This window comes from Callorhinchus milii, unplaced genomic scaffold (genome assembly GCF_018977255.1).
Source record: "Callorhinchus milii isolate IMCB2004 unplaced genomic scaffold, IMCB_Cmil_1.0 Scaffold16, whole genome shotgun sequence".
Lineage (NCBI taxonomy): Eukaryota > Metazoa > Chordata > Chondrichthyes > Chimaeriformes > Callorhinchidae > Callorhinchus > Callorhinchus milii.
In genome coordinates, this window is record NW_024704757.1 from 15,069,196 (window position 1) to 15,206,591 (window position 137,396).

At 43.3% G+C, this 137,396-nt stretch overlaps 3 protein-coding genes and 1 non-coding gene across 9 annotated transcripts; 1 reads left to right on the top strand and 3 right to left on the bottom strand.

Annotated features, from left to right (window-relative positions):
- Positions 1–236: 236 nt before the first annotated feature.
- Positions 237–8,626, top strand: LOC103188397 (methyltransferase-like 26). Its single transcript, XM_007908378.2, has 6 exons — positions 237–788; positions 3,590–3,752; positions 4,870–4,929; positions 6,578–6,645; positions 6,774–6,852; positions 7,716–8,626. Exons 1-6 carry the CDS (start codon positions 256–258, stop codon positions 7,770–7,772), a joined length of 960 nt encoding a protein of 319 aa, XP_007906569.1. The 5' UTR covers positions 237–255; the 3' UTR covers positions 7,773–8,626.
- Positions 8,627–9,228: 602 nt separating this feature from the next.
- Positions 9,229–34,814, bottom strand: rab40c (RAB40c, member RAS oncogene family). Its single transcript, XM_007908377.2, has 6 exons — positions 34,639–34,814; positions 18,155–18,215; positions 16,390–16,450; positions 13,443–13,520; positions 11,359–11,581; positions 9,229–11,081 (listed from the first exon to the last, which is right to left on the bottom strand). The coding sequence occupies exons 1-6, from the start codon at positions 34,784–34,786 to the stop codon at positions 10,804–10,806; spliced, it is 849 nt and encodes a 282-aa protein (XP_007906568.2). The 5' UTR covers positions 34,787–34,814; the 3' UTR covers positions 9,229–10,803.
- Positions 34,815–44,505: 9,691 nt separating this feature from the next.
- On the bottom strand, positions 44,506–56,216 carry pigq (phosphatidylinositol glycan anchor biosynthesis, class Q). Of its 6 annotated transcripts, none has more exons than XM_007908375.2 (12): positions 56,191–56,214; positions 54,064–54,209; positions 52,798–53,510; positions 52,124–52,255; positions 51,638–51,758; positions 51,320–51,446; positions 50,874–51,027; positions 47,795–47,906; positions 47,058–47,138; positions 46,446–46,560; positions 45,745–45,806; positions 44,506–45,243 (listed from the first exon to the last, which is right to left on the bottom strand). In XM_007908375.2, exons 3-12 carry the CDS (start codon positions 53,484–53,486, stop codon positions 45,091–45,093), a joined length of 1,746 nt encoding a protein of 581 aa, XP_007906566.1. In that variant the 5' UTR covers positions 53,487–53,510; positions 54,064–54,209; positions 56,191–56,214; the 3' UTR covers positions 44,506–45,090. The 6 variants fall into 6 exon arrangements, with proteins under 6 accessions (XP_007906566.1, XP_007906565.1, XP_007906567.1 ...); XM_007908374.2 differs by lacking the exon at positions 56,191–56,214 and adding an exon at positions 55,010–55,130; XM_007908376.2 differs by lacking the exon at positions 54,064–54,209 and having other exon boundaries at positions 56,191–56,216.
- Positions 56,217–115,748: 59,532 nt separating this feature from the next.
- Positions 115,749–115,822, bottom strand: trnaa-cgc. The gene has a single exon. It is a non-coding gene; the product is annotated as a tRNA-Ala (tRNA).
- Between the last annotated feature and the right edge of the window lie 21,574 nt (positions 115,823–137,396).

Here is a 137,396-nt window from a genome sequence, read left to right on the forward strand (position 1 = left end):
TGGAATTAGGTTCTGATTCTCTGTCGCCAACGAGCTTGGACTTGGAACTACAAGTCCCAGCAGACAGGAAGCCTCTGTACTCCCTACAGCATTAGCGGAGAGAGAGAGCGAGAGAAAGAGCTGCATCCGGAAAAGTTTAGAACAGTGCAGTGTGTGTGTGTGTGTGTGTGTTTGGGGGTGAGTGCAGGTTGTGTGTTTGGGGGAGGGGGCGGGGGTTGTTGACGCGCTTTTGGATGTGATAAGGCGCTATATCAAATGCGAGGATTATTATATTATTGTAGGATCAGTGCAGTGTGTCTGTGCCGCGCTCTGCTGGCCGCTGCCCCCGTCACTGCTCCATCACAGCTCCGCCACTGGAGACGGTTCCGGCTTCTTGTCAGAAGCAGCAACAGCAGCAGATACACAGACAGAGGCAGTAACGCAGACAGTAACGCAGACAGCAACACAGGCAGTAACGCAGACAGCAACACAGGCAGTGGCAAAGGCAGTAACACAGACAGAGGCAGTAACACAGATAGAGGCAGTATCGCAGGCAGTAACGCAGGCAGTAACGCAGGCAGTATCGCAGGCAGTATCGCAGGCAGAGGCACAGGGATGATTGTGGCACCAGCCGCCGAAAGGAACAAGGATCCCATCCTGAGCGTCATCAAGCAGCACCTGGACCCCCGAGTGCCCGCGCTGGCTCTGGAGTTGGCTTCGGGCTCCGGTCAGCACACGGTGCACTTTGCTCAGGCGCTGCCCGCTGTGCGGTGGCAGCCTTCCGAAGTGGAGGAGAGATCGCTGGAAAGGTAACCAACGACACCAGGCAACGGGCAACACTTTATCCGCTCGGTGATGATTTTCGGCAATGTTTGTTTGTTTGTTTTTTTGCTCGGCTTTTATTTTTCCAATCTCTTATAATAATAATGACAATCATAAACATAATTCAATCATCATAATAATCCTTGCATTTCATAGACGGTCAATTCACTTTATAGTATATTCTGTAGAGCGCTTTGAGATGTCTCGGAAACCTGATAAGATGGTATAACAAATGCAAAGCTTAGTATTATTATTGTATTATTATTATTGTTATTATTATTATTATTAAGGCACCTAATCACATCTTCGAGACGTCTCAAAGCGCTTCACAGAATATACTCCTTCCTCTACCGCCGAGTTTTTGTCCTTAATGGTTTGCAAACTGCGACTGCCATTCTTTGTGTAGAAGCCGGTTGAGAATGACTGGACAGTTTGTTTATGTATTTAGGTATTTGTTTAATAATATATAATATAATAATAATCACTGCGTTTGATATAGTGTCTTATCATGTCATTGAGGTGTCTCAAAAGGGCTTCACAGGATATGCGGTAAAGTAGATTGACTGTGTATTTTACGCTGGATAGACCTAGAGCGATGGTAGAGAGTGAGAGAGAAAATAGATAAGAAAGCTGGATAGGGACAGCGAGATTGATAGAGAGAGAGCGAGAGAGACGGGGGTAGAGGAAGAGACACTGTCGAGTTATTTAACTGCTTCCTTTTGTGCTTCTCTATTTCGGAAATGTATTTAATATCTCTTTTATTTTTTTTAAAAATATTCCAATGAATCCAACCACACATCAGGTGATTTCCTCATCCACCAGCAAAAATAGCTGAACACTTCTTTGCGCAAAATGAACCTCGTAAAATAAAATCAGGTCTGTGCGGTGGCAAACGCAACCCAACAGGCAGTCAGTCAGCACTTGTTGATGCTAAAGGCTGTCTCGTCCCCAAACTCTCGTCATCGCTGCTGCGAATGAATAAAGGTTGAGGTTATGGGAGTCGTCTGCAAAACAACAGGCAACAGATCTGAAATTAATTCAGATTCAATCCCCCCCTCCACACACACACAAACCCACACATACCCCCACGTACACACACCCACATGTACACACACCCCCCCACATATATACACACCCACACAAACACACACCCACACATACACACACACCCCCACACATACACACACACACCCACACATAGACACACACACCCGCATATATACACACCCACACACACCCACATACACACACACACCCACATATATACACACCCACCCACACACACATACATACACCCCCACATATACACACACCCACATACACCCCCGCACACCTCCCCACATACACACACCCCCACATATGTACACACACACACCCCCACATACACACACACACCCACGCACACGCTCACACACACACACGTACACACACATGCAAGTTGTTGTTGTTGGTCAGCCCGCCTCGAAGAAAAAAAAATCTCTTCTTGCGCCTATGTTTGCCTACAAACGCACAGTCACTGCACTTCACAGTAAAAACCCCGTGAAGTGTCACCTCTTGTCTGTGCTAATTAAACCGGGTGCCCACCATATGCCTCAATTGGTCTCAGCCGGACAGGGTTAGTTGAGACGACCTGAAGACGTGATAAGGTTTTATATCAAACGCAAGGATTATTATTATCATTATTATTAGTTAAAAGAAAAATCAGCCAGAGATTCTGATCAACATCAAGCAAACGGTAGTTAGAAATATTGAGTGGGAGGCAGGACAGAGAGTGAACCTAATGCTCTTTTATGCCCCCCCTGTGCTTTTGATACAGATATTTTAATCCCATCGAAGCTTGAAAAACGCCCCCATGTTGTTGCGTACCCTCCCCTGACCGGCATTTTCTGAACACGGCCAATTATTACTGTCGGTAATGAGTTCCAGAGAGTCCAAGCACATTGGGGTTTTAAATTGTAAATTGCTCGTCTATTATTTTCTGGGGTTCTTTGTGCAGTAACGCTGCCGCAGAGGATGTGATGTGAAAAACTGGGGGAAGCTAAACAGCTGGAACATTGATGTTACGACGAAGTAATAATAACAAGCCACTTTGAGCCTCAATTTTGACTTGACAATTTTTCATCCTGACATCTCCCAGAGAGGGCAGTGTTGTCTGTGAATGCTCTGCTGGAGCGCGCGCACACATAATATACTGCTTTGACTAAAAAGTGTTCATTTATATAAATAAACTGCTATCTTGATTTTGTGTCCCAGGGCGGATAGGCTGAGCTGGTGTAATTGATTGAGATATTCAGCTTAAAAGCTGACTACAATTGGGTTGTTATATTTATTCACTTCACGGACATTTGTGAGACATTGCTGTGCGCAACTTGGCTGCAAATGTACAACCACTACACTTTACAGTGCATTTTGTGAAGCACTTTGCGATGTCCTTCTGACGAGAAAGGCACTGTACCAAATGCAAGGATTATTTATATACGGTTTATATTTTAATTGTGCAGGATGTGAGAATGCTAAATCTTCCAGTGAAATCGGCAATAAACTTCACTAGATCTTAGCTTTCAGTTGTGCAGTTCCTTTTTTTTCTCGAATAGAATTATTTAATTGTAGATGAAATCAAACTTAGTTCATTGTACATGACCAGAAAAACGACTAGTTGTGACCTGATGAATGTGGATCATCTTTAATTACAAAGTGTAACTTGTCCCAGATATTTAGCGGTGCCTGAAACCTTTTCTCAGGCAGAGAGATTATCTTTAAAACAAAATTGCTTCGATTTTTGTTTTAGCATATCTGCCTACATTGCAGCAACGAGAGTGGGAAATGTCAAGCAGCCAATTAATATCGACTGTTCTCGGAGCTGGGAGACTTGGGGAAGTTTGAAGCCAAACTCTTTTGATCTTATTGTAAATATCAACATGATTCACATCACAGAAATAAAGTGCACTGAGGTAAGATCTGTGTCCGTTTATACGCGCTGATCTCCTTTAGTGCCGGGAACATCAGTCTCCGCAGACCATAAGATAATGTCAGAGAACTGACCTTAAAATTCATGCCAACAACAAGAAGTTACCTTTGTAAAACGCCTTTCATGTCGGGAGGACGTCCCAAGGTGTCGACACACTGCTCTTAAGAATCAGGGTTAGCACCAGTGAGATCAGATGTGCTTCAGACATTTAACTGAACAATTCACTTATTGACTGAAGTAAAGGTTAGATTCGAGTTCTGTAGGGAATAAATGTAATGCCTTGAAAAGCTGCGTCAATCCAGTAATTGCTATATTTTATCATTCGGAGGATTGACAAATGATTAATATCTCAGGTTTCAGTTTGCTGGAGCCTCATCAATTTCAACATCGCATTTTGAAGTGTGTGTTTTTTTAAGCTGAGCATTTGTGAGGTGGAGACAGACTGCTTTGATCCAAAATGGAGTGAGGCATTTTGTGATAGAGGTTCAGGTAGAAGAAGGCCCTTCGGCTTCTTTGATCTCGTCCTTTTAGAATAACAGCCCTCCTGCCATGCGTGATAAACACCAAGTCATTTGTGATAAATAAAGGAATATCTGTTACACGGGGTGACCAAAAAGTCGTGATATCTACACTATTACCTTAAAATATATATAATCATCATTTCTTTAAGACTTATTAGACATTTCTAAGTTTTATCCTGAGAGCCCAGGCAAATTGATAGAACTTCGTTGAACCACGACAGTGATTTAATGTCACTTAAATCACTGTTATTAAGAGTCGAGGTACATTTTTCAAGCTGTTGATAGGGATGTTGTACAGTAGCTCTGTGGCTGGAGCCCCGTGTATTACCTGAGGTCAAAGCAGTCAGGAATTTCCCACTGAGAGCAATGAAACACAGAAACAGGAGGAGGCCATTCAGCCCCTCGAGCCTGTTCCCCCATTCTGTAAGAGCACGGCTGATCTGTTCCTCAACCTCAGTTACCCGCCCTTGGGAAACGGCTAAGAGGAAAAGTAAGAAAATACTTGAGACAAAAAGTTGTTTGCTCCCGAATCTGTTAAAGGTAAAATTGATGCCATTTACGGAATTTTCTCTCTTACAGGGTCTGTTTAAAGGTGCTGGGCAGCTGCTGAAACCGAACGCCTTGCTCATCACTTACGGGGTAAGTGAACCATGCGATTGGAATCCCAGCAAGAAAGATTTATTACCTGCTAAAGCACGACCGCAGTCATGTTAATAAACCAGGAAACAAATGAGATTTTACACCATTTCCACTGCAACGCAGCAACGCTAAGTCACTCATTAAAACAGGGTGATGTATGTTTGGCACTGTAAGTACTTAGAGTGGAAGCAACTTCCTAATGCAAATCTTTCCTTTCACTCCAAACGGTCATTTCATATGTCCTTGGGCACGTTCAGCCAAATCGGGGCCTTCAAGCTGAAAGGATAATACTTAAATCAATACAACTACAAAGTCTTTTAGAATCACATGGAACATGCATACATCAGCTGTACGCTCTATGAAAAGTTACGGGAATAATATCAAAGGGTGACAGAGTCGTAAGAGGATAATGGCAATTAAAAACTGCCTAATATATTTGCCGCCGCCTCAGATCAGTTGAGAACGTTTTCTTTTGGACGACTGATTGAGATGTCTTGCTCAGGAAACGGTTAAGCTGTAATGCTATTTAACTTGTTTGGTAGTGCGGTAAAAAAAAGACTTTAACATGCTCGTAACGTCCCTGGAGAAGCAACTGCAACCATGATGAGCTTGCTCCTGGCCGAGGTGTAGAATGTCCTGTGTTACGTCCTATTAACTGCTGTTATGGGAACTGTTGATCGAGGTGCATTGCTCAAAATCGATGTGCAATATTTCCTCGCCCCCCACAACCCCACCCCAAGCAATTGTGCCTGGATTACCGCAGTCCTGCAGTGAGGAAAAATTGGGGTTATGATGGTGCATCACCAATACCAGAGCCTCCACAGCAAGTCATGTGTATGTGAGTCTGGAGCAGGGTGTTTGATAAAGCTAAACGACTCGTGCGGTATAAATGGCCGAGGTGCTGTGTAAATGATGCACCACTGTTTATCTCCTGTCTTGGTTCAGTTATGAAAACTTCCACCTCGGGGATTCTGATTACAGTGTCGGGCGGGAGAGTGATGTAAGTCTCCGGTGAGTGAGAGCCGGGAATCAACACTGAATGTTTGCAATGTGAACCTTTTCCAAATCTAGAAGTTGAGGCTTCGGTGAAAGCTCCTCCTCCTCCTCCTCCTCCTCACACCTGGCAGATCATTTCATCTCTCTTCCGCCCAGTCGCCAGTGCAAGGCCGGCCAGCCGTCTCCGTGACGAGGCATCACTAGAGCCAGTCAAGAGATGAGAAGTACCATCTGCCCTGAGCTGGCATTTCCCAGTCCTCGTTTATGTTTTTGTTTGCAAACTGGAAATGAACAGGACTCAGGAGCAGTGGCCCCGTGCCCACAGACACCGTCCACCAATCCCGCCAGCAACTCCCTTTATTAGTCTCGCGAGGCGCGGGAACAAACAACCCGTGAAAAATGACGTAACGTCTGTCTGACACAGAGCTGACGTTTCCGAGACAGGATACCAGCCTTATTTGCCTTTTATCCATTACCTTCGGAGGTGCTTATTTCAGACTAATCTTGTGAGGGTCCTAAGTGTGAAAAGGACGAGGTGCTCACTGTTGGTTCAGAGGTACTAATGTTCGGTTCTTCGGCAGGTCATGTCACACTCGTACTGTCTTGTAGGTCTCTTTCTGAAGTCTGATTTCAATTGGACCTTTCTTTCTAGCCCTACGCAGTCAATGGCGTGATTACTCCACAAAGCAACGTGGACTTTGATTTAACCTTACGGAAAAGGTAAACATCCGATTGCAAATTTTCTTGCGAAACTTCCATTCTGCCCGTTTCGTTGTCTTCTCTTGTGATTCCACTGTTTTGGAAGAGTTCGTCTAAAAAAAAAAAACACGCATTGCTTTCTTCTAAAGAAATTCATCTTGGGGACTGAAGGATGTCAATTTATTACAAAAGTTTGCTGAAGAAAATGGGATGTCGTTTGAGAAGATGGTATGTATTATTTATTTCCTGTATACGCAGAATAGTGAATACAACAGAACCATGTTGTATGGTGTGCTGCCTCCATTACCTCCTTCACCCCGTTTTGAAGTGAGAGCTTTCATCGCTTTATCACCAATAATTGTACCCTGTTATAATGCTGATTGAAATTTTATGGCCCTTCCCCAACTACTCTTGTTATAATTTGGGCTACACTGCAAGTAGTAATCTTTATATAATCACAATAATATTCCTTGCATTTGACTCAGTGCCTTATCCACAAATAGTCGTGGATTGAGTGACCAATTTATTTATTTATTTATTTATTTTGCAGGGGTGATTACCTCCAGAAAATATAAACCTCAGCGTAGAATATAAAGTCCAGTTATATTGTTTCAGTAGGTTTGGAATCTATGTTTGTTTTTCTTCCTAAAATCTTAGAAGAGCCGTTTATGAACGATATGAATGTCATATGAACCCCTTCTCCTGACAATTCAGATAATTGTGAAGTTGTCTGTACAGCAAACACTTCTTCTTTGTTTTCGCTAAGTTATTTAGAACGGCCTTGGCTGCTTAATTATGTTCAATTGATTTGATAGAACGTGAACAGCGTCATTTTGTGGTACGAGTACAGTTAAAGCCTACAATCCTTCAAAATTAAACTCACCAGATTTTAATCGGCACCGCGTGCTACAAAACTTTTTCTTAAATAAGAAAAAAGCAACTGGAGTTTGCCCGGAGCCTTGTAATAAATTTCCAAAACGTTTTGAAGTGAGACGGCTTTCATTGTTTTGTCACCAATAATTGATGTAAAATGTGAATGGCTCCCATTTATTGAATTGTATGCATTTCAGTCAATTGTTATTCATTTACAGGTGGACATGCCGGCTCACAACAAATGTTTGATCTTCCGGAAAACGACATGTGTGTAGAGGATTAATCTTCTTTACGATTTCACCAATAGACATAGGGGATAAATAACTGGAGGATGTTTAGCTCTTGATGATTGCAGCAGTCCTAATAATACAAACATACATCTCAATCTTCATCAATAGTTACTCTCTATCCATCAAAAGGGCTGACTTACAATAACATAGTCACTGAAGCAACATTTCCTTTTCTTAAAATAAACTGGTCTGCGGGGACAGTTTCCCTCAGCATTGCAAAGAACAAGGACTGCGCTTAATATAGAAAGTGGATGTGGAAATCTAGAACTACATCTCACAACTTGAGAAGGTGGGGGGTGGGGGCGGGACAACGACAAAATAATCAAAACATTTAGACTATGATTATTTGTAAATCCTTCCCTTTCTAATCACAGAGTTGCTAGTTGGAACTCAATGCTGGAGATGAAATCAGGGCCTAAAGTCTTTACAGAAAAGAAAAGCAAATTGAATGCAGTCGCCCCACATTGCTCCCATAGTCTGGGTAACCTTTTTGAAGAGGCTTTGCTGTGCGTCTGTATGGTATACGTGCACTGTTGGCATTTTTGTTGCCTGTGATTCTTCGTATCTCAATGTGCCTTGTATTTGTACAGCTCTCGTTTCGTAATGGATTTAAGAGTTCTGCGCAACATTAATGTAAAGAGTAAAGCAAATTGTTTCATGATTTGGTTGCTCTGTATTGTAGGTAGCTGGTGGGATACAAGTTGTAATCAGTCAAGCCTATTTAAACTATCAAGCAGAGATGTTGTTTATTAACTGTCACTAATGAGCAAAAACTGTTTCATTGAAGTTGTATTGATTTGAAATAAAGTCACACTTGCACCTACTGATGAGGAGCTTAATTGAGGCTTCAGTGAAGGTTTTTTTCCCCCCAATTGTAGTTTTGTTAAATGTCTAATCACTTACCTTCCATTCACCTTCCAACTTTCACAGCAATTCATGATAGACAGAATGGTGAAAGGTACCACAAATAGGGCTCCTCTTTGTGCACAACATCGTGAAGTTAGACTGAATTTACTGTGGATACAGGGGGAAGGGGGAGAGGTTGAAGAGGGGGAAAGAGGTTCCTGCTTAAGCATCTGGCCCAATGCTTGGTAGCCATGGACTTTAGAGCCCAACCAGCCAGCGCTTCACTGTGTATCACCAGCTCAATGCTTGCCAGCACTTCATTCTGTGCAATTTGTCTCACCCACTTTATACATAACCAATCCACTTTACAGTATATTTTGTGAAATGCTTTGAGACGTCTCAACGACATGATTAGGCGCTATATCAAATGCAAGGATTATTATTATCATTGTGATCATTCCAAACAGTCCTTTATAACTCAGGAAGAGGGAACAAGGAAGCATAATCCTCACCTGGAAACAAAATTTGGCGTCTTTCAAAGAGGGTGTGCACAGTGTGGATGGAAGATATTAAAATAATTCACAAAGAACCAATATTTTCGGTTTTGCAAAAAAAGGTGTATTTCACAGTTGAACAATAAAACTGTACAAAGAAAAATGCCAATAAAACACTTAGATCATTCATGTTAAGTGTCACACAGCAGCTATAATAAATGTGATAGTGTTTTACATAATTGAACATTTATTCATTTTTTTTCCCTTTTTCTCAAAGACTAGATGATGCTCCCAACTGCTCTTTTAGTTCAGAAGGTGGCCAATCTTCAAGGTTACCGTACATCTAAACATCCTGCTCCCACTTTACCTTTGAGAAGTGTCATCCAAATAGAAAGCTGTTGATTAAGATTAGTGATCAAGATGCAAAGCTTTTTTTACAGTAAGAAGAAAAACACTTACAACTAACATTTCTTTGTGTGCGTGTGTGTTTCTTTTTGGGGGGGGTGTGGGGGAGGGGAGGAAAAGGATGCCTCTGATACAATACAAATGTTAAAACAAATGTCAAAACAAAAGCTTTTCTTTATACCAAAGAACAAAAGCAAAATTTTAAAGAGGCCCAACGAAAGAGCTCAAGGTTTTTTTTCACATAATTTCCATTCAGTTTTACCAGAGTGGACTTGAGGATTTTTTTCTGTTGCTGTTTTCCAATTTCTCAAAGGTTGTTTGAAATAAAGAAGCCATACTTGATTTGCCCGATATTAAAATTTACAAATCACGCTCAACACAAGGTGAAGATTGAGATTAAACTCTGCATTACTGGTCACAAGGTTAACCTTCTGATTACTAAAATGGCAGAATAGTTAAGCAACTACTAAATCAACTAGGACATTGTACACTGCGACAGGATATAGCTACAAAATAGTTGACGGATAAATTAACAAGAGAAAATATGAATACATTAGCATTTACACTGTATGGGAAAAGCATACAACCTTGTCAGTTGACCTCTGATCTCACTTGGTCCTGGTCTTTAGACGATAAAGGTACAAGGCATGGTTAAGGTATGAAAGGCCACATGCAGGCCGCTGGAGGCTGGATAGTCTAATATCAAAGGCACGGAAGTTTTGTGATGCAAGTAAGAAATACAGTAGCAAGAGCCATTCTTTGCATTTGCACTGGTTCGATTCCCAGAGATTCTTCTTTACACCGTGTGTCAATAATATTTAGTCAAGAGAACAAATGTTTCTAGCTGTTCGCTCAAGGAAAAGGGAACAAACAATGTTCTGATGAAAGCCATGTAAACATGCCAGCACCACCTTCCTGAAAATTCGGTGTCCCTTTATTAAAACAGTGGCACCTGCAAGTTGCTTTAAATACTAATTTGAAATCTCAGTGCAAATTGCTAAAAACGAAAACGTAATGAGTGTCCACTTCAACCAGCGGTGGTGGTTGGTGGGTTGGGTGGTTGGTTCATTCATCAAAAGTTACGTGTGGTTCCTTTGGGAGGAGGGTTGGGGGAAAATGCAGGGTACATTTTCATTTGGTCCAGTTGGAAGATTCCGAGAACAGTTTGGTGGGAGCTCAGGTTCCCTCAGGTGGCACAAGGTTCGGCAGAAGAGGAGAGAGTGACAGAGAGAGAGCGAGCTCGAATCAAAACAGCCAGAAGAAATCTCTCGCTATGAGATTTTACAGTTAGTGCGTGTGCAGCTCTGAGGTGGGCTCTGAGGTGGCCGTGGAGGTTTAGTGGATCTCTTCAAGCTGTTTCCTTTGCTGCCCCCGCTGCTGGAGGCCAGGGAGTAGGAGCGCCCGTGCATCATGACGGCATTCATTCCATTGGCCATGGAGAAGGACTTGAGGTGACTCTTTATGGCGACTGGTAGTGGTAATTTGTCAATAAGGTGAACAGGAGTGCACGAAACGATGGCTCGACAACAAAGATCCTGCAGAGTGAAAACTAGTGGAGGGAAGAAGAAAAACATATATATAAGCATCGACCGTTTTGAAAGCCGCTTTTAAGCGCTATAAACCAGGAACAGATCCAAATCTTTTCAGACGGTTATTACATTAAAGAAAACGTCAGAAGGCAATTGAATTGAAATAATTGCAGTCCAAGAAAAAAAATACAGGTCTAATCAGTTTCACATGTACTAATTCTATAATCCCATCCCAACCTCCCAACCATGCTTTATTAATAGGACGGAACAGTCGGATTTTATTCATCAGCTTCTTACCTCGGTTTGGTTTCCAGAACCTCTCCATGCCGTGTCTCATGAGCACAATGCGGGACAGTTCTGTGAAGGACTCGGTCACGTTGAAGTTGCAGAGTGGACTGACTTCAAAGAAAGTCATGCCGTTTTTCTCAGCGTAGGCACGTGCCTGTTCAGTGGGAACCTGCCGCTTGAAGGCGAGGTGTAACCTGTTGCCGACCAAGATCCTAGGCACACCCGGAGCGTGCTGTAATGAGAGCAAATATAAAATCAGTTGACGACACATTTTATGTCGCTCCCACTTGCAGCTTTCTCTCAATTTACTCTGAAATTCAAATAACTGTCTGCTCATCTGTTAACAAACAGATGTTGGGATGTTGCTGGCATAGATAAGATGCTGTTTTTAAAGTTCATTTCTAACCATTTATATTTTGGAGTGGAATTTGAGATGCTTTCGAAAGCAGTTCGAGATGCTTACGTTTATGTGAAAGGCACTTTAGCTATTAGCATTGAATTAAATTATTTGTATTAAATTATATTCAGACACACAGCATTTCTCTCTCCTCTACTGAAGTTTCTTGGCTCTGATTATATTCTGACTGGATTTTATCTTCCGCAGCCTAGGGTACTTAAGGTTAATTCGTACCATTCCAACTATTTTGTGGTCACTTTTGCCCACAAAATATACAGTCAATTCACTTTACAGTATATTCTCTGAAGCGCTTTGAGACATCTCGAAGACGTGATAAGGCGCTATATCAAATGCAAGGATTATTATCATAGATAGAATTTCCTTTTAGAGCAAGTATATTTTAGAAGGCTTTTGTAAGAACTCCTATAAAAATTACAGCTCATGGAAGTATTGTATATTGAAATTTATAGGGAAAGCAAAGTAGTTGGATGGATTGTAAAGCATCTCAGCAATAGAAACCAGGAGGTGATGAATGGAAAAACTCTGGGGAAAATGACTAACGGAACAGTGCAATGTTCAGTTTTGGGGTCTTTGAAGTTAAAACTATTCAAGAATTACAAGGAAGGATGTATTTTTTATTAAAAGGTTTGTGTATAGCTGTTGGCATAATTCAACGACAGAACTGGGGCTCAGAAATTATGTTCCTTTTAGCCCGTGACCATTACTCACCACGTGAATAATGGCACAGTGGGTAAAGAAACATCTTCAGCAAAAAACTGGCACCCACGAAACAACGACTCAATGATGTCAAGAGAGATGGGGAGAATAGTGGGAGAGAAATTCCACACCCTTCCTTCCCCCCAAAAAATATCTCCCCAGGGATAATAAACAGATTGTAGTCGAGTTTGTGGGACTGAAAGGTGGATTACTTTCTATGGTTCAGGAGGCAAACATCTAAAAAGTCAATTTTGACAGCCTTCCATCTTGTACATCTTTTGAAGGTTCAAACATCAGCACTGGTAACAACATCAGGGAAATGAATGGTTTTGAAATCATTAGGAAGCAACCTTTCCGTCCACTGGCGGGTAGCACAGGAAAGAACTCTTTCCACTCAGGATGAATGACAACACATCCTGGAAGGAACATCAATGTAGATGGTCTGATCTAACTTGTGACAGAAATAGGTTGAAATCGAACCACAAATGGGAATGCATCCAATAAAACACTGCAAATAGTTTTATAGTTTTATTTTGTTCCTTAATAGAAAAAAAAGTAATAAAAAGCTTTCAAAAAAAAGAAAAATAGCAAAAATAAAGTTCAGCTAGTAGTGTTTGGGTAGCGTATGAGTTAACTATAGGATCAGACTCTAATACACCAGGGTTTACTTAACCTTGCTACAGAGAGAGTCTGCAGGCAGGTATTGATGTTCTGTTCAGGAACTGTGAACATGTACTTTCCTGAACAGCACTGTAAACTAAGTTACACATTCTAACCAAAATGAGTCAGGACTAAGTCACAAATTATACTAGCCCCACATGAGGCATTTCAATAGACCCTAATCTGAAGATGTTGCAGTCCACAACTGGTCAAAGTCTCTTTATAAGATGCTGCTTACACACACACACACACGTGGTATAACTTGTTTATGGAAGAGAATATTTTTGGTTACTTGTAAAGAAAAACTTGTGAAGCTCACCTCGTCGATCTCCTTGATCCACCGATCGATTCCGTCAAAGGACCACCTGTTGGTAATGTCATAAACCAGGAGTATACCCTGAGGAGGAACAAAAAACTTCCTGTTTTTATTTTCATTCAAACAACGACGGATCGTTTTTAAGGAAATGTGATCAGTAAAAAAAAAGTCTGGTGCGTTAGAGATAAGGTTTACTTTTAATGTGTCCAGGGATGGTCGTGTATAATAATAATAATAATCATTATTTGATATAGCACCTTATCACCTCTTCGAGATGTCTCAAAGCGCTTCACAGAATACACTACAAATTAATTTAATGTATATTTTGTGGGCAAAACACAGCAGCCAATTGCGCACAGCAGTGTCCTACAAAATTTGGTCACTCGTGGATTGAGTGACCAAATTATTATTATTTAAAAAATGTTTTTGAATGGATTACTATCCTCAGAAAAGTCACCCACCAACCAACAACTGGGTTCCTACTTAATGATAGGAAAACAGAGGTGTATGTGTGGAGTAAGGAAACTTGGCCTAACGTTTCACCCTGCCCGGGGATCGAACCCAAGTCCTCTCACTTGCGAAGCGAGTGCTCTAACCAATACGCTACAGACTCCACAAAAATAATCATTAACTTCACCAACTGGAACTAAATTCTAATTCTTGGTTTGTTTTACGAAATCACGTTTAAGAAATGATTTGTGATGCATCCCCGAGGCCAACGTGGTGGAATCTGCCCTATTAATAGTGAAAGGACATATTCTTTAGCAAAGGCACAAACTTGCACACGTGCAGCTGTTTGAAAGTCACGTTTCCATCTGCTGGACCTCACCCAATTATGGAGTAAGCTCACTGCAGAACAGAGACAAAACAAATCACTGGCTGGACACGTGGGTCGAGTCATTCATCCCCACCAGGGACCATGATAGTTGGCCCTTTGAAGATACTGGCAAGACATCCCGCTTTATGCAGCACAAGATCATAAGCAGGTTTATATGATTTTCAATGAGAGATGTTTTTTCTTTTAAACCGTGTAATTCCATACAGGCTATTAAATAATCCAACAGAAATTACCACGGTTGCACTTTAAATCAAGGTTTCCTGTTGATCCCAAAAGTATGATTACATGATTTTTTTTCCTGGCTTTCCACAGAGATGTTCCAAGTTTCATTTTTTTTACCCCAAATATTAAGTGTTCCGAGCTGCGGATAAAATTCAAGTGACCGCAAATCAAATTGTGATTTGAAGAGAACAGTAGGATACTTTGCTCTTGTGAAAGCTCTAATGACAGAATCCTAACCCATTAAGCTTATACACTGGAGGGCATCGATGGTAGCAGAACCAAATGATTCATTTGGTAATGCTTTTTGATTTTTTGTCTTAATATGGGAAAGTCTGTTCAGCACACCACCTCCCTGGAGTATGGTGCCCGCATGGCTCAGCTGTGATAACCACAGAAAATTAAGAATATTGCAATGAAACCTCTTAACATGACTCAATGGGGAACAGACTTGTGTCCAGCTGATGCACTGCCAAATAACCCGCCAAATAATCACAGTTACAATATTGTTTTACTGAAGTAATACACTGGGTACATAATGGAAGATTTTAGTAGCCTGGGTTTAGTTACGTTTTGATGACAGGAGACATGGACTCTCAAACTGGATCTCTGGCAGATGTTATCAAGTCGTATCTTGGTGACTTGCATTCTTCATTTGATTTTTTTAAACAAAGAGTACCATTTTTTTCTGCCCTGCTTTTTATATTTACACTTCACCTGCTCCAGTATTTGAAGGCTTACTCCCTCTTCTTTTTTTAAACACTGCTGCAATCAACTATGCCAGAAATAAGCCATGGCAGAATGCAAGTGTGTTTGCCCATCTGAACTAAAAATAACGCTGGGACCATTCTACAAGACATTATCTAGTACGGCAATCGTGAGTGAAGATTTTTGTTGCTAAACAAATGTGTGGTGGACTATTTAAGTAGCTTGTGTTAACACATTGCAAATATCACTGTACAATAGCAAAAATCACCAATATTATTATGCAAGCCTGTGCCATTAGCATTCCTAAAGTCATTTAGGGGATAGAATCAAGAAAAACATTTTTTTCAACAGAAAAGTTAAATTAAGTAACTCGCTCACATGAAACTTAAGAGTTAAAATGTATGTTGCAATTCAAAACGTAGTACATTGATCTACCGATTGTACATTTGAATATTAATCCTCCTGAGATATTAGATTTAGGAAATCACTTAAAAATTATTTCTTGACAACACTTGTATTAGTTTTGCTAAGGAAGGTTCTGCACAGTGGAATAGTTAGAATGGTATTGCGGACACGCTCAAAAATCAAATCACTTATTAATATTTAACATGATTTTACAGGCACAACATCTTAACACAATAACAGATAATAATCCTCGCATTTGATATAGCACCTTTTAATGGTCAAGCCATCTCACAGCGTTTCACAGGATACATAGTACAGTGAAGTGATTACTTGTAGGCTAAAGTGGCAGCCAATTTACACAGAGCAATCACCCACAGCCATGAAATAAATGATCAATTTTATCTTTTGGGTTGTTGGCTATGACAAAAAGGCTTTTTTCAAACAGCCCTGTGGAATCTTTAACATCCACTTGAACAGGCACAGAGGTGAACAAGCACAAAGATGTCTCCTCCAAAGGATAGCACCTCTGACAATGTAGCATAATCGCACTAGATAACCACATCCTCAGTGGCAAATTATCATGGCTATAAGCTTTGTATTGGCAAAAACAAGCAAACTGGCAAAAGGTTCAAGGCAAAAATCGCACTGATCTGGAAAGTCTTCCAAAATGGAAATGCAAATGAAAGCGGTTCTGACTGAGGCAAATACTCTAAACACTCTGGTTAATGGAAAGCGGGAAGATCTAAGAATTGCACTACTAATCTTTTTTAATATACATACCTGAGCTCCTCTGGAATAGGACCTGAAGATTGTACAGAACCTCCCTTGTCCCGAAGTGTCCCTGAAACAAAGAGAACAACCTTGATGAAGGCATACACATACACTTGCCAGCGGGGGGCACTGGGTAGTGAACGAGATTGCGAACCTTGGACATTCCTCCACCCCATCCCCACCATCTCCCCAGAGGGCACCAAGGACAACTGTAGCTCTGAGATGGCTGATGGGGCTCTACAATTGGAGTTTGGAGCTAACTAAATAAAGCTCCGATTGCAGAAACCCAGCATAAAGGTCAGTGTTCAAATGAAATTAAGGCCCTGTCATTCAAAGGTGATATGATTGGTGAGTGATCGAATCAACGCTGAGAGAACTGGAGTCAGCTTGGATTAGCACTTTAGTTACACAAAATTAGTTTATAAATTGAAAGTAACAATTCAGCACTCCTAGTTGGTAAAGAGGGTGCAACGTTCTAATAGAACTATTGCTGACCACATTTCACTAATGCCTTGGTTTCCAACAATTCCTCATTGATGTCTGATCATTTGTCAACTTTCCTCTGTTGAACAACCACCTATAAATCATCCAAATATGCCTGTTCATTGTCGTCTGAAATGTCCCAATTGACAAGTCCCCAGCAGTCTTTTATACTCTGACAATCCTCTGGGAGAATCAGAACTTCTGGGTAAAGACAAACTCTGCATGTCTGGGATTCAAGAGAGCTCTGGATGGATAAAGCCCCACTGCCAGGTAGCAAATTAATTAAAATTTACAAGCTAACACTTTTGAAGTGTAATACTGGAAAAGAGATGGCAGATATTACCACACCAAAACTCTTATTGGTAGCATTTCTGGGCTCTTTACATGTAAAGAGGACCGAGACTTCCAATCTAAAGAAAATCTAATCTTAAAAGCTAAAGGATCACTCTTGGGTGAACTGACAAACTAATGGCAGCATGCCAGTTAGCATGGTAATGTATTATTCGATGAATACAGTTTGATGTCCCACGGAATCAGTGGTCAACAGGAAACCTTGCATTGACAAACCTACTTTGAGGAAAGCAAGGAAGTGAAAGAAGTGTACATTCTGTTTTAAGCGAGTACCCGATGCTGTCTTTACCACGGCTCATTTGGTAGAAGAGGAAGAATTTCTTGTTAAATGCTACTTTATGTATCCCACAATGTAACTGACTTACATTTAAAATGCTCCGTGTCCTTAAAAGTATGTAAGGTCAAACACTTTCATGGAAATCTCCACACACCTATAGCAAAACTGGGTCATGAAACAAAGAAATTACCGTTCAATGTCCACCATTGCAACTTCAGGAGCTACACTTTCACCCCAGCCCCCACCCCAGAAAATCTGTCCTTTTAAAGGAAGGCATGAACGTAATAACGTTAGTAATGCTTTCGTTGAAAGTTACATTTTCAGCTGCTGAATGAATGAACAAATTTATGCTGAATGGGCTTTTATCCGGTCAGGTTTCTGCAGAGAATCAATGCAATGGGTTTTAATTGACCCCCGTTTATTAGGCAACAGCTTGGGGAAAATCACAGACCAGATCCTCGTATTGTCCATGGGAAATACCCTGAAACCCCAGGGGTCTAATTTGTAAACACAGGACTCGGTCCATATGCTCAATCATCTTGTGTTTTACAATGCATCTCATGGACACTGTGAAAAGCATTTTACGTACAATAGACTTCAAGATTCGAACATCACAGAGGGAGAGAGAGAACAAAATGAGATCCTAAATAAAATTCTTCTCACCACAGCTCCAGTTTCACGCGCCTGCCATCCAGCAAGATTGTAGTGGTCTTATAATCAATTCCTGCAACAACAAAAAACACACACAAAATATATAAGATTCTGTCTGTTCAAATTTTGTACGCTGTTTTGCATACATTTAGGATTATGCAACAGTGCCATGCAATACATTTCTCATGCAACACCTGAAATACTGTATTAGAATTCTCAATAGAAATATTATACTTTCAATAACAGCGGTTACTCGAGGACACACAATATTCGTGGTGGAAGAAATTTAAAATTAGTTCTCAAAAGCTGGACTCTGCAGCTTCAACTGCTAGATTTCAAATGGACTTGGACATTATCTCTACGTGAGAAATTCACTTTTCTGCTCACTTGGTGAGAAAAGTTGCAAGGAATAATTTCACCAATTGACATAAAAAAAATTGAGCTTGCTAAAGAAACGCAGACCCACCCACCAGAAATGTGCAGTTTTCTAAACTGATTGGGATCCCCTCCCGACATGAAAGGCACTGTATGAGTGCAATTTGTTGTTGCTGTTTGAGGATTGATATCTTTTTATAAACTCACAAAATAAAAAGAAAATTGCTCCATTCATTTTCAGTGAATAAACTTATTGAGGTTGATTGTTTTTCTCCAATAGCCAAACATAAATCAAATACAAAAAAAATAAAATAATAAGAATCCTTGCATTTGATATACAACAACAGCAAGATTCCATATAGCGCCTTATCACGTCTTCGAGACATCTCAAAGCGCTTCACAGAATATACTGTAAAGTGAATTGACTGCAAATATTTAAATATGTGTGTGGATCTGCTTTCCAATTACGCTTCCAAAAATAACCCACGATATGGAACTTCAGGCCATGCTGACTGTTCTCGTCTCGAGATCAGTTATTCTTTCAATTCATCTTTGCTTCTTAGGTTAAAGTCAATTAAAGTACTGCATGCAGAGATGAAAGTCTTCTCTGGGGAGCTAATTTCTGTATAACACATGACAATTTTGTGGTTTCTGTAGAGTTACTGATGATTTCATACCCCTGTGAGAAAACGTGAGGCGAAGACGTTGAACCTTGAAGGCTGAACCTTTCTGACTCTTTACCGCCTTTCACCCACAAATTACGACAAAGAACTAGTTTCACAAAACATTATAATCGAATTTGGATTTTAATAGCAGTTTGCACAGAAAACCTTTAAATATTTGTATCTCAGCTGATTTTGTTCTTGTAGCATTTAAAAACACAATGCAAACTTTTACAATTAATAACCCGTCAGACATAATGCACGGCTTCAGTTTAATTATTGCCATTTAAGAAATAGGTCCATTAATCAAAAACAATGCTTTCTGTTCAGGTTTAATATTTGAATGAAATCTGAATCGAGTAGGCTATTTAACATGAGAAAATATTTGTATCATTGAAGCACCAGCCAACACACAATTCAAAAACCCCAGTGGAGTAATTTTAAAAACACCTTCAGTCCAACCAAATAAATATCTGGGTAACTGGGAAGCCAATTTGTAACGGCTTCAAAACACACAGGGGGGTTTGATTCACCAACATTTTTTGTGTCTCTTTTCCATTTCAAAGTTTATGCTAGAAACTGCAGGCTGCATCTTACTGCCACGTTCCAGAAACATGCAGTTAAAGGTATTAAATTATTAACTTCTTAAATTATTCAGTACCATAGGGACAACAGAATTTAGGACAAACTTGCGCAATACACTGAAGCTATGGTTGCATTGCCATTTTCAATGAGCAATTTAAAAAATAATTTATGAGAGCACTGTATATAATTCCTTCCATGGGAATGACTGCCTTCAGCTTTAGAAATACTTCTACAAGTACTGTACTCCATAGCTGCACGAAAATCAAGGTTTAATTGTTTTTTCTCCAGAACTTCCATGTCACACATTCCTTATTTTGACTGAATTTGGATGAGTCTCATATTTTCCATCGATGTTCTTGCAGCCAGCTTAGTTTGTGTTCAGAACCCAAACAATTATTCCTTTTACTTTATACACACCAGGCACATCAGCTAAAAGTTGCGGTAAGTCACCCGTTTTGAAGCTAGCCCACAATGCAGTCTGCCAACTTTATTCCTCCATCGGAAAAGCTGATATTTAATGCAAAAATGACCTCTATTACTGAAGCATAATATAGCATTTTAGGCTTATTTATGGCTTCTGCAAAAATATTTCCTTCAATTCAGTTTTGGTGACAATGAGAAAGCCCAGCAGATTTTTGATTAGCTTGAAACTGTATAACCAACTTAATGCTAATCCATCTGGGTATTGGATGTAAAATCCTTGAAGATGATCTTGATGACTCAATCTTCCATCCCCAACCTTTGGAATATCAGATCGGCTTTTTTTTGTTGAAGGCAGAAAAAGAACTAGCTCAAAAGATGAGAGTAAGAAATGAAGAAAGCAGACAGATCAATTTATCAAGTTGAGGTTTCATGATAGCTTGATCTAATTTGTAGATATTGTTAGAATTCAGCAGCTGGCAATAGAAATCTGTCTGCTGAGTAAAGATAGCAAACTCTGCATCCACCGAATTTCTTTCAGTATTCATTCTCCCCACCTCATTCCTCGCACGTCTCCTAACCGTTATAACCATATAGGCTTGGGGGTAGGGTGGGTGGGGGAAGAAATGGTTGAAAAGAAATGAATAGTCCTATATTTAGTAGTAACACTGTACTGCAGTCAACTGGGAGCCATTACTGGACCTAGGAAGGAATTCAAAGCTGGTGAAAAATTAAAGTGTTTTTTTTTTTACGCATACCGTAATGGAACATGCCACTTTGAAAATTCGTGTCCCAAAACAGGAAAAAATAAATTACTTTAAGTCCAATAAAAAATATACTTCGAGCACAATGATTTCAATGGCACAAAAAATGCAGCCTTCAACGCAGGCCTTTTTCATTGTTTAATTTTACTGCATCAAATTTATCCCGAGTTTTCTAATATTACACTCAATATTTCTCTTAAATCTCACTGAAAATGTACCCTTGTGTTTGGCTTTCATGCAAATACACAGTCACTACATTTTAAAATCAATCAAATGTAAGGATTAAGGATTATTATTATTGTTAATGGGTGAAGCTCATCCTTTGAATGAAAAAAGATTAACAATGATTAACAGAGGAACACTTGTACGTAAATTAATGTATTTCAGCAGCAACAAAGTCCTTTCAAATCAAAATGGAGTTTCAAAAACAGGCAATAGGTTTCCAGTAGCCATCCCATAGATACTGAAGCCAGACTGCCAAGTACCTGAGACACTCGATTTAAATACAGCTTTAAAATCTTTGCAAACAAACTCCTGCCAATTTAACCAAAAAAAAACAAAGAGAAGCTGCACGTTACTCGGTTCTTATCAGACTTCTGTTTTCCTTCGCATATCCAAATAACATTGATGCAGCCCAGGGTTTGGCTTGCGATTCTTTTCCATTTACAAACAGGCTTTGCGTAACCATAACTGCCAGCAGTTCAGTGAGCAGCTGCTTATACTTCAAACTGTTTGGCTAACATCCCTTTTTTAAAAATATTAAAAAAAAACTACTTTCAGTTATATGGCCTTTGCTGAAACTACCATTAAGATGGTCACAGTGATTCTGAAATGTTTATATTACCACAGTGGGAGGATGGATTTGGACATTGACAAGAGATGAGAATTATGAAATAGCTTGCAGGTATAAAGGACGCATAGTAGAACTGTTGTTTTTACATATACACACACACTCACATATACACCGAACTGCTCTAAGTCCATAATTACACATTAATTAGTAAATTATGGCCAATTTACCAATCTTGTTTTATTCGCTGTATATATACAATTCATCACACTAGTTATGGAATATGAAAAGCTTGGTGTGATAGCACAGGTTTTTGCACACAGGAATTCCCACTTAGCCAGTTTTCACACTACCACAGCCTTGGGGAATGCACTAAGCAGAACGCCGGATACTTTTCAATCTCTCAAGGTTGTTCTCACAAACCTCTTACAGTCCAGCTCGAGACTAGCATTAGCACAGCCTCAGAACTACTTGCCGACTCCCCTCTAAACTGGTAATAAATCCCCCAAAAAACAAAGAAAAGGAAGGGGGGGGGGGGGGGGGAGAGAGAGCTGAATTTGATTCCACAGCTTCAAAGTGTCAAGGAGAGTGAGGTACAATACTTAGTACAATAATATTACACTTGTCATTGCACTGAATGACGACAGGGAAATGGGTCAGGCTGCCTAGGGATGGAGGAGGGGAAGCTAGAACAAGGTGGTACGAATCCAACATGTGAGCCCTAGGAAAAAGAGCCAAAGCACTCTCGTATATTATAAACGAACGTTAGGGTAAAATAAACACAGTTATTTATTTTCAATACCAGCCTCGTCAGCATTAACTACATTTTATCACCAACCATACCGGATAGGTCACTCTTTTAAACTATCAGAAAGTGCAAATCAGATTTTACAAAATTTGCTTAAGCTGAAGGCATTCTATAAAACTAAAATGGAAAAAAAATGTAATTACAATATATTCAGGAATAAAGTAGCAATTCATAACATATGAAATGATCATAGTGAGACATTACCCTCTGCTAGTTTTTTTTATATAGGTTATAATTTATCTTATTTACCTTCTTGAAACTGTTCAAGAAAGACTCGGGGACTAAAGATGCAAAAAACTCTGATGCTTTAAATGTACATACTCTATTGACAGGGATAACTGGAGGTATCTTACGTATGCCTCATGTTAAAATATTTCATGCAAATAACAAGAGGACTTTGTGACAGGACATCCTGTTTCCTGGAAGCTGTGATGCTTGTGTCTTAATGACTAGTAGTTCAAGGCAACACTAATTACAGTGTGTGTGGGGGGTAGACAGGCTATTGTAGGCCTCCTGGCTGAATAATGTTTGTATAATGCTTCACCAATAATGCCAACCATCTGGAATTTCACAACAAGAGAAGTGGGGAAAAAAGAAAAGAAACAAAACAAGACATATTTGAAGGTATTCCCTCACCACACTTCATAAATTATAGGTATATTCAGAAAAAGAAAGTGAAACGCATGACCGCTAAAATTCTGTTCCTAAGATTCAATCTCTATTTACCTATGAATTATACACTATACTGGGAATGGATTAATTTCTTGAAACTATGCCTCGATGTCTAAAACTACATTTTCTCCACATACATACAATGATTGTGGTTTTTCTATAGAGAATAAGTTCAAACTGATCCCTTGACAGAAGTGCTCAGACAAGGTGAAGAACAGAAAATCATAAGCATTAGGCAATACTATTTATGATTTGTGCAGCAGGAAAACAAATCATGGAATGGCTAACATCAGCCAGAGCAACGATTCGACATAAACGGGAGCATCAAAACAACGGGGCAAGGATAGAATTACAATACTGGCAAAGAAGGGCCACTTGCTGAAATGATCCAGGGTAGAAATAATTCATTGAATGCACTATTCATGAGCTTCTAGAAGCAGAGTAGCTGCAGGCAAGCAAATAAATACAAAAGGTGTGAAAATCTAAAGACAGAAAGAATCAAGAGATTGAGAGTGGGACAAAAATGGTGTGGTGTGATCATTTATTAAATATATACAATATTAAGAGTATTTAAAGGCATTCTGCATCAGTGAGATAAATTCTGACTTTCCACTTCCAACTGTCCCAGCATGTCTGAAATGTCGATATTTCAGTTGAAGTCTATTTAATAGCAAAAGTAGAGAAGAAAACCGAAGTGTACGTGACTGTTGGCCATTGAAAAGTTCTGATGTGCAAGTATAAATGTAAATTATATGCATTGTATCAATTGAAAGTTTCCAAGCAATTCATTTTCAAAGTTATTCTCATTAAAACTAATGAAATTCTAGGTTTCATCTCAAGACTTAAGTCAACAGATATTGTTTTATCTTGCACAGATCACTGATATATATAATATATATATATTGTTAAGTTTCACAATACATATATGATGGTGATAATTATCTCTGTAGTGAATATGCGGCACAAGTTCTCAACAAAAGCAGTTTGATGCTATGTCAATTAACTCCTTCAAGAAAAATATCTGACTGGAAAGTGTATATCCGTAACAGACCATTTTACAGAGTACTGCATCTGACAGATCAATCCAGAACAAAGGCTCCTGAGGCATCACTGACATTTGGCTCAAATATACTTCCTCTCAAATACTGCTCTGCTTTTCTCATAAAAGAACACTAAAATAAAGGCATTTTTGAGACGTGACACTGAAATAGCAACTCTGAAATTTGACTGTGTTGTTTTATATTTAAAGAACATCAGGTCTGAATTAGACCCGTTGATCTGTGGGATGGGGTAAAGGGAAGAATGCATTACACTTCTGCTTCTATGGAAGCTGCAGTTCACTATATTGTACTCTGCATGAATGTTGTTCAGATATCAAAATGTTTCATTGCTGTAATTACCATCATGGTAGACTGACAGCACTGCAGGGTGCTAAGAAGGGAAACGCACAGGGGCTACTCGAGATGCATGAAAGAACAAATTGAGTTGTCATATAATGTAGTTACCTTAACCTGCCGCTACCCACTGGATCTCGATGGGCTTCATACAGAAATGTTATTTTGAATGCATATCTTCAATACAGATTCAATTAAAAAGATTCTAATAAACAGATATTAATTCATTTCCAGCTGCTTAGCCACTGATGTCACAACAGACCATTTAGCTCTGTTTTATAAAGATGCCCTCTGATTTTTTATCTGTATCTCACAAACAGTGGCATCATGAGGATATTGATAGTTTACACTCAGGGTGATTAGACAACATTTAAGGAATTTTTGGGAAGTTGGATGGGTGGGCTAGATGGATCTATAGTCTACTGCTTTAAATTGTTACTCTTTCACAATCTAAACATTGTAGGGAGATCAATACAAAAAGTGGTTAGTGCACTAAAATCCAACCAATGAAATATTATTGAAAGACGTGACAAGTAAATACTCATACAAATCAGTATTCTTTGTGAAATTCTAGTTGAAAGCTTCAACCACATCATCACCTTCCTGCGTAGCTTTGAAAATACATAAACTGTGCAAAATATAATCTTCTACGCATCAATAAACTGCTAAGGTCACTCACACTTGTAGGTGTATTTAGGGCGGCCAGGATATGTGGAACCACAGCCAAAGCAACAGTTAGTTAAGTGCTCTGAGATGCTAGCCGTGTGAAGGAAGCTGTATAAATGCAAGTTAATGTTGTTGTTTTTGCTGTCAGCACCTTCTGGCGAGGAAAAACCTATAAAAGACTTCAACTCAAGGCCTACCTCAGCTCCTAAGATTGATCGTAAGGCATGCGTGCTGCCTGAGCGGAAAGATTTCTCACTGCATTTCAGTAACACTGGATTTGCAACCCTCGTCTGTAATGAACCTTCCTCAAATATTCCTCAAAGGGAACATGCATAGTGAGAAATAAAAGTAGTGAATATGACTTTCAAACAACTGAGCAGCTGTTAGCGTGGGCTTGCATGCTGGTTTCCCTGTTATCTCTAATAGTCTGCTGTGAGATACAATAAATAACAATTATTGTGTCTGCAGTGCCTCTCAGCTATCTGTTATGAGTGTAAAACACATACCTCGGATTTATCAACAAATAAATACAACAACAACGTGCATTTATATAGCGCTCTCCATGGCGGGGGCCGTCTCAGGGTGTTTAACAATGGCGGAGCCTGGGGCCGAGAGGTGACAAAGACATGGACAAGGGTTTCGGCATCTTTTGGGGTGAGGTACTGTCGGAGACGGGTGCAAAGACGGCTGCTTTGTGCAAAGAGTTCTTGAAACATTATATTTTAGAATTAACAATCCCATAGTGTTTTTACTTGTTTACAGATAACTACACAGGATTAAAACAAAGTTTGTTAATGCAGTACAGTTAATTTACTACACTGCCTAATTATCCGATGGCTTCCCAGGATTAATAAATTGAGATATATAAATTATCCAGACAGTTGGAGGATTTATATTCTATCAAATGCTCCCTTTCACTCTTGCTTTCTGACAGCACTAGCCACAAAGCATATGCATATCTCTTGAACAGCATGCCATTTTGCTTTGTGCTACTGTGCTTCAAGCCAAACACCAGATTAGGATTGATGTTTATTGTGGGAATAAAATCTGATCCTCTGTCGTTTCCTCTCTTGCTGCAGCTGCTGTTTGGGATTGTAATCTGCGCTTCCTGTTCAGTGCTACATTAAAAAAATGTTGTTTTTTTAAACAGCTATCTAGGTCAGTTTGTCAAAACATTCATTGTCCAATTTGAAAGTCAAGGTACAGAGCAAAATAAAGCCCAAACGCACCCAACTTGAAACAAACTTTGCATAGAAAATGAAATAGAAAATGAACTTGTATTGTATTCCAACAATAACGTACATTTATTTAAGGATAAAGTCAGTTTGCGATATCACAATATCCCTTGGGCTAAGCATTTCTTTCAATAATTAATTCTGTTTTAATTAGCTCTACTTGTGATGACAAACTAAGATCATAATCAGTTCCTTACAAAAAAAAGCTGATCAAACTTATTTTTAACTGGAGTAAAGTATAGAAACTATAAATCTATAGAAATAAAATGTGCTCAGTTTATATACCATCTACTTTTTTTTTGAATGACAAGAAAAATTGCACAAAGCAAGTAATGGATTAAATAAACCTCAGGGAAAACCATCAAAATAAAATCTATTCCTGCACTGACTAGTACTAAAGAGAGGTTTTAGTACATTGCTCTTTAATATTATTCAAAAATGAATAACAAATCACTTTATTTAATTTCTGAACAAAAAATTCCCATTAAACATCAGATTTGAAGCCCACGGTGAACCACAATATGGGGTAAAATTGACTTTTTCTGCCACAAGATAGAAACTCCCTCAGCTTATTAATAAACTGTTGAGCACATAAATAGAATATGCAGCGGGGGGGGGGGGGGAAGGAAAGGCACGAATGAGAAAATCTAAAATTCTTTAGATAATTCACATCCAAAGTAAAATTTGATATAGACAAACTTTTTTCCTGTCGTTCCAACTCTGTGCATTTTTCCTCCTACTGAGAATGCATAATAGATTATGTCTTGGCTGCTGTTATGCTGCTCCATGTCATCATGAAAAGCACTTTGCAGAGTTGAAATAGGTCTGACATTTACCATTACCCTGCTCCCTCCACTCCCCCACCCCACCAAAATCAGCATCTAGTGGCTTTGAATAAAAAAAACTGCTAAAAAGAAACAAGTCCATAAGCAAATCTAATGGCCTCAAGTGAGGAAAACAGCATTGTTTTGCCTTCAGGCAAATTAACAAAATCAACTCATTTTCCTCATTTCCAAAGTGAGGATAAAGAGAAAAAAACACAAATGAAAACACTTGTATATTCAATATAGGTTTGCACTGCACTACTCCTCCATAGTACAAATACCTTACATCCTTTCCACCTACACAGCACATAACTAAGCACAAGAGCAAATAGTGAAACCTTCAAAACTCTGTTCAACACAAATTACTAAGTGCCATTTTCTAACAACCATATAAAAAGGAACATAACGCACAATTAGTTCCTCCAACTGACATCTGGATATTATTTTTAAAACACCAAATTTAATACGAATACAAAGAAAAATGTATTGCAGCGTTTCGGATTCAATGGCTTTCTATCTTTCGAAGGACATTTGAGAACACGAAGTCTCGAACTTGCGGCGATTCAGTTTGGAAATCCAGACAGTTGGATAAATTGGTTATTTCAATGCTCTAATTTGCATAAAACCCTTACATCTTCCAAATAAGGTCAAAATACTTCGACTTAACGGAGCATGCTATGGTTGCTGAGCAACATATTTTCACGTGACACAAAACAATCACACCGCATTAACAAACTTGCAATCATCTCCCACTATCACTTAGCTGCTGGTTAACCGATAAACCCACCCCGAACAGCGCATCCCTCTCCCGAACAGCACAAGTAATACAGACAATGTATTCCTTGTGCCGCAACAAAGGGAAAGAAAACGTAAAGTTCCATTTTAAAAAGCTCTCCGTCTTACAGTGATCACATCACCTCTGACCGTGTAGAATTTGTCGAAGGGAATAGAGCAAAATATATTGCCAGCCACTGGTTTCCCGAAAGGCAAAAAGACTTTTCGGTCTTAGGAACTGTGGATCCATTGGTTTGAACAAAGCGCTAATTTTGAAAACAAAGTGTTTGGCAATCTGCCAGCACGCATCAAATACAAATTAGTACTTGCATTTGCGTTCCAACCCAAGACTCGGCTGCAGTTTTTTTTAAAAAATACAGCAGAATCATATTATTCTTTATTCACACAATGGAAATTAATGGCAATTGTAGCACCCGCTCAAATTAAAATTGCTAGGAATATTACTGAATAATAGTTAAAATACGTTATTTCATTCCTGTCCTACTTTCGTGGGCTTGGATTCAATGTCAGTTTCTAACGAGCCACAGGCTAAGAAAACAGGATGAATACAACATAGCAAAGATGAGTAAAAACATGTTGAAAGGTTTGAACACAATACAGCTATTTTCCTTGAGCAGCTGAGGGAAGATTTGAACCTCAGCTGACATTTTAAATGTACCAAATCCTTAAAAAATGGGTAACTTTTACCGGTCATCATCAGCAAAGGGGTTAAGTGCCTTGGAGAAGCACAGTATCACTCATACACCACACGTCAAAAAAAACTAATTCAAAATAAAACCTCACATCTCGCCTGCAGAGCAAGTAATTACATACCTTTCTGTGATGTTCAGCAATGTTTCTGCTGAAAATCATCTACTAGTTATTTACTCAAGTACATTGTGAGAATTCAGAGTGTGTCTGAGTGCTTAAAACCACTATATCGCATGTGAAACTAATGCTACATTTGAAATATCACCCAGTACGCAAACTAACCAAGCAATATACGCAGTAGCCATGATCTGAATGCTGTTTAACATGACAGGCCTATTTGCTTCTTGCTTTCCTTGCTAGTCTTTGATAATCCAATAAGCAAAATTGGTTGTGATTCATTCAATATTTCAAGATTAAATAAACTAGACCTCTTGGTCAGAAATAAAGAAGAATGGCTAATAGTGGTGTTGGCATGGTGCCAGTGGTTTGGCTCGGAATTAGTGTGGCAAGTCAGATCTGTGGTTTGTGGGTCCAAAAATTCAACAGTTAACAAGCTTGTCCCTTAGATATGATACAAGGTCAAATCACATCTATCTGTAGGTTAACCTGCTTTGTTGTTTGAGGATAAAATATATCTGTCTTTACATGGTAAGTAATGGACAGCTATAGGAAATCCTGCATCCACACAAGACAGACGCACTTTAGCAAACTGCCGATAAAGAGCAACTATTTACACGGCAAATGAAATTCAATCACACAAATGTTTCCAATGATTACTCCCCAGTAATACAGCCAGTCCCACTTGTAAATACTACAAACAACATCATTAAAGCGAGAGTTGATTAGCTAAGACTGTGCAATTTTAACTGATTAAACTCCAGCAGTAGTCTGAGGATACCGGGATATCTCCGATCCCCCACGCCTTTGCTCTTGCCTTCCTGAACCTAGATTCTCCAGGATCAGATAAGCAGGCTGAGCAGCTTCTGAGGAAAGTGCACCCCACAAAAAAGACACCACACACGTGTGGAGCTCCACTAGTTTCGTTCTCATCAGCAATTTTTTTTTGGGGGGTCAGACAAGCATCTGACAAGGTGAGGAAACCCATCACCGTGCTCAAGAGCATCCAATCCAAACTGAGAATTCCATACATCTCACCTGCACCCGGGAAATTCCAGAGATAGATGGGTGGAATGGAATGCGCACTCTCCCCCCTGGAGGGATGCATCCTGCCTACATAATTCCGGAGAGGATTAGGCGCAGGTTTGTCTGGTCAGCAACCAAGTGCACCTCTGACTGCTTCCTGAGGCTAAACCAGGTGCTGCAAAACTTTAGCATTCCGCTTCCCCTGAGCTGAAGGGCTTCGCTGCCCTGCTCCCCACTTCTACTTATGCCCTAACTTTGCCCAACACCGCTGCTGAACCAGATTACTATTCAGTAACTAGAGGTTTTTGTAGTCTTATTAACTGTGCAGAGTACATCATCTTGGTATGATGTCCTGATATTTTCTGAAAGCTAATGTAAATCTATTACTTTTTCTAGGAATTAATGCACATAAGTCTTTGGGAAGATTGAGTGTAAAACTGTATGAACAATATTTCCTGTAAGAGCTCATACTGTATAAATTGTGGGCCTGTTAAATGTTTCACTGGGAAGTAATGTAAAAAAAAAACAAATGAGTGTACAATAAATTGAACATTTGATGTCTCCATCCAGTGATGTTTTCAACTCAAATAACATGCCAGGATTAAAAGTAGGCAGGCGGATTTAGCCTGTTGAAATTAATGGAAAAAAAGACAACTTTTGATTGAGAATCTGCAGGATTTCTCTCGAGACATCTCTTGCTTCGGGGAAATGCTGCTTAATAGCTTTGGCACAAAGGGAGTTTTATTATAGCTTCAAAAGGCTTTGTAAAAGTATGATGGCTTAAGACTCCAAAGGAGTGTGACAAATGTCTCATCTGGCAGATTGAAGCCTTTCACCGCTTTGGGATCTGGTTAACCCTTCACAAAACATAAGCCGCAAAATAAAAGAGACTTGGTAGTTAGCAACCCTACTAAAGATGTATACATAACAGGAGCATCTGGAATACACATCTTTCATGGTTTTGTAAATTCTCAAATCACAGTTGCGTCACATTTATTCCACTATTACCCCATTTTCAGTCATGCTCGTTGTGTAGAAACCTTGCATTATTTCAATCTGTAGGGTATTGCATGGCTTGTGAAATTTCAAGAGCTTGTATTGTAATTCAAACAGATGAGTGGCGCATGCCTTTGGCAGAATATCGATTTCTTTTAACATTTGTAAATATTAGTGTGTAGAAGGATGACAATACTGAACAACAAATGTTTTCTTGTATTCATTAGCTTAAAATGGTCTGCTTTGAAAAGGCATTAGTTTTAAAACTGGAGTATTTAAAATAAATTGTCATCTTCATGTGATGAGTGCTATCAAACACCACCAATTCCTTCTATTTCTTCTCCTGCCCTAGTTTACATCTGTATTCCCTCCCCTGTAAAATCACTTTTGAAAAAAACTAAATCTCTCGATTTACCAGGGATATTGATTGATGCATTGCCCTATAAAACTGCTGCGTAAACAATAATAAAAACGAAATAAACTTCTATTTTCAAATCGCAATTGTCTGTCTCAAGGTCGCTTAACTCTCAATCTTACGATTCCAAGTCTGAGTGCCACTGCTGCCATTTACTTGAATTAATTTACCTAAACTGGTTTGGCTATTCATTTCTGACCTGGCTGTTAAATTCAAAATAGTCTAACACCCTACTCAACACTTCCTGCTTACCAAGGACATGGAAAATATCCGTGGTGCTGACCATCTTGCCCTCCCATCTGGATGAGGATGTGCACAAATGAATTGCTTGCAGAAAACAGTCTCCATTATAACTGATTGATAGGATGCTCCTCATGTTTTCTTTAATGTATGCAGTGCAGTTTGTAATATCAACTTAAATGTTGGCATTATATTTAATAGCTACATCCATATCAATCGCAAGTGTAAGTCAGGATGGAGTTTCAGAAATAAGAAAATTAAGAAAAAAATAAAGTGGTTTTCCCTTTCTACAATGCCTCATAGGCTCTCATTCATGTGCAATTTAGACCAAGTGGAGTATCAGTCAGGGAGGTTTGACAAAAATGTTAAACTATTAAGTACAAGATTCAGTACACATATTGCATCGACAAAAAATAATTCCTCCCTCGCACCTCCAATTCAATCTGGTTCAATTACCAAATAGGACATTTTACAAAATGTTAAATAATTTAGTCTGCAAGCAAATACAATAATAGACTTTAACTAAGAGTGTGCTGAATGACTTCCTTTAGACCATAAATATTCATTACATAAAGTAATTAGCTTGTGAGAATCTCTGTTCTTTTGAGCAGCTGCGAACATGATGCTTAGAACCTAAATCAAAACAAAACGTTGCTTGCTTTGGACCAGTGGAGGAGAGCACACACCTACTAGGATCTACTAACTCCCCAAGTTTCTGTATCAACTAAGTGTGCATCAAAGCATCTGCTGTACACAATATACTAGCTGCCTTGGACCTGCGTTTATGATAGTCATAAGTTTTATGTGCTACCGGTGAGTGCATTTTGCAATTTTGTTTACTTCTCATGATTCAGTAAAATACGCTGCCTTTCAGTGATAAGCAAAACATTCTGAGACGAGAAGGAAGACATTATCTGTCCCTCCAACATTAGTACATACTTTCCAACCTTCTCACAAAGTTTTGGTAAACCCCACATAGGGAATTCCTTGCCCACATTCTTCAAAGTTGTTCCATTGCTGGTATTTTCCAAAAAAGTTAAAATGAATAGGAATATTAAGAATTTATAAAATTGATCATAAATTTCAATTTCAAATATTATATTCCCCCGATGCAGAGTAAAACCACGAGGGATATAGACGCCACACAAGTAAATATGATGTTCATCAACCCTGGCTTCACTATGACTCTTGAAACCTACATTTCAAAACAAAGGTTAAATGTTATGAGTTAGAGTTTAAAAACATTTCAGGATACTGTGAAGTAGCGATTCAGAATTCCACCTAAATTGCAAGAATTCACGGCAGTGACATTCAAAATCAGGAAGGCAAGAACTGACCACAGAACTAATGATCGCAATAAATATTAAAAGAATGCAAAGGTAATAAACATTTGCACACGAATACAGTTTCCATCACAACAAAATCTAGCCAACACGATACTGGATCCTTGTTTTTGTGTGTGTGTCGCTTTGAGACGTTATCCTGCGTGGAGGGCGTTATATGGTTGTTATTGCCTCGAAGAAGTGATAAGGCACTATAATCAAATGTTAGGATTATTATTATCATCAGGAGTTATTTAGTAGTTAGAGGTAACTATTCGACTTCCCCCCACCACCCCACACACAAACACAAAATAAAATTATTATACAAAATTGGAGCTGAAGCTGCCTGTAAAGTAGAGCCAACTATAATCAGTGCTGCTACGATGATGATGAGGCTTGGATCCCCCATTACTGCCAACAAAGTAGTCACTACACTTGGAGACAGAATATCCTGTGAAGGAATAGCTTTGAGACGTCTCAAAGACGTGATGAGGCACTCTATCAAGTGCAAGGGATTATTATTACTAATATTATTATTAAACAGCAGAACAGCCTCGTTACAGTATAACTGAAGTGGAGTCCTGTAGCTCAGTGGTTAGAGCACTCGCTTTGCAAGCGAGACACCTGGGTTCAATTCCAGGCAGAGGGCGAAACCTCGGGCAAGTTTCCTTACTCCACACAGAGTCTAATAATAATCCCTCCAAAAAAAACAATAACAAATTGGTCATTTTCAATCCACGACTGTTTGTAGGACATTGCTGTGCGCAATTGGCTGCCGCATTTCGCCCACAAATATACAGTCAATTCACTTTACAGTATATTCTGTGAAGCGCTTTGAGTCTTCGAAAAGATGTGGAAAGTGCTATATCAAATGCAAGGATTATTATTATTATATATTCTCACGACTGTTTGTGGGATGCTGCTCCGGCGCAACTGGCTGCCGTGTTTCTCCCACAAAATACTGATACAGTCAATTCAGTTTGCAGTGTAAGCTGAGGAGCTGTAAGCTATAAACTGAGACATCTGGAAAACGCGATGAGACTGTATCAAATGCAAGGACTATTATTATTAATATTACAATTATATCGCATGAAGGAAGCGCTTTGAGACATCTGGAAAACTTGACGAAGCTCTGTATCAAATGCAAGGATTATTATTAATTATTAGTATTATATCCTGTGAAGGAAGTGCTTTGGAAGACACTTTGTGGCTCTATATCAAATGCAAGGATGATTATTATTATGATTATTACATCATGAGGACCGCTTTGAGACGTCTGGATGACGCGACAAGGCGCAGTGTGAAATGCAAGGCTTATTATCAATTATTATTATTATATCCCGCGGAAGGGAGCGCTTTGAGGCGCCCGGAAGGCCGCGATAAGGCACTGTATAATAATAATAACAATAATAATAATAAATCAAATGCAAGGATTATTATCACATCCTACGGAGCGCTTTGAGACGTCGGGAAGACCCCGACCAGGCGCCGTACGAACAACAACAAATAACAACAATAAATCAAATGCGAGGATTATTACTACCATCGCTGTTATGAATTATGATGTGGATTGTGATTATTAATAACACGCCCCGTGAAGGAAAGCGCTTTGAGGCGTCAGGAAGACCGCGATGTGTCTGGTGTGCAATGCCCGGTGGAGGGGGGTGGGGGGGGGGGGGGGGATCGCCACGAATTATTACCGTTGCTGTAGGCGTAGGGGGACTCGCTGGCTCCATCCTGAAGGCTCTCCAGGATCTCTCCTTTGCCCACATCACTGTCTCCCACCAGCAGGAACTTCAGCAGGTAATCGTAGGTTTTCACCGGGCTGCCCTGGCCCGTTGTGGTCATCCTCCGTGAGACGCCCGGTTTTTTGACTCATCTCACGGTCGACAGGGCGGGCGGGCGGGCGGGCGGGCGGACAGCGGCGGCGGTGGGGGAGGGGGAGAAGTTAGGGAGGGGGGGGGGGGAGGAAGGTGGTGGTGGTGGTGGTGGGGGAGAGCCCGGGGGGAGCGCGGGGGAGAGCCCGAGGCCCGGGTGGTGGGGTGGGGGGGTGGGGGGCGGAAAGCGGGAAAGAAAACAAAATCTCCTCAGGAATAATAACAACGGACGTCGAACTCTGCCGCTGCCGCCAACTGAAGGCTCCGGAATCACAGGCCCTTTCCTTTCCTTCACTCACTCCCTCCGCTTCTCTCTCTCTCTCTCTCTCTCTGTCGCCCTCTCACACTCACTCACTCACTCCACTCGCACTCCTTTTTTTTTCCGTCGTCTTCGCCGTCGCCGCGGCGGGGTCATGTCGCGCATGCGCTCCTCGTCCCGGGGAGGGACGCTCCGTGCGTCAGTCACTGCGCCTGCGCGACTCGCAGCGGCGGACGACAACAACCCCCCCCTCCCCTCCCCGCTCGCGCGTCCTCTACTGCGCACGCGCGACTTCCTCCAGCCGACCACAACCCCCGCCCCCTCCTTCTCCTCTCCCGCGCGTGCGCGCCCGCGCCCGCGCGAGGAAACCCGTCCTCTACTGCGCAGGCGCTACATACACCCCCCCTCTCCTCGCGCGCGCGCGTCTTTGTAAGGCAGCCCTGCCCTTTAACTGCGCGTGCGCGACGTCAGCCACTCAGCGACTCCTCCCCATTCCCCGCCCCCCCCCCCCCCCCCGACGGCGAGGCGTGTGCGCATGCGGCGCCGACCCACCCGTTGCCGGGCAACAGGCCCTGACGGGATGTGTTGTCCTTTACGCACAACAACAGGAACGGGTCGGGAGGACCTTCCCCAAAGGCGCTGAACGATCAGAGGTGGGGGGGGCGGCCAGGGTGGGGGGGGGAGGGGGCGGCCAGGGTGGGGGGGGGGGCGGCCAGGGGGGGGGGCGGCCAGGGTGCGGGGGGGGCGGCCAGGGGGGGGGGGGGCAGGGTTTTTGATATCATTTGATCTCGCGCCTCCAAGCGCTTTGCACAATATAGTGTGAAGTACAATATAGTATACAATATAGTGTATAGTACAAATATTCCCTCCAAAACCCAAAACAATAATAAATTGGTCATTTTCAATCCACGACTGTTTGTGGGACATTGCTGTGCGCAATTGGCTGCCGCGTTCGCCCACAAATATACAGTCAATTCACTTTACAGTGTGTTCTGTGAAGCGCTTTGGGACGTCCTCCCGACGTGAACAGCGCTATATCAAATGCAAGGATTATTATTATTATTATTAAAGTGGAGTGACTGTGGTATTTTGTGGGCGAAGTGCGGCAGCCGATGGCGCACAGCGACGTCCCACACAAACTGTCGTGGATTGAGTTACCAGATCTCAACAAGGAGCGGATGGATCATAGAAGGAGGCCATTCGGCCCATCGTGTCTGCGCGAGCTCTTTGAACAGAGCTTCCAAATCAATCCCACGCCCCCGCGCTCTCTTCCCCATAGACCTGCAAACTTGTCCTCCCCCCCTCCCCACCCCCCAAAATTATCTATCCCCAATATTGTACTGAAGTGTTAGCTCGCTCGAAGTCCTGAAGTGGGTCTTGAACCCCCTAACCGAGCCGAGAAACTGGCAAAAAAGTATAGGTGAAGATATGTAATTACTCAGGAAAGGCATATTATTGTATTATTATAAAATAAGACATATTTAATAGGAAAACTAATGGGAGGAAGGGGTATGGGAGAGGGGTTTTGGAGGGATGCAGTACAAACAACTACCAACAAATTGCATTCGTATAGCGCCTCTGATGTCTGAACGCGGGTGAGAAAAGTGGATCTTGTCAGGTTCCAATGGCACTATTTCAACAGATAAAATACTTTCTCTCGCGTTTTCCTGAAATATTCTAACGTTCACTAAATTTTAAATGGCGTGATTTTTCACGTTTTTGAGATACCTCTGTGACGCCGACTTGCAGTATTTATATTCAGTAGTCAACAGCATTGTAGCAGCAAAAATGCACCTTTGTAATTTTTCATGTACTGTTTGTTCCCCTCGCTAGACTTAAATACTAATTTAACTTGCATTTACTGCCTATAATAGGTTGAAACATTTCAAAGTGTTTCTAGATTACTGTGATCAACATGCTTCCAGAGCTTCTCGCAGGGCTGTATCTCCTATTGATTTCACTCAACCCCATAGAAAATAAACGAATCAATCAACCTGTCTCTCTCTGTTCACTCTGCAAGATACATTTTATTTTAGATTCAATTTAAATGAACGATTCTGGCTCCGAATGCAATTTCATCCAATTAATGTGGCCTTTGTGACTGTCTTTCTTTTGAACTGTTCTTAAGTCCACAGTGTACTCCAATAATATGGTACCTACTTATGATGGAATCCAGCAGAAAGTGACGCGGGGTAAATAAAAATATTTTTGGTTCTTTTGTAATTCGTAATATAAAAGGTCGACCACTGAGGTTATTGAATTCTCATGCAGATTTGCATCTTATTGCTTCATAGAGTGGTATTTTAATTAACAGGACCATTAGTGAGTGTTTGTTTCTGTTTTTACACCTCCAGAATTGTTACCCAGGCAACCGCTGCATTATTCCCACGTACAGACAGACTCACTTTTGGCCGTATGACATGAAGGGCTAAAGGTTACTCTGATTTATTATTTGCGGCTCATATCTCTTAAAAGTGGAGCGTTAGTCACAGCATTTTTTTTTGTCATGCTCAACTGTCACTAAATAATAATAATAATAATAATAATCCTTGCATTTGATATAGCGCTTTTCACGTCGGGAGGACGTCCCAAAGTGCTTCACAGAACACACTGTAAAGTGAATTGACTGTATATTTGTGGGCGAACGCGGCAGCCAATTGCGCACAGCAATGTCCCACAAACAGTCGTAGATTGAAAATGACCAATTTATTATTGTTTTTGGTTTTGGAGGGATTATTATTAGGCTCTGTGTGGAGTAAGGAAACTTGCCCAAGGTTTCGCCCTCTGCCTGGAATTAAACTCAGGTCTCTCACTTGCAAAGCGAGTGCTCTAACCACTGAGCTACAGGACTCCACAAATGTCCCTCGATTGAGTGTACACACATGTTCTAATGTCGATACGTGACAACATAAAACTCCCGCGGATGTGAATTTAACTTGTCACGCTTACCTACCCCCTGTGAAAAGAGGGACCTAGTTTGCACCTTGTCGTCTTTGTAACACATTGGCGCTTGTTACGTTAGTAAATCTATCTCTTACATATGAATTTTGAACTCTTTCAATGGACTTGTGTAACATTTCCGTCTGTTATACAGAATTTGTGACAGGCAGTTATTAAATGTCTTGACGTACTGTTGCCCACAAAGGAAACTGTTGTGTTCATTACGGTTGGTTCTTTTCTTTACGGTTTGAAACCAAATTCTGAAATTCCGGCTGATTAGTTTTGATGTTTTCTTAAATTTCTGCACAATATCTGCATTGTGCCTTTTTTGCAGAAGAACCGCAACATCTTCCTGGAATTTTACCAAAGGGTAGTTCCTTATTTGGCTTAATAACTAATAGTAATCGTTGCATTTGATAGAGCAGCTTGTCGTGTCCTCGAGACATCTCAAAGCATTTCCAGGATTTTACTGTGAAGTGTAGTGACTGTGTATTTGTAAGCCTGCGGGGGGCAGATCTACCTTCCAAACATTACAAACGGTTTCTTTTTGCCACAAAGGAGGGATCCGTTATCTGGAAATACGTGTTTTGGCTCTTATACAAAGATAAAGTATATCAGCCAAACATTTGGTGATGATTTGTGGGAGATTTCTTAAAACTACATAGTTCAGCTTATTTTGATGAAAGGCAGGAAATAATCTTACACTAACTGCGAGGGTGTCTATCTCTGCACGTTGTGTTCAATTTATTGGCAGAAACAGGAATTTTAATTTTTGTGGATCAATTGGAAAACGTTAGAGTATAATCGAACATCTCAGTGTAATTGGATCAACACATATTTGAAGCTGCAAAGCAGATAACTAAATTATCCATAATTATTGAGTTACAGAATGCCCAAGTCGCACATTTACTTTAAAGTAGAAATGAACAGGAAGACACACAGTGAATTAATGCTTGCATCTGATTTTTCTCCCACTGTGACAATTAAATGTATTGAAGAACAGAGGTCACAAACCTGGCATTAAGTGGAGGCACAGTTGTTGGATCAATGACAAGGAGATGAAATGCTCACACAGATGCTCTATTGTGGAAATTCTGTTAATAATTATCTCTGAAGGAGGTAACATGTTCAACAAGACATGCTGATAAATGTGTCTATTGAATTTCATTACTGTGTAATTTACACAAAGATTTTTCAAAATTTACAAAGCTGAAGATTATACAGTATAATTAGAAAGGTTTAGTATCCTTTAATCATCAAGCTGTACATCCCGACTTTCAGTACATTCCGGGTTATCAGAATGTTCTTGGGTGTTTCTAACATCGTTCATTCGCTGTGATGTCGTATTTGTTGTTGTTCATTGCAAACTGTCGTGTTACTCGTGTGGTCACATTACCTCGATGTTAAACCAAACATTTGTTTTCACGATGGAGACCCAGAAGAAAAATAACTTGGATCTGTTGTAAGAATGGAACAAAATCAGATTGAATTTTTATGGACTTTCATAGGACACTCATTTGTCTTTGGATTTTTGTGTGTGGGATTCTAATTGCTTCGGTCAGGCAGGTAGAACTGTCCAAAAAGCACCACCAGACTCCAGACTTCCTGTTTACTTGGCTCCCTGCCTCAACCTGCAGATCCAAATGGGAGAGGTGGGTGGAGGGGAGGGGTGGGGTGTTGGCAGTAAAGGTTGCTACCGTGTGGGTGAGCCACGTGGTGTTTTGCTTATTCCCAAACATGGCTATATATCACCTTTCCAGACTGGCACATTTATCCCACAGTCTGGTTCATCCATGTGTTTTGAAAAGAAGAGTCGCAGTAAATTTCGACACAATAAGGGATGTATATTCTTGCCAGAAATGTCCCCAACTTATGAGACTGGCTTGAGTCTCTTTATCCTTGGCAGTAAAAGTAGGAGGCATAGGCTGCATTTGAGAAGGTATCACCCCTTTTGTGGTCTGTTCTCTCGTAGATAACGACAAATGTTTTATTAAAATTACCAGAAATACTTGTTTGCAAAAAGAGCTATAATGGAGAGTATCAAAAGTATTAACACAAATGCAAATCCACTGGAGTATTTTACACATAATCAAAAACCCACCCTTCATAGTCAAAATTACACTGGGCTCGCCCTTGATTACTTATCTGAAGACATTGCTATGGTAACAGCTTAGATAACATGATTATAATCACACTACCACTTGCTCTCTCTGCGGGATAACAGTGCCTTTGAACTGACACAATTGGGGATTAATTTCTTTTGCTAGTGGGGTTTAGATCAGCATCTATACCAGATACTGTAACTATCACAATAGGTTTGTTTATTTTGCATCACGTTTATCTCTGTATCCAGACAGTGGTCCTCGGCCCATTACAGAATAATGAAAGTAAATAAGTGGCTCACTAAACCATTCGCAAAAGGACTTCTTCACCTTGAACACTAGTAATAACATCTGGTCAGTACGATAAGTTTCTTTTCTGTATTTGCATAACAATCATATTTTGATTGTTAGATGTAAATTTAAAGATAAATCATGACTGACTCAAGAGTTTAAAATCCAGCCTCAGGGGTCTTTAGATTGTTATTCGAGGCACGGAATCTCAGCCCGAGTATCCATACAATATGCATGGATTTTGGCATTTTTGTTTAATCATTTATGAAGTCGGTGTAGAAGTGAACTTGCAATTGATAAAAAAGTTAGAATTATCATGATTCTGCATTTGAAACAATTATTATACTGTTGACCACGTCACACTCCACATGTAATCTCGTTGCAAAAGGTTCCTGCTGATTGGAAGGGACACACTTGAAGTTGTAAGTTGAACCAGTAAAAATGTCTTGACAGTTTGGTCCGGAAGTTTGGAAACTGACTGAAGTTGATGTGTACCTTTTTCCGCTTCTCACATGGCAACAACACATCGCTAGTCAAATACCACTGCTTTGAGGGGCTACAAAATAAATCTAGCTCATCGTCACTTTCCAAGTTGGAGAAAAGATATTTGTTTGATTATGGTTATGGTAATGGTGTAATTATTCACCCAGTTTCTGATACATGCTTGACTCTTCGTTCTCTCTCCAAACCAAAGATCTGGAGTCCTGTAGCTCAGTGGTTAGAGCACTCGCTTTGCAAGTGAGAGACCTGAGTTCAATTCCAGGCAGAGGGCGAAACCTTGGACAAGTTTCCTTACTCCACACAGAGCCTAATAATAATCCCTCCAAAACAAAAACAATAATAAATTGGTCATTTTCAGTCTACAACTGTTTGTGGGACATTGCTGTGCGCAATTGGCTGCCACGTTCGCCCACAAATATACAGTCAATTCACTTTACAGTGTGTTCTGTGAAGCGCTTTGGGACGTCCTCCCGACGTGAAAAGTACTATATCAAATGCAAGGATTATTATTATTATTATTATTGTGAGAGGAAAACCAGCCAGGATTCCTGATCCTCCTGGACAATACATGCATTGTGAACACTGAGTGAAGATATGTTTGGGTTTGAAGAACTTAACAACATGCACTGACACGGAATAACTGCTGTATAAGCAGAAGACTACTAAGACAAGTTGGATGCTGAGGTGAGCCACCATGAGGCTCATATGAAACTGAACATTTGCGTGAATCCACATTGAACATTCTATGTTTTATTCAAGACACTGCCAGATTATAGAGTCTGAATAATATTAGGTTTAACACATGGAGTAACATTACAATAGTACAGTAACAACCCCAATAACATTTGAATAACAAATCTTGAGGTGCTTTTTTGCTGATAGTTCTATTTTTGGCAAGCAAAAAGAAAAACTCCACGGTCCATTTCTTAGTAGATTGGTATAATTTAATTACTATATTTGGTACAAGTACATATATTATTTTTTTAAAAAAGTAACGGTGATATAAATCTAGGTTGTAAAAGTATAAAGCTGTATTCCCATCCTTTTGAAACAAAGCCTTCGATTCAAAACATAATTATCTTTCTGTTGCCATAAGATCTCATTTTGAAAGGGGGACTACAGGGCATTCTGTGTGAAATAACGAATAGATTAAAATGCTAATAGGAACCGAGCGGTTTGTGCTGGCACACTCAGATTTGCTGTTAAGAGGCCTGCAAGTGACTCTCCTGAGAGATAGCCATCTGGCTGCTGGTTTCAGGATGGGGCAGTGCAACTGCTCCCTCAGGGGTGTTGGTTAAGAATAAAGGCAGCTTTCCATTTACTGCAAGTCATTGTGGCAAAGCCACCAGAGAGAAAGTATTTATTTTCAGTTCGAGTACACAACAACATTGAGCTTTAATCCTCCTGATAGAATCTCAAATCAGGTTCACACAGGCATCGTGCCACACCCCCATGGGAGTGCGGCTTTTGGACAAAAAAAATCAAATACTATCCGGGGGTTAGATCACAGTAGAATGGTGGAATGAACAAAAATAACTTCCAATGGTACTTCTGGCCTTGAGTGCCTTTCAATTTGGTCCTTTAAAGTACAGTGCCACATTCAATTCCTGGTGATATAGTCAAGCTATTAATTGCTCAGTGGGAAGCGACAACACTTGATTAACTACATGCTTAACCATTATGCACACTTTGAGCTTGCCCGTCATGCCCCTGAAAATGTTGACTTTTAGAGATGGTGCCTTTGGGATTAAAAATAAAAGGATTACATTTTAACTGCAAACAATACATTTCTTTGAAACGCTGCTAATTTAATTACCGAGAAGGTTAGGATTTGGGTGGCGTGGTTCAGCACAGGTATATAGGAAAACCGACACTGTGCAGCACAAAGCAAGTTCATGCTTGAAGTTTAACACTTTTCACATTATCAATGACTCACACATTATCTAAAATCAATAGAACTTTACAATGCAACTCACAGAAATTTCGCAATACTTGTAAGCAGTTTAACACCCAAAATTCCACCCATGTCGAAATCACCTCTGGGTGGCACGGCAAAATTGCCTCCTATTCAAATCAAACAGCTAACAAAGATTTTAAGGCTACCATTTTATATTGTGTTGATCAGCATACTTAGGATTCACTTATAATCTATAACAATGTCGAAGTTGCTCCACTGGGTTATAGTCTCAACACAGTTTATTCCCTGCATATTACTGAACATAATTATGTAAATTCATGAATTGTTCTTGCAAAAACAATCAAAATACACAAAATGGCACCAGCAGAAATTTTATTCATCAGACCAACTAGTTAATGTTCAAATAGTGTCACATTGGCTCTTCAGAATGAATCCTAAAAGTAACAATATTAGAGGGAGTGCATGAAAAACATAACTTGAAACAGTCATGGAACATATGATAATGAACGCTTCGTGATCATAATTGTTGTATGCCCAATACAAAAAGGGAACTATCCCAATTTAGAACAGATTTCAGACAATCTGCCAAATGTTCTGAACAACGTGCGCATCCAGCTGGTAACAGTGCATTTTTTTCGGTGCCAGGAGATACCTCACAATGTTTCTCCTTCGTGCAAAGTAGGATAATCTCGCTGATGCGTGACAATCACAACATTAAACAACAAAATTACATTTGTGTGGCGCCTTTCATGTCGGGAGCACGTAAGAGTGTCATTAAAGTACTCCACGCTCCAACTATAATAGTCTCGCCAACCAAAAGAACTAACTTACACCATAGCTTCGGAGCGCACATCACAGAGGGCATCCTTTCCAGAGTACGCAGAAACAGTACAAGCTGAAACGTTACATGACAAAATGATAACATCAACTCTGAACATCCGTGCGTAAGTTATTTGAATTATTTTTAAACACACGGCAAAGAATTCCCTTCATACGTTTTCTAAAATTAATCTGAGAATTGAGTCCATTTGGATTTAGAGAAATAGATCGGTTTAACAGGAACTAAACCTCAGTTCGGGGAGACACTGCTGGTAGATTGCTCACCTTCATGACACCACAGCCTGGAATGTGTCTGGATTTGTTTGTTTAAAAATTACTATCAAATGTACCAATATACAAAGAAATACAAAAAGGAAACTCTTAGTTTTAAAGTATATATATATAATATATATAAAAAAGTAGCCTTTTCTAAAACACTTGTAACCCAAAAAATTGCAACTTTCATATTTGTAGCAAATCAAAATATATACTTGAGGTAAATACACCCCTTACACACACACACACGACGTAATCATCTGATCATCGTGGGCCTCTGTCGTCTGATGTCCAGTATATATATGGCAGTCTCTCTTCCTAATCTGACAAGTTTTAACAAACCTAAAGTTAGTTTGGGATTTGACCACGTCAATCCTGACCTTTTTAAGTTTTTGTTAACTGGAAAACAGCTTTTCCAAAAAAAAAAAAAAAAAAAATCTGAAACCAAAGATTTAACCACATTTTAAAAACAAATTACTACTTCCTCCAAAATGGATGAGGGAAAACTAAGAGAAAATAGAATCCAAACAAATATTAAAGGTTTAGGTTATTAGAAAAAGAATTGAGATAGATAGATTGGACTAAAAAATTCTTAAATATTATTATGAAATATTATTTAAAATTGATTTAAACTACTGGATATCTGTCATCATTACAAAGAAAAGATACTCTCAATTTCTAAGTAACTATTATGGTTATAATATCAGTTGTAGGGTCATTGGTGGTTGAACTAATATGTAAAGTAACTGGCTGCTTCAGGAAGAGTGGTATTTCCCTGGACCTACTCTTAGATTAATGGTTAAATCTCACACCCAATGGATGGTAAAGTGCTTCACTATATTAGAGAGGGTTAACAAATATATTGTGCTTCTTAAACACGAATACTTTAATAGTTAGGAGTATTTTAATTTTTCTCAGTGCACTGTTTACTTGGTTGCAATATGTCAGGGAGAAAAAAAAAGTTTGGCAATATTGAAATATCTCATTTTAAATGGTTATAATTTTCTTTTAAAAATCATTTGTATTTTGATTGCGTCAATTTAAAAAAGATTTACTGCAGTTAACTTGCCTTAACTGGTTTAAAATCTTCATCCTAAAATGAAATAAAAGATATACATAACATTAGACAAGTGCACTTGCTCAGACTGCTGTTCTCATGTTAGGTTTCCTCAGTCTTGTTTCTCAGTTTTGTGCCTCCAAGGATAAATCAGTTCCCCAATGAAAAGTTTCTTACAAAGTGCCGCCCAGGAATCTTTGGGATAACAGCTGTAGGTTGCCAATCTGTAATGCTGGATTATCATCCCGTAGGTCAATGGATTGATCTGTTATCAAGAAAATACCACCATTATTAGGAGAAATTATTATTTTCTTACTATCTACTGTCTTGGTTTCCGTCTTACTTGTCCTAATGTTCTCACTGTCTCTCTAATGTTTTTTTCTCCTGTCCTGTATGATCATTTATGGTGTTCTTTGGGGCTCTATCTTTGATCTCCTCTCTCTTGGCTACGTGCTCCCTCACAGGGATAGTGTCTGGAAGCATGGGCTCCACTTCACATGCATGCAGACGGCACCCGACCTCTCGTTCTCTACCCTGGACCTCATGGTCACTGCTGATCTGTACCTAACGTTCTTCACCACGTTCAAACTATTCGTATGTTCTCGTTTATACTTCCAAAATGTTTTCATTTGAAATCCCAACCCCCCAAAAGAGGAACCAAACAGATTGTTTCAAATAACCAATATTTATGCAATTCAACTTTTTAAATAAAAATGCTGCTGCAATGTTTACAGTCAAGTGATAGAGAAAACATTAACGATTGTACCTGCATTAACAAGTGAAGAGGTTTGTCAGAGACTTTCTGAAAAACGTCAAACTTCACACCAACTGCGGATCAAACACAAACCACATCCATCAAAAACACACCACAAACCACATGGAGGTCAAATTTCTGAACATGTTTTTGCAAGGACATTATTATAAAAGTGATTCTCCAAATGTGGATAAATTTAGACCTTGGCAGGTAGGAACATCCACCAATTTCCAAATTTACCCACTTTTTGGAAAATTACCCTTTTCTAGACATTTACCTAAATTATAAGCAACATAACTAGCTTCTGAAAAGGCAATTACATCCTTTTCATGTTATCACTCGGTAAATCTAAAAAGACAATTTTTAAATTTGGCACCTTATCAGTAGAAGCAAAATACGTGATTAAAAGACAGCAACTTTTTATGAGCTAAAAAAAGAGACTTTAAATAAGTCACATGTAGTTAATCAGTCTGTGGCGTATAAATGACATGGACTGATTGGGCCAAATGGAATGTTCTTGTGCTGTATTCTATGTAAATCTATGGGAATTCTATAGAGAACTGGAAAAATTGAGAAGCTTAAATAGAAGTGCCAATGAACCTCTGTTTGCAACAAAGGTAGTTGGTTCTTTATACAAACATCCAGAACATACAAACAAGCAACAATTACAGTTTTAAGAATCACCCAAATGAACTTAGCTGTTAGATCATCACCTGCAAGAACGTAAGGTCGGCACAGTCGAAGTCCTAATGCATAGAACGGGAGAGAGTTTATGAGGTCCACAAACAAATGAATGAGACCTTGCACGATAACCACAACCAGACGTAGCTGTTGGAAGGACCAAAAATTTAAATGTGAGTGTACTGGTAGGTACAGCAAACTAATGTTAAAACAATTTACATTACTAAACTGTGACTATTTAGCAATTGGCTGCCGTGTTACACCCACAAAGTAATACAGTCAATTCACTTTACAGTATCCTCTGTGAAACCCTTTGAAATGTTTCGAAGATGTGATAAGGCACTATAATAATAATAATAATAATCCTTGCATTTGATATAGCGCTTTTCAAATGCAAGGGTTATTATATGTTTTACTATTAAAGAAATACCTGTATCACAAATGTAAATTTTAATAGAAATTCAGTAATAATACCATGCCATTTCAAACCATTTGCTTTAACCTGAAGATATACACGGCAACCCATGAATTACAATGGCTTGTAAGCCCCAGTGCGTATCAGAACTCAAGAAAATGAAGTCATTGATTGTTTACTAGTGTTTCACGTTGATTGACAATTGCTAAAGTGAAAATGCAGCCATTACCAATGTAAACACCAGGTAGTAGAGTGCTGTAGTTGGCAAGAGGAAGAGGAGAATGGTAAACAGCAGGGTTCCAATAAACAACTGCAAGCAAAAAACAGAAGGTGCCATTGTTACATCAAAATTTACATTGTCTAATTCAAAATATGTATGCTTGGAGTCTTTCATTTTGGTCAAATATCAGTGTTGTGGCACTAGCAGTCAATCCACTGCATGACCTTGATATTTATGATGCTCAACAATGATAGTGTGTAATTCAATTGTTGCAGGCTTAAACCTCAATGAACTGCAGTCGATTACCACAGAATTCTACATCCTAACTGAATAATTGCACAATGTTACGGCTTTCATGGAGTAAGTGAGTTTCACGTCTGAATAACTAAAATGCAAAATGCAGAGATGCCATTGAACAAGAGATGTAATTGAACAAAAGGTGCAAATAAAAGATACATCCTCAAAAACCTACAAACAAAGCTATACGCAGTTCTTTGTAAACAATGTGCTTATACCTTTTTGTAAAGCAAAGATATCCCTATATTGTCCACTTGGCATAGGATTTGAAGAACAGTAACCACAAAGGGAAGCTTGACTTCCCAAACAGAAATGATCACAATAATATGAAACACACATTAAACAAAGATTAAACAGTAGATTAGTAACATAATAACTTGTAAAAAAGGAGTAGTCTGTAAGTATTTTGAATAGAAAGTCAGAACCAAATCTTCACCTTAAACACCTACCTGATCCAAGTCATATGAGCAGGAGTCAACACGTTGCCTCAGAACATTCCACTTCTTTCCTCTGAATAACCGCCACAGAGATGACAACCCATAGATCTTGAAACAGTACAGTCTGTGCAAGAAGCAATCCATTAAAAATGTTATCGTACAACAACTATAAGCTTAGTGCAAAAGATAACAACTATCCTGAGGAGTTCGTTAAACGCTCAATGTACTAAATACAACAGTTTTACAATTTTTTTATTTCAGATATGTCAAAAGGTATATATTCAGGATAATTTTAGGATGGACACCAGAACGATTTCTTTACCAGAGAGTAATTAATGATTAGAACAAGTTAGCCAGAACAATGCTTGAAGCCAGGATGCTGAATACATTTAAGAAACAGTTTAATACTAAATAGAACAGGAGGATGTCAGGGTGAGTATATGTCTGGAAGGATAAGATCAAATGAGCCAAAGGATCTTCTCCATGTGAAACCCCAGTCGTGTGATCTTATGGGAAGAAATTCCCATGAGATCTGATTTTATACTATAGAGACTGCACAGAACTTAAGACCTAAAACTGTAATAAAAACGTTCACAAATCTTTAATATTTTGGGAAAAAAAGGCCAAAGCCGAGTGATTTTGAAACCTTCAGTTAAACTAACTTGTTTGTTTACCGACCCATTTTGTCAATCTGTCTATGCTTTCACATGCTTAATATTGAGATCCATTAGTGGCTTTGACTGCAATTCCAGATTTGTAAAACAATTGCAACATGGTGGGAAAAAGAGGATATAAAGTGACAAATAAAAATTCAATATTCAGTACACACAAGATTTACCACACTGCAACAGATGTTAAACAGTGTCACTTTGTACTACTAGAGAGGTGCACATGATGAATGTTTTCTTCCTAGAAATAGCTGACTCCAAAATACTTTTGTTGAAGAAATAAAAACACTGACTATTGGTACGTAAGGGTTGCAAAATGACAATGGCTCTTAGAGTAAGCTTTGCAGGTCAGGCCAGTAGTAAACAAAGATGGCTTTGAAAAGAAATGTTAATAGTGAAAACAAAAGCTGCAAAGATTGTAATGCATGCATACGACATAATGACTAATCTGAGCGCTAATTTGTAGCTGCAATGGTAGCAGTACAAAAAGCCGCATTGTGGAAACTGCAAATGCTGCATCTGAAATATCTGTACAAGTATGAACAAGCCTGGTTAGCCTTGATGTAAGCAGTGATTTAGAATATGTATAACACTCCATATGCCGACTCAAGAGACAACACAGCCAGCTGGCACTTTAATCCTGTTAGTATTCATAGAAGCTCAGCAAAAACAATTTCATTTGTGAACTTTTTCACTAAATTATATGAACAAGTTGTCTTAACAAGGCAACACTTTTGAAGAGTCTAACCATCAGTAACCCCTTTTTTATACAAAGGGAAGTTGTCGTTGCTTCCCTTTTTGATTATTTTTGGTTGGCACATATTAAACAGCTAATGCCTGGTGACTTATGTGCATTGGTTAAAATTATGAGGTGTTTTACTGTAGCCAAGAGCAGTGAATGCAAATTTGGTTGGACATTTCGAAAAGATAAGATTTGTGGAATAAAAGGGCAGACAGCTGAAAATGCTTCACCCTTGGTATTAAGATAAGAAGGAATGCTAGAGTCAACAATACAGAGCTATATAAGGTGAACTAAATGGTCTGAAAGATTGGCTTTCCTGTGTTTAATGGTTCACATTCTAGTTTCTAAACTCGGAAAGATAAAAGATTCCAACTGATCTGTAAAAACACTGACTACATTCAAGTCAACTGACGCTGGAAAGCAGACACGTTTCACAGGGTTCCTTTTCCAACATTACCAGATTAAATAAATGTGTTTCAAATACACTTAGGGCATGCATTAGATGTTTTTAAAATTACACGAATCACATCAATGGGCAAGTACATCAATGCAGTTATCTTCTGCTTGAACTCTGTAAAAAGCTTCATTAATAAATAATGTAGCTTCTTTCACACTCCATTTGCTAAGAAAATATTCTGCTCATGAAAGCTGTTGAGCAAAATGTTACAGTCAGAATAATGGATTTATACCAACACTGATTTAATAGTCTTCATTTTATATTTGTTGCTGTCTTTATACATTTGTCAACGCAACTGATACAGTGTGAGATTTAAAAAAATTGTTCACTGAACAAGTAATAACAATATCAATGTATATACTTCTCAGGCACATTTCATGGGTAATAAAGAACTTGTAATTACATGAACAAACAGGTTATTTACCAAAGAAAAACATTCATTGTGTACAACACTGACTACACCATTGAAAGCAATTGTTTACCCACTACAGCAATACAGAAGAATTTACCTGTCTGGCCCCTGACACACATTGGAAGCAGCTGATGAGAATATACACTTATTTGGCAAATGTTATGCCTGTTTTAATACCAATTTCAAGCATGCTAGAATAATCTGCTCGTTTCTCTCTCTCTCTCTCTCTATGCATGGAACATGCTTCTACGTTGGGATTCCCCCCCACCCAAAAAAAAGGCAAGTAAAGCAATTTAAGATTAGTTTTAAAATTGGAAGAGCTGGAAAATTAGATTTGCTGGAAAGATCAAATGTAAAATTACTGTAATTTTTCAAGCAAAATTTATCAACTTTAGCTAAGTAGATTGCAATACATGTTTCCACAGAAACTGGTGTGTTTCATTCATTAAAATGCCTGTTACTGCAGTTTGCAGATACTTTCGGTTGCCACAAGAATGCCTGAAAATATATGGCGTCACCTGGTGGGCAGCGAGTGCCCAACAGCACACTTTTAACATTTTAATCCGGAAAAACTGGAAACTCCCGTTTCAGTAGTGCCGTGAGATATTTGACATCCACGACAGAAGGGATCTCAGTTTAACATTTCAGCTGATGGACAGCATTGCAATGTCAACCTTGAATCTGTGAGCTTAAAGTCCCAAAGTTGGGTTGAACCCGCAACCTTCTGAATCATAAGCAAAAATGCTAACAACTGAGCCAAGCTGACACCTATTCCAGAAACACGTTATTCTCAGTGAATGCTTGAGCCTTACCTTGCCCCGTAAACATAAAAGCAGTAGATGTGAAATGTCAGGAGGGCAATGATGTCTGAAACAATGGAGAGGGCTATAGTCAGACCCAGGCATGCTGACAGTCCAGCATACCACAGGATCATCTCAATGAATGGAGACATCAGATGAATGTAACCTACAGAATAAAGAAATATCAGGTTAGTATTTTGATAGGGGCCCAAAGTTAGCCTTGACAGAAGTTTTCTAAATTCACACAGAGTTTTGCTGGTAATGCCTCCAGTATTTTTGAGTGGACATCAAAACTTGGGTTTGACCCAAAATAAAATAAGCATTGCTTTGTTGAGAATCTGCAAGTGCAACACTCATTTAATAAAACAGCATGCAATGTATCAGAGAGATCTGTGTGGCGTCACCAAGTAGTCTTAAGGTACTAAACAACCCATCATGTTGGGTTACATTGGACTTACTTATCCAAAGATGGATGTGATAGAGGAAGAATCGTCCCAGTACTTGGTCTAGTGCCTTGTTCATCTTCAAACCAGCAGGAGCTCCCATCAACCACTCTAACAGATTCTGTAACTCTTTAGCAATGTACTGTTAGCACAGAAAAAGAATAGTTTAGAAACATTAAATTGTCCTATTTGTGTCTTCCACTTCTCTTAGTGGATGAACACTTAGAAGTCTTGAAGTACCTTAAAAAGCATACAGTACTTAGGATATAATACAGTCAGTCCTTAACAAGCATGATTACACATACAACATCTCGCATAACAAAGTACCCTTACATCAGCAAACGGAACAAGGGCACCTGCTAACTGCCCAATGCGATTCTTCTGATAGAGCCAAGAGATCAGCAGAATTCCTAGGGCCACATCAATCAGGAATGAGACAAAGAGGTTGGCCTTTCTAGATAAAAATAGAAACTTTTTTTAGACAAATATCATTATGATACTCTGGTAATCAAACAGGAATTAGAAATTAATCGACATTTTATTGGATCGTCTTTATTGGTATCGTCTCACATTCAGTTTATCTGGCAAACCACATTGCAGGGAAACAGTTCCCCCTGAAGGATAGTGAACAAGAATCGGCACAGCTACAATGGCCAAATGGCCTTCTGTGCTATAAATCTCTATGGTTTCCATGGTTCTATTTTATCCAAAACTGTTAGTCAGATGCTTTTACTTTAGAAACCAGCTGGTTTGTTCAGGTAAACAGTCATTAACTTTTTCTTTTAGTAAAAAGATTATAGTATAGTAGACTTACTGTACCTCATAAACTCTGAGTGAGTCTGTGCTTTTGTGGTACTTGTGATCATCTGCAAGTGTTCCAAACGATGTGCAACCTGCACACATGTCGATAGTTTGCTCCATAAAAAACGTAGAGGCCATACATTTAACACTCTGTGAAAGGGAGCAAAACAATAGTTTAAGCATCTATCTCACACCCTTTGTGTAAATACAGCAAATTAACTTCAAGATAAAAGGTAATAAGAGGAGACATCTTAGCATCAAAAGTTAGAGTAGCCTTCATTTGTTACACACAAAAAATTACAAGTTAAAATAAAGAGAAAGTGGGAAAGGGTGAGCAGAAGTGTTTGAAAAGTAAATTACTTTTAATTTTTTTGTAGCAGCATGATGTATTCCTGACATTTAAGTCCTCCTCCCATCCCCCCCACCCTTCCACCCGTAAGTGCTGGTGTACATCTCCACAAGCACCTATTTTGTTGAATAAGCACAAACAGAAAGAGCTTTAAGGCATCATTAATATTGTACTTGGAAGCATCTTGTATTTCTGCCACTTGGAGTAACAGAGGATCTTGAACAACAAGGAATCAATGTAGGAATGTCTTGGGGTGAACTACTGAAAACCTAGTTTGACAAACCCGTCTACAAGCTGTAACAACAGAGCAGGGTTTTCAGCATTTTTTTCTCACATCAATTACCTGCTTTTGCAGATGTACGAAACAAGGGTCACGAAGAACGAAAGTGCCATGCATATTGGTACTGATGCCTGTTTCACAAGTTCCACAATAATACTGGCTTCTCTTCCTTCTGTTTGCCAGTGAGTAAACTTAATTGGAGTATCGTCATATTGATCAATCATAAATAATATTTCACACTGAGAAACGGTATCAAATATTGTTGCAAAATCTGAGGTAATATTTTTCGAATCCATTTCAGTGTTACCGATGTCCTGTGGGGTTTTACTATCCAGGCCATGCAACTTTGAAAGCATAACCTTGCGCTGGTCATAATGGATTAAGATAACTTTTTCTATTTTATCCTTTCCATCTTTTTCAACCAGCTGACAGCTGAAGACAGACTGATTCTGTTTCTCCTGTTTTAACTGTAACCAGAGATCATGTGGAAAAATGGAACTCAGATCCTCCAGAAACTGGCTCAAGTCTTCCTTTGGCCCAGAGTTGTGCTTATTCCATGACCCAAGAACACAAACATCCACCTTCGTGGCATCATGAATCTCATTAAGGTACTGCTTCACTTGTCCAGGAATGAACGGATAGTGAATAACTGCAAGGATAACTGCAGCATTCTGCTCTTCAATCCAGCGACCGATCAGCAGGCCACTGTCTGCTTCAGAACAGCAACTGGGAAAAAACAGCTTGACAACCATGTTTCTGACTTGTAGATTTTATATCTGTGAAAGAAAAGGATTNAAAAAAAATTAATGAAGATACAACAATAATAATACCCATAAGTGAACTGGCTGAATTTACTAAATAAACTGGCATCAGCTTACTCGAGGAACCCCATCTCTGGGTAGCTTTGTCACCACATGCCTACATCCCTCTCCTTCTAAGTTAAACTGTCAGTCCGATGGTGAAACGGATGATGAGGGAGCAAGTTACAGGTACGAGGAAAACAGTAAGGTTCACATAGAAACAGCACAAAATTTCTCCCCATACAAAGCGTTAAATTAAAAAATAATAATTTGGTCACTCAATCCATGGGGGACACTGCTGTCCACAATTGGCTGCCGCGTTTTGCCCACAAAACAGCCATTTCACTTGACAGTACATCCTGTGAAGGAGGTCTTTGAGACGTCTTGGAGACGTGATAAGCGCTATATGAAATGCAAGGATTATTATTATTATTATTATTATAAGCTTGGTTTAATCCTTCAGTTACTGTTGGAACACAAAGCGCCATTTAGTGACATGTAAACGGCTTGACGTGAGGCACTCACCTACCTCGACACTTGACTGTACCCGAGGCCCAGGAACGAGGTGGTCGATCGAATCGTTGAAACCTCACCGGCCCAGGAAGGGAAAATCCTCCACAAAAGAGTCCTCGCGGGCCGAACCCAGGGCTTCTTTAAGCTTCTGATCCGCCTGCGCTGCATTTCCAATATATCCTGATTTTATTCTACATTTTCCACCCAACAATTGCCAAAGCTTTTCCTTTGTAACACAACTTCCTCCTCACAGAGTAAAAAGCCAGCTCTCCCCCCTCCCTGACACCACCCCCCCCCCCCTCCCTGACACCACCCCCCCTCCCTGACACCACCCCCCCCCTCCCTCCCTGACACCAGCCCCCCCTCTCACAACAGCCCCCCCTCCCTCCCTGACACCACCCCCACCCCTCCCTCCCTGACACCAACCCCCTTCCCTGACACCACCCCCACCCCTCCCTGACACCAGCCCCCCCCTCTCACAACAGCCTCCCCTCCCTGACACCCCCCCCTCCCTGACACCACCCCCCCCCCCCTCCCTGACACCACCCCCACCCCCCCCTCCCTGACACCAGCCCCCCCCCACTCTCACCAGCCCCCCCTGACACCAGCCCCCCTGACACCAGCCCCCCCTCCCTGACACCAGCCCCCCTGACACCAGCCCCCCCTCCCTGACACCACCCCCCCCTGACACCAGCCCCCCCACTCTCACCAGCCCCCCCACTCTCATCAGCCCCCCCCTTCTCTCACCAGCCCCCCCTGACACCAGCCCCTGACACAGGGTTCCCTGAAGCCCAGGTAACTGGGGGATGTCTGTGGGCGGTTGTTATGGGAACCAGAAGGCCGCGCGCTCCCTCCCTCCCTCCCTCTAGGCCGCAGCCTCTCTCCCGCCTTCTCTCTCTCTCTCTCTCTCCTTCCTTCTCTCTCACACACACTCACTCACACACTGAGCCTCGGTCTGTTACCTGTCGCCCAGGACACGGTTGGAGAGCGGCGCCATGGCCACCCGGTGACCAGCGCGGCAACCGTCGAAAAAAAAATCCCTCCCGCCCGCACCTTCCAGGTCAGCGCATGCGCACCACGCCCCCTCCCGGGGGGGGCTGGGCTGACAGCTCGAGATGGCGCATGCGCACAACACCCCCACCCGGGGGCTGGGCTGACAGCTCGAGATAGCGCATGCGCACAACACCCCCTCCCGGGGGCTGGGCTGACAGCTCGAGATGGCGCATGCGCACAACACCCCCTCCCGGGGGCTGGGCTGACAGCTCGAGATGGCGCATGCGCACAACACCCCCTCCCGGGGGCTGGGCTGGCAGCTCGCATCAGCGCATGCGCACGCGGGGGGACTCTCTCGCTCCTCCCCCCCTCCCCACCCCCCGACGTGATTGACAGCTCTGTGTGGCACAGGTGGGAGGAGCTACGTTCAAAAGCACTGCCACTGTACTTTGCACTGCAATAAAAAATAATGCTAACTATTACTACCAGTAATATTTAATTTATAGCGACATCAATTAATTAATTAATTACTTGATAATCAGAAGTAATAATAAATATTGGTTGATTGATGATGAATAATAATGATGTGGGTTGTTAATGGGTAATAATAATATGAATGGGTGGTAAGTCATCAGAGTATGAATTAATAATAATAATAATAATAATCCTTGCATTTGATATAGCGCTTTTCACGTCGGGAGGACGTCCCAAAGCGCTTCACAGAACACACTGTAAAGTGAATTGACTGTATATTTGTGGGCGAACGCGGCGGCCAATTGCGCACAGCAATGTCCCACAAACAGTCGTAGATTGAAAATGACCAATTTTAATTATTGTTTTTGGTTTTGGAGACATTATTATTAGGCTCTGTGTGGAGTAAGGAAACTTGCCCGAGGTTTCGCCCTCTGCCTGGAATTGAACTCAGTTCTCTCACTTGCAAAGCGAGTGCTCTAACCACTGAGCTACAGGACTCCACGTACACTTGAAATGGCACTTTTTCACACAGGAAAACACGGAACAAAAAATCAAAATACTAGAAAAGCTCCCTTCAGCACAAACACTACTGATGATGCACATAGTAAGCAATTACACTGCGAACAGTAATCTTTGGTGAATAAAGGAAACAGCCTGCAAAGGGAATTGTACTTACCAAGCGCACAATGTCTTCTGGCCAGTGAATTAATTGCATGTGCTTCTGTATTTAGTGGTTGAAGCTTAGTGAAGATGATGGTTCTGTTAGTAGTGGATTACAGCAAAAGATAAATTGGGTGTGGTGCTATATGTGAAACAGCAAATCATGAGAAAAAAGACTCCCTAAATAGTGGAATACAGTTGCATTGTAAAAAAAAAAATTGTTTGGCAGCTACTGTGATGTTAGAATACTCTGAATGAATTTGGAATGAACCAGAGACTTCACCCCATTTATATTTAAATAATCCAATAAAATAATGGAAATGAAAATGGCCAATTGTCACTTAATTTAGTTTGTGTCATTTTAAGGGGAGAAAAATACCTGCTAATTGAATGCAGTGCGTTGATCTTCCACACGATGCATTCGACTTATTATGGGAGCACCTTTGTGCATTTTCTTACAACCTATTCTCGGTTTATTCTGGAAGAATTATATATTTTAACCTCTACTGGAGCTGAATTCCTTGAAAGTGAATTCACTTAAAAATATGGGAGTGCGTGCTTTAAGGATTAGCATCTTTAAACCGTTGAGTAATCTGCACATTTCTCTAGCACTGTTGGGTGTGAACAACAAGAAGGTCAAACTGATAATGTAAGCCCCTCATTGACTGTATCATTGTAAATTTTAAAAAAACAACGAACAAAGGCATAAGCATTTTAGTCGTCTTTAGTTGTATTGAGTGCTCACTCAATCCACGACTGTTTGTGGGACGCTGCTGTGCGCAATTGGCTGCCGCATTTCGTCCACAAAATATACTGTCAATTCACTCGACAGTATATTCTGTGAAGCGCTTTGAGAAGTCTTGAAAACGTGATAAGGCGATATATCAAAGGCAAGGATTATTATTATTATTATCTGCAACCTTGTCATGAATACTTTATATCTGGCTGTTGAAGCGGACGTTGAAAAGATCCCATGGCATTATTCGAAAAGAGAAAAGAGTTGATTCTGGTGCCCTGGATAATATTCCCTCAGATAAAATTGGTCATTCACTTCATGGCTGTTTGTTCACTTCATTGCTGTGTGCAAACTGGATGCCGTGTTCGTCTACAAAAAGACACAGTCACTGCATTTTACAATCATTCCTTGAAGTGCCTTTTCTATGGCAAGATACGTTGCTATATCAAAGGCAAAGATTATTATAAATATATTCATCCATGAGAAACAATATTCTTTTAGTTTACAGAATGAAACTTTCCGGTTCAGCTTCATTAGGGATTGTGTGGTGATGCTACCATCTACTGGTACATTGTGTAGGCAGACACAGAAGCCAATGTGCGCACAGTAATACCCTAAGAACAGCCACGAGGTGATTGAATAATTTCTACCTGGGGGATTGTGTGTAGATTATAGACTATAAAGGCTTCCTTCGTGTTGAGGGCTAACTTTTTTTCCTTTGTGGTGCACAATGCAAAATTCAAAGCAGAATGAGTGAAAAATACTCCTCGACTCAATGCAGTCATCTTTCTGACGCAAAGTGGAATGCAGTAATATAGGAATTTTTCACTCTCCCTCATTTCATCGACTCAAATGTACAAAGTCCAGTACCTTAAGGCCAAAATCTACATGGGAGTAAAGTTTGCCAATTTGTTTAAGCCTGCATGGTGTTAATTTACACTGGCAAAAATGAGTGCACCCCTCACTCATAATGCATAGGGGAGGAAGGGGGTAATAATTGTGACTTTGTCACTCCCATTTCCCCAACCCCACACTCCGCCTCTCTTAATTCCCAACCCCACTCGGGTGCAAACCCTTAACTGTCCAGCGTCTTGGGACGTCCTTCTGACACGTAAGCTGCTATACAATGTGATTTGTTGTTTTTGTAACAGAAAGTGCGATTCGTATTCCTGTGCCACATTTCCTCGGCACACGAGATGCGCCTTTGTATCTCAGAGAAGTTTTACAGAAGGAAGTGAGCTTTTAATTGCCAAATTAATTGCCAATTTGCCTTTGAATGGTGTGTTTCTACTTTCGGTTAAACGTTCTTCAGTGTAAGATGTAAATCTCATTTGCAACAATGACCTGAGATTAAACTTGAATGAAGAAGTAATGGCCATCAACCCCCTGTCGCCCAAATCTCCCCTCCCCTCCCCCCTCTGCCCCCAGTATTTTTCTGACAGTTAGCAATGACAGTGTACAATGATACGAGACAGTAGTTATACAATATTCCTGCAGGAGATGACCTTTACTGCAATATGCGAGAACAGGTAAAAGCATCTGCAGATCCCTAGCTCCTGGGAGATCTTCACCTTTTATAGCATTTGCCTGTTGTCACTACTTATTTGGTGTCTCTTTAAGGTCCTGTCACCTTGTTTAATGTCCGGCAGGCTTTCCCGACGCTTGTCCAGCTAGGACCACCCTATCCGTCAGGCTTGCAGGCTTAACAGGAGCTGAGTGGGATGATTCCCTGCCCCCAGTTACTGGTCTGCCCTTCCAAGTCCGGCCGATGAGCCAGGCCGGGCTGTGCTGTCATCAGTAATGCCCTGGAATACTGCGGACCCGCCTGGCTCAGGAACCGGACTAGAGACCGTCACAGAGGACTGGCTCGATACCTTGTTTAAAAAAGGATTGAATTTCAAGGCTAAGCTTTCAACAAGTTGGTTAAAAAAATGATTTATTGAGGGTCATGTTCCTTACACGTACACCGTCACCACACTGATCAGCAAATCCTGCGAAGCAGTTTTGTAACGATCTCCTTGGCATGAAAAGCCCAATTTATGTTATATGTAATATATAATAATAATCCTTGCATTTGATACAGCGCCTTATCACATCATTGAGACGTCTCAAAGCGCTTCACAGGCTACACTGTAATATTCAATGCAAGGATTACTTGTATTACATTGATACGAATCCAGGCATTTGTCAACGAAAAGGTTTGTCCCACGCTCGGAATACAAAATCTACTGTGCATTGCTACAGCGCAGATGCTTGACACTAGATGGTGCACGAGCATAGATTGCTCACAACGCCCAAGGTTTGAGCAGTGCAATCAAAAGCCAAACAGGGTTGACGCTTCTTGCTTCACTAGCCCCGTACAGATGAATAGCGTTTGCTTACAAAATAAAAACCATCACCGCACTTGACAGCGAGTCCTGCAAAGCGCTTTGAGACGTGAAAGGCGATACAATAAACCTCGCACAAGTCTGATCTGCGTAAATCGTAAAGTAGCCCAAGTCTTACATCTGCCCCGAGTCCGGTTCAGGAGTTTATATTTTATGCAAGTTTGACATAACTCATACTTTGCATAAATCAAATTAAAGTTAGGGTCCCAACTGATATGACTTATGTGAGGTTTACTGTGCTATTTCACCCACAAAATACACAATCAATTCACCTATCCTATTAAGGGCTTTGAGACGTCTCGAAGATGAGATAAGGCGCTGTATCAAATGCAAGGATTATTATTATTTACAGGGTTTTTGTTGAGTGGGGCAGGCGTTGGGGAGGGAGAGAGTGGGAGGGGGATCATTGGAGTAAGATTTGTAATTCTCTTTTCCTCGTGGTTCAGGCAAGCTTTGCCAATCTCGTGCACTAATCATATTTTTTTCCCTTCAGTCGCCTAATTGATTCGGACACTGATTCCCCGGCATGCAGTCTGATGCATGCAAAATGACAGATGTTTTGGAAAATTAAAATAAAACGTAAGCAGCTGTATTCCACTGCAGGCTTTGAAGCTCGAACATGAAGTCCCTCTTTAATGCTGTAACCCAAGCCCCCTTTTATGTATGTACTGTAATTGCTAAATCAAAAAAAAGTAGACAGTGGGTGATGAGGAGCAGACACATGGTTAATGGGAGCGTTGAGACGAAATTAAACAATTGCTCTGATGTAGGTTCATTCCCCGTACACTCGTAATGGGAAACTGCGGTTATTTGTTTGCGTGTGCATGCACACAACAATTTAGTGATGGTCGGTTCCTAAGGTCTACCCTTCTAAAAACCTACCTCTTCGACCGTGCCTTTGGCCAGCTCATTCCTCTCCTCTCCTCCCCCTTTCTTCCTGCCTCTCTCGGGTTTCCACTCCATTTCTGCCAAGCGTATCAAGAGGTTACTCTAGGGTGAAAGGTGCTATATTAGTTCAAGTCATTGCTTTTGTTACAAATTGCTCCCAAGGCCTTTGACAACCTCTTCCCAACTTGCTTGATACAGGCAATGACCCCCCCACTCCACTTGCCTATTGTGCAGGAACCGGTGGAGGTGGTGGGGGGGGGGAAGGGGGAAAATATTGCGTAAAAAATAAACAGTTGAAACCGAGTCCCGAAGTTGCACGTGCAATCTGGTGATTGTAACCTGCAGCCTTCTGGTCTGTTCATCTCAGACACTGCCTTGATTAAAATCCACCACTATACCACCAGAGTTTGGCCCGCTTTTACCTTATATCTCACCAGTATTCTGAACAGGTCACTCTATTTCTCCACGAATGGGAGTAATTGCTTGCTAACAGGCTCAATCGCAGTCATGGCCAGGCAGTCACAAGGCCCCTTCTTTGCCATCGATAATTGAATTAATAAACGGAAGGAAGCTGCCGCTTTGATTTTTCTTTGTCCCAAGTGGCTCAGAAACATCGGTGATGTAATTGGGACAAAAGAAGTCCAGTCACCATTCCCGTTTCCTGCCGCCCCACTGCGTTGCAGCCCTTACCTCATTCACACATTGACATTGGAGCTCAGTCGTTAGAGCACTCGCCTCGCAAGAGAGAGGACCTAGGTTGGATTCATGAGCAGGACAGGGCGAAACATTAGTTTCCTTACTCCACACACACACACACACACCTCTGTTTACCTAGGTTGTTAGTCGATTGGCAGATCGCTTTTCCTGGAGTAATAATCCTCATTCAATCCACCACTATTTGTGGAACGCTGCTGTGCGCAATTGGCTGCCGTGTTGTCTCTCCCACAAAACATACTTTACAGTACAATCTGCGAAGCACTTTGAGACGTCTGGAAGGTGTGATAAGGCGCTGTATCAAATGCAAGGATTATTATTATTATTCCTCGTTGCATCTCCTGACATGAAAGGTGCTATACAAATGTAACGTGTTGTTGTTGCGTCTTATTAATGTTATTATTGTATTGGTTTCAAAGGTTGGTGGGAAACCTCTGTGTGTAACTAAGGAGGTAATGAAGGTCAAAGCAACCAGGCAAGGCCCTGTCTATGTCTGAGTAGGAAGCTTGCTGAAGCAGTGAGCCACGACCATCCTGGAGGGCATCCTTATCAGAAGGGCAGAATAATGAAACGAAATGGTCACGAAATGTTAACTTCTTTCAGGTCGGCCGAGTCACCGTACGAAATGACCTGTTTCTAAACCAGACGTTTAGATCAGAGAGATAAGTGTCCGAAACATTTCGGTTTGGCGCACAAATTATTCAACAAAATGTTTCGGCACTTTGAACTTTTTTTTTTTGCTTCCCTCTGATCTGTCCACCCGGCTTGTCGAACTTTATAAAATAGTAATCCTTGCATTTGATACAGCGCCTAATCACGTCTTTGAGACGTCTCAAAGCGTTTCGCAGGACATACTGTAAAGTGAATTGACTGCATATTTGTGGGCGCTACGAGGCAGCCAATTGCGCACAGCAATGTCCCCACAAACAGTGTGGATTGAAGTGACCAATTTTATTATTGTTTTTTTATCTTGAGGGATTATTATCAGGCGTGCGCGTGGAGTAAGGAAACTTGCCCAAGGTTTCGCCCTGCCGGGAATCAAACCCAGATTTCCTGTTTGCGGGGCGAGTGCTCCAACCACTGAGCTACAGGAGCTAACTTTTGTCTGATCAGACGTCAAATTGCTAAATTGTCTGAAAGATTTTCAAAGGCAAAGTGCAGACAGGCATGTGAAGCTGCACTTGTGCTCACTGGATAAAAGGATGTATTTTTCTGTCTGAAGATCTGACTTTGTGTAATAAGCATTCTCATCCTCTCCCAAACCCCCCCACCCTCCATCTGTGCTTCTGTTGAAAGCAGAGGAGGACGGAGAGAGAGACAGAGGAGGAGAGATTTGGGGACAGAGTCCCAAAGAGTAGGAGCAGACTGGCTGAAAACTCTCCCATCAGGAAGTAGGGCTGAATAGCACCCCTGGAGCCTGCGGAGGTGGAAGGAAGGGGCAACACTATGGAGACGTTTAATGGAAAGAACAAGGATCTTAAAGTCGTTCTGCTGGGAAATGGGGAGTCAGTGGAGCCTGGTGAGGAACGGGCTGGTGGACTTTTGGAGCCTCGTGCTGGAGACAATGTGGGTTATATTGCTATAATGAGCGCTATATCAAATGGAAGAGTTCTGGATGATTACAGTTCTCTTTCTGTAACTGTAGGCAAATGCCTTGTCTTTCCTTTGTGCTTGTGGCTGAGATTAGGGTCTCACAACACAAATCTGCTGCTCCCATGTGCCGTAACTTTGCCATTCCTGCCCTAAAGTGCTGCCTCACTGTCCACTTCCTGTATAGGACACTGCATCATTTTACAAAGACACATTGATCCAAAGGCGCTTCGTGTACACAGCGTAAAATATCATCACCCAAGCTTAAGGTCAGTCATTGGTTATCACCATGTTTATTAACCAGTGCAAGTGTCACAACAGTGGGAATAAGTAACAAATGAGACACAGGAATTAACTGCTTAACCAATCAGTTAAACGAGAGGTACACAAAAAAACAAGATTCTAATTATAACATAGGCACAGAGCATGCTTAATCTACCCAAACCATTGGAGAACAGAGTTAATCCACACCACATCCGACTCAATAAATAGTTATTAAAGGGACATTTTATACATTTGGAGCTCGGAGCTGGTCCCTTAGCGTTTAAGAACCGTTTTGTCTTCACATTTAAGGTGATGCGGAATTGTGGAGAAGGAGTTCAGTTCAGTGTTACTTTGGAAAGCCTTTTTCTTTTTTAAGGACTGCAGAAAATTGGGTTCCAAATTAAGACTGGATAGGACACGGTCCCACAATTCTGCCCAGTCAGTCCGAAAATTTTAAGACAAACCAGCCTTGCTCCTGGAATATTCGAATGGGTGGATTTTCAGACCTGTTGACCTTAAAGTGCCTTTTTTTTTTGGTTTCTGCATTGGCCGATTGTGTGTGAGACACCAGAATAATAACCTGAGTGACAGCAGCAGAATTTACCTCTCCTATTTCGTTCAGTGTTGAACGGCTTTCATACGGATTCCGCAACAACAGTTTGTGGTTTGCAAAAGAGCAGAGATGTAAAGAAAACAAACACGAAACGCTGGGAATTTGAAATGAACCCACAAAATAAATTTGAAATGAACCACAGATACAGACAGCAGTGTTTGAGACAGGTAACAATTTGGATGGACTTTGCACCAGAGAATCATACAGCACAGGAAGGAGGCCATTCAGCCCTCAGTGCCTGTGTTGGCTCTTTGAAACAGCTATCAATTAGTCCCACGGCGGTGAGTTGTCTGGTCAGGTGAGGCAACCTGGAGGTAAATAATGACAGGAAAATTATGTCCCGAGAAACAATAACAAGGGCCTCGTTTCCAAATAAAACCCAGGGGATAAGGTATCTGAAACAGAAGCACAGCGTGTGATCAGGAAGGGTTGGGTTTGTAGAGGTGAAGAGGGTAGCGAGTGTGGGCGACACATTACTGGTGTGACCGATGGATGCAGACGGACGGAGTTCATGCGGCATCCGATGGTTTGAAACGGCGTCGCCCAGAACGTTCCTGAATGACCGAGCGGGACACCGGCATTTCCTTCTCAATTCCGGTTTCAATAGTATGTACAAATCGGATTAATATCCTGGTGCGGGGCAGAGGCCCAGTGCTGTTGGTTTACTGTCGCACACGTCAGTGCTTTTTCCACCCACCCACCCCCTCCCCCATCCCCCGCCCCCCTCGCCACTGAATAAGGGATGACATTCACACGACCCTGCTTTGCTTTAATCTCTCCCCCACCAGAAGACTGAGTCGGCAACCCGTCTCCCTCTCGCTCTGGCCGTCCCCGGACAGCGACCGCTTCAGGCTCTTGGACCTGGGCGGCTTGCTGTCGTCCTCCAGCGCCGGGCAGGCCAGGCCGGGCTGCGAGGAACCAAATCTCCCGTCCATCCCGAGCGGCACGCTGGAGTCCGCCTCGCACTTCGTGGTTCTGTTGGCGAGCGCCGTGTCCGTGGGGCCGCTCTTCGGCGGCTCGGAGATGCTCGGCTTGACGGCCGGGCCCTCCCCGTGCTCGGGAGAGGCTCTGAGGTCTTCCGCCTCACAGATTCTTGTGCGCCCGTCCAGGATCGAACGGTCGTCAGTCCCCGCGGAATACTTCAGCGCTGTCCTGCTAGCCCTGCTTTCCTTCGACCCATCTGACGGCTGCACTTGGTCTACGAGCGGACGCGGAGGGTCCTGACCCTCTAGGTTTCCTCCGCCTCCTCCCCCGCTTTTGTGGTCCTTCACAATCCCGTCCAGCGACCTTTTGACTGAGAGGTCCAAGGGGCCTTCATGCTGCTTGGTGGTCTTCTCCAGCGTCTGCCGGATGTGGAGCAGTTCCTTCCGGATCTTTGTGAGCTGGCTTCTCAGTTGCTTCTGCCCCGGCGTGTCCTCGTTGTCCATGAGGCAAAGCTGCTCTTCCACCTCTTGGTACTCGTGGATCACTTTACACAGGTCATCGATCAGCACCGTCGAGTCATTGCTCCCTTCGCCTTTCTGCAGACACTCGGGATTTCTGCTGCCGTTGCGGGCGCTGACACAGCCTGGGGAGGACGCAGGCCGGGTCAAGCGGCCGGGCTCTGGGCTATTTGGTCGGTCCTTCGGGTAAACACAAGGCTCCGCGGTCCAATGGCGAAAAGGCTTTTGGCGTGGCGGAGAAAAGTCCTCTTCAGCAGCAGGTGGGCAACTGGAAAGCAACACACAGAACTAGGATTAGTACGACCAACGCTGGAGATGGACGGACCGAGGGAGTTTCAGTTTCGCCCCGTGTCCTGGGCAATAATTCCCCGGGTAGAGTTGGACATTCACTTCCCGGCTGGACGGTTTAGGACACGCCTGCAGGTGATACCGCCGAAGGTGGAGCGGAGGACTCGGGGGACGAGGAGGAGGCCAGACCCAGAGGAACAAAGGCAACGGGTACTGTTGTGAGGAGAGAGGAGGTCAGAGAGGTCGGGGGGTGCAGAGGAGTGGAGGGACCTGAACATGAGGTGAGGATCTTGAAGTGGATCCTCTCTGGGACAGGCAGCCAGTGCAGTCTGGCCAGGACTGGGGGATCGGGGAGCGGAGCGACTCAAAGCCCCTGTACCAAATATTACGGCTTCTTGTTATTAGTAGTAGTAGTATTAGTATTACATTTAATGAATCAATGAATTAATAAATCGGGGGGTCCATCCATTGAGTTGGACGTTAGCTTCAGGGGCACCTGCGTCTCACACCCTGAGACCCCGGGGACTCGATCCACTCACCTGTGGTTTGGCCGCAGAACTTGTTCCGACGGAGGAGGGTGCGGGAGCGAGGCGGAGCTGCCCGGGGAGGAGGACAACCCGGGCGCCGGCAACGGCTCGGCAAGAAAACGCCTGGAGACGTCCTCGCTCCCCGCTGCTGCTGCTCCCGAAGCCCCTGACCTGCCCGGTGGTCCTTCCGCCTTCGGTGCGTCTCCAACCGCCCCCGCCGCCTCCGCGCCTTTGGGATCCGGCGAGGTGTGACCGGCCTCTGGCTTTGGCGACTGGCCGCGGACAGGTGGCTCGGGCTTGTGAGATGCTTGGGGCTTGTGGTCCAGCTGTGTCCCTGGCTCTCCTCCAGACCCCAAGGCTCGGTGGTGGACGCGGGCCAACAGCCCCTCGGGCGCCGTCAGTCTCAGCGCAGGAACTTTACGCAGTGGAGTTTCGTCGGCCGGTTGGGCCGGAGGAGGAGGAGGGGGAGGGGGTGGAAGGGGGTCGGGAGCTGTCGAACTGACCGGCGGCTCTGCCTTGCCCGGCCCGGGGCTGCCGAACGCCTGCTCGAACAGCAGAGGGTAGAAAAACCGCGAGGGGCGCGGGGGGGTCCTGTCCGGGAGCGGCGCGGGCTGCGGACCCGCTAACCGAGCCGGCGAGGCAAGGAATGGCAGCGGGGCCACCGGAGCGGCGGGGGTCGGGTGAGCGGCGATGGCGGGGCTCAGGAAAGAGGAGAACAACAGACTGTGGTGGCTCCCGGGGTAGTTGACCCCCAGTGCCGAGAGGTTCAGTGCCGGTGCCTCCCGGTAACCCCGGAGCCCCGGGGGCGGCGGGTAGCAGGGGATGGCACTGGCGGGGTCTGGGCAGGGGGGCGAGGAGGTGCCGGCAGGGGTTTCCCGTTGCCGGGAGGTGACCAGTCTCCACTGGTCCAGGAGGACCATGTTACCGCCGCCGCCGCTGCCACTGACGACGCAGCTCTTGGGCAGCCGGTACTGTTTGGGTTTGGTGGCCTCCGGTTCCGCGCCCGGCAGCGTCTTCTCCTTTGGGGCGAACGCGTCGGGACCGACCCCAGGACCGGCCCTGACCCCTGCCCGGTCGCTCAGTTTGGCCCATTTGCGCCTCGGGGCAGGTGGGTCCTCGGCGTCTGGCGACCCGCCCTCGGCCACCTCTCCTCGCTCGGTCTCCTTGCCCGATCTCTCCCGGGGGTCGCGCTGCTCGGGCGCCTTGTCCACCACCCCCACCCCCCCCGCCGCCGCCCCACCCGCGCCCCCATCCCCCTGGCGAGCGGCTCTCGCGGCGGCGCGCTCCGCGGGGCGCACCGCACGCTCGGAGTCGCTCTTGCGGTAGGGCCAGTCCGAGCCGACCAGCAGCGAGAGCGAGTTCTTGCACAGGCTGTACTTCATGTGGTTGTACAGGTGGGACTTCTCCATACAGGTGAACGGGCACTGGAAGCATTTGTAGTTGTAGGGCTTGCCCCAGGGTCTGGGGATGTAGTGGGGCTTCTTGGGTTTGCGCTCCTTGTGTTTGTAGAGCGCGCCGAGCTTGCAGGCCACCCCCTCCTCGGACATCTTCTCCCCGGGACGACGGTGCCTTCGCTGGATCTCACCGGAGCGCCGAGGCTTCAGGGGTCGGTCGCCAACTTTGCGCCCGTCGGGTTCGAGGGTGGAAGGCGTCCTGCCATTCACTCGTCCTTCTGAGAACACATCTCTCTTCCCCCGCACCCTCCCCCCCACCCCACCCACCCCCACTCCACTCCACTCCACTCACTCACTCCTCCCCAGCCTGAAAAACAACCTGCAAACAAACGCTGGTTTAGTTGAGGTTCTTTCGATAACTTTCCAACTTTTAATACCAAGGGAATAATCATCATCATCATAATAACAATAATCCTTTTGAGTTTGACACAGCGCCTGATCACGTCTTCGAGACGTCCTCGAAGCGCTTCACGGAATGTCCCGTAAAGGTGAAATGACCGAATGTTTGTTTTGTGGCCGAAATACGGCAGTAACTGCCACAGGAATAACTGACCGTTAAACCAAATCGTTGTCTGTTTCGGCACAAGTCTACTCTCGAATCTGTGCATTGTGAGAGGAGGAGGGGAGAGAGAGAGGGAGAGAGAGAAGAGAGAGAGAGAGAGAAAAAAAAAACAGACTGTTTAAAAATCTCAAGAAAAAAAAAAGTCCCGAACGGTTGCGTTTCCTTCCTGGAATAAAGACTGAAAATGGAGTTCCGGAGCCTGTCCTTTCCCTCCTACCTGCCGGTGAATTATTTTCGCTCGGACAAGCAGCCAAAGTGAGGAATTAAACCCTGGCTTCCAGGCATCAAAACAGCCGAGGAATAACACCTGTTCCTGGGAATAACCTCTCGGTGGAATCAAGTGTGAAAAGGCTCAGCCACCGTCTCCTTTGGGAATGCTTAACTGCTAAAGGGAAAGAGCGGGTGGCGGGGGTTTGTGTGCGTGTGTGTGTGTGTGTGTGTGTTGGCATTGCTTGCAAAGCGCACAGTCACTACACCTCACGCTCATTTCCTGCGAAGCGCTTCGAGAGGGACTACCGACGCGAAAGCCTCTGTAGCAATCTCATGCCAAGATTTGGGATTTCTATGCTTTGATCTGACCACGCTATCATCATTATTATTATTATTGTTATTGTTTTTTTGAAAGGATTATTATCCTGGGAAAAGCGATCCGCCAATCAACTAACAACCGGGTTCCTGCTCACTGCCAGGTTAAACAGAGGCGCGTGGAGTAAGGAAACTTGCCCGACATTTCGCCCCGCCCGGGAATCGAACCCAGGTCCTCTCGCTTGCGAGGCCAGTCCTCTGACCACTGAGCTACAGGACCCCACATTTTGACATGATGGCGAAAACGTATTATAATCATTATGCAGATAATCCAGAACTCTGCAGCCCGTGTCCTCTCCTGCACCAGACTCCGTGACCCCATCTCCCCCACTCTCGCCCGACTCCATTGGCTCCCTATCCTTCAGAGGATCCATGGTCAAGATCCTGGTCCTCACATACAAAGCCCTCCATGGCCTCGCCCCACCCTACCTCTGCGACCTCCTAACCCCATACCAACCCGCCCGCTCCCTCCGCTCAGCCGGCTCCGGCTGCTCCACGTCCCCCGACCCACCATTGGCGGGAGAGCCTCCAGCCACTCTGCCCCCAACCTCTGAAATTCCATCCCCCAGTCACTCCACCTCACCCCCCTCCTTCGCCTCCTTCAAGTCCCCACATGTAATCTTGTTCTTGTTGCTGTTATAATAATAATTATGTGCGATGGTATGGTGGACCTAACCAATGGGCTAAGACCCTGCACCAAAGAGACAATCCTTTAGCTTTTTATCTCAGCAACTCTGAGCTTCATTTGTTTCAACAAACTGTCTTGCGCAGCGCTGGTGAGAGGTCAGAGCGCCCACATGATTCCCATTTCTGAAACTGGCCTGAAATTGACAGGAATACGATTGTAAGAAGGATACCTCAAAACTACGGTAAGTTTCTATTAGGTGGAACCCCACCCCCACAGACATCTTTGTCACAGCCGAACAGCAGGGAATTCTAGATATTGGGAGCCACAGAGTATCGCACTGCCCGCCAGCCTGCCCGAGATGCTATGTGGGTTCTAGTAAAGGGCTGTGTGTGTGGGGGGGGAGCAACAGAAAAAATGCCCTCGTTCCACAAACAAAAGAAAGCCCAAGTGAAGGAGGTTACTTGCGGAATACTCTCTTCAGGTTGCCGCATGGAGAACGAAGAACCTCTAATGAAGTCCTTGGAGCCCGATCGCGATGAAACCGGTGGGATTAGATAGAGAAGAGGTGGTGGAGTTGCTTTGGCTTGTTACACACTTTGCTAATGGTTTAAAAATAGAGCTTCCTCCTTTGACTAATTAACTGGTTGCATTGCTCCACATTAGGGAGCAATTGCTTCCAACATTTTCCTCCCACTGATTCTTCACCCCCCCCCACCACCCCCGAAGATTTCAAACTGGGATTTTCCAAATGGCAAATAAAAACACAAGTGGCCGGGAACGCTCACCAGGTCAGGCAGCATCTATGGAGAGAGGAAAATGAGTTAACGTTTCAGGTCGATGACCTTTCGTCAGAACTCAGCACGTTTCCAAATAGCAAGTTGTTTATTTGCTATTGACGCTGGGAATACCACCATGACACCGCTCACATTAGCAAGCCAACATGAGGGTTAGGTTCAAAATCTTAAATAATAATAAAGATTATCACAATAATAACAATCCTTGCATTTGATATAGGGCCTTATCACGGCGTTGAGACGTCTCAAAGCGCTTCACAGGATATACTGCAAAATGCAGTCCCATAAGTACGTTTCTTCTGAGTACCACAGAGCATCAAATTCGGGATGCTCTCAATCGCTAAGGAATTAAGAGTTAAATCTAGACCCCTGTGTAATTTCTCCCCACTCTCTTCGTGTGCAGTTTAGAATATGTCTGATCTGCATAACCTCCCGGGCTCACGCCTGCTGCTAACTGAGAGACGCCTCAAAGCAACACTTTGTTTTATTTACATTTGCTCCAAATGAATTTCCATCAAATCATGTTTTCTTTCTGAACACCCGGCGGGTTAAAAATAGATCCCAGGTTGCGAATAAAGGCCATAGGAGTGTCAACATCGGTACAATACAATGTTAATGGGTATTGAGGAGCACTATAAAAATCCAAGTTGTTGTTGTGGTATTAGCAAAGACTGTGTCTCTGGGATGAACTAACTCTGATGCTGCTGTTTGAATTGACACCTCTTAATTTCGCAAGATAACGACCTTAAATAATAATCAGAATGGTAATAATAATCCTTGCATTCGATACAGCACCTGATCACGTCTTCGAGACGTCTCAAAGCGCTTCACAGGCTACGCTGTAAAGTGAACTGACTGTATATTTCGCGGGCGGAACAGATGGATGATGCTTCCTGCAATTCTCCTGCGTGAAATGTACCTGAAAGCTCACGTGCAGAGCCTAGGATGAAAGTTGACGGCAGAGGAGAGTTATTGGAATTGGACTTAAAGCCGGAGCCAGTAGCCTGTGGCTCTCACCTTAACTGTCAGACTCCTTCTCAAAAGCCCTTTTGCTAAAACTCTCCAGCTAAAAATAATCACCTCAGTGAAGCACTCTGCAGCCGCCCGACACATTTGTCAGTGGAGCCCCGGAGCATCGGTGTTAGTAACTGCTGGTTGGAAGTCGCCCAGCAGAAGCACAACTCGCTCAAAGCAGTGAGAGCTCAACCATTTTTTCTCATCTGCGTCGACCAAACTGGCTGCAGAGCAAAAGAACCCAAGGTAAGAGCGCATTGTGAGCAGAGTAATGGCAAGTGCATCCGGGGACAAACCAGCAACAGAACATCCAACAAAGCAGCAAGTGCTTCGCTGGGTATGTGGGGGGGAGAGGGTATTTGTTACATGGCTATTCCTTTGGATATTTCACACAGTTGGAGAGCTTCTAAATGCTAAATACTCAAGCCCAAAAGAGAATTAATATGGCACTCGATTTAGTCTCGTGAGCTCACGGGGTCGGGCAAAAGAGATCTTGATGCGCTGACCGCACTGGTTCGGGAGGCTGCTGAAATGAGCAAGTGGTATAGTTTGCTTGTCTGAAAGTCAAGGCTTTAACGTTTTTTATGTTAAAGTACATCGCCTTTTCACGACACAGGGGGTACACAGGGGGATAGAGAGTTTGGAGAACCCAGAACAAAAGCTTCTGATTTATTTAGGTTGAGCGGAAGCAGGAGAAGAAAGCACGGATTCGGGATTGCGAAAAGATATTGGTGACGTAACCCAATGGTTCTTATCGACCAGCACAATATCAGTTCAGGACACATCTACACCTCCAGGCCTCACCACTGAGCCAGACAAGCTGCCCAATAACTAACAGGCTGCCAAGCCATTAACAGCACCTTGGTTTATTGTAGACGTGCCAAGTCTATCCCTTTGTTTCTACTGAGCTCCACAGAGAGACACAGCCTGTCTCCACATTAGCATAAAGAGCCAGCACAGGCACGATGGGCCGAATGGCCTCCTTCTGTGCTGTAATATTCTCTGAACCGATGGACAGTCCAGGCTTTGTTATTGGACTGGGCTTTGATACAAACAGCAGCTCGATAGGGCGGATCTCAGCAGCGGTGCTCCATTACACATCAGGTCAATAAAAGATCACATTTAGCATTAATATCCTCTGGGGTTTTTTTGTCTGTTTCAGTTGATTTTTTTTAATAAAAGGATAGATTTTCTTGTTGAAGGTCTAACGTCATGATCTTGGAAACTGGGAAGGGAGTTAATGAAGCTGTTCGACCAACAAACTAAGGAGTTTATTTCAATCGGGATGTATTGTTATGGCTGGTCGAAGCAATTCTCCTGTGCAAGGAAGTCCCTGAAAGTTCATTTAACGTTAGAAACAAACATCGTCTGAAATAAACGGGATTAGAATGGCGGAAAGCGTTTGAAACACTACAAAATTGCAATTAATTGAAGTTCTTAGAAGGTTGTCCTCAAGGTGATCTGCTCTTCCCCTTTAAGACAGACGCAGCAGAAAGAATGAGATATGATAACCTGCCTTTTAAATAGTAAGTGTATAGAATAGACTATAAATTGGATTGTACTGTGTATTGTGGAGGCGAAACACGGCAGCCAACTGCGCGTAGCAATGTCCCACAAACAGTCGTGGATTGAGCGACCAGATTATTTATCTATTAAATTCAACTTCAATGAAGCAATTCTGGCAATTCGTGGTTTTGTGGACATGAGATAACATTTTGATATCTGGCAAACGGCAAATCACAATTAACGCATCAAATGAGGTTTGCAAATAGGACAAATTATAACAACAAACAACAAAATTACATGTGTGTAGCGCTTTTCACGTCGGGAGGACGTCCCAAGGCGCTGGACAGTCAGTGTTTCGGATCCGAGCTGGGGGTTGGGATTGGGGAGGGTGGAGGGCGGGAGGGGGGGAAGCAGGGTCAAAGAGGAGGGTTTTGAGATGGGTCTTGAAGAAGGCCAAGTAGGGGGTGAGGTGGAGGGACTGCAGGATGAGTTCCTGATGGTGGGGGCAGAAGGCCACCCACCAATGGTGGGGCTGGCGAGGCGGGGAACGTGAAGCAAGCCGGAGCACGCTGAGCGGAGGCAGCGGGCAGGATGGTAAGGGGTTAGGAGGTCTCAGAGGTAGGGGGGAGCGAGGTCATGGAGGGCTTTGGACGTGAATTAGACTCCACTATAACCAGCTATTCCTGAAAACTCTTGGTTTCAATATTTAAATGACTGTCGTTTGTAGGATATGTTATCTTGTTCCATTAAACCATCAGCTGGCTCCAGCCCCTGTTTACACAGCGCACTCCCTGTTGATTCTGTGCTATTTTTGTTTGGAACCACACAAGCGCAGTGTTTAAATTAGGTTCCATCTCACGATCGCCTCAGGATGTGGTTTAGGAATGGAATCGATGCAGGAAACGGCTACTCTACAAATTGGGGTTTGTACAGCGGGAGATTTTGATGATCTGTTTGTACGCCCGGAACAGAAGCCGCTCAGAGCCAAAACCCTGTGTCACCTTTTTTGTTGGGTTGTTCACGGAGTTGCTCGCACCACAGTGCTGACTATTCAGTGTCAAAATATTTGAAACATGAGCTAAGAGGCAGCCAGAGCTCTGAGCGATTGATGGGGGAACCCAACAGATTTGCGTAATTCAATGAATCTTTTAATAAAGGGATCTTTAACTAAACAGTAATAAGACTGTTCCGATTGAGCGAGTGAAGCAACGCAACTCACTCGTGCATTGTGAGTTGTGCCTCCCCTGTTCTCCTCCCCTCTCCGTCACAGGCCAATGTGATTTCACAGAGGAGTAGTCAAGTGTCTCTTTCCTGCTTTGAAATCCATTGCACACAGCTCCGGTTCAACTGTGCATTTTGCCCACAAAACATACAACCAATTCACTTTACGGTATATTCTGCTGAAGCGCTTTGGGACGTCTGGAAGACGTGATAAGGCGCTGTATCAAATGCAAGGATTATTATTAGCATTATTATTATTATTATTATTATTTGTAGACGAAGCCAATTTGCCCATAGCAATATCCCACAAATAGCCATGAAGTGAACGACTGTTTTATGAGGCGTATTGTTGACCATGACACCTGGAGAAACCCCTTTCAAACGGTGCAATGGGATCTTTAACGTCCACCTGAACAGACAGATGGGACCTCGGGTTTAATGTCTCATCCTCTAACAATGCAGAATACCCCTAGCACTTGCATTGGTGTGTCAGCCTGTTCACACTCCATTCTATATTAATGGTGTAAATCGCTTCGCCAGCTGCATTATATCTAGACTTGCTCGTATCTAAGTACTTAAACATGTGGACGGGATTAAGAATTAAACGCACTGGAGATGCATTTATCATCCTGGACGTGATGTCTGACTGCATCGAACCTAAACATGGCTCACTTCCTTTGCAGTTGCAAAGTTCGTGCAGAATGATCGATTTCCTCCCCCGCCCCCCACCGCCCCCAAAATAGGCAAAAACACTTTAAACGTCCACAAATTGCTGTTCTGAATATTCCAATCCAAAGATGCGTCGAGCGGTGGATATCTGGGAATAATTGCACAGCTGTAACCTAATTGCAGCATTCAGATCAGATCAAAAACCAGGAGAGAATAACTTAAGCTGTTTGAAATTACCTACAAACCAGGTTTTGATTATAACCTGACCATCTACGCCTGGGGTTTGCTTTTTAAATAACAAACTATTTTGGAGCGGTACATAAGATTGAGATTTTTTTTTCTCAGTCTGTGTCTGTGTACCATTCGAGGGTTGGATTTGACAGATGTTGGTATTTCATCTGGATCTGTGACATGATCAGAACAATCTAAAACATGCATCACGTTACGTCCACTCTGTGGCACACTGCAATGCACCTGACATATAAATGAGAGGATGCTATCAATGCACTGGGGACCAGTGTTTATCCTTTATTCATTTCTTCAAGCAAACCCACATCTGTCACTATTAATCAAACCAGAACTCTTGCTTTTAATACTGTGCTTTTCGAGCGCTTCACTTGATTCAACTGTAAAACATAGCAACTGTATATTTTCTAGGAAACGTGAAATGGTGATAATAATCCTTGTATTTGATACAGTGCCTTATCACGTCTTCGAGACGTCTCAAAGCGCTTCAACAACAACAACTTGCACTTATCTAGTGTATTCACAGAATATACTGTAAAGTTAATTGACTATGTTTTGTGGACGAAAGGCACCGGCCAATTGTGCACAGGAGTGACCTATTAACAGTCGTGGATTGAGTGACCAAAATTGTTTTTTACAATACTATACACATATATTCATTCACCCTCCCTATAATTTTGTTTAATATCAATAATAATCTTCTCTGTCTGCCTGTTCAGGTGAACGTTAAAAGATCCCATGTTCACAGGTGCAGAAAAAGAAAGGGCTTTCTTCCTGGAACCGGGCTGACAATTCCTACAGATCGAAATAAAATTGGTCATTCGCTTTGTGGCTGTTCCGTGGGATGTTTACTGTGCACAAATCGGCTGCCGTCTTGACATACAAATGTACACAATCCCAACGTTTTACAGTAAAGTCCATGGAGACGTCCCGAGGACATGATACGACGTGATATCAAATGCGAGGGTCTGTGTTAATCTTTGTTGGATTAATGTAAGAGAGACCAGCAGATGCCATTTGTACCGCAGCAACGCTGTGCATTCTGATGTGATTTGAGCATATTGCGAAGCAAAGGTTTGACAAGCACTTGGGTTTCCTGCCCCTTTTAAGAAAAACATTTTTTTTAAAAAAAAACACGAGATGAAAAATGAAAGTTCCCGATAATCCTGTCCCAATTGCTCACTTAAACGGACAATGTGATGAGGAGATTTCCTCTTCAAATAAGGAGGAATGTGGACATTGGCCAGAGCTGGGCGATGTGTATCTGGGTTCAGGCATCGGCTGTGATCTATCTGGGTGTTAGCTGGTGTACAAAGTTACACCGGAATAAAATTTAACTACCCCCCCACCCCCCCGACAAACAGTGAGTACAGCCTTCAACTCAAACCTGAGGGAAGACAAAAGCCCTGTTCGATAGAGCTGTCAGTCACTGAACCCTTATTGTATCGAGATTGCATCTGGCACAAGGAGACAGTTAACACTGCCTGGTTCTTGGTAATCATTGACCAGCTCTGCCCCCTGATCGTGTCAGTGACACCGACACGTAAAGAGTCAATGCTCTCAGGACCTCCCACAGACACACTGAGTATATTGACACTAACGCTGGCTGCAGCAGACCAGCACTGCACGGCTTCGATCGTGAGCGATGCCCAACTCAAGTGTATAAAGTGTTCATTAACTACAATAATTAGTGGTCACTCAATCCCTCGTGGGACACTGCTGTGCACAATTTGCTGCTGTGTTTCACCCCCAAAATATACAGACGACTTACTTAATTGGCTGCTGTGTTTCACCAGAATTCTTCTTATAATAATAATAATCCCTGCATTTGATACAGCGCCTTATCACGTCTTCGAGACATCTCAAAGCTCTTTGCAGGATGTACTGTAAAGTGAATTGTCTTCCCATCCTTCCTCCAAAATCCTCCCGGCCACACCCCTAAGGCAGTGACTCAAACATGCCACACCTTACCACATCCATGATCTGCTTAAACTTCACTGAAACTCCATCCACTGACACCCAGCGCAAATCTCGCTCAGTGACATTGGGGGAAAGGTACCTCAAAGCAATGCAGCTGTTACACACAGCGCGCGCTTTCTCCACATTAAAACAGTCCACTTCGACAAGGCTTTTGCCATTTGCACGACGATGCTCCTGGTTTACTCTAATCATCACCTTAAGCCGTCACCACAAGCAGCAGCTTCAAGCGAAGACCGAAGTGCTAAGCCGCTGTAGGAAGTGCCTTGTACGTGCTTTCAACGCAGCACCACTCAACCGCATGTAATACCCCTCTCCTCTTCTGTTATCAGCCTGATATTGTCAAACCTTTATAAGCTTTTATTTCTCAGTGGAACAAACTCCCCTTCGCAAACCCCCACCACCACCCCTTTCCGAACATCAGAATTCTTCGATCGGAGCGCTGATTGAGAAGAACACATTTCATCACCCCCCGCCGCCCCCACCCCACCCCCACTAAAAATAGGGACAGCTTGTGTATTGACCTAACTGATGCACGTTTTATCAACGGCAGATATATACAGTATACACCCTGGCAGTCATTTAGTTTTAGATATCTGGGCAAGTTTAATCAGCCAGGCTTGTTTTCTTTTCTATTAGAATATCACTCAATTACTTCTTTAAAAAAACTATTCTATAAGGAACATTACACATTGTTTGCCTCTTACATAATGGACACGAGCAATTTTATCAGATTATATATAATAGTTATACACTTTTAGATATCAAGATAGAACTGTTAACATATCCCTGTGGATTATTTACAGGCAAATAAACCTTAGATATTTGTTATCTTTTTTAAAAAAAAATTAAAGGGAAACGTTAAGTTTCACAGTGTAAAAAAATAGCTAGGCATCTTACCCCAGAAATGCTGTTGTCTCTCTCCTTTGCTCTGGCATCTGTGTTCAGGAGTGCGATGTGTTCCGTGGCCTTTCACTTCGATCTCCCCAACTGAAAATGAAAACAATTAAATTTTGTGTAAGGTATTTATTGTCGAGGAGTCAGGCCCTGGGGCTGTACTGATCAAACTGATCGTCCCCCTTTTTCCCTAAATGGTATAGTCATGTGCATTGTGCCTCCGAGCTATTTGTCTTTCAGACGTGAAGAGAAAAAAAAACCTTTATAAATACAGCCTTCGCTCTTTTGATGTAGTTATCAGCACATGGTTTGGTTATACTTTTTTTCCCTGTTGTGTGTGGACGGCTAATGTCAAACTTGCACTGCAATTACAACTTCTTTGTTGTTTACCCAGTGTCTTAAACAAGTAGCCCTGACCCACCGCAAAATGCTGTGCTCGCTCTCCTCGGAATCAAATGAACGCTTCTGAGGGTCAGACCAGTTGGAATAATAATAATAATAGTAATAATAAATAATAATAATAATCCTTGCACTTGATACAGCGCCTTATTACATCTTCGAGACGTCTCGAAGCGCTTCCCAGAATAGACTGTAAAGTGAATTGACTGTATATTTTGTCGGCGAAATGCGGCAGCCAATTGGAATAATAATTACTGTTAATAATATTAATTAATAATAATCCTTGCATTCGACAGAGCGTCTTTCACGGTGGGTCTCCCTTTCCTCACGACTTGGGTGCAGTTGTGATCTTGGGAAATATTTACACCAATCGGAAAAAATCACTCTGACATTACAGATCAGAACAATTAGCCCTAATAAAGCCATATCGAGCTCAAGGTGTGTTTGTAAGTATGCGTGTGCGTCTGTGTGTATGTGTGTGTGTGTGTATGCGTGTGTGTCTGTGTGTGCGTTTGTGTGTCTGTGTGAGTGCTCAATTCAGTGCTAAATATACTTGATCTGCAGAAGAAGATTGCAAGTAGTTAATGTAGCAATACGGCTCTAGAGAGAGAGGTTTTTGTGTGTTTTGAAGACCAGCATTGTAATAAGAGTATGACAACATGGCTCTATATCTGGAACTAAATTGCATTCAGATTGTGTGAAGTAATGTTATGAGCTGTCTGATCTGCGAGTATTAATCTACAAACAAAGCCTTGTCTTGTGATATTTGCATCACCAGATTTTCAAAGGTAGAATACTTCTAATACAATATAAATGACTTCAAGTTCCTTATTCCAGTGCAGTCTACGCAGAAGTTCCAAAATAAATCATTATTTAAATATGCAGAGTCCAGCAATTTACATATGTACAGAACGCATATAGATCTATTGATAAAAAGTTATATGTAAAATGTTATACAGCTATATATAAAATAGATGATACAAAATACAACTGTGATCCTACAAGGTAAAATGAGCATCTAATCAATTAACAGGTTATGAAATTCTTAATCACTTACGAAGGTGACTCCATTCATTATCAACGGGTTCTTAAAGCGGATCAAATCCTTCCCCTCGGGGGCAATTTTTCTCCGCATGATAAAGTGATTATTGTTAATAACCCCTTTTTTTGTTGTTGTCGCACAAACCGCCGGTCTCGAGAAAAAAAAAAGGCCGGTGGGGGGTGGGTGGGGTAGGGAGGGAGTGGGGGAGAATTGGTAATTGTTTGCCGTGTTTTCACTTTACAGTGTATCCTCTGAAGCGCTTTGAGACGTCTCGAAGATGTGGTAAGGTGCTGTATCAAACGCAAAGGTTATTGTTATAATTATTATTATTATTATTTGACCTGAGGAGCAGCAATGGGAAGTCAAGACTTACCCCCAAAATATCTGGGTTTTCAGCACAAACTCGCCAGGGCCGAGGTGGGCTTGCCCGCAATGAAGGCGGAGAAGACTCCAACTTTAAGTTCCGCAAAGTGAGACGTGAGTTGCAGTTTGTGCTGCAGATCCACAGGCGATGTATCTCGATCGGCCTTGTGAGTGTTGAGTGCTGCCACTGAAGGCCTGAAGGCACCTCAGGGTGCTCAGTCTATCCTCCAGTCCACTGCGAGGCTTCTTGAGGGCTCATCACAAAATGTCAGGGTCCATGTGGTCTTCATGAAGGCTTTCAGATACAATCAGACCTCTTGTCATGTACATGACTGTAAATCAGCCTTGACAGCCTTCTCCACTGTTCCAACCATCTGTACCAAATTTGTCAGCAGGCGAAACTGTGTGTGAGAGAGTGAGAGAGAGAGAGAGAGAGAGAGAGCGAGAGAAGGAGGAGGAAAAATAAAAGTGAGATGGAAATGCCAGCTATTCATTTAAGTTCGAGATGCGTCGGTTGCTAACCGGTGACCTGGACACGCAGGTTTTCGCAATCTATATTTGCGTCAATAAAGTTTTTTTTTGAAAAAAAGATATTCAAATTGAATTCACATCTGTCTGCCTCGAATAAAATTAAAAAACCCTAGAGCATTAAGCTCAGGGAAATCAAATGTTCCTTGTCAGCGGCACCAGCTGTCATTTAACAAGGTATACAGGGCTCTTCCTCTTTCGCAATCCTCGCCAAAAACACAGAGAAGAAAGTCAGATTATTAAAATCTGATAAGGAAACAATTCTGCATCTAATCACCGATCCAAATAACACTACAAAATAGGCTGTACGCATCTCTTGAGACGTCCTGTGCAGTTATAGATTCAGTTGGGTGGATCTAACTGTATTTAAGGATTCCTTCATTAGACTGGTATTGGAACATTGCAACCCTCAGTTTGTGTTATTTACAGATGAACTGCAGGGGGAAGTGTGTATTTGTAGGGGATTCGCACACATGATTTCTAACGATGGGTCTGCTACCACCTTGGATACACCAGGTCTTGGCATAGACGAGAGAAGCCAGTGATAACAATAACAATAATGTAATAAAGTGGATTGACTGTGTATCTGTGGACAAAACGCAGAAGCCAAGTGCACCCACAGCAGTGTCCCACAAACAGCCGGGGAGTGAGGAACTCTTTAGTGTCAGGGATAACCTGAGGTCGGGCAGCCTTTGTTGCTGCCAAGAAACAAATTGAGGAATTTATAATAATGACCCTTGCGTTTAATATAGAGCCACTAATGTCGAAACGTCTCCAATCCCTTCACAGCAATCTGCTGTCAAAGAGTCAGAGTCAAAGAGATGGCTTCTCTGCCGTGTGTGTGGGGGGTGGGAGAGGAGAGGACTGTAGCAGCTTGTAGGTACCAGTCTGTATGGGCTTCACAAAGACCAACGTCTTCATTGGCATCCATGGAATGATTCTGTCCTGGTTGATCATTTTGTTGACCTCAGCAGGCCAATTTGCCCACAAAATACACAGTCAGTTCACTTGCGAGAATATTCTGCGAAGCGCTTTGAGGCGCTGTGTCAAATGCGAGGATTATTATTATTATTTATTATTAATTCCAAATTGAATTTCAAATATGAACAAACAACCTCCATCGAATCCAACTTAAAAGCAGTTTGATAATTAGTCTGATGATAGACAGGGGCACAGAGCAAACATGATAACACTGAAAGTTGTAATGACTGTGTTTTATTTTATAAGCAAAGTCTTTTGCACGAATGGCTGCAGTTACAAATGCACCTATAACTATAATAATATCAATAATAATCCTTGCATTTGATGTAGCGCCTTAGGGCATCATTGAGACATTTAAAAACTATAAACACTAGGTTCTCGTAGTCTGAATTGGTATTTTAATCTGTCTTTAAAAGCCACTGTACTGTTTAAGGGAAACTCAAGTTGGCTTCACCAAATGGGACGGGAGAGTTGCAACCGAGCCAATAAGTGTGTTAACAATGCTGCTGCTTGTCTGCCAGGCTATTAGTATACCATCATCAGATCACTTCCTAACCGAAGACTTCCTTACCTAAGCAAATGCAGTCAAATCTTTGGGTTTGCAATGCACATGAGAGAAAGCAGTATTGATTTAATTGCCTTTTTAAACGCCCTTTCCTTTCAAATGTTATTTTGCTCCAGCCCTGGAGTTGGCTATGTTGAGCGTTGGGCTATCTGATTGATAGCTTCTGATACACATGTCATTGGTTCCTTGGGAGTGCGAAATCAGGCACTGACCCACGCAGAGCTTGTTAAACCATACGTCATTGTAAACCATAAGAAAATTATCATGCAAGCATCGCCGGCAACCAAAGCTTTTTAAGTTGGTAAAGGACGGCCCAATTATCCCTTGATCACATCCCCGGTAATTTGATTTCTGACTCTGAAGAGAGTTGAAGTCCATCGTCGATATAAAGAAATATAAACATGACAATCAGCGAGATAAAAGACTCTTTCACCTGGAGGATACATGTGCCAATTTGGGGCCGTGCTCTTAACTGCAAGTAAAGGTCACCCTGAGATTCTTTTTAGACATAATTTTGGTCTAGAATATTCTCACTATTCACTGCTTTGTGTTTTTCCCCCCAAAGCTAATGTGAAACAGAAATGCCTTAAACTCCGAGCTACTCTTTTGTTTCATTCACCGACGGTACCTAAAGGGTTCTGAGATGCTGACCCACGCAAACTGCGTTACATAAATGCAAGTTGTTGTCATTTCATAGGCTCTCTGCTTCGATTGATCACACAGCGCATGAATTAGACTGTGTCCATGATAAACCAGGGAGTGGGATGAGTGAGCCATGCATGTAGTGATTCCCTCCTGTTAAATCGGGATAGAGATGGTAAATCATGCTAATAAATCTTGTAGCTCAGTAGTTAGAGCAATTGCCTCGCAAGCGAGAGGACCCGGGTTCGATTCCCGGCGGGGTGAAATGTTGAGCAAGTTTACCTAGCAGTAAGTAGGAGCCCAGCTGTTAGTCGATTGGTGGATCACTTTTCTGAGGGTAATAATTCCTTCAGAAAAAATCGGTCACTCAATCTACGACTGCCTGTGGGACACTGCTGTGCACAATTGGCTGCCGGGTTTCGCCCGCAAAATATAGTCAATTCATTTTACAGTGTATTCTGCGAAGGGCTTTGAGGCATCTAGAAGATGTGATAAGGCCCTATATCATATGCGAGGATTATTTTTATTATAAATCGGGGTCAAGATGGTTTGAATTGTGTTGGGTGTCTGATGATGGCACCACCTGAAGGACACAGCTTAAGCAGCGCTAGGATTTGCCCACTGGAATCTGACTTTGCTTCCGGCGTTGTGAACAAGACAAGCAATTTATTTACCTTTGAAAGCACCAGACAGCATTCCGGCCCAAACTCTGGAAAATAATCCAAGGTTACAGGGTTTCACTGTGCTTCAGTGCACTCTGTGACTGCAAAATACTTCATGTCCCACGCTTGGCTTATAAAAGCATCCGAAGATGTTTAGCAAGGCACAAATTGGATTGCCTTCACCGACAGCAGTGATCACGCCCGTGTCTGTGCTCAGAGATTACTACCAGCTAAGAGTTCTTCTCCGCCAACAAAATCAATCACCCTCAAAGACAAGCCTCAGCGACCTGGTGAGATGAAATGAAGTGAGCTTTGAGAAGAATGCTGGATTGGATCCTGTATTTTTCGAGGTCAACTCAAAGACTATTTGGGCTGTTGTTGGTACAACTGACGTATTCCATCAGCACCGAAGAAACTATGTGTGTTTCTTTAAACATTTGCCTCGGACAGTAACTCGCTCTGTGGCACATCAGAGAGGAAAGATTCGAAGCTGGCATCGCCAGACCTGAGATCTTGTTTTAAGGCCACAGATATATTTTACATTTACTGAATCTAAGCTGTGCTTCAGTAGTAAATGAACGGCAAACGATCCTCGCAAATAAAGTTGCTCATTCACTTCATGACTGTCTGTGGGACATTGTTGGCACTTTCACTCAAATAATACACAGTCGTTGTGCTTTACAGTAAATCCCGCAAAGCACTTTGAGACGTCCTCCTGATGTGAAAGGCGCTGTGTCAAACATAAGGATTTTTTTTATATAGAGGGATTGGAAATGAGTGGGCAAACATCTCAAACATCTTCATTTTAAAATCTGATCTCGAAAGTAGAGCAAAAACAACCAGCAGAGAGCCACTGCACCCAAGAATGGATGATTTAACCTCTAAAATAATTTATGGTGCATGACTCCATATCTTAGAAGGATTCCCTCCCCAAACACTGTGTAAAAATTTTACCATTATACGCTTAGCTACATAATTCATGGCAAATCAGCCAGGGGAACGTGTTGTTTGGCCCACTTAAACCGAACACCTTTGTAGCAATATTTTTTTAAAAAGTTGGGAATATAAACATGGTAAATCTATAAATCCAGGCACCAGTTTAGCTCGTCAAATCCAATTAAGGTTGAGGCCTGAGCCAGGTAGGCTGGTGGCTGAGGCAGTGAGAAACACTTAACCCAAACTGAAGGTCTTGGATTAAGGCCTTGGGGCTCCTTCCTTTCTTCCAGTACAGCTTTCACCAGGTCTATCAGTCGCCAACTCTCTGTTGCGAATGCGACTCATTCAAATCAAGCTGAAACTTTCAGGTTTCATAGAATCATAGAATTTTAGAGCACAGAAGGAGGCCCACGGTGTCTGTGCCGGCTCTTTGGGAGAGCTACCCTATCAGTCGCACTCCCCAACTCGCTCTTTCCCCCGTATCCTTGCAAGTTTTTCCTTTTCAAGTACCTGTCCAATTCCCTTTTGAAAGTTGTTATTGAATCCGTTTCCACCAGCCTCTCGGGCAGTGTGTTCCAGACCGTAACAACTCTGTGTAAAACAAATGTCTCCTCATCTCCCTTCTGTTCAGTTTCCGTTAAAAGAAAATTACACACAGTAACATCTAGTGATTGGACACGGAAACAGGCCATTTGGCCCAAGCCTTCAGCACCAGTGTTTATACTCCACACAACTGATCAGATTCTCTTTCTGGATCCAACCCTCTGATTCCACAGTCTACCACCAACTATAAGTGTAAGGAACATCTACAAACTTATACAGACTTTGCTGACACATAGCAATATTCCTTTTTGTGGTTTGTACGGCTCAAGAGACTCAATATTCTCCTCGTTCCTTCCACCCAAAAGGCGCAACTGAGAAACTCGCAATGTGTGGAGCTGTTGGAAGCAATTTTTTCCGAAACCGTACCAAAGCCCCACACATTGATGTAAATGTTGACACACCTGTTCCAAAGGCCCGTTCATACCCATTCTTGGGCGCTTAATTCACCCTCGCAACAAGAGATGGGATACACATCATTTAAGATTCAGGTTTCTTTTGGTAAACTTTTTGCCTTATTGGACGCAAAAAAAGTTGGCGAAAGTTGAGATTCCCCGCGCAGAACGGACGTTCCATTAGAAAAGAAAACCCACAAACGTGAAAGAGTATTTAATAATTAATAACCCCCTAAGAGCTATTTGAATTTTGCTAATGTGCCTTTAAGCATTGCCTAAATTGGTTGGTCCTGAATAACCACGGAGTCTAGACGTGTGGCTCGGTAAAGGAAGCATTTGACATTTTTTATTAAAAATTGTGTAGCTCTTTGGGTCTCTCTCTCTCTCTCTCGCTGTCTGTCGATCTATCTCTCTCTGTGTCTCTCTCTTCTCTCTCTCCCTATCTCTCTCCCTCCCTATCTCTCTCTCCCTCCCTATCTCTCTCTCTCTCTCTCTCTCCCTATCTCGCTATCTGATAAAGTAGTGGCTTTGATCCATCTGCATTTAGTTCTGTTGGAAAAGTCTGTACCCCCAGGGATACAATTATGCTGTCACTTTGTATGTTAAGAGCGTCCCTGACACTGGAAACTAGATTTGACGGCCTGTTTTAAGTCCTGCAGTAAATCACCCATACCAGAGGCACAGGGCTTTGTGTGCATTTGAACAGGTAATGATGTAGTGGAACCCAGGGCTACCAGTTACAAACTGTTAATAGACTTAAAAGAAGCCAAGTGTAGCTATTCATCCAATTCCAAACACAGCACATTGATAAATGCTTTGAAATGCAATAGGGCTGCCCACACAATGTTCTTTATATTCCATAAAACTTGATAGATAAAAACAATTACATTTTGACTCGATGCCATCAAACCCCAACTTCCCAATGCGCCTCCCTGCTCCGTGCGCTTCCAATAAATTTGTGTCCTGGCCCGGCTGCGGACGGGTTGACGGGATTTCCTAACGGCAGGCTGTAGTTGGAGCCCTACAAAAAGGCTTGACCGTGTACATCTTCATTTGGACCGTGTACAGTTCTGGCATCTTAGTGGAATGGAAGGAGTGCCATATCACTGAGGTACACCCTTTTTTTTTCTCCCCTTCCATCGCCTCTTGTTCCTGCCTATTGCCACACCAAGTCTCTTCATTCCCCGAAGAGGATAAGGCAGCATGGATTGGTATCTTCTCTACGTGGTCATCAATTCTATCCACCCTTTGGGCCTCAGGAGGCTGAGATCTACAGAGCAGGTTTGGTCTGGTGAAGCATCAATGAAACACGCCCAGTGAACGTCCTCTGGGTTGCTACCCTGAGTGTGGGGCCCTAGATAAATGCAAGTTGTTGTTGTTGAGATCAGACCAACCGGGACTCTGTCAGGATTGTTAGGAGGCACCACATTGCCAAGGTGTGAGTTACCAACGTCGAAATTCCTGTGGAACGTAAACGTCTTTCTTCACGGCATAAAAGTGGCCGGAAACGTCGCTTCCAACAGGTTCCCAACAATGTTCCCGGCAAAGCATTGTATCGCTGTTCCGACTTATTTGCTCCCATAGCCCCACGCAGTAATAGATACCACCTGTGGTAGCTAAACGTCTCTCTCTGTCTCGCTCTCTCCGCACTAACCCCCTGAGCTGTGTGGAGAGGACCACGGAGAATTTGGTACCAGCTCCTCAGTCAAAACAAAACGGTATGAATCACTGTTGCAACTGAGCAAATTAATTTAGAGTCACTCTGAACTGGAGGACTTTGAAGCTTCTTTTCGAACACGGGTTCGGTTCAGAGTTAGTCACAGCTGAAGGAGCTACAAAAACAGCCGCTTGACAAAATAGCTATTAAAATCTTACTGACCTTTTGAGACGCTCTCCAAGGTGGAAGGCACCGTATTGGTGTAAATTGTTGTAGCTGTTGTTGCTATTGTCATTACTCCGTGTTTGAGTGATGGGTGAAGCAAATGAGCCATAGGCAGAGTTTGTATTTTTGATATTGTTATTGTGAAGCAATGATATGTTTCAGTCCAATTCACATCTGCGTTGAGTACTTGCAATTAAATAATAATAATAATAATTCTTGCATCTGATATGGCGCCTCATCACATCTTCGAGACGCCTCAAAGCGCTTCCTTCGCAGGATACGCTGTACAAGCGTAGCGACTGTATATTTGTGGGCGAAACGCGGCAGCCAATTGCGCACAGCAGTGCCCCACAAACAGTCGTGTATTGAGTGACCAAGTTATTATTATCATTATTTGTTTTATATATTTAACGAGACCCCCTAGAAATTTATTTACCAAATAAGGTAACAATGTGTTTTGAGTCTGCACCAGTGCTGCCTGTATTACTAATATAATATTGTGTATAAAATAGGTGGAGCAATAGCAATAGCATCAGGTCCCTGCGATGAGTGTTGGTAGGGGCTGATTCTAGCTGGTCCTGTGAACAGTGCTGGTTTCCCTACCACCATTAGACACCATCTATAATTATTTCAGACCTAGCACCGCAATACTGGGTAAATCTACACTGCCTTCAGCAACGCCACGATATAAATAGAGTTAGCGGTGAATCTCTGCTTCTCAGAATCCTCTGGGAGTATCATGTACCTCTATCCTTAAAGTACAAGGAGACTTACAGTATTTCTCACAAGTCATTCCCAGTTTTATCCTTTATTCTCTAATCCAGCATCCGAAAGGATTTGTTCGATTATTTTTAGACGCACAAGTTGCGTGATTTCTCTTCTTGGGTCATCAGACCCTCAACCTCTTAGAACACACTATTGTAGAGGATATCACCAATTATACAGTATTTCTACATCTGCAACAATGGACATGCAATGATTTTGTTATTTAATAATACTCTTATTTGATTACCTTTAATTCTTTGCCCTCTTTGATCGTTGTTTCCGTGCCTATGACCAAACTACGAACAGCACAAGTTCTGTGGTACCTTTACTGAGAAAAAATAAGGCTTCCAAAGAGTTGTTACGTTCGCGAGGTGAATAAATCAATATTTAGGTGAGGAATGGCTCCAGCGAATTGAAATAGGTTAGACTTTTTATATCTGTATATGTGCTGGGGTCTGACTTGTAATCGTACAGATTTTTGTGCAAAGAAATTATTATAGCCTTCGGTGAAATTTCAAGAGAAACTGCTGTCATCGGCATAATGCAGGGAAAGTTGTTTTTCATAGGAACATAGGAACAGGAGGAGGCCATTCAGCCCGTCGAGCCTGTTCCGCCATTTAATTAGATCATGGCTGATCTGTACCTTTTATTTTCGTACTGCCCGGGCAATATATTTTAGTGCGCGTGTGTGTGCATGCGTGTGCGTGTGCGTGTGTGTGTGTGTCAGTGAGAGCAAGAGCAAGAGCATTTAGACTGTATTATCTATCCACCTGTAAAATGCTTTGGATAATCCATTTAAAATTGCCTCCTTCTGTCATGCCCCGTTCAAACTGAACTCACCAGCTTTAAGCATGCTCACTTACATCTGCGACCGGTTACTTCATTAATGCTATCGACAGAAATTGCTTCACGATGTGCAAATGTTGTGTGACATAAAAGTGACGTTTAACATTGCTTGATCATGAGGTCAAGTCTAAAGCCGTACATTTTTATGGCTCTTTGAATGTTTGCACGAAAACACATGTAATCTTACGTCAATATTGCTGCTATTGCAATTTCACACTGCTGCGAAGTTTCGAGTGAGTGAGAGTGAGAGAGACTGAGAGAGAATGAGAGAGGGGGAGAGAGAGGGCTAAAGATTTTCCTTTTCTTTTGGAGCATTTTTACTCATAGCTTCTAAAATACATAGAGCAATCAGAATATTTATCACATTAATAGGAAAGGTCTTCAAAACGCGCGCTGTGCAAACAAGCTATGCGCAAGGAACACAGCTGACGGTACTTTTATCCAGAGGATTGTTGGTCAGGAAACGGAGACAAACTCCCTTCTCTTTTCCAGTAATGTCGTGGGACAAGCTCGGTTTAATATCTTATCTGAAGGACGGTATCTCTGACAATACAGCGCATCCCCCCCCCCCCACCCACCCCAACACTACACTGGAGTCTCAGCCTGAACTGGGGCTCAAACCCACAGCCTCCTTCTATTAAGAAGGATATAAAGTCACCATTAACTCCGTCCAAGGGAAAGCTGCAAATCCCACCTTTTATCAATTTGGTCGGAAGTACCAACGCAGTAAAATCACGATGTTAATACAAACTGTTATGTAAATAGTTTTACAAATAACATTATTCTCGATAAGAGTCGAACGGATGTCCTTCAGTTCTGATGAGAGGCCCATCCATCTGAAATGCGAACTGACTCTCCTCTCTCCATAAATGCTGCCTGACCTGCTGAGTGGCCCCAGCGACTTCTGTTTTTGTTTCTCAGTGTTGGGTTTGAGCGTTGTTATAATAATAATGATAATAATCTTTGCATTTGACACGGCGCCTGATCACGTCTTCGAGACGTCTCAAAGCGCTTCACAGAATATACTGTACATTGAATTGACTGTGTATCTTGTGGATGAAATGCGGCAGCCAATTGCGCACAGCAGCGTCCCACAAACAGTCGTGGGTTGAAGTGACCAAATTATTATTGTTTTTTTTTCTTGAGGGATTATTATCAGGCGAGTGTGCGGAGTAAGGAAACTTGTCCAAGGTTTTGCCCTGACCTGCCGGCAATCAAACCCAGGTCTCTCGCTTGCGAGGCGAGTGCTCTAACTCTTGTTCTTTCACTTCTGGAGTCTGTATTCAGATTAGGACCAGATTAATGTGGGGACCATTACCTTTTGTGTTAAATGATGTGGGAAACAATGGGTGGTGGTGGGAGAGGGTGGGGGGGGTGGCAAGTCAACGGGTTGAAATGCGGCATGAATTGGGTCAAACATAACAGAGTTCATTCAGGTCATCACGGCTCATTGACTATTCATGTAATATTTATTGATTGACTGATAATTGAGTTTGCCAGTAATCTGAATCACTGTTTAAAAGGACCTCTCTCTCTCTCTCTCTCCACGCTCTCGCTCTCTGATGTAAAGGACACAACAAAAATTAGTTGCGACAGGTCAATTGAGATCCCGAAACAAAGACTGAAGTGCTGTAAATAAATAAGAAAATAATCCTTGCATCTGACATAGTGCCTTTCACGTCGGGAGGACGTCTCAAAGCTCTTCGTGGGGCTTACTGTAAAGTGTAGTCGGTGTATTTTTGAGGGAGCTTGACAACACGTGGACACATGCCTTTGAGCACAACATGTCACTAACTGGTGCTAAACTATTCATCTCACCCAAACGAGCTCGAAAGATGTGAATTCTGTGCTAGCATCTGAGACTGAATGTATAACACGAGGCCTGAAATTTCACCGAGTCTTAACCTGTAGGACCATTTTGTCGTATGGATTGCAAGCTCTTCGATTCAACCTTAATTTGGAAACTAGTTTCTTATTGAGAACAAGGGGAAAAAAACTTCCAACTTTATTATTTATTTTAAGGGATATTTAAATCATTGAGACGTCTCAAAGCGCTTCACAGAATATATACTGTGAAGTGGACTGACTGTGTGTATTTTGCAGGTGAAATTTCAAGACCAAATGGGATTTTGGAGAATTGGGAGTTTCTGAATGTCGGCTGTTCCCTTTCTCCACAGAGCAAACCACAAACAGAAGGTTACCAGAGGTAAAACATCGCAGCCTGAAACAGTCCACTGAGAAAATAAGAGGCTGAACAGCCAGTCGATTTGGAGGGCCCCCACCCTCTGGAATTCCACTCCACAGTCCCTCCGCCTCGGCCCCTCCCTTGCCTCCTTCAAGACCCATCTCAAGACCCTCCTCTTCGACCGTGCCTTCGGTGACCCTCCTTCCCCACCCCTCCCACCACCGCACTCCCCACTTGGGAGATGGGAGAAGAAAGGGGAAGAAAATTACAGGACCAAACCACCGTTTTCTGACTTAACGTGTTTCACTTGTGCTGAAGCCCCACAGGGTGCGTCCTGTCCTGCTTGGCCAAAGGGGACAATACGTGGGTGTCGGAGGTTTGCGGTGGGCAGAGAAACCAGCAGCGCCGACGCAAAGTAAATGCAAAACATATTCAAAGCTGCTTCATGCAAAGTGTTGGAGAAATTTGATCTATAAGGTGATGGTTTTCAGCTCATGCGTCTGGACTGGATTCGGTTCCAACTCTTGCAGATTACACAAGACAGCGTTTGCTGTAAACGCGTTGTCCGACAATAAACTTATGGAGTCCTGTAGCATCGTGGTTACTCCACACGTCTCTGTTTACCCAGCAGTAAGTAAGAACCCGGTTGTTAGTTGGTTGGCAGATCACTTTTCCAGGGGTAATAATCCCTTCAAAACAAAAATAATAATAATTTGGTCACTCATTCCACGACTGTTTCTGGGACACCGCTGTACGCAATTGGCTGCTGCGTTTCGCCCACAAAATAATAATAATAATCCTTGCATTTGATATAGCGCTTTTCACGTCGGGAGGACGTCCCAAAGCGCTTCACAGAACACACTGTAAAGTGAATTGACTGTATATTTGTGGGCGAACGCGGCAGCCAATTGCGCACAGCAATGTCCCACAAACAGTCGTGGATTGAAAATGACCAATTTATTATTGTTTTTTTGGTTTTTGGAGGGATTATTATTAGGCTCTGTGTGGAGTAAGGAAACTTGCCCGAGGTTTGGCCCTCTGCCTGGAGTTGAACTCAGGTCTCTCACTTGCAAAGCGAGTGCTCTAACCACTGAGCTACAGGACTCCACAGTCAATTCACCTTACAGTATATTCTGTGAAGCGCTTTTTGCGACGTCTTGAAGACGTGATAAGGCGGTGTATCGAATGCAAGGATTATTATTTTTTTATTACCAAATTGAAGGTGTCAGAGAAATAATTCAGGAGCCAACGCTTTATGAAGCGCAATCACTGCTGTCTTATGACAGAACGCCAGCAAGCCTTCCTTCGTAACAACAACAAAATTCGCAAGCTCTGAATCCAAGAGATCCTTATTATTATTATTATTATTATTATCCCTGGCACTTAGAAAATAATGTTATTTTGCTTATAACCGCACATGCTGTGTATTGTAGGGGATGCTTTCCGGTATCTGGTGTCCTATCGGGAGGGGCTGGACTGATCTTGGAAGCTTCGGAGGGTTGATTCATTATTGAAACATTGGGCTGATATAACATGTGAGCACCATTGTTAGCTTTAGCCAAACTGACACAGAACATCTGCTAGGTATAAAGTGATCAGTCGGGGCTTATTCACTGGATAATTAGAGCTATGCTTACTGATTCTCTTGCTCTCGGTGAAGCTTCGGGTTGTGAGAAAACAGCAGAAACTGTCAACCTCTATCAGCCGTGTGGCTTGATCTCGTTCATCGCCAACAGGGCGAGTTTTGCGTTTTCTCAAAACACGAACACGGGGTGGAATATTAGGAGTAACGAAAGTCGTCAAATTAAAGGCACTAAAAAGAAACGGGTTGTGACAGCCATTTAGTTTAGTTTAAGCAGCACTAACCGAGGAAAAGCATAAACCATTAACCATTCGCCAGGCCTGGCATCAAATCTATCTTTGTGTTTTCAATTGTAAGGAATGTGACAACTTGACCGCAACAAGAATGATTTGGACGCTAACTCTCGGCAGGTAATCCCTAATCAATCTGCATTTTTCTGAACTCAACTTTCCTCCTGTTTTTGTACTTAATTTGTCCTTCGTGCCCAGCAGCAAGACACCCCCCGGTTTATAGGGAACAACGGGGAAAAAAAAATTAGGCTGTCTTTTCTTCCAACAGAGTCTGAGCCGAGTCTCCGATACATGGGGGGAAGCTACCAGATATGTTGGCTGCACAGGGGAAGAGAATCTTGTTTGTTCGGGTACGGAGGGAGAGGCCGGGCTGGTGTGTCACCAGCAGTGCCCTGGAGTACTGCGTTCAGGAACCACAGAGAGAGCTGACTCGATTCCGACATTCCTTTGCCAACCAGGTCGCCTCAGAGACAGCTCAGCTCCAAGAAGCTGACCCCGTCTAATTCACTCCTGTCCACTTCGCCCACAAAACCCCCACCCCCCACCCCACCCCAATTCTGATCACGCAGCTCTGACTTGCCGAGCCTGAGACTATAAGTTCAAAGACCCTTCGTGTGAAACATTCCGGGTCGTTAAAACTTTCCACCTTCAGGTGATGAAGCTCAAACAGATCGGATGAATTTCAGCATATCCAGGTCCTCGTTTGCACTTTGAGGCACTCTCCCCCAACCCCCCACCACACACCATGTGTACGGCGCTGTATCAATGTAAATTGTCGTATTTTTTCCTACAGTACTTGACAGACAAGTGCACAAAGACATGCTCTTATTGCCCAGTCACTCATGTAGTTGGTTAGGAATTGGTTGTGGATGCGTTTCTTCCTTCCAGCACTCTCGAGGAGCCTTTTGGCTGTGGGCAGCCCATAGACTCAGAGCATATCAGCGGGCAATATCTGTGCCTCACAGACAGCGCCCCAGGAAAACACTCCCAAGCCAGCCAGAAGACTCGGAAGACTCCAGCCCATCGCATTCGGCGTGGGCCAGAGTTGGAACGATTGCCTTGTTTATTTTTTTGGGGTGTGTTGTCATGGTTTGTGGTTTTAGCCTGGCACAGGGACTGACGTGACCATTGGCAACCCATTCAGAGCTTGTGCATCTACCACGTGGTGAGGGGGGCGGGGGTGGGGGGAGAGTCATCAGCTCCCGACCCAAAGGTCTCCGATCAGGAAAATGTGAGGACGGTTCAACTTGCAGTCATCCACGCGCTGATTTCGTCAAAGTTCCCAGCCAGAAGCTCAGTGTTGATGGCCTCAAAGTAGTAACAAGCATTGCTGCTCGGTTGACCCTAAGCAGTTCAGGCTTCTGATCGGCGGGGAGATGGATGACATTGCTCATATTGTAGGACATGACATGACTTGGCAATGGGCTTCGGTATATTTCTGGCCTCGCACCAGAACCTCCATTCCTGTGACATTAATCATTGCTGTCTAGCAGGCAATTCGCTGCTTCTCCGCCGTCAATGACAGTAACAGTTTCAGAGAGGCATTAATAAGCCGGTGTCCAGGAATATCAGACAAAACACAGCGCGAACCGCACACGGCAGTTTGCCTACAAAACACACAGTCACTACACTTTACAGTCAAATCCAGTGAGGCGCTTTGGGACATCCCCTTGACATGAGAGACGGTATATCAAATGCAAGGATTATTACAATTATTAATATGTACAACAGTTTCCTCGCTTATCTGTAAATCCCCCAAAAATTCCAATCATGAATTGCAGAACTATACTAATAGTCTAAAAACCATTCTGAATCTAAGAAACGTTAGGTCTCTGTTGCTAGAGGCATCTGTAACCCGACTGGGAAACAGGGAGGGAGAATCGAGAGCTCTCATGATATTTGAGAACTAAATAGTACAATGATCCTCGTGTTTGATTTTGCCGTTGATCACGTTGAAACATCTCAAAATGCTTCACAACAATTACCGTGACGCGCTGTGACTGTGCGTTCGCAGGCGAAAGCGGCAGCCAATTCGCACCCGACAACGAGCCGCAAACACACCATCCTCGGCGAGGGGACGAAAAGCTCCAGCAAGGGTTCAGATTCCATCCGTGTCATTTATGTCACGTTTCTGAGCAGCCAAGGTTTTGGCAAACTGTTAAATCCGGCCAGAACCTTGAAGCGGGTTTTGCACAGTTCGTGAAAAGAATCTTACGAGAAAAGCAACACGGAAACGAAGGCTGTGTTCAGGAACTGGCCAATATATCTGGTCCTTCTGAAATACTAATAAATAGCGTTAGGGATAGAGCCATCTGGCATTTATTCCACCCAGATTAGGACTGATGGACACGAGGTGTATCCAGTTCACGGGAATGGCTGGTAGGGGGAACACCTGAACCGGCTGTCGTTAGAAAACTGTGAAATGTAGTTACTGTTATAATAATAACCCTCGCATTTGATATTGCGCCTTATCACGTCTTCAAGACGTCTCAAAGCCCTTCACAGGATATACCGTAAAGGGAATTGACTGTATATTTTATTCTCACAGCATTGCTGAAAGCGTTCAGTAAATCACACCAACGGTGTGGTGAGGAGTTTCCATTTGTCCACCTTTATTGTGAAGTACAGTAAAAAAAAAACTCTGGATCTGGAAACGGATCTGAATAAAATGATACGATTATGGATTGTCTCGGAGATGGGAATTGACCCCAAATGGTCCGGCAGGAGGCTGAGGGCAGGTGCCGTATTGTGCACCTGTTTGATGGCTTGGGAAATGTTCTGCAAATTAAGTGAACGAGTGACTTCTCACATTTCAGAGATAATAATAATAATAATCATAATAATAATCCTTGCACTTGATACAGTGCTTTATCACATCGTTGAGACCTCAAAGAATCTACTGTTGAGTGAATCGACTGTGCAATTTGTGGGCGAAACGCGGAGGCCCGGAATCGAACCCAGGTCCTCTCGATCGCTCGCGAGCTGAGGGCTCTAACCAACCGTGCTTACCGGACTCCACAACCCGGCCGGTGATACAGACTGGAGGGCAAAGCCTATCTCCAAAGCTTAAAACTTCACCTAGAATCTGTTTAGATTGCTCGGTGACTCACCTCCCACTGCCTGCAGTGATTGAAAGCCTCTCCGATTGCAGGCTGGTGGCCAGTCGTATCTCACTTACGCCCTGAGCTATAATCAGGTCCTGGGTTTCAGGTCCACAATTGGGTCTGCCGGCCTTAAGTGTGGGTTGCTCTCTTGTACTTGTACAAAGGGAATCAAGCGGGGCAGGAGAAATGGAGGTGGACAAGGGAGAAGCAGCCTCGTCCCCAGGCTAAATCAGAACGGGATTTAGTCTCTGTTCACCATATGTTGTTTTTTTTTTTAGAAAAGAGCTTTGTAGTAAGGGAAAATAATGCTCGTAATTATCAAAGAAGTGGGTGCTTGACAGCATCACGGAGATGGCAGGGGGAGAAGTTTGTAAACTATTCTCTCGAGCACAGATCAGAACCAGAAACAACGGGTTGCTTTCGTCAGGACAATCCTTGTGTTATTTGGGACAGCCAAGGAAGCTCTCATACATTTTGTAAAATATTATTCATAACAAGAATTAATAACGAGGTTATTAACGGCCTACCTCTAATTTTAAGATGATGCCCCCCCCCCCCACCCCTTATTCTGGATTCCCCACCCACAAGAGGAAGTATTTTCTCTGTATCTACCCTATCGACTCCCCTTATCATTTTAAACACCTCAATTAAATCCGCCCACCTCAACCTTCTCAACTCAAGGGAGTACAAGCCAAGTTCATACGTTTATTAAATAATAATAATTTAGTCGCTCAACCCACGGCTGTTTGCGGGGACGCTGCTGTGCGCAAATGGCTGCCGCGTTTCGCCCACGAAATATATCCAGTCAATTCACTTTACGGTGCATCCTGTGAAGCGTTTTGAGACGTCTCGAAGACGTGATAAGGTGAGGATTATTATTATATTATTATTATGCAACCTGTCTTCAATTTAACCCTTTGAAAGCCCTGGTATCAGTTGGGTGGTTGTGACGAGAGGGAGGTTTTTCTTTAGGTGCAGATGTAGCCTTGCGATGGCTGGCGTCCAGGTTTGTAGCAGTGAGTGATTGGAAATGAACACAAGGTTTCTGTTATGGATTCAGGCTGCTGTGAGTTACAGATGCTGCTTCCTATGACTATGCTGTATGCTTTTTTTTCTCTGCCCGGCGGTAGCATTTGTTGATGAAAGCGGGTAGGGAACCTACAGCGGGAAATGACAAATGCCACTGCAAGTACGAACATCGAAGCATTCTGTGTCTCTCTGGATGAGCGCTGTTGCGGTTTAAAGGAACAGGCCCTCAGGAAGCCGGGTTGAATTCGTCAAAACGTTCCTCATTCATTGAATTGCCCCGATTTACCCGCGAGTCGACTTTTCGCTTTAACCCTTAGACGGCTGGTTCGTTCATCTGCCACGTGGCTGCCACGTTTCGCCCACAAAATATACAGTCACTCCACTTTACAGGGCACCCTGTGAAGCGCTTTGAGACGTCTCGTGATAAGGCGCTGTGTCAAATGCAAGGGTAATTATTATTACTGACGTTAAGCCCAATGCACCAACACTGCCCTCACTTGACGCGCTCTCTCTCTATCAGTCTACTCTACGGCCACTTCCCTCACTTGACTGTACGTATTGCTTCACGCGATATGGGATAATTACATGGTTTATTTTAACACTTTATTTTAAGTATGAAAGGTACATGCGTACATGAATGAATGTGATCTTTGGGAAGTTAATTAGAAAGTCAACGTAATGATAATAATACATTTTATACGGCCCCCTGTCATGTCGGGAAGATGACTCAAAGCGCTTCATGGGATATTACGGTAAAGTAAATATATTTGCATATTTTTGCCCACTTTGTGACCTGTGGGTGAAATATGGCATTCCAAAATCTGAAACACATTGTGAGCAGCGCTGGGACGCATGTTATTGTGAATCAGAGCTCGGATTCATTATTGGGAGTCGAGTTGAGCAGAATCAATGTTCCGTTGTGGCTGGAGCAGAGCCAAAGCCGTCAAGAAGCAGCTGATCCGTTTTTTAAGATATTATGACAAGGCGAGATTAGCATAAAGCTTAATTTCGACCAAACCGACCCACTGAGAGTTTAAACCGCACTGGAAAACTTCCAATCGTCTACGATAGTGGAGTCAGGACAGTGGAGACCTGCAGCTCAGCGGTTAGAGCGCTCGCCTCGCAAGTGAGAGGACCTGGGCTCGATTCCTGTCCACGACTGTTTGTAGGGACGTCTCTGTGCGCAATTGGCTGCGGGTTTTGCCCACAAAATACACCGTCATTTCACTTTACGGCTTATCCTGTGAAGCGCATTGAGACGTCTCGACGACTGATGCTGTATCAAAAAGAAGGATTATTATTAATATTACTAACAGAGCTCCTGCAATGTTGAGATCTTCCTATTCGTATTGATTCCCGGTGTCACTCCACTACACGCAAATCTAGATTTATCAAGGATAACTTCTCAGGAAGGATGGATCAAGCCTATAGACAGGAAAACAGCAGCTGCCATCTACAGTAGCTGAAGTCGAACCATTTAAATGTGCTGTCCTGGACGTGAGCTTAAAATATATATATAATTATTTTTAGCAGGATATCCTCCCAACAATCCCAAAAGCAATGTAAAGGAAGTGTGTAGGTTCGGAATGTGTGTCAAATAACATCAAATCAAACCGGCCTCCTTTTTTGGAATGGTCATTTGTTAGTTTAGATAAAACAAAAGTGCAACGGTTGTCTCGGGGCGATCTGCTTTTAAAATAAAAATGATTTGATGGCTCAATCCATGACTGTTTGTGGGGACGCCGCTGGGCGCAATTGGCTGCCTTGTTTCGCCCACAAGATATACAGTCGATTGACTTTACAGTATATTCTGTGAAGCGCTTTGAGACGTCTCGAAGGACGTGATAAGGTGCTGCATCAAATGCAAGGATGATTATTAATATTAACACGTCGTTGAGACGCATGACAGAATATACTGTAAAGTGGATTGACTGTGTATTTTGTTGGTGAAACGCGACAACCTGATATTCTGTCCCCCCCACCAAAGGTTTGATATTTTTAGCTGTAAACTCTGTAGGGCTTGTGTGAGATGTTGCCCTCAAGTAATAAAGCTGCTTAAGATGCGAATAGTTCTGAGATAACACGAGAGGTACAGTCCCTCCAGCCCGGAAGGCAAGATTTTCAGCAAATGAGGGGTTTGTTTTGATACTACAAATTGGGAATAATAATTTAGGAACCACAGAGTCAGTCGGGGAAAAGCCTGGGAGGATTTTAACCTGTTTTCGTTGACGATGCCGCTTTACACCGTTAATATTTAATAACTTGACATTCATTGAGACAACGAGAGTTTGCGATCGGTACATATCTGCGGGTAAAGCCGCAGGCCAAGGTTTCACGCAGGAAACGTTAAGAGTTTTAATGGCGTCTTTACTTCTCACCCAGTCTGAAGAGCAGGCAGTACTTGACCTGCTGATACAGGAGAGGTGGGAAGGAGACGGCACAGCTGATGTTCATTGACGGGGTAAGACAGGAGTCGCTGGGAACACTCAGCAGCATCCATTGGAGAGAGGAAAGTGAGTTAACGTTTCAGGTCGATGACTTTTCGTCGGAAATAACCTTTCATTGGGCTCCGCCACTGTTAAGCGCTCCGAGATGCTGCTCCTGCTTGAAGAGCGCGCTATACAAACACAACTTCTTGCTGTTGGGTGATGGGATCCAAACAGAGGCGATTTCCAACAGGATTCCATATACAGTTTAAAAGAAAAACCTTTTAAAAAAACTGTCTTGCCCTACAGAATACACAGTCACTACACTTCACGGTAAACCCTGTGAGGCCTACCTCCCCGACGTGAAAGGCGCTGTTTACTGAACGATCCGGAGATTACTGTGATCATTTCCCACCTCGTTGGTCAAGGTCGCAAGTGCCTGTTGGTGTGTACGGTGCCCGGCTCTTGATAAGAAAGACCTTCCACTTCGACTGTGTCTAAGGTCGCCCCCCCCCCCCCCCATCCCCCCACACACATCCAACCCACTTCCCCCCCTCCTCGGCTTTGTGCTCCGCCAGTGTCAAGTGCCCTGGGACGCCAGCCCGCGTGAGGAGGGCGCTATATAAGCGCAAGCTGTTGTTGTTGTAGTAAGGTCCTCCCCCCCCCCCCCTCATGTATCAGCGACACCTAAACGCTCCTCGGGAACACCGTCGGTGTTGGGGAAGATCCGAGTGAACTCAAACCGCAACAGATTCTGTCGAAGTGCTCGGAACCCGAGGGTTTTGGGAGCTGGGGACAAACGGTCATTATAGGAGGGACAGACCAACCGGCCGGCCGGCCGGCCTGGCTCGTCAGTGACCCGGGGGCTGATCGCTCCTGCCAGGCAATTGACAGAATCAGTGATCTTTAAACCCGTTCCCCGGCGAAGAACTTAATCAAGTAACTGCAGTGCCAGCCTGACGGTGATCCGAGCTGACTGCTTGACGTCGCTGTAGGCTACGAGTGGCTCTGCTGTCGAGAGCCGAGGAACTCTGTGAGCTGACCGTTCAGGCGAGCGAGTTCAACTTCCTTATCTGGGCGACGGTGAGATGTCCTCTGGGCTGGTGGTAAGTGGGTGACGTGAACCTTGACACCCACGGAGCACAGTTTAACTTCTGTCATACGAATCAAAATTGCAACTCACTTTTTTTCTCTGGAATGCAACTGACAGCAGGTCTGAGCTGGAGATGTGTGTGTGTGTGTATGTGGGGGGGTGGGTGGGAGGGGGAATATATATCTATTTTGGAGTTTATTATAATAATATTAATGATTCTTGCATTTGCTGTAGTGCCTGATCGTGTCGCCGAGACGTTTAAAGCGCTTCACGGAATATACGATGAATAATAATAATCCTGACATTTGACACAGCGCCTTATCGGGCTTCGAGACGTCTCAAAGCGCTTCACAGGCTACGACACGGCACAGTGAATTGACTGCGTGTATTTTGTGGGAGAACGTTTCAGTGGAAAACAATTTAAGGACCGTTAATTTCAGGTGCCGTTAACACTTGTTAGTAGTTTGGGGTTTAGAAACTATAACCGGTTCGGTAGTTAGTTAGAATCGGGTTGGATCACTTTGCCTTTGCTGCACTCGCTGTCTCGAGAGCAGAGGCTGGAGATTGGATTTGGGAGTAATCACATCAAACGGTCAATTTCAAAAATCGGGGGCTTTATTTGATGTTCCAGGTTTCTCAAACTATAGATATATTTTTTTATATGTATTATATATAGATGTGAACAGCAGCATCTACTACAGCTGTAGTGCTATCAGACCTCATCAAATCAAACTATTATGGTGCTTCAGGCACCTCAAAGAACAAGAAGGATTGAATGCATCTGTTTTCTCCCCCCAATTCTCCTCCCTTCTCCCCTTTCTCTCTCTCTCTCTCTCTCTCTCTCTCTCTCTCTCTCCGCGCCCCCCCCCGCCCCCCAGTCCACGCCTGCCCTCTCCTACTTCGTTGTTTAGTTGAATATTGCACGAAAAGTTTTGGTTTGTAACTTTGTAAAGAATACACATTTTGACAAACGGAGGTCTGCACTCACTCGGTGTCAGGAGAGAGAGTGCGGGGAGGAGGAGGGGTGTCTGTGGACGGGGAGAGAAGAAACAGGCTACTTCTCATGATAAGTGCACGCTTATCATGATAGGTCCCAGGATTCACTCTGAGCGTCCACACACAAACACACTACACGCGCACACACACACAAACACAACACACACAAACACACACACAAACCAAACACACACACAAACCAAACACAACACACACCAAACACAACACACACAAACACACACACAAACCAAACACAACACACACACCAAACACAACACACACAAACACACACGCACCAAACACAACACACACCAAACACAACACACACAAACACACACACACACATCAACACCACATAAACACACACACACCCACACACACCAAACACAACACACACAAACAACACACACAAACACACGCACAAACAACACACCCACACAAACAATACACACACACACATACACACGCATACACACCACGTAAACACACACACACAGTTATAAGTGCCCCCGTCCCACCAGTGCTGAGTCGCGCACAATGACACGTAAAGCACAGATGCACGAAACAAAATCTTCCCGCGAAGCTGCACTTCAAAGAGGAGAGACGTGATGGTGGTGTGTGTGTGTGTAGTGTGTGTGTGTGTGGTGTGTGTGTGTGTGTGTGGAGGGAGGAAGGGGGAGAAAAATAACATTGTTTTTTGCTCTAAAAATAAAAAGTTTCTCAGGTGCCGGAGGAGCCAGGAACAGGAACGCAGCTTAAAACTGACAGCAACGCCAGCTATCCTGGGATTCCATCTCACACGCCAGGATACATGAAACAAACCGCTCTTAGCCTCTGTGGAACCCAGCAGATTGCTTGGCTGCCTTTGCTTCTAGTTTCCGTGGTCTTTGACCATGGGCTGGAAGCGAGAGCAGTGAGATTATCTATCTACTGGATGCACCTTTTTTTCCTTTGAAGTTTCGCTTTCATAAATAATTGAACCTATTTTTCCTACGGTTTTGCGCAGCGCAGTCTGCGGCTTCGTGCATTTTTTATAACGGGACCAGTCTTTGTTGGGCTTTTTTTTTGGGGGGGGGGGGCGCTTTTCAAAAGAAATATACATTTCCCTGACCTCCCGCTTCCCCCGCCCTCTTTATACGAACACACACACACACACACCAACAAACACCAGCACATTCCCACATCACCCGACAGACAAATTAATTATGTGGGGGGGGGGGGGGGCGGCGAGGAGATGGTGGGGGAGATGGCACTCATGGTTATCAATGAATAGATCGAATTGCTTCTTAAATAGCAAAGAATCCTCTGGACAGCATGGGATTGGAGATAACCCTGTGGGATACGGGCACCAGGAGAAACTCACTTCGCTTTCCAAATAGCGCCAAGGGGTCTGTAAATGTCCTCCGCCCACCCCCCAACCCAACCCCCACCCCGATCAGACAGCGTCTCCGACCATGCAGTTCCACCCGCCCCCCCCACCCCCCAGCACTGTAGTGGGGCGTCAGCCTGGACTGTGCTATCACACTGATAGCAGCTCAGTGTTCGTAGAGATGGATTAGAAACCCAAACAAGACGAGACATAAAGAACAGGAGGGAGTTGCACACACACACAACTACACACACTCGTACACACACACACATACATACATACACACACATACATACACACACACATACACACACATACACACACATACATACACACACATACATACATACACACACACACATACACACACATACATATATACACACACATATACACACACACACATACACACACACACATACACACACATACATATATACACACACGACCACAAAGATCCACACACAGACATACACACACCCTGCACTGAGACCAGTTATTTCTTAAATCGGCTGCTGCTGTGATGTGACTGGTCCGGCATTGACTTTTGACTTCCCTCAGTGAGGTCCCGCAGTCTTTTACAACCATCTATTCAGTGCTCTGCGAGTTACAGAAAAAGCTCCTTAACGTTAGTTTTCTGCGACAGTTTGCGAAACGCCAGCTCGCCTCCAACAAGGTGACTTTTACGGCTTAGAGAGAGCGGCAATAACCGAGGAATTGAGGTTTTATTTTCCTCGTGTAGCTTACACGCCTAATTTACGGTATGCTCTGTGAAGCGCTTTGAGACGTCTCGAAGACGTGATAAGGAGCTGCGTCAAACGCAAGGATTATTATTATTTTATTATTATTATTATTGTTGATATTAGATTGGACTCATCTCGCCGCGGAGGGCCGATTGAGAGCTCGAGCTGCTAATGTGTGCAATGTTGGTGACCGAGGCTGATGCAGTCTTCCTGTCCTGGAGAGATATAGAGCGGGGATGGAGTTAGTGACCCCACTATACGCCTGTCAGGAGATTTGTTACTGTGCCAAAACATCCTTGTCAAATTAGTGAGTCAGAAATGTAAGGGAGATCACGGCAGCTAATTTGTACATTGACCGGTTCTGACAGAAGTACTTCACAAATGGGAAAACTGCATGAAGCAGGCGCTTGGGGAGAATTAACCCTTCATGAGCCGCGCCAGCCCTGGCTCCTCAAATTTCCGCGCACTTGCTCTGTCTCCGGTCTTTGCTTCGGATCATTCCAAAGTCACTTTGCTGTTTCCTTCGCACTATCTTCCCTTCGCGACGCTCTACTGCATTTCCCAACAGCCGTGGGTTGAACCGAGCAAATTATTATTTCTTAAAATTTTAATTGAGACCTTTTTTTCTCTTGTCTTGGCAGTCGCCGCAGCGTAGAAGCTGTTCAGCGACTTCCCCGCTTGAGGAGAAAAAAAAAACCTCGGCCCACGTTTTGTTTGGCTCCACTCCACTGATAGATCTCGCGAACCGGCAGCCGTGAAGAAAGGAGCTCCGTTTTCTCAAACGTTATTGACAGACTGATTATACCGTAACATTAACAGCCCCATTTCACTTACATTTATTGACAATTCCTACAAGCGGAGGGGATCGATATGTCAGCCGAGCCGTGGCCGCAGGCGTGCGAGGAGGAGAGAAAGGATTTTATATGTTGTGTCAGTTCCCAACCGAGCCTTAAACCTGCCTCCAGCGAGCTTGGCTGATGGGTTTAATTGCTTTCAATTTCATCAGCTAGCCTTTGCCAGCAGGACGGACACAACATCAATGTCCATTCAACTGTTTTAAGTGACACAGAGCACACCCTCTCAGTGAACTGAACCGCGCACGAAGCAGCACAGCGCAAAGGTTCACCCTCGCCACCTAAATGTCGTACAATAATAATAATAATAATGACTATAATAATAATCCTCGCATTTGACACAGCGCCTTATCACATCTTCGAGACGTCTCAAAGCGCTTCACAGAATATACGGTAAAGTGAATTGACTGTGTATTTTGTGTGCAAAGCCCGGCAGCCAATTGCGCACAGCAGCGTCCCCACAAACAGCCGTGGATTGAGTGACCAAATTTTTTATTTTTTTTAAGGGCTTATTACCCCCGGAACAGCAATCTGCCAACCGACTAACAACCGAGTTCCTACTTATTGCTCGGTAAACAGAGGTGTGTGTGTGTGTGGAGTGAGGAAACTTGTCCAACGTACAATCAAGTCAGTTTGTTTTTGGCCAATAACTCATTATAATAATAATAATAATAATAACTCATCGTTCAGGATTACTCTGGATGCTGGGAGAAGGGCTTGTTTCTGTTGCTAGACTGTGAATTGAGTCCCTGGCTTTTCGTAAACCACTTTTGCTGAGGAAATGTAATTCTCACTTAAGGCAACTGCCATCATTTCACAAGTTATTGTACGTGTTGAGAAGACAAGGACGGCTGCCTCATGGCAGAGAGTGATGGCAGAGACTGAATGACACATGGTCATTCAGAGTAGAGGTGACACTCACTCGGTTCGTCTTCAGACCTCTGCCAGGACTATCATTGTTATTCTCACACCCTGCAGTAAATCCTGTGAAGCACTTTGAAACGTTGCAATGTGGTGATAGCGATAAGGCTCTGTGTATAAAATGCAATGACATCTCTGTCAAGCGTGTGAAACGTCCTGCTGTTTATTATTGCTTAGAAACAAGCAGGGGATACAATACAACCCCAAGTTACGTTTGTAAAGCGCCTTTCACGTCGGGACGACGTCCCAAAGTCTTAGGACCCAAGCGGGGGTGTGGTGGGGGGGGGGGGGGTTGGGATCTTGGAGCGGGGAGGGCGGGGAGGGTGGCCGAAGGCACAGTCAAAGAGGAGGGTTGTTTCTGGCCCCTGCCCAGCCCAGCCCAGGTCACCGAAGCCAATTGCAGTGCCTTAATCCCTTCTCAGCTTCAATCGGCTGACAGAGCTACGGCTGACCAGAGATTGAACCTATTGACTTTCTGGATCTGTACGGCTGGATTTCATTCTAGGCGGATGCCTGTACTCTTCACAGTGCCGGATCTCTGTTGCAGCCTGGAAAGAATTACTGCAGGTTAAATGGCACGGTGAAAATCGTAGAGAAATAAATTCACCTATTTATTATCTTCTTCCCCCAGCAGGTTTAATTTATTGGGCCCCGTCTAACTCCAGCCTGATGTGAAGTTCTATTTGAAGTTCACTTCTATTTATTATTTGGCAGATTATTTTCAAATGCTTCTGTTAAAATATTCATGATCTATTTGGGTTCTCATATATATATATATACAGATAGATAGATATATCTTTATGCCCTTCCTCCATCGACTCCCATTTTGCAGTGAGATGAAATTGACACTTGGCTGTCAGATAAAGAAGTTAGTTCCCTCCTGGAGACAATCTTGAATCCTCTACATCTCCGTTTATGTCAGCGGGAAGTTATTTTTTAAAAAAAACCTTCTAAATAACATGGTAAATGATTTATGGGATGTATAAGTCTGATTTCATAATGGAGCAGTTCTCAGACAGACAGACATACAGACAGTCAGACAGTCAGACGAGAGTAAGAAACAAGCTGACCTGAAGCTTTAACAATTTCCTCACATAAAGTGCATCAAATTTAAACCCCAGATTCCTTCCCGAAGCTTGCTTTCAAGGGTTGACAAGTTATATATTCACAAGAGAGCGACACAGGTAAAGGCATTTTGGCCCATTTCGTCTGATATTACATCGGAATCAAAAAGCAAATTGGTAATTACAATCCTTGCATTCGATATAGCACCTTTCAAGTCAGGAGAACGTTTTAAAACGCCTCACAGGATATACTGCAAAGTGTTGTGACTGTAACTTGCGCACAGTAACACAGTCAACTGCCTACAAATTGCACAGCCACTACACTTCACAGGAGTACTTTGTGAAGCATTCTGAGATGCCCTCTTGATGAGAAGGCTCTGTATCAAACGCAAAGAATTAATATCATTAATCCCGAGACTGTTTGATAAAATTAACACAGTACAGGGCCGGCTCTGATTCAGAGCAAAGATAGCAGGTGGCATTAGTTCCAGCTCATTTTGTCTGTTAAAGCTCGCTCCAGGTTTGCCTGAGATAAAACATTCTGAAGGTATTTGGAATAATTGTGTAACTCTGAAAAATGCCTCTAGCTCTCAGAAACTGAGTTCTAATGTATGCAGTCTCGCAAGTTTACCGAGAAGTTTTACATCAAAGTCTGCATGCAGTGCTTTTGGCTGGCTGATTAATTTATTTCCCACTTTGCATGCTTACAGTAGTGCTCAGATAATTTATGTAAATGTATATACCCAAAGGGATATTTCTATAATTTATCTTCACACACACACACATGCTAACACTAGTATATGTTCAATCTGTACGAAAGTACAGGTCATTTCTATTCATCTGCCGTGTAAGTAAAGTCACACTCATTGGATTGGAAACATTGCTAAAAATGATCAAAGTATATCACTTTGACGCTAAGGTCTAATTTGTTCGTCTAATCTGGGAAAGGTTAGGCATAGGTTGGCAAGAGCCAAGGTTTGGGGATTGTGCATTGGGTGCGGGGGTAACTGCTAGAGATTAACCTCCTAACACCAGTGTCTGTACAGCTGGGATCACCCGAGCTGGTTTTGGGGAGTGGGGGGGGGGGGGTGTTGGCAGTGGTTAAGAATATATCCAGAGACAATAAAAGTGGGTAATAAGAAAAGGATTGAGATAGCGTGGCACAGCTACCGTGGGGAATCATTGAGCCCAGAGTGCCTCAAACCTTCTGTGTGGCAACAGGAGACAGGGACGCAGGGAGGGGAATAAGAAAAACAAGGGAGCAATCAATAAAAAAATAAACCTACAAATCGCAGGGGCAGGGGAGCCTAACGTGCAACAGATGGGCACCGAACACTGTGCGTAAACATTCAAAGGGTAGAAAGGACCGTCAATGGGAAAGAACAATCTGGTTTCGGTGGCTGAATGATTGATCTGCTGCCTTTGCCGTAATGACAAAATTGATTACAATAAAAAAGGATTTGACAAGGTTTCACGGTCCATGTTCGAGACCGAAGCCAAGATCTCGCCGGACGGTAATGGCCATTGTTATGTCTCTGTCAGATGGCTCTTGTCACCCTTTTATCCCTTGTTATGTCTTTGTCAGAAGAGCCTAAACCATTACCTTAATGGAAAACATTAGGAGTCCCTATTGGTAACACATGTTAGCCCAATTATCGAAATGCTGGACTTCTCGAATTGGGCAGAGGACAATGCCCTTCATAGCCACACACAGTATGTTCCTGGTTAGTCGGGAAGGATATTGCTGCCTCTTAACCCAACAAGACATTTGGTATGTTTTCAGCATCTCACTGTTTCGAGGCTATTCACGCGAATAGAATTCCCAAACCTTTCCCAATTCCCATATCTCACCCAGATTTCTGCGAGCTTTAGAAAACAGTGAGGAGGTTTTTTTTTTGTTGAGTCTGGTCTGAGATGCGATTTCTACGTTCGATTTCACGCAACAGAAAGGGCCCGTCATTGGGAAGAACGGATTCCGAAAACAAGTGTGACTCAGATTTTTTCCCGGTGGGATGAGAGTGACACCAGAGTTTCGTCCTTCACCTCTTCAAACACCTCCCAAAGATGAACCCGGTGTCACCTGGCAACAACAACAACAACAACAACTTGCTTCACACGGGCTAGCATCCCGGTGCACTTGAGTGACAGGACCCATTTTATACAGTCACTATGATTGACGTGAGTTAGCGATGATAGGGATTTTCTGTCAGAAAACATGTCCAATTAAAGGCTGGCGTTCTTTCAAAAGATCACAAGATCAGTTCGCACGAAGAAGGCCCTTCAGCCCATTTGATCTCATCCTCTCAGAACGTCTCCACACACAACTAAGAATACAAGGACGGCATTAGCTTGATCGGGATATATTTTGTGTATTAGCGTTCTGTCTTATTCAGTGGGTCAGAAGCACGATCAAGAGCGTTATCCAAAAGCTTTGAATATAACCTTAAATACTGAATATGTCAGCAGCAAATTAGGGATCGGTAATGATTTATCTATATCAAATTTATATGTATGGTTTGATTCTAGTTTATTTTTCCTACATCTGTTTCGTACTCAATAAAATATGCAAAATGCATATTTATTCTAGCAAAGGAAACAGTTTTATTGTTTGTCACAGACTAGAGACCTGGGGCTAAGTCAGATGTCACTAAAGAGTCAATGCTGTTTATCCCGTCTGAAGTCTGTTCATTACTCTGCGGAGAATCTTAGGGGTGTCCACGGCCTTAAAGGGCCAGAGCCATTTGTGAGTGTGAAGAGGAGATGAGTTACAGAAAGGGCTGGGAACGACTTAAGCCACTACCGGCAGGAATGTCGCTCTCCAACACGAGTCCTGTAGTTCAGTGGTCAGAGCACCCGCCCCACAAGTGAGAGGACCCGGGTTCGATTCCCGGACAGGGCGAAACCTTAGGCAAGTTTCCTTACTCCACGCACACGCACACACACACACACGCGCGCGCCTCTGTTTACTTACCAGTAAGTAGCAATCCGGTTGTTAGTCGATTGGCGAATCCCTTTTCCTGGGATAACAATCCCTTTCAAAAAAAAAAAAATAATAATTTGGTCACTGAATCCACGACTGTTTGTGGGGGACACTGCTGTGCGCAATTGGCTTTGAGACGTCTCGAAGGCATGATAAGAAGGCGCCATATCAAATGCAAGGATTATATGAATAGGATTATAACTCAACTGGATGATTTAATATAAAATAAGCCCCAAGTCTGTCAGGCAGCAAACCTTGCCTAGTACGTTCCCTGGGAGAAGGAGAAGTGTTAACTGTGGGACCAGAACCAAAGGGAATCATGTACGTTAATATCATTTTATTCCTCAAAAGACAGGAGGTTATAAGGAAGTTATCTTACACATCGTGCAACTTTACTGACACAAATGTGGTTTGACATTCGTTGACTGTGCCAAACTAGTGGGAGGGAGGCAAACAACATGTTCTTTGTTCTCAGGCTTTATGACTTCATCAGAGTCTCTTAACTTTATTACAATCTCGCAACGCATTCCCGTCTTCAAGATTTATTCTGTTGCCTAATCTTCCAGGGGGGGGGGGGGGCGGGGGCAGGTTTGTGGGATGTCATCGGTTATTCTGACTGAAGCATCTGGCCGAACTGGGCATTCACTTCAGGGCTGTTGCTGGGTGGTTGGTTTGTTGGTGTGGGGGTAAATTGGGGCCCTGCGCTTTGAATCTCGTGAAGCGCTTTGAGACGTCTTTCAGACGTGAAAGGCTGGCAATTCAAATGCGACGATTCTAATTATTAATTATTAATGTTTCCACACTCTGCAGGAGGTGTGAGCGAATCTCAAGCGTGTGGTCTCACCTTGTGTGAACTATGAGGTGTGTATTCATTGAAAACAGCATAATATTCCCCCGGGATTTGATTTAATCCTTGCATATAATCTTGCAACGAAGTCACAATGTGCCGCCCATGGCTCTCCTCCTACTTTACTGGATGCCTGTCTTTCCAAGAAGAAAGTACGTTGGATCAAATTAATATTCCGGAGAAATGTTGCCCCTAGTTTCTGCTTTAGTTTTAATAACAATAATAAGCCTTGCATTTGACGCAGCACCTTACCACATTGTCGAGACGGCTCGAAAGCGCTTGACTGAACGTACGGTGAAGTGAATTGACTGTACATTTTGTGGGCGAAATACAGACCCAGCGTTTACTCTGGAAAGCGCTTCAAACAAATGAAATTGACTCTTAACATGGCTCGCTGTCCTCCCATCGGATTGAGTTAAGCGCTCTGGGATGCTACAGCGTGAAGGGCGCTATGCAAATGCAAAAGGCAAGAGTTGTTGATTTTAAAATGTGTTTTTTTTTCAGCCGCGCGGATGGAACCGCTGTTTCCTCGTCAGTAACAGCTCAAGTGATCTTTTCCGCTCCCATTTTTTATAATGTAAAGTCAGCCTCAAACTCTCACCCATTATTACACATTCTTACATTCATGTTTCTCAAGGCGAAGTGTCCTGGCGTAAAATTTACAATATGCTCCATTTACCCTGCGGGGGCCATAAAATATTCACAACAAGTAACCATTAGAGTCAAACTAAATCAAGAGTCACAAAGGCAACGTTGGCTAGCTCCTTTCACATCTTAGCTCCTTTCTGTTTTAACAGAGTAAACAAGACATTAGATATATATAAAAATATTATACGTGCACATATAATAAATATATATATATATATGTCAATGCCAATATCAAAAGCCATGGTTTAAAAAGGCGGCATTAAAATTCCTAGCAGGCAAATGACTTTGGTTCCAGTTGAATATTTGCCGCGGAATTCTTTCTGCTTACAGTAAGAGGGCACATCAGAGAACAGACTATCTCTTTACGACATCAGCTAAATAATAATAATAATAATAATAATTATAATCCTTGGTTTGATACAGCGCCTCATCACATCTTCAAGACGTCTCAAAGCGCTTCACAGGATATACTGTCAAGTGAACTGACTGTATATTTTGTGGGTGAAACGCAGCCAATTGTGCACAGCAGCGTCCCCACAAACAGCCGTGGATTGAGCGACCACATTATTATTATTATTTTATTCAAATTTATTTTTAAGAGGATCAGCACCCCCGGAAAAGCGATCCGCCGATCGACTAACACCCAGGTTCCGACATACCGCTAGGTAAACAGAGGCGTGTGTGTGGAGTGAGGAAACTTGCCCAATGTTTCGCCCTGCCCGGGAATCGAACCCAATTCCTCTTGCGCGCGAGACGAATGCTCTAACCACTGAGCCACAGGACTCTGAACATGAGCTGCAGCAGCAAAATTAACTGTGCACTCTCATTTACATAGCGTGCCAAGGAGCGAAGTAAATTTTGAAATCATATTTTTTGGAAAGAAAACACACGCACAAAACGATTGAACGATGTTTTAAGAAGCTACTCACTCGCAAACGTATTCAACTCAATTCAATTCAAATGAATCAAACAAGGGCGCAAATCTTGGTAAGCAGCTTCCATTTGCATCGATCATAACTGACCTCTTCTCATTCTGCCAAAAAATAGCTGCAATAAGACAGCTGTTAGGCTGTCAATGCCGCCTTGACTTTCATTACTTTGCCTCTGTATATTTTCCATCATTTTGGACACTGTAAGTGATATTTTCTCCGGGGATCCAGCAAATTTTGTCAGACGCTGTCTCGGCCCTGCATGCCACCAGAATTTGGAGAGATTTTACTCAATTTGCAGCCCCATAAGAAATTACTCGAGATGCTCGAAATTGCAAAGCCCTTATGTCCCCAAGTTTGGTGATTTATCTTTGCGTGTGCTTTATACCAGGCTGAAGAGGCATTTAAGTGTTTGGGAACATTACTTCCCCCCCACCACCACCCCCCTGCATTTTATACCCAGTATATATGCCAAGCAACAACAATAATAACAACTTGCATTTATATAGCGACCTTCGCGCAGGGAGTCTCGGAGCGCTAAACAGTGACGGAGCCGACGCCGAGCCTGGGGGGAGAGAGGAGGTGACCGCAAGCACGGTTAAGGAGGAAGATCATGATGTAAAAGAGGGGACGGAGGCGGGGGGGTGGGGGGGCAAGGCGTAGGGATTGGGGAAGAGAGAGCTTCAAAGCTTCGGGGCATTAGTGGCTGAGAGCATTGGCCGGGCCAAGTGTAGTCCGGGTTACTGCAGGATAAAGCTTCTCCAGCCTTGGTTTGAGTTCAAATGTCAGAGCGCCCCTAACCTCACTGGTGGATTGATTCCACTATATTTCCAACGTGAATCACCCTAATAGCTCTCCTGTTTGACTCTCGTGCCCAAATCAAGGCCGATTTGCCTTAGGCATCGCCTCCCAAATATACAGTCACTACACTTCATCGTACGTTCGACAATGCCCGTGAGAGGCGCCATACCGAAGGCGAAGATTATTGTCGGGGTTCCAGACACAGTGCGTATTGCGATGTTTTTCACAGCCCAAATATGTGAAACATTTGAAACACCGAGGTCTTGAGGACGCGATAAGGCCTGCGTCAAACACAAGGATTATTATAAAGTTTCTTCCATCAAATAAATAGGTAAATGGTTGAGATGGTTTGCTGCATTTCACAGCGAGCCGCAGACAGAGAGCGAGAGCGGGGAGGGGAGAAGGGGGTGGGTGGGGGGTTTGGGGGTAGCAGTCTTGTACATCAATTTTCCAAGACATCTTGGAGAAATCCATCTGTTTCAGTGGGTACTGAGGATGATCTTAATGTTTTGTGACAGTGTCTTTGTAATGCAAATATGTTTGCCTGGAAATCATTTCAACTTTGCTCTAAGGAAAGCAGAATTCATCTGCTTCGGCCCTTCTGTACAAATTCTCCAGCTTTTCTCCCTCCACAGGCTAGAGCTCCCCTCCCCAGAGAGATTGCCCATGAGTGACCGCACAATATGGCAGAGCAATTATCCCAGGTACGGGCCTTGCTGTGGTTTTAACCCCGTGTGTCTGAGGAGGTGGGTGGGGAGGTGGGAGGGGGAGCCCAATATTCCGTCACATCCCATTATGGCATCGTTTACCCATCGCCAGGTCTGACGGAGGGATCGAGGGCGATCGACTGGGGCCAAACAGGTAACTGTAATAGTATTTACCTGCGACTACTGACAGCTGGAACTCTCCCAACGCAAGGTGGGAACCCAAAGCTAACATTCCTCGAGTCACACACGTCAGCGTCTTCAGTATTGAATCCAAGCCCAATGTCCTGTGTATCCTGCACTTGTCTACCTCCTTCATCTCCCCTTCTCTCCCTCTCAATCTCTCTCCCTCTTTCCAAAATCCTATGTCTTTGACTGCACTTTCAGCCACCCGCCATCTCAGTCTGTCTCTGTCTCTGCGAAGCTGTGGGTGTCAGCCCGGCTCAGTTGGAGTCCGAAGTTTGCGGGTTTATGCCCCACACAATGGCGCGTGGAACTCACAGTCGAGGTTGACGCTCCAGGGCAGTACTGGGGGCGCGTGCTGTATTGGTAAGAGGTGTCGTTCACCAGATGAGGTGTTAAATCGAGGCCCCTCTGCCTTTCCAGGCGGACAGTAAAGATCCCGTGGCCTTGTTTGAAAAGGAAAAGCAAGTTTCTCCCAGTGTCCTGACCCCATAAACCCCCCACCCCCCACCCAAAATAAAATTGTTCATTCACTTCACGGCTGTTTGTGGGGCTGCTGCCCTCACCCACACAAAACAAGGTCACTAACACTTTACAGTATAGCCTATGAAACACTTTAAGACGTCTTTCCAACATGAAAGGAGCTTTAACAAATGTAAGGATTATTATTATTATTATTATTATTATAATAAAACCACAGCCCTGACCCTGGGGGCTCCACACGTTCCCTTGTTATTATATCTCACACACTGTGTCCTCATCTTCTGATCGATGGAGAACAGTGTACATCAGACATCAGACTCTGCATTGTTTTACCGCTTCCAGCAGCATAAACGGGGCAGCGCCGTGTTCAAGGTCCCCCTCAAACATCCCGCTCAGCTCCGCTGTGCCAATATAAAGGTTATTATTACTGTTATTATTATTATTATCATCGTCAATAATAAACCAGAAACTGAATGATGTTGATTTGCATCGGGAACTTTGCTCCGAAGTGATCTACTCTCAGACCGGGTACCCAGAGCGCTGGCCAGGGGTCTCCGCTCGGGTTCAAACTTGCCGAGTGTTACACTTTATCGCTGAAATACTGCGGAATATGCCCGTCTCCTCTGTACAGCTGTATACCTGCCATGCCATCCACTGGAGCTTTGTTGAACTGCATCTGGACAGCACTCGCTCCTGTTCCACATTTTAGCCTTTTGGTCCAAATGGTGGAGTCCCGCTGTAGCTCAGTGGTTAGAGCACCCGCCTGGCAAAGCCAGAGGACCCGGGTTCGATTCCCGAGGCAGGACGCACAACGCTGGGCAAGTTTCCTCACTCCACACACGCGCCTCTGTTTGCCGGGCAGTAGGTAGGAACCCGGTTGTTAGTCGATTGGGGGATCGCTTTTCCGGGGGTAAGAATCCCTTAACACAACAATCACGATAATAATAATTTGGTCACTCAATCCACGGCTGTTGGCGGGGACGCTGCTGTGCGCAATTCGCTGCCGCGTTTCGCCCACCAAATATACAGTCAATTCACTTTACAGTGTATTCTGTGAAGCGCTTTGAGATGCCTTGAATACGTGATAAGGCGTTGTTTCAAATGCAAGGATTATTATTATTATTATTATTATTATTATTATTATTATTATTATTATTATTATTATTATCCCCTTTGCCCATGTTGCAACTAAATCTTTTAGGTAAACGATTATGTGGGTATTTCTTCATAGAGGATCCGAGTTTGCAGTAAGAAGCAATACTATTGTTGAACAGAAGATGGGGCTCAATCCTTACCAAGTGGAGATCCGTTCCCCAACCCCCCCCCACCCCCCGCAACACCCACCCCCACCCCCACCCCCATATACAGAAAGTCTGGGATCTGGACTGTTGACATGCAATAGCTATTTGGTTGCGTCTGTATGGTCAAACAACTGATCCACACAGTCAAATGCTGTTGATATTAGTTGTCCTCACATTGGATACGGTGTCGCCCTTTCGTGCTCAAAACAACGATAACAACAACTTGCATTTATGTATAGCGCCTTCACACGGGGCAGTGTCTCGGAGCGCTGCACAAGGTTTCTGGGGCCGGATGTTTTACTTGAACTCAGAGAGGGGCCAGGAACAACAACAGTGGATTTGGTCGAGCAATGTTGAAAGGTCTGACGCTTGTATTTGGGGGATTGTCAGCCAGGACACCGGGGGAGAGAGAGAGCGAGAGAGAGAGCGAGAGAGAGAGAGAGAAACTCTCTTCTCTTTTCCAATAGCGCCGCGGGATCTTTAACGTGGACCCAAACAGGCAGATGGGGTATCGGTTTAACGTCTCATCCGAAGGACGTGACTTCTAGGACAATGCAACACTCCCCCCACCCCTCTCCCCACCCACCCCCCACTCAGCCCAGCACTGTGTTGGAGCGTCAGCTTAGACTATGTGATTCCAAGACCTAACGTGGGGCTTGAACTCACAACCTTCTGAGGCGAGAGAGAGGGTTACACTGCGCCAGGCTGGTTGGGAGGACGTCCCAAGGCGCTGGACAGTCAGGGATACCTGGCAAGAATAAATAAATAAAGAAAGAAATAAATCAATAAAGAATTATCTATGTGGTAGGATCTGCCCCAGAGACAAAGCGGGTGGACAATAGGTGTCGTCTGTAGCAGGAGATGAGGGTCTGAAAACTCTCCTTGTGTGTATTTATTTTACAATCCTCCGTGAACATCAAGCGCCTGTAAAACCCACCCGGTTGCTTTGAGGTATGCAAAGGGAACAGGGGGCGGAGATAAGACCTACTCCATTATATATAGGCAATGAGGGGACATAAAATAGCAGCAGTGACATGTATAAACAGGTATAAATATTGATGTAGCATTTAAGTAACATCAATACATCTCTAACCACTTCACAGTAATTATTGTGGGGTGTACAATGGTGGGTAAATAATAACAATAATTTGATACAGAGCCTCATCACGTCTTCGAGACGTCTCAAAGCGCTTCACAGGATATACCGTCAAGTGAATTGACTGGATATGTTGTGGGCGAAATGCGGCAGCAAATTGCACACAGCAGCGTCCCACAAACAGTGGATTAAGTGACCAACTTATTATTATTATTATTATCCTTTTTTGGAGGGATGATTACCCCCAGAAAAGGGATCCACCGATCGACTAACAACTGGGTTCATAGTTACTGCTGGGTAAACAGAGGCCCGCGTGTGGAGTAAGGAAACCCAACGTTTCGCCCTGCACGGGAATCGAACCCGGGTCCTCTCGCTTGCGAGGCGAGTGCTCTAACCACTGAGCTACAGGACTCCAAATTGCGTACAGTTCGTGCCGCAGTCTCAGGAGGCAGCTCACATAATACATGTATCTGAGGCGAAGTCGGTTGAGAGGGTTCATTTTCTCTCCCTTGGATTTTCTTTTTGCATATCTGGTCGAGGGTTCGATTTTTATTTCCCGTTCTGAAGAGCCCAATTTGGGTGAATTAAACAAAGAGACAGAAAGAAATGTCGGTGAAGTTTCAAAGCTTTGGATGACGGGCCTTTCCAAGAATCCTCCCTCTATCAAAACACCGTCACTCACCCCGCCACGCCGCTGCTATTTGGGAACGGAAGTGGAATAGGAAGTGATGACAGCTGGAGTAGGCATTTGCACTTCCAATTTCCTGTCCTGCACGGAATGCGGCTGGACAGATGTGAGTCTCAGGGCTCCCTTTGGCTCGGGGTGAAGGAGAGAACACAGCTGGCAAAACAGCCACCAGCAAAAGCCCTCGCCCACTTTTCCATCCAGTCTGGAAGGCCATATTGCCTTTAATAATTCACCATTGCGCATCGTTCCGCACAAGCTTAAAGGGGTTATTATAACAATAATAGTAATAATAATCCTCGCATCTGATACAGCGCCTTACCCCGTCTTCGAGACGTCCCAAAGCGCTTCACGGGATATGCCGTAAAGTGAATCGACTACGTTTTTGTGGGCGGAAATGAACTCGATCGATTGATTGATAATAATATTAATAATAATAATAATTGATTATATGTGTGGTTTATTGCAGGAAGCAAAGTGATGGTTGGTTTTCAATTGCTGCTGAGCACCAGCCTATATATACTCCCCACTCCATCTCACCTCCGCCTTGTGACAGTGCTCCCTACAGCTGTGTTTGGACAAGCGCTCCGATACCGCCAGGTGACCCCTGCCCAGGGTCAGTCCACTGCTGCTGTGCATCAGGTCACAGCTGTATGAACATGGCTGTCCATCCAGAGCCACACAGCATCTCATTGACTGCGGCCTTTGTGCGAGGTGCCCTTACTGGGCTGCTATGGAAACAGACCTCTCCGATCTTTACCCCCCGTTTCATTCTCCCCGACTCAGCAGAATCCCCAGCACAATAGCTCAGAGATAAGTGCTCCTTTCCTTGATGGGGGCCTGACAATTAAATGTAAGAATCAGCGAATCTAACAGAATGAAACTACCTCTTCACTTTGTTTCCTTTTTTTATTGGAGAGAGCGAGAGAGAGAGAGAGAGATACCTAGACACATAGATACATAATAATAATAATAATAATAATAATAATCCTTACGTTTGATATGTCTTTGAGACGTCTCAAAGCTCTGTGTATTTTGCAGATGATAATAAGAATCCTTGCATTTTGATACAGCGCCTTTCTTGTCAGGCGGACACTTAAAGAGCTTCACGGGATATAGTGTAAAGTGCAGTGATGGTGTTTTGTAGGAGACGGGATGGATGGGTGCAGTTTGTGGGTTTGGTCTGATATCACTGGAATTTGGCTTCATTGCAATCACTGAGCGCGGAGAGAGGAATGAAGTGAAGTGAATGTTGTCAGTGAGCGGTATCAACGGTATCTCTCGCTATCTCTCTCTCCTTCTATCTATTTCTCTCTCTCACATGCACTCTCTCTCTCTTTCTCTCCCTCCCTCTCGCTCTCTTGTGTCCTGAGAGTGTGACGTGTTCACCACATAGAGGTTGCAGTGTTGTTTAGTGAAGGTTCTGGGTTAAACAGTAACATGGCTTGACACTTGCCCCTTCCTCTCTTGAAATACCTGCTGAGGTTTATTCAAAACGAAAGGCAGTGGCCCTCCTTCTATTCAGCTACACCTGCCGGGCCCCACGGGCCAGACCAAGGGCACACCGTGGTTCACTGATACTGTTCGATGCCCACATTGACTGCACTTCAAACAATCCGCCCACTTTAGTGCACGGTCCAAATGGTACGGTTTTAAACCCAAGACCGTCAGTCCACCTGACACAATACCACTACTACTAATAATAATCCTTGCATTTGACACAGCGCCTTATCACGTCTTTGAGACGCCTCAAAGCGCTTCACAGTCTATGCCGTCAATCGAATTGACCGTGTATTTTGTGGGTGAAACGCAGCAGCCAATTGCGGACAGCAGCGTCCCCACAAACAGTCGTGGATTGAAGTGACCAAATTGTTATTTATTTTATTATTTATTTGATTTATGCTTTTTTTTTTGAAGGGGAATATTACCTCCCGGAAAAGCGATCCGCTAATCGACTAACAACCTCGTCTTACTTACTGCAGGGTAAACAGAGGCGTGTGGAGTAAGGAAACTTACTCCACAAAGTGTCCCACAAACCGTCGTGGATTGAGTGAGCAAATTATTGTGATTATCTGTCTGTCTGTCTGTCTGTCTGTCTGGTTTTTTTTATTTATTTAACAAACAATGAATAACAGCCGCTCGGTAGCTATTGAGGTGGAGTTGGAAAGGATAATGATACTCAGGTAAACTCTGCCAGTCTTTTGTAGCTGACCCTTTGCTACTTTACTCAGGTGGGTCAGTTCATTGCATTTCTTTCGCTCATCACATGCTGGTGCCAGCGCTACAGTCTGCTTTTCCCAGCCCTTTGAGGTGATCCCGTGTTGACTAGACACCTCGCCAGTCGCTGACCAGGCTAATCCGAACAGAGAGGTTTTGCTGAGCGAACACCGCTGGTGCTGACGATGCTCAATAAAAAAAACAATAATCCTTGTGTTTGACACGGTTTAAGAGTAGCTTCTTTTGGAATGGAAAACTCAGTGCTCTATTTTCTTAGGCAAATTCAGTCTCGATACCACCTGAAAGGGTGGTGCAAGCAGATTCGATAATAGTTTTGAAAAGGGAATTGGATAGGTACTTAAAGAGGAAACAATTTGCCGGGCTTTGGGGTTAAGAGCGGGGAAGTGTGACTAGTTGGGTAGCTCTTTCAAAGAGCCAGCACAAGGCACGATGGGCCAAATGGCCTCCTACTGTGCTGTAAGATTCTACGATTCTATAAGACTGAAGTCAGTCTTAATCACGAAATAAAAAACAGAGTAAACCCAGAGTAAAACCAAACCCAAGGAAGATATGAAACCCCAGAAAAGTCGCGCTGAAAGCCATCAGTTTCAACGGATACTCAGTCACTGTATTGAACAGGACAAATGATTTGTCTCTTGGATTCCATGAAGAGGAAGCAGATGAAACCATTTACTCTTTAATGATTTATCCCCCCGACGCTGTGACCTAAATTAGCTGAGGATGTTTTGCCTACAGGAAACGGAAAGTATTTCATCTCAGAATGACGGGGCCAATTTTAGCAAAGAGGTCCCCATGGTGTCACCTCTCACCCCAGGGTCCCACCTGCCCAAATAAGAATAACCTGGTCACTCAATCCACGGCTGTTTGTGGGGACGCCGCAGTGCGCAATCGGCTGCCGCGTTTCGCCCACAAAAAATACACAGACACTCCACTTCACAGCATATCCTGCAAAGCGCTTTGAGACGCCTTGAAGACGTGATAAGGCGCTGTATCGAATGCGAGGATTATTATTATTATTACTTCACTTAATTTAACGCAACTTTCCTCAGTGAAAGTGGGAGATGCCTCTCGGTTCCTGGGCGGTCCTCAGCTTTTTGCGAACTTCCTATTGCGCGGTTTCTCCTCGCTCTCGAAGGCACAAAAAGTACATTTCTCATGGCAGCGATTAGACGGTTGCAAACATGTTGATTATTACAGGAAGCCTGAAGCAGCCTAAACCGTCACACTCAGCTTGTGGTGAGGGGCTGACCTTGCGACTCTCTAAGCTTACCGAGCGGGAACTTCCCGCCCGCCAATTCGCAATCACTTTGGCTCCAGTTTAGAGCGGCAGCTGCTCAGTTAAATCTTGTGAACAAAGCAAATCGGCCGTTTGAGAGTGACCCGAAAAATTATTTTGTGGTCAGCGCCTGAAAATCCTTAAAAAGGGTGAGAAGTTCCTGTTGCCGCGGAGTGACGTCAACTGGCCAACGCCAGGGGTATCGAGAGCGCTCGCCTCGCACGGCGAGAGGACCCGGGTTTGATTCCCGGGCAGGGCGACACATCGGCCAACTCTCGTTACTCCACACCCACGCCTCTGTTTATCCGGCAGTAAGTAGGAACCCGGTGGTTTGTCGGTTGGCCGATCGCTTTCCCTTGGGTAACAACCCTTTCAAAATGTTTTAAAAGGACAAACAATTATAATTTGGTCACTCAATCCACCACTGTTTGTGGGGCACTGCTGTGAGCCATTGATTTAATAATCCTCGCATTCGATATAGCGCCCTTGTCGGGTCCTTGAGCCGTCTCAAAGCGCTTCACGGCACATATTGTGAAGCAAATTGACTGGTGTATTTCGTGGGCGAAAGTACAGTCAATCCACTCGGATTGACAGGCAGGAAAACTGTATATAAAGTGCCGTTTTCGAAGCCAGACACTTCCCATTGTCGGCAATCAATCCCGTCTGTATCTCTTGTTTTTTTTTTGCACCATTTGATGCTCCTGTGCTAACATTTGCCTAATAAACGTGGTCAACCAGGGCCGCAGCTGTTGCATGTTTGACGCAAACAGAAGCTTCCGTATTCTGAATATCATGTTGGATTCCTGGGAGGCTTTCCCAGCAATAGGCAAATCAAATGCTGCTTTGAATGTTCTCGGTTTTGAAAGGTAAATAGGCTTTCCTGCACTTTGAACAGGACAGGCTGTAAACAGGGCTGAGAACAATAGTCAGGCTGTTCATCCCTTCCCGTTTTTTCAAAACAATCAGCGTCTCGTGAAAGCAGTGCAACGATAACTAGAATAACGCTTAGATTTTGTACGGCACCTTTCTCGTCATTGAGGGCATCTCAAAGCGCTTCACAGGATTTCAATGATGCATCACCTCAAATTACTAAAGCGATCAAATCCCACCTCGGGACTTGAGCTCACACAGTGTAAGCTGACGCTCCCGTGCAGCGCTGAGGGTGTGATGCGTTGTCGGAGGTGCTCCATCCTTTGGATGAGACGTTAAACCGAGGTCCCGTCTGCCTGTTCAGGTGGGCGTTAAAGATCCCGTGACGCTCTTCGAAAAGTGAAGGGAGTTTCTCCTGGTGTCCGGGCCAACAATCCCCCAAATAAACTTGGGGGGAGTCATTCATTTCGTGCCTATCTGTGGGTCAATGCTGTGTGCAACTGTGCTGCCGGGTTTGCCTGCAGATATACAGTCACTTCACTTCACAGTAAATCCTGTGAAGTGCTTTGAGACATCCTTCTGACGTGATCAGTTACTGTACCAAGTGCAAGGATTATTATTGTACTAATGCAGGAACTAATAATACATTGTCAGAGGAGATAACTTCAGGATAACTTCAGGGTACCATTACCATATCTAATAAGTCTTCAAGAACATAAGATAATAAATGCTAGACGAGAAAAGACCAAAGTCCATCTAGTTCGCCTTCCAGCTTCCCGGTGGTCGCATGAAATGATGATATGTATTTTTTTAAGATAACAGGGTAGATATCATGACTTTTTGGTCACCCTGTAGATCAGTCATGATTTAGTTTTCCAGCGTAGCTCGTAAAACTGACACATTAACTTTATTGATAAAGTACAACAGTACAGAGGGAACTTTGGCACAATTCCCATTTTTTTTTCTGTTTGTAAACTTCTTGCAGAGTTTAATCCCAAACAGTTAGCATACATTTGGCCTCAGGCAGAACAAGGGCAGAAGGTATCCTTGAACATTGACTGCCCATAGGGACGGCACAGGAGAAACTCCTCCTTCAAAAGCTCAGGTGAAAGATATCTTCATTTCGTTCAGAAGGCAGGGTTTAGGGCCTTTTAGATTCCTACCTAATCGCCCACAAAATACACAGTCAATTCACTTTACAGTATATCCTGTGAAGCGCTTTGAGATGTCTCGAAGACATGATAAGGCGCTGTATCAAATGCAAGGACAATTATTATCATTACATCAGCTTCAACACTTGTGCCTGACACTCTCTACCTCAGAAAAATCTTGATCCTTAAACAACTGAGAGCTGAGCATCAAAATCCAAATCAAACACTGAATTTACCCAGTGATTATGTCTGTGTGTGTGTGTGTGTGTGTGGGTTGTGTCTGCTGACTCATATAAGCAGCCGTTCTGAGTTAAAATAGATGGAATGAATGAGACTGTAGCGTGACCTCATGTGGACATCTGGGATAATTGCCCTCCCCCACTCTTTCCACCCACAGATCTTCGTTTGCCCTCATGGTTTCCCAGGCCTCCTGGAGATGGTATGTGAGGGAGGGATGATTGTGTGAAAGTGGGAGATGGTTGTTGCCAAGATGCTGTGAACCTGCACTGTTTACGTTCTCGAGGGCCTGCGATCAGACATTAATGTGCTTCACAAACACAAACACAAATTCCGTCCAAAACCCGGAAACTCTCAGATACCCTCAGCTTTCCCGTCAGAGACTGGCCCCATTCTCGCCTCCACCACCGGCAAACGCTCTGGGACACTGCCCTGCCCGAGGGGGGGGCGCTATACAAATGCTTCAGTAGTCGTTGTTAGATGTTTGTGGGCTCAAAGCCCGGTTTAGGACACGGCTGATTATCCAGTGCGGTACTGGGGGAAGTGTTGCTGTGTTGGAGGCACTGTCCTTTGTATGAGACATTGAATGAGACCCCGTGGTGTCATTTGTAAAGAGGAGGAAGTTTTGCTCGGTTTCTCTTGGTGCCCCAATGAATAAAACCTTCGGATAAATTTCAGGGTGTTCAAAGTCCCGACGTGGGATTTGCACCCACAGCCTTCTGACTTGTGGGGTGGGCGGTGGTGTGGTGGGGGGAAGGGGGTGGGAGTGCTCTAGCAGCCAAGCCAGCCAGCCTGACACCCACAGAGGTTACAGGTGCCAGACAACGGGGTCTGAAAGCTTTGGAAGCCTTGGAATCAGCCCCTGCGCGAACCGGATGGGTTCAGCCACCGAGCCGCAACCCTCACCCGGATAATACATGGGAAGGGTTGGATTCCAAACAACCTGCAAGTCTTTTTTTTGGTGGAGTGGTGGGGGGGGGGGGGGGGCTGGGGAAGTGGAGGTGGTGGGGTGCGCAACAAATAGCTGTCAAACCCAATCAGACGAAACCGCTGCTGAAGCCTCTGGCCACCCATTGTTACATTGTGCAACGGCAGGAACCTGACAGATGCCTGAAAACTTTCAACAATTAGCTCTTTGTGGGCTCCAGTTGCGATTTTCGTAAACTGAAATAAAAGCATCCGAGTTTCCACCTTAATCTGAACGGGGAATGCTGTGAACCCCCCGCGCGGTAACCGCCGTCTCCAGCCTGACGTCAGGTTATGTTATAGAGATGGGTGGTCCTTCCCACTCCCACCACTGAAAACCTCACTGACGGGGTCAGTGATTTTTTTTTTTCCCGTGACGTTTGTGCTGCAAATCACTTCGAATCAGAATAATCCGAATGTGATCTCCCAGCGTTTAAAGTCATTTAAAGTACTGATAATGAGGGATATGTTTCGATATTACTTATTATTAAAATGTCTCTTAAAATAAGTAGTCTGGGTTGAAGGCTGATAAAATTTAGTTTGATTGGCCATGTTTCAGTTCAGTTCAATGTAGTTCACTTCATTGAGAACTTGAGAACATAAGAATTCGCTGGTGAAAGAAGACTCAAGGTCCATCTGGTTCACCATCCCTGGCAGTCTCTTGACATGTTGTGTCCCAAACTATATACTGTTTCCCCAGGTATTATTTTCTAGCAGAAATCGATCTCATTTGTTCTTGTCTCAGTTTCTACGAGAATATAATTCTCATTGAAGAGAACGTTAATAGTTTCTGATCTAAATGCTTACGGTGTATTGCTGCAGCTTGGAATAGAGTGCCTTTCACAACGAACATGAAGTTAAGCTCAGTGTATCCTTCTGGCACGGTAACATATAAAATTCATTGTTTTTAACGACCTTGATTCAAAAGGATGTCGGCCACTCCTAAAGAAAATAAGACTGGGGCACATCTGAGAAGCCTCAGAGTTTTACACTCTCCCTGAACCGCTCTCCCTCCCTGTTTAATAGAAAAACAGAACCCCGAGGAGGAAATGCAGCCACTGACAGCTTTGGGAGGATTAATGAGTCTGAATGTGATGCACTGTGTTTTTTTTCGTGAAATAATCAGTATTTCCTTTTTCCCCTTGAAAACTCTGTGAAATTCTGGACGAAGACACTAATTTATAGAGTATTTTCCAGACTCCGGGGGATAATTAATGAGCAGAGTCAAACTCCACCTTTTGGTTCCTCCTCGAGGTTGAACACGCAAAGGTCCAAAGCCTCGCTCTGATCACGATATTACTTCAACAGACGCTTTGATGATTCAAACCCTGAGACAGCTCGCTATATATTCTGCACACTGTATTGAATGGAATAAATCAGAGGATATTTTCTATGCCTCCAATTCTTTTTTTTGTACCAGCGCCGTGAATTGCTCTGTGTGAACCATAATTCTACATGCTTCTATTGGGTCTGGTTTTGGTCTGGGCTGGGCTCAGATCTGAGGTACTTTGACTAGCGTTGGATGGTCTGGCTTGGGGATGATTACATGTCGGTTCACCCCACTCCCCAGTCCTGGGCTCCTGCCAACCTGTGCCCAATACTGTCCGGAATTAGGTAATCAGGATGTGTCCCTCCAAGGAGAGAAAGAGAGAGAGCGCATTCCATTCCAACGATCTATCTCTGGGATTTCCACGTGTGCAACAACTTGCGTGTATATAGCGCCCTGCATGGAATTCTCAGTTTGATGTGGAGACTGTTAAGCACGGTGATGGGTTTCCCCATGTGTCAGACACCCGGCTGACCCCCCCCAAAAAATAAACAGGCTTGGTTTGGGGAAAGCTTTGGGTATGGAGTGCCTTGCGTCTCTACCATGACCGTCCCTTGTCTGAGCCTGGATGTTGTTGGGGGTTAGTGTTGTTGGAACAGTTCAACGCTACATTCACACATGCCACATATCACTGCTTCACCACGTGTGCAGTCTCTGTCCTAGTCTGAGAAAGCTTGGCTGTGGGAAGGAAGATCTCTTTCAAGCTAAGCGTCCAGAATGTCACTCCGACATCGCTTTGCAAATCGGGCTGGCAGAAGAAAGGAAAGTTTTGCTAAATCGTGACAGACATAAAGCATTATACTGTAGTTCAGGCTATTGAACCCAGGTTATGTAAATACATAGAAATCATCCAAAATCGCAAATTCACAGCACAAAACAGGCCGCCCACGCTCATTGAATGGTGTCCCAAGCTAGCTTTCGGTGTGAACGTCGCTAGATAAATGCAAGTTGATGTCCCAAAAGCAGTCGGCTTTTTTTCTGGAGAATGGAAACATTTGCTTCAAATGGGGCAATACTAATAGTTTCATTACGTTCAAAGTCAATTATTGAACAATTATAATTGCAAAGTCTCCTTAAGTCGGACACAACGGATGCAACACATGAATCAATAGGTTGAGGGAAGCCTCTGAGCAAAGATGTCACCAAAAAGTAACCATTTTGTGTATTTAGAGTCTGCCGCGCGACAAGTATGGAGACAAATAGGTACTGACTTACATAATAATAATAATAATCCTTACTTTTGATACAGTGCCTTATCACGTCTTCAAGACGTCTCAAAGCGCTTCACAGCAAATAGTGTAAAGTATAATGACTGTATTTTGTGGGCGAAAATATCATGAAACGCTTAGCTGACGTGTAATTCTTTCAGCTGACTGTGACATACCGTGTTCGGTGTAACATGCATTAATTTAACCTCACGTGCGCCACAGATTCTTAAAAGAGTTTCCATCAAAGATTTTAACAAAAGCAAAGTCTGGATCAATATTAATTGTAAAGTTCGCTTTCGTGAGTCAACAGCGGGGTGAGAGAGAGAGAGAGAGAGAGGGTTAGAGAGAGAGAGAAAGATTCATTCGAATGTGAGATGAGCCTCACAGCTGTAGAAGTTGCCAACGCATTAAAGATCTGTGCTTTTCCCTTTCCTGACCTGGAGCTGTCGATCTTCTATTTGGAGAAGAAATGCTATTCTATTGGAGCTACTTCATCGCTTAGCAATGTGCAATCACTGGATGATTCTGCCAAGCATGACATTGTGGCTGAAAGAAATAATTACTAGTCAGGGGGCTTTGGTCAGCAAACCATTGGGGAGTCCTGGTAATTTAATAAGCTGCATGCCAAAAACACGGCAACAATGAGAATTAAATGAGAACTTTGTCTTTTTATATCAACTGTGAGAAGGCTCAGAGTGTAACAGGAGCAAACTCCGTGCAAGGCTTTATTATTCCTCTTCAGAAGCAGAGATATGGAGAAATTCCATCCGGGTCTACATATCCTCTTGTTTTCTTAGTGTTTCAGAGCAGTCAGAGTTTGACAAATCGTTCAATTCAGTCCTTAACTTTGAAATCTATTTTTTCTCCCTGTACTTGTTCAAATCCCCTTCAAAATCAAGGTAGCATTTGAGAACTTGCCAAATTCTAGACTCATTCTGAAATGCTACTTAAAAGAGAGTAAATCTGCTATAATGTCTCCCCAAAGGCTCTTAATAAACCCAGTCAGTACAGTGTAAGCACTGCCACAGTGCTGAAGATTTTTGGAGTCACATCTGGGCACAGTTTAACATGATTTGTGCTTGAAGTATTGCGGTGAGAAATGAGGAGGTGTGTTTCTGTGGTCATTATCAATTTGTCTGCGTAACTCCTCATCTGCTATGATGCCAAAACAAACAGTATTCTTCTTTTAAACAAAAAAATTGCTGCCTTATTTTTCTCCGAGACAAATGCTCATGATGAACTGGGTATGAAACACACAACACCAAACAGAGGCAAACGCAAATTCGGGAAGAAAAGTCAGAAAAATAATTGGTCGTACTAACTTTTTGTTAAAAGAAAGTTAGTGAAGTTTTGTGCATCCTTCTTTAGGCATATAACACGTTTCCCCCCTTCCCCAACCGCGCCACAAAAAAGATTTCTCCTGGTGTCCTGGTCAACAATATCCACATAAAATTGGTCACTCGCTCATTCCACAGTTATATGCGGGTCGATGCTGTGTGCAAATTGGTTGCTGCATTTGCTTACAAAACACACAGTCACTATACTTTACAGAGATACTGTGAAGTGCTTTGAGACATTCTTGACGTTTAAGGCACTATATCAAATACAAGGATTATTGTTACGAAGTCAACTTTGCTCCTTTAAGATGTTTCTGGCAAACACAGTGAGTGACAAGACCATTCCAAGTAACACATAGTTTCCACCCGTGGCGTTGCCCCCCACATGACAAGCCAGTTCATCACAAATTTTTTTCTCCATTTAAACAGCCTGTTGCTCGCGCTCATTGTGTGGATCAGCCTGCCCTAATCTGGCCAGCTCATTCCTCAAAGGCCCAGTTCACAATGCAGATTACTGCGTTTGCCAGGCAATATGACCAAGGTCACATTATGTGGGTGGGATCGGGTTCAGGCAAGGTACTCTTGCAGTGCTCTTAACTCACGGAGAGGCTACATACCTTTCAAGTAATATATGTCGTCACTTCGACTTTGTCCAGCTCAAGGTATATGTACGGTATTATTAATGTGGCTCACCGTGGAGTAAGACACAACCTTTCTTCATCCTGTGTCACGGTTATGCTGCTCAGACATAAACTAGGACATTCATTCCAATGCGCACCCACAACATATTCATCTCAAAACTTGTGAACTCAGGGCAAACTAGAGCTTTAACGGAGCCTGGGTTTTCTTTTGGCAATTCCTCTCCCGTTCGTGTTGACATTCGCACGAACGAAACTGCGTTTGTGAGACTGGGACGCGGTATAAAACACCAAGCGAAACTCAACAAAGGATTTTCTTTCAAATCCACTTTCAAAATCCGTCTCTTTTCACAGATGTACAAGCTGAAGTCTTGGGTGTGACAAAGACGAAAAGAAAAAAAATTGTGAGCCGATTGGGTGGGGCTGGGTGTGGGGGTAAATGACCCGATACACACAGTCGCGCTTGTTCAGAGGGACAAACTGAATTGTAAACCATCAAACAAACATAAAAAGCGGAGTCTGCCCAGCCACTGTCTGTCTGGCCACTGAGAAACCGGTGTTTTGCACTTCAGGTTTTCGTGTGCAAAGTTGCACTGAGTTTCTGAAATCAGAGACCCAAGAAATGCCACAAATGTTAAACATTTCCACTGTTCATTTTTCCGTGTTACTCCCACAAAATACACAGTCAATCAACTTTACACGACGCAGTAAAACTCGCATAAATCTGATCTGTAAAAATCCTATAATCATCCAAGTCGTCCATCTGCCCCGAGTCCTGTTCAAGAGTTTATATTCTATGCAAGTTTGGCATAACTCTTACTTGGCATAAGTCATATTAAATGTATGGTCCCGACTGATACGACTTATATGAGGTTTACCCTATTCTATGCAGCACTTTGGGACTTGATAAGGCGCTCTATCAATTGCAAGGACGACTATTAATTAATTATTGAATATTATTATTATAATCTGCTGGTATTGGGGCTATCCAGTCTACTGTACGTGAATCCACTTTTGAATCGGAAAGGCTGGGAAGGTTTTTTTAATGTGCGTTGCTAATAATTTCAGATGGCATTTCTGCTTTCAGTGGCTCTTTGATGAATGGTGGCTCAGCGGCTCATGTGGGTCATCTCGGCCTCAGCCGCCCTGACCATAGCCAGTGTCAGCGTTGATGGATGAGATTGTAGTCAAGCCTGGCGCCTTCAGAACAGTCCTCCGCTGGAATTAACACAGGATAATTTAGTTGTCATGGCTTTTGTGTGTGTGTGTGTGTTTAATAAAAAAAACTTCATCCATCGACAGCATTCAGGAATACCCACTTGGGGTCCTACAGACTTTGCAACGCTGGAATATTTCTCAGCAAGAATTGCTACAAAGCACCATCATTTACCCCTTAAGATCCCGGGCAGGTCAGGGCGAAACCTTAGGCGGGTTTCCTTACTCCGCACGCTTCTGTTTACCTAGCGGCCAGCAGGAACCTGATTGATAGTCGATTGGCGGATCGCTTTCCAGTGTGGGGGTGGGGGGTAATAATTCCTCCACAACAGCAAAAGATGTGGTCACCCAATCCATGACTGTTTGTGGGACAATTGGCTGTAGCATTGCTGCCCGCACAGTTCCTAACATTGCATGGAGTGAAGTGACTGAAAATTCTAGGCCTGGTTCAGGCACCAACATGGGATGAGTCTTAATATGCCAATGCATCAGAACGTTTAGGAAGCAGCATGAAATTCTACCAATCGGCTGCTGAAAAGAAAAAAAAAACAAGACCTAATGCTTTCTGAGTCTCGACTTAGGTAGACAGAAAGGAGCGTGAGAGAGAGAGAGAGAGAGAGAGAGCGTTGGCGCGCAATTTAATTCTAATCAGATGAACCCGACTGCTGTTGTTTTAGTGCACCGCACTCTGGCCAAGAATGAAGAGAAAGGGAGGGTGTTGTGTGTGTCATCCAGCTGACCTGAGAAGGTTCACGGTTGTGGGGGGGGGGTTGGGCTGGCGGGGGTGGGGGGGTGGGGGGGAAAGAGCGATGCATTGTGATACTCGGCTTGAGCCCTGCCACAAAGGTTTGGAGTGGCATTGTATCAGCTTCTACCCCCGGCCGGCCTGGGGCTCTGGCTGGAGAGATGAATCAGAAATTAGCATAATGACTCAAGCCCTTTTCAGAAGATGAATCTCTCTCCTGTCAGGATGTGTATGATATGCTCTGCATTCGCACTATATCCCAGCAGTGGGCTGGGGCTGGCCGGGCCGGGTGATAGGCATTCAAAGGATTGGGTGCCAAAAACCAGGAGGTGTGTAAGCGTAGGGTGGTCTGTGCTGATTGTGGCTGTATAAACCTTCCCACTTATATTCCCTGTAGGTCGTGTGACCACCTGTTACAATGGGAAGAATGAAACGTTCAACGATCTGATGAGGCACTATATCAAATGCAAGGATTATTATTACTGTTATTAGGGTTATGATTATTATTATCATCATTATAACGCGCACGGTGTACAATAGCAACCCGGGAAAGTCTGTTTTCCTTTCCAATTCAAAGCAGTCGTTATAGGTTTGTGCTGTTGATTAAATGAGTCAACCACAGCAACTGGCATCTATATCGTGTCCTACACGCCGGATGGAGTCTTGGAGCGCTTAGAGAGAGAATTCATCACCAGATTCACGTTTCCCCTCAGTGAGCTTTTCGAAAAAACAACTTAAGTTACATCAAAGATCCAGGACACCGCTTCAAAAGGAATTGTGATTTTACAGTAAAGCATCTATCATGAAAGATCTCCCCATGTTACCGAGGTTTTACCAAATCCAGTGAATGAGTAAAAAAAAAACAAGAAAGTTTAATTAAACGCTATTGCCTGTTCCTTAATTTCTATGGTTTCCCACAGCTGCCCAGTAATACAGAGATTATCGGGGCCTTGTCTCGCTTCAAGGACCATCTCGAAAACTTCCTTTTCGACCGTGCCTTTGGTCATCTTCCTCCCCCTCTCTCTGTTCCCAGCCCGCAGCTTGGGTGCAAACCCTTCATTGTGGAGTCCTGTAGCTCAGTGGTTAGAGCACTCACTTTGCAAGTGAGAGACCTGAGTTCAATTCCAGGCAGAGGGCGAAACCTCGGGCAAGTTTCCTTACTCCGCACAGAGCCTAATAATAATCCTCCAAAACCAAAAACCATAATAAATTGGTCATTTTCAATCTACGACTGTTTGTGGGACATTGCTGTGCGCAATTGGCTGCCGCGTTCGCCCACAAATATACAGTCAATTCACTTTGCAGTATGTTCTGTGAAGCGCTTTGGGACGTCCTCCCGACGTGAAAAACGCTATATCAAATGCAAGGATTATTATTATTATTATTATTATTATTATTATTATTATTATTATTGTCCGGCAACTTGGGATGTCCTCCCAACGTGAGAGGCGCTGTGTGAATGCAAGTTATTGTGCTGTTGTTGTTGTTATTGTTGTTGGTGTTGTTGTTGTTGCTGTTGTTGTTGGTGGTGGTGTTGTTGTTGGTGGTGTTGGTGGTGTTGTTGGTGTTGTTGGTGTTGGTGTTGTTGTTGGTGGTTGTGTTGTTGCTGTTGTTGGTGGTGCTGGTGTTGTTGTTGTTGTTGGTGTTGTTGTTGCTGTTGTTGTTGGTGGTGTTGTTGTTGGTGTTGTTGGTGTTGTTGCTGTTGTTGTTGCTGTTGTTGGTGGTGATGTTGTTGGTGTTGGTGTTGTTGGTGGTGTTGTTGGTGTTGTTGGTGGTGGTGTTGTTGTTGTTGGTGTTGTTGTTGTTGGTGTTGTTGTTGGTGTTGTTGGTGTTGTTGTTGGTGTTGTTGTTGGTGTTGTTGGTGTTGTTGGTGTTGTTGTTGTTGTTGTTGTTGTTGTTGTTGTTGTTGGTGTTGTTGTTGTTGGTGTTGTTGGTGTTGGTGGTGTTGGTGTTGGTGGTGGTGTTGTTGCTGTTGTTGTTGGTGGTGTTGGTGGTGGTGTTGTGTGGTGTTGTTGTTGGTGTTGTTGGTGTTGGTGTTGGTGGTGGTGTTGTTGTTGGTGTTGTTGGTGTTGGTGTTGGTGTTGGTGGTGGTGTTGTTGTTGGTGTTGTTGGTGTTGGTGGTGGTGTTGTTGTTGGTGTTGGTGTTGGTGGTGGTGTTGTTGTTGGTGGTGGTGTTGGTGGTGTTGGTGTTGGTGGTGGTGTTGTTGGTGTTGGTGTTGTTGGTGTTGGTGTTGGGGGTGTTGGTGGTGGTGTTGGTGGTAGTGTTGGTGGTGTTGTTGTTGTTGGTGTTGGTGGTGTTGGTGGTGTTGTTGTTGTTGGTGTTGATGTTGTTGGTGGTGGTGTTGTTGTTGTTGGTGGTGTTGTTGTTGTTGGTGGTGGTGTTGGTGGTGGTGTTGGTGGTGGTGTTGGTGTTGTTGGTGGTGGTGTTGGTGGTGGTGTTGGTGTTGGTGGTGGTGTTGGTGTTGGTGGTGTTGTTGATGTTGTTGTTGGTGGTGGTGGTGTTGGTGGTGGTGTTGTTGTTGTTGGTGGTGGTGTTGTTGTTGGTGGTGGTGGTGTTGGTGGTGGTGTTGTTGTTGGTGGTGGTGGTGTTGGTGTTGGTGGTGGTGTTGTTGTTGGTGTTGGTGGTGGTGTTGGTGTTGGTGTTGGTGGTGGTGTTGGTGTTGGTGGTGGTGTTGGTGGTGGTGTTGGTGTGGTGGTGTGGTGTTGGTGTTAGTGTTGGTGTTGTTGGTGGTGGTGTTGGTGGTGGTGTTAGATTCCACACTAAGTGTTGATGGTGTTGGGGTTAAGTAACTGCAGCACAGTCCATACCCACTGGTTCAGCTCATATGTTTATCAGATAAATCCACCCTCGAACATCTGTGCAGCTCTAACCTCCTGATTGCCGTGTGCTGCTCATTGCAGAGTCCATGCAGTTTCCAGCTGTTTGCAGTGACAATACCCTGGACAGGACAGGACAGGACAGGACAGGACAGGACAGGACAGGACAGGACAGGACAGGACAGGAGCAGAAGGTTGGATGGGATGGGGGGGGTTGGAGACTGTGCTCTTGTGTTTGGAGGGAGACACACAATCAGGGCTGTAGTTATACAGCACTACATCAAAGAAGCTCTGCGTTGCTTAGAGAAGCAACAAGCATTAATTAACAGATATCCGCCATCCTGCTCTCCTGCGTTTATTGCTTTTCGCCAGATTTGTAACAGGGAATGTGACAGACTCTTAACAAAGCGTAAACTGTAATTAGGCTTTTATAAAACCATAGAGAGTTACAGGTTTTCCCTGGATTGGCAAATTTTGGCAAATGCAGTTTGGCAAATTGCTCAACTGCGTTTTAATTCTTGAAGCCTGTTTTCTGCAGTTCTTCAAAGAAACTGACGAGGGGGGAAAGGCTACAGAATTAAAGACTGAATTCATGTTTTTTTGCCCCAAATCCTGGACTTTTCTCTCCGAACCACTCAGTTAACAGAGTGAAGCTAAACCCAGGTCGAATTTTACCCCCTGTCCGAACAAGCAAAACTGCTGCACACATCAGCATCTCTCTGGTCCACATTTCAAATAAATTCCCAAACCCGAGAGACCAGTTGTGCTGTTTGTCTGTGTGCGTGCGGTTGAGGGCTGTGGAGGGATAAGACTGAATAATTAGAATTTTTCTTAAGAGTCAGACAGAGGAAGATCAGAGTTCAGCATTGCCCAAGCACATAGCTCCCACTGGGGACATCGGTCATTAGCACAAGAAACGGGGGTTACTTACGGCAGGCTAAGCGGTAGCTAACCAAATATCTTTTCTTCGCTTGTCACACTAAATCATTGCTGCCAAGCATAGCAGGGAGCTGTCTTTGGACTAATGCAGTCTGGCAGTGAAAGAACAGCCCCAACAGGACGGGACGGGCTGAGAAAAATCACCTTTCTGCTACGACTTGGATTCTCTAACACAGTGTGAAGGTTATCTTACCCACTCGCTCCCACGCAGTGCATGTTTTACCCATGGTAATTGTGGTTCCAGAACAGAACAACAGCGATGTGAAATGGAATTACTTTTTACCCCAGGTTTTGGTTCAAAGTATTTAGTCTCAAAGGAAGTTTTTACTGATGATGATAATAATGAACTATAATGTGTTTTATATCAAAATGACCCAAAGTTCTTCTCACAATAAATTACTTTGGGATGTAACTAAACTATATAATATATATAGTGTATATACTGTAGTTTATATATATGTGTGTATAATATATATAGTTGATTTATATATAGGGAACTGCTTTTATATAGTCAAATATGAAAAGAAACATATAACTGCTATAATATATAATATATAATTAATACAAAATATATAACTGCTGTTGTATAGACAAACATGGCAACCAAACACATTAACGTGATGAATAACCACCCCCCAAGTTGGTTCTAACGTTCTTTTTATTCAATATGGTTGAGGGAGCAACATTGGCCAGAGCATAAGAACATAAGGATTTACTAGGCAATAGAAGACCAAGGTCCCACTAGTTTGCTTTGCACCATCCTTGGCAGTCGCTTGACACCAGCAGAACTCCCTGTTTTTCCTCATAACACCCCCAGAAAATCACGAAGAGCTTGTTTTAACATTGTATTGGAAGGGACAGCACATCAGCATGTAAATCTCCCTCAGCTCTGCACTGAAGGCAGATTATGAGCCCATATCCTTGTGTGCACTCAAAGTGACACCCCCCACACATGCATACACACACTCACACACACAAGCACGCACGCACACACACACGCACACACACACGTAGTGTTGGGGGAGATCCTGTTCTGAAATAAGACTGATGTAAATAACCCTTGGCTTAAATCCAGTTGCTGTACTAGCTGTTTTTTGTTGTTGAGTAAATAAGATTTGAGCTGGGCTTCGTTAACATTGCACCTTGAGCAGGAAACCTCCATCCACTGTGCAGTTTAGGCAACATCAATGAATCCATATGTAATGCATCTTTTTTTGTGTGGTGGTGGGGGTGTCTGACACACTCGGAAACCCATCACCGTAACTTAAGAGTATCCAAACCAAGCTGAGAACTCCATGCATCCCACCCACACGTGGAAATCCCAGACATGGAACTCCCATGGGTAGGTGAGTTATATGGAACAGGGAGAGACATCACGGAAATAAAGGCGCAATTATTGCTATCGCGAGCAGTTGAAGTAGGCAAGATGGTTATTCGATAACCACCCACTTTAAACATTAAAGGAAAAAAAGTCAATATTTTTTTAAAGAAAGCTTTTGTACAATGTTCCCTGTTATTAGGTTAATTTCCTATCTTCAAGTCATACTTTCTGCATTTCCATGATTTTGCGTGAATGTTCACAGACGTTGAGTTAGTTCGCTGGGCAACAAGACAGGTCAGCAGGGATCCTCGTGGAAGTGAGAAAAGGGACACTTTCCCCCCAGCTCATTATGGACTCTGGTAAGGATTCACACCCTGAGGCGCTAACTAAACAGAAAGCACTTTAACAGAGGCATTTTACTGCCCAGAGATGGCATCTGAATGTGACTGGGAACTGGGAGAGTGATAAAAAGCCAATCATCCTTCCTCAACCCACAAACTGAAGAGTCAACAGAAGGTTTACAAAGGTCCCTTTGATCTCTGTTTACTGCAGCAACAGGTTATAGGATGATCATTAACATACTCAAGGAATTAGTGTTGGTTTTTTTCTCCAGGGCAAATGTTTACAGTAAGAGCTAGAGCAGCATTTTCTGGAGGTGAAATGCAGCAACCAATCGCGCAGGGCAGAATCCCACAAACAGTCGTGGAATGAGCGACCAAATTAATACTCTTTTTTTGAAAAAATGTGAAGGGATTATTACCCCCGGAATAGCGATCTGGCAATATTCCAGATCCCTCTCCCCTGTCCACACCCCCCCAAACACATGCCTAGAGCAAGGCGATTTAATAGCTCAGTCCTTCCATTTAGTTCAAATAACCTACAGCACATCATTACTGAAAGCACTTGTTGGTGTTTGACGTTTGGAATGATTGTTTTCTTGTTTTTGCCAAAAGGTGTTTTTTCAATAAATGTTGCTTCTAATGAGAAAAGAGAAGAGCGGAGAGGAGAGGACCAGTGATGTAACCTTTTCCTTTGGAAAATGGACAAAAGTTTGTTCTTCAGTGTTCGTTTATTGACCATTTTAAGTCAGTGAATGGCACCTGTGATTTTGGCGGGATATGTTAAGTAGGGTCAATGTTTGACTCCTGGCGTCTGACTGAATCTACAGGGGATAAGTGAAAAAAAAACAACCCCCTCTCCCACCCCCTACCCACCCTGACTTTCATAGACAATAATTAAAACAAAACTGTCTCGGTGTGACATAAAAGAGCCCTAAAGCAGTCGCAAATGCCAAGGGCTCTTCTAGTTCTTATTAGAATGAGCGAGCAGTCTGCTGAGTCCAGTTATTGATGGCTTTTGTAAACTCTTAAATGGCAGATTAACACATTTTAGGGCTTCCACCCCCTCCCTCCCTTCCCCCTTCCCTCTCATGGTGAATATAGAAAATGAGAGAAAGAGAGAGAGAGAGAGAGCTTCAATCGCTCAATGCGTCAAAAAAATAGCTCCACGTGTGAGACATCTCAAGTGAGGGTGGCAGGCAAGACTTGAATGTAACAAGGCACACGTTAATAGGATTTAGTTTGGAAAGGTGCAGAACAACCTGTGTTTTTAAGCGGCTACGTGATGTATGGTTTGAGCCCTGATTGATTCAGAAAGAAATACCACAGGCATTATGGAATAATGTTGCCTTTTTGCAGAAGTGGAATATTTTACAGAACATATTTGAAAGGAATTATTAACGCATAAATTTGAAAGGAACTATGACACAGCAAGCTGGTAGTGCAACAAGTGCCAAGAAAAAAAAAACTAACGTGCAAGAGAGAGTCGAGGCATTTTTTTGTTTCATCTTTGACGGAGCGAGGGTTCGGGAATACCTTGAGACACCAGGCTGCATACATAAACTCAATTTGTGCCTCAGAGTCTAACCATCTGCCCGCAAGCATCAGCCTATTAAATGGATGGCAGGCTCGTCTGGTCTCAATGGACCGCAGTGGAACAATCGCTGAGAGGTTGCTGGGGTGACTGCATTGCCTAAGAGGTTGATGTCTGATCACTCTTCTGTCCCCAGAAGCACACTAAGGAATTTGCATAGAACTCTGCTTGTCTGTCTGCCTTCATCCATTGTCGATGCATTTCTGCTCTTTATTTGAAAATTTTGGCGGGCGATACTGCTATTTAGCTTTTTTTTAATATATATATATATATATATAAATACACACGCGCGCAAAAAAAAAATCAATAGTCCTTTGAGAAACAAAAGTTTCCTATTCAAACATACTGTGTAAATGAATGAATTAATAATTGAGCTTACAAAATGAGCTGATGGATGAGACTCTGGCTGAATAGACCCGAGGTTAGAGCAAGTTTAACGAGGCAAACAGAAAAGAATATTCTTATTCTGTCGACGGGCATAAACCGGTGTAACGTTACGGTTTCGAGTGTTTCAACTGAAGTGCGTAGAAACAAAGAAGTTAGTAAATACAGAATTCCACCATGACTTAATAAATAATAATAATAATAATCCTTGCATTTGATATAGCGCTTTTCACGTCGGGAGGACGTCCCAAAGCGCTTCACAGAACACACTGTAAAGTGAATTGACTGTATATTTGTGGGCGACTTCAGATTCACGGCAAATTGTATTGTTTTCGACACTGATAATAATAATAATCCTTTGCGTTTGATATAGCGCCTTGCCCCGTCCTCGAGACGTCTCAAAGCGCTTCACGGGATAGCCGGTAAAGTGGACTTGGCTGAAGAATTCTTAAGAATTGGTAGGAAGCTGGAAGGCTCGATACATCTTCTTGTAGGGAGAACATGCCAGATGGCCTAACGCAGTCACTAATGATTGCTACCTAGATAAGGTCGGCCGGCAGCATATTTAAGCAAGTGTTTAATATTGTATATATATATATTATATAGATATAATTGTCTAAAAATGAATAGGGGCAATTCACGGTCTATATTTATTGAAGATTTCTGAACAAATAGAATGGAGAAAAAGGGGAGTGCTGGT

Coding starts and splice junctions, on each gene's coding strand:
- LOC103188397 (XM_007908378.2), top strand. CDS start 256: ATGCGAGGATTATTATATTATTGTAGGATCAGTGCAGTGTGTCTGTGC. Junction 4,930..6,577: donor CCTTGCTCATCACTTACGGG/GTAAGTGAACCA, acceptor CTTTCTTTCTAG/CCCTACGCAGTCAATGGCGT. Junction 6,853..7,715: donor GGATGTCGTTTGAGAAGATG/GTATGTATTATT, acceptor ATTCATTTACAG/GTGGACATGCCGGCTCACAA.
- rab40c (XM_007908377.2), bottom strand. CDS start 34,786: ATGACCACAACGGGCCAGGGCAGCCCGGTGAAAACCTACGATTACCTG. Junction 18,216..34,638: donor CCCCTACGCCTACAGCAACG/GTAATAATTCGT, acceptor TTGTTGTTGCAG/GAATTGATTATAAGACCACT. Junction 13,521..16,389: donor CCTATTCCAGAGGAGCTCAG/GTATGTATATTA, acceptor GTTCCTCCTCAG/GGTATACTCCTGGTTTATGA.
- pigq (XM_007908376.2), bottom strand. CDS start 53,486: ATGGTTGTCAAGCTGTTTTTTCCCAGTTGCTGTTCTGAAGCAGACAGT. Junction 47,907..50,873: donor TTTTATGTTTACGGGGCAAG/GTAAGGCTCAAG, acceptor CTTCTTGCACAG/ACTGTACTGTTTCAAGATCT. Junction 45,244..45,744: donor CTCTTCACTTGTTAATGCAG/GTACAATCGTTA, acceptor TCTTGATAACAG/ATCAATCCATTGACCTACGG.